This window comes from Lagenorhynchus albirostris, chromosome 1, assembly GCF_949774975.1.
Source record: "Lagenorhynchus albirostris chromosome 1, mLagAlb1.1, whole genome shotgun sequence".
Classification (NCBI taxonomy): domain Eukaryota; kingdom Metazoa; phylum Chordata; class Mammalia; order Artiodactyla; family Delphinidae; genus Lagenorhynchus; species Lagenorhynchus albirostris.
In genome coordinates, this window is record NC_083095.1 from 30,871,437 (window position 1) to 31,015,615 (window position 144,179).

Here is a 144,179-nt window from a genome sequence, read left to right on the forward strand (position 1 = left end):
ACCAAATCACTTTACTTTACACCTGAAACTAACAGAACATAAATCAACTATACTCCAATAAAAAATTTAAAATTTTTTTAAAATAAACAAAATAAAATGCAAACATATTAAAAATCCAAATATTAAAAAAATTTAAATAAAAGAAATATGGATTTAAAGTGGCAGTTTTGTTGTCCTATTAAGTTGTTTTCAAAAAGCTTCTACCAAACTTTAATGCTAGAAGCATTATTCTTATTTGGGTTTATTCAATTCTCCAGATCAAGGAAGATATATCTGCATTGAAAATATATTTTAGTTAAAAACTTGGATTCGTATCATATCGCATTTTAGACATTTTGTTTTGTCTAAAGATAAACTTTAATTCCTCTACAATATACCAAGAAAATAAGGATACAGAGTGATCTAAAATGGCACAGAGTTGCCAATAATTATTAAAGTTTTTCAGCCATAATTCCTGAGCTGTGATTTTATACAATTATGCATTTGGTTCCGTCTAGACATGTTATTCAGTTGGACTCATAAAGCACACCGCCCAACCCCACAAGTGCTGGCAGACCAATATATAATAAAGTTATCCACTGTAGTAGTACAGCACATGAAGATTGATAGTTTTGTTTTTAACATGTAGATGTTAACTACTTATAACAAAAAGACTTTTGTGACATTTATTGCAAGTTTTTCAGGTGCAAGTCTAAACAGAAGATAAATGACAGATCAGTTAATGTGTACTCATAGTTTCTCATTTATTTACTCTTCTCTTTGCTATTTGACCTTACGTGCAAGGAGGTTGATTTGTTGCTATCCATACGCTGCGCCCTTGCAGTTACACCATGCAACAACTTGAGATGCTCTGCTGCACAAATCAGCAAGAGAGATATCTAAACACCAGGGTTCTTCTGCACAAATCAGCAAGAGAAATATCTAAACGCCAGGGTTTTGTCTCAGAGGATTGTTAGAACCTGTTTAGACTGAACTGCCAATCAGAAAACAAAATAATTTACGTTTTTCCTTTTAGCTGTTACAACAAAAACAAAAACGATTTCTTAGTATCATTAACACAATAGTAAATGAAAGAGTTGTGATCATGATCGCTAGGATGTCAAACCAACAAAAACTGCTACATAAAGGACTTTGTGACAACCAAAGGTATGTTATTTTAAGCTAAAACAAGAGTGCATCCTACCACCATAATATGTGAGGGGAGAAATGTAAATATTAGATAAAACAGGGAAGTACAATTCAAAATAGTGGCTCAGGCACCAAAGACAGACAGATCTGGGTCCTTCCCACCTCAGCCACTTACAAGTTACATGACCTACAGAAACCATTTAGGCTTGTTAGTAACATGAGGATATATGTCAACATCTCACAGAATGAATATGAAGATTAAAAGAAATAATGGAAGCAAAAATCTTCAGCAAAGTTCTGGGTACAAATTAAACACTCAATAATGGTAATTATTATTATTATAGTTAACTTAAAATTTCTTCAATAAAGATTTGGAATTACTAAAAACCATAATGTAAAACAAACAAATTTAATCACAAAAATATACCAATTAAAGATGTCTAGTTTTGGCATTTTATCTCATGATCCCAACAATGTTGTGGAAACCAACAGAACTTTAAATTTTAAACTAGCAATATAGGCAGTGGGAATAAGCCCTTCTCCTTCCTTTTTCCTGGTCCAAATAATCTGAGAAAAGGAATGAGGGGATAAAAAACAAGAACAGGGACTTACCTGGCGGCGCAGTGGTTAAGAATCTGCCTGCCAGTGCAGGGGACACGGGTTCAAGAGCTGGTCTGGGAAGATCCCACATACCGCGGAGCAACTAAGCCTGTGCGCCACAACTACTGAGCCTGTGCTCTAGAGCCCATGAGCCACAACTACTGAGACCGCAAGCTACAACTACTGAAGCCCGCGTGCCTAGAGTCCATGCTCTGCAGTAAGAGAAGCCACCGAAATAAGAAGCCCACACACCACAACGAAGAGTAGCCCCCGCTCGCCGCAACTAGAGAAAGCCCGCGTGCAGCAATGAAGACCCAATGCGGTCATAAATAAATAAATAAATATTAAAAACAAAACAGGAACAATCATTCAGGATCAACCATTGCAAGCAATCATTCGCTTAAACAATGGCACACATACAATCACAATCACAGTTAAAGATAAAACCAAAAGATTTCCATGTGAAGTCACAAATCTGCACACTCAGTTCCTCTCAGCTCTAAATCAACTTGTAGTCACACTGCAATGATTTTCTGGGGCAGATTGCAACTAACCAAACAAGTACCTGTGCATGACAAAAATATGAACTTAGTAAAAAGGCACGACATTCTATTTCATGCAGTTCTTCATTTGTGCATTCACTCATCAAGTATCTATCTAGTTCTTACTCCCCACCAAACTCAGTCAAATATCAAAATGGTAACAAGATTAATCTTGCAAGGAGAAAAGCACCCTTGAAAAGTGTGGAGATGTGGCATAGGTGTCCTGTTTCTCACAGCACATGCTTCTGAACCTCTAGAGTAAAAGAGCAGATAAAGGGAGTAAAAGAGAGTGACACCAAATAGACGAGGCCAGAGCTAAAAGGGACTTGCCTGATCTTCACCCAGTACATTGTGGCTTTACAATAAATACCATTTTATTGTTGATAGGTAAGTTTCTGTTTAAATTTTATTTACGGTATTCATTTGATCAGCATATTTATTTAGACTTATAAAAAGATAAAGTCTATAGTGGCTTTGCCCCAACCAGATACCAATTTCTTCTTTTTTGATTAATTAATTAATTAATTATAGCTGCATTGGGTCTTCGTTTCTGCACGCGGGCTTTCTCTAGTTGCAGTGAGTGGGGGCTACTCTTTGTTGCAGTGCGTGGGCTTCCCACTGCAGTGGCTTCTCTTGTTGCGGACCACAGGCTCTAGGCGTGCAGGCTTCAGTAGCTGTGGCATGAGGGCTCAGTAGTTGTGGCTCGCTGGATTAGTTGCTCCGCGGCATGTGAGATCTTCCCGGACCAGGGCTGGAACCCGTGTTCCCTGCATTGGCAGGCGGATTCTTAACCACTGTGCCACCAGGGAAGTCCCAGATACCAATTTCTAAGTATCCATATTCCACCCATCCTTCGAGGACAGTTCCAAGACCACCTTCTCCAGAAAGCATTTCTTGATAGGCTTGAGCTGAAAGTTGTGTCTTGATGCCATGAATTCTTACAGCACTTTGCCTGCACCTACCTCTCACCAGTTTCCCTTTCTATCTCATATTAAGGTTATCCTCCTATACATCTTAGATCTCCATAACAATTCAGGTCCCTTGAGAGCAGGTTCATATATGACTTACCTAAGACAGAACCTGAGAGGAGCTTCAGGGCTCAAAATAAATGTTAATAAATGCTTTTTTTTCTTTTAAGATTGAAGTTCAGCCATAAATTTCTCTAACTTCATCATGCTGCTGGTGGTATCTACATTTCCTGATATACTCATCTTTAATCAAGATGCTTGCTTGAAAATCTTTACACAATAGTATGAGGAAATGATGAAGCTAGAAGAACAATTCTCTCCATAAAATACCCTACTTGGCCTTCATCTGAGACTTAACCGCTACCACTCCATTTTTATATATTACTCGTGCCCCAGGACATCTAAAGAGTTGACAGAGGGCTGCTGAGTTTAAACCAAAGGTCCTAAATACTAAAAGCTTCCATCAGTATAATCATAAAATCAGAATTAAGGGCATTTCCACCTACCCTTACTCACTATGTAGCCTCCTTTAGCCTTTTTTAACCTTAATTTGCTCATACATAAAATGGGTATGACATTACCTCACAGTATTGATGAGGATTAAATGAGAAAACCTGTATGACAATGCCTGGCCCCAAGCACAGGTACACAGGACTTGCTCAGTCTCCATATTTCAAGATGGTAGACGGAAATTCTACCATAAAGCTTCCCTGTTCTAAGACTAACAATTTGATAACTCAAGGATCTCTTAGTTTCATTTCATGGTCAAAGAAAATTTCATATTAAAAGCTAGGAACTGGACTCCAGGATTACAATTCTCCTATAAAATATTCCATGTGGTGATCAGACTCACACTTAACTCTCATGTGCACTTTCCACCAACATTAAATTTACTTCGAATTTTCTATTGTAGAGTGAGATTCGTAGAGGAGATGCGTCATTCTTGATATACTGGTCAAAAGACAATCACTGCACTAAAGCCAGCAAGTTTTTTTCCTTTATTTCTTAAACTGACCAACATTTTAATTGGTCACAAGGTAAAATGAATAATGTGAAATATTACACCATTTCAAACATTCACTTACGACAGAACAGAAAGTCACATTACATTACATCATCAAGCAGGAAAATTTGGATCATGACAAGTTGGGTCTATTAGTGACTGCCCCACTTAAATGACAGAAGAATCAGGGTTCCGTATGGTGACTTGAGAACTTGGAACTTGGAGCACAACACATCCTCAATGTCAGAAGATAATAGTTTCTGTTAATACTGAAATAACGTTGAATTAGTACAAGGTCTAATAACATAAAATTTCCTCAGGGGCTTCCCTGGTGGCGCAGTGGTTGAGAGTCCGCCTGCTGAGGCAGGGGACACGGGTTCGTGCCCCAGTCCGGGAAGATCCCACATGCCGCGGAGCAGCTGGGCCCGTGAGCCATGGCCGCTGAGCCTGCGCGTCCGGAGCCTGCGCTCCGCAACGGGAGAGGCCACGACAGTGAGAGGCCCGCGTACCGCAAAAAAAAAAAAAAAAAAAAAAAAAAAAAAAAAAATTTCCTCAGAAGGGAAGGTCTTCAGGTCAAAGCTCAAATTCTCACTAGTCATCAGGAAAACACAATCTAAATGACAGTGGATATGACTCCATACCCACTAGAATGGCTAAAACTAAAGACTGAAAACTAGTGTTGATGAAGACGTGGAGCCACTGGAACTCTCAACACTGCTAGTGACAGTGAACTGGCACAACTACTTCAGTGAAAGGTTCTGCATTATCTACTAAAGCTGAACACACACATATCCAACCTCAGTAATCCCATTCCTAGGTATAGACACCCAACAGAAATGTACGCATACGTGCCCAAAACACAAATACAAGGATACTCACAGCAGCATTAGTTTTAATGGCCAAAAACTGCAAAAAAGCCCCTCCAAATGTCCAGTAGTAGAGTAAACAAATAACTCATGGTACAGTTACACGATGGAATACTACCTGGTGAAGAAGGGACCTGTTATACTCACAAACATAATATTAAGCAAAGGAAGCCAGACCAAGGGGTACATGCTATAAACTAATCTATGGTGATGTAAGTCAGGATAATGATTACCTTTGGTAGTACTGGTGGGTGGGGAAGGGTAGGGAAATGGGAGAAAGCAGAAGGAGCTTATGGAACGTTGGTAATATTCTCATTTTTAATTTAGGTGATATTTACATGTGTATTGTTTACAAAAATTTATCAAAGATAAAAATTTACGATCTGTGTGCTTTTCCATACTCATGTTATACCTTATTTTTTTATTTATAGGATAAAACATCAAGGTGCTTATGAGTGCATGTGCCTATATATTTTACGTAAGTATAAAAATACACAAATATATTTGAAAGAATAGAGTGATTTTTCTTCATATAATTGGGACGTTATACAATTCCTAAGAGGCACTTTTCTCTTATTACACTATAACTATTTTCCTTTCTCTCAAATATTTTAGAATGAAAGTTTTTATGGCTGAGCTGTTGGGTACAGTATTGGATACAGCCATAAATCACTGCACGTTACCCCCAAATTTCTGCCTTCATTAGCAATGCTCAATGAACCAGCACCATGGTACAGGCAAATCTCTGCATGTCTCTATTTCATTAAGATACATTCCTAGAAATAAACTCCCAGGGCCAAAACATACACTTAACAATGCTAGAAGTGTGCCATAAACTCTGGTAATTTTTCCATCAACATTGCTTAAGAAATCTTAGTAATCATCAGCTAGATGAACACTTAACTACATGGAAAACTTAGCTACCCAGGATAAATAATTTCTCTGAAGTTTTGCTTAAGTAATAGCCTCCTCTTCTTACAAAGATTTTAGAGCATTTTATATAAATGGGTACAGAGTCTTAGAGAAAATACTCTATAGCTAGAAAAGGACACCCTGAGAAATAAATTAAATCTATGACATTAGTATAGGAGTGATCAAAAATCCATCAAGCCTCAAAACAGAAATATAACAGAATATAAAACCGAATAAAAAAATTTTTATATATGTATATGTATTTGTATATGTGTACAGAAAAATTATATAAGGATTTTAAACAAAAAGTTAAAATATATTGCTGGGTTTAGGATCTGGGTAATTTTTAATCTTTTAAGTTTTCTTTTACTGCTTGTATTACAGTAAACATATATCCTTTTTAAGATTAAAAAGTTAACTAGAAGATATGAGAGAGTCTCCTGTTAAAAAATAGGATAATAGACATTTTCTTCCCTGTTCACAGAACAAATTAAATTGATGAGATTTATCTCCCATATAGTTTTCATCAATCTTCCAGCATCTGCCACAGGGTTTCTGCTGTCAAATACCAACAAAACACATATAGCAGAAGAAATAAGGAAACAGCAGTAGCAGGAAATTGGCATCCCACCCCACCTTCAAACCGGAGCCAGTGGTTGTGACTTTACATCCATGGGTGGTCATTTTCTGCTAGTAAAGTCGTTCTTAGTTCCTAAGATAGAATTAAGTATATCGACATTTCATGGCTATCTATTAAAATGACCATAACCTCTAAGTGCCCTATATCTGAGCAAAAGACTTCCTGCTGCCAGAAGTGCAGCCTCAGGTCTAAAGTCAGTTATGTCCTAGAGACCCGTAATGGTTGATTCAGCTCCCTAGGGACACAGGAGTAAGTTACTCACCAGGTGGATTTTACCCATTATCTCAACCACCTTTCCCAAGAGAACTGATGTCACTTCATTTGTTAGGAGAAAAAATACAAAGCCAAGTGGAGTTTACTCTCCCAGCCAATCATATCCACACTGGGCTATAGAAATCAAGCCAAAATTAGAATCTAAATTTCCTGATCCCTTCCTTCCAGGTAATGTCTTGCTTATTAACAGTAATTAAAAACAGAGCTTTGGCAAACCAAAGAAGATCAAAACCCTAGCATCAAAACAGCAGCGGTCTTTCTGGTGTCCCTTTGAATTCAACCTCTGTGAAGGTTGCTCACAATCTTGAATCAACCAGGAACTCTCCCACTTTGTAAGAAATAGGCTGACTCAAAGAGTAAACATCCCACTGATAGTAAAGGCCGTATTCTCCCAGGCTAACTCCAGACTAGAGAAAACTAAGAGAGTAAACACCTACATTTATACTGTTGTCATTATTATTATTCTTTTTTACAACTGAATTTCAAATGCAGGCTATTATGAAGACTCTCCTGACTACAGTTCAAGGGAAAAGGAACATCCTAATGCAAAAACATTTTCAGCTTTCCCAAATTCCACTTCAGCTAATTTCAGGAAGTTCTCTATTTCAACTTGAAAGTTCATGTTATACTTGACGTTCAATGTCAGGATCTTCAGAATACAGAATTCCAGTGGCTACAGTATCACAAAGGCCACTTTAAGTGTGTCTCAGAACACAACCATTCTTACAGGGTTCAATATATCTCTAACCTATACAGATGAAGCATGACGACTGGTTAATCAAGTGTTGAACCAGAAGCTGAAAAGCATAACTGATATCAAATCCTAAAACCCAAAATACAGCTACACATACATTCAGTAGATCACTCAGCAGTAACAGTAACACAGCACCAACTGTGGACCAGGCCCTGAGGCCATGGCAACCAGCAAGACATGTCCACTGCCCTCAATGAGCTCAATGACTAATAAATGATGACATATAGGCAGAAGTTACAACTGGATACACAGTATAATCATAACTACTATCATTTACTGAGAGCTTAGTACCTGCTTAGAATTGTACATATTTTCATTTAAGATCCTCAGTTACCCTATGACATAAGTGTTACAACCCTTGGGCAAGTTATGTCTCCTGTATGTGCCTCAGTTTCTTCATCTCTAAAAAGAGGGTAATACCTACTCCACAGGATTAAGGTGAGTGCCAATTCACGCAAAGCACTTAGAACACTGTCTGCCACATGGCAACTGATCAATAAAGGTCAGCTCTTACTATTTTTATAATCATTGGTGTGGTTGGTGTTATTACCACTGGAAAGACAACCAAGAAAAACAAAATAAAAATAAAGCAAAGGGAAGAGCACTAAGAGAAAGAAGAATGGCAGCCACCATCTAACAGCCAAAGGGCATTAGACAAGCTCCTTTAGTTTCCTCATCTGTAAAATGGGATGACACCACCTGCTCCATCCTCCTCCTCACAAGACCGTCCTGGAGGCCACACGAAAGCATCTTTAACCACAGAACACAAAGCTAAATATCATATGTTGTCATTGGCCAGAGGGCCTCCACAAACCTCGGAAAACAATGAACTTTCACAGTGAGCCGTAAGTCAAATAACTGGACATTAAATGACAATAGTAACAACAAAAAAATCAAGAGTATGTTTTCTTTTTAAAATCCCACAATAGCTGGATAAAAAGTAAAAAGCACAGTAAACTGTCCACTACCTAGTGACAACAAATATCATACCTGGAGCCTTGCACTGCAGAATAATGAGAACTTTGAGGGAAGTACTTGACATCGTTTTAAAGGCAACCACCAAGTGCTAAAAAACAACAACAACAAACAAACACCCGACTGCATCAAGGAACCACAGGCTCGTTTTGGGCACAACAAGCAAACAGAGTACAGCAGATCTAAACTGCATTTTGTTTCAACTCTGAACATTGGAACAAAGCAATTTTCAAGCGTTACTCTTTACTATAAACAAATGTTTTACAAAGTTTCCTTTCACCTATGATACTAATGTAAAAGTTAACAGAAGGTACAGTTTCTAATTCAGGCTTCTACAACTTCAAACGCACAAACACAAAAGCTTCTGGCACTATTTTCATCTTGTGGTCAGTGTTGTGAGATCACAGACACCAAACAGGCAACTCCTGTCCTGCGAAGTTTTCTGAATAGACGCCATCCCTCTTCATCTGAAGGATCAACTCATTAACAGGCAATGTACTTTCAAATACGGCTTGCATATTTTAATCATTTTAATTAAGCAAATATTAATATTAGAAACATAAATGAGGTTTTCTTTTTATCCCTTTTTATTTTCCAAACGAGCTAAAATTAGCATCTATTTCCTACCTAGTCAGCAAAAAGGAATCCTTTTTAAAATAAATTAAAAGGTATGGAAAACTATTTGATTTTAATTAAAAATTCTGTTATGTTTACCTAATATCTACAGGACTTATTTTGTTTGATACAACAACTACAGTAACAGGGAAGGAAAAAATATTTTGCAATAGCAATTCAGTTAAGAAATATTTGTCATCCAGCTGTTAATGATCAACAGATGTTGAAGATTTTTACACCAATCCGAGTGTTTTACATTTAAGTAAGAGATAATTATGCTAAGCAATATTAATATCAAATTCGTATCTCCATATAGCACATATGCATTTAAATAGTTAACCACCAGTACAATCAATCAGAGAGAGACTCTGGCTAATAACTTCTCTCATCTCAAGACAACAGGAGATAGAGGAAAACTGCTTACATTCCTTAAGACATGGGGTAGACACTCCGTCAAATATTCCCCAAATATGGGGTAGACATCAACAAAGGGGAAAAAAACTGTACCTTGATTCTAATCCGAGACTCTCATTGAGCCCTCAGACAACAGAGAACCTTCTACACACCAGGGAACATGGAGATCACACTTTTCGGAGAACAGAGTTTCTCTAATTTACCTTCTCTCCACTTGTTCACACTTCAGAAGTCAATATACTCGTATTTTCAGCTTGCTAAATGGATTTTCTTTCTAACCTTGGGATAAGGAAAAACTGTCAATGAAGCAATTAGATTGTACGTTGTCTTCCACTAATTGCAATTATGAACAAGTTTTCTCTCCCCAACTAGAATATAAGCCCTTTTTCATATCATAAATATGTTAAACTTGGTGTCTGCTAGCTTTCACTCAGCCTTATAACTCTGGATGCCAACAGGCCCTGGCTAGGGTAGAGGTGCCCCCACGTTTAGGGCACCTCTGGCTGTTATGGGCACAGAACAAGTGCCAGTAGCTCCCCATTCCAGGCTGTAGTGGTGAGGACCACATCATCAATTTAAATTTAAATCTCCCAGGGCTTCCCTGGTGGCGCAGTGGTTGAGAGTCCGCCTGCCGATGCAGGGGACGCGGGTTCGTGCCCCGGTCCGGGAGGATCCCACGTGCCGTGGAGCAGCTGGGCCCGTGACCCATGGCCGCTGAGCCTGTGCGTCTGGAGCCTGTGCTCCGAAACGGGAGAGGCCACAACAGTAAGAGGCCCGCGTACCACAAAAAAAAAATTAAAATTTTTTTTAAAAAAATCAACTTTAAAAACTACAACTCGACAGCGTGTCAGGGTAAAGTCTAAAGGGTCCAACCCTGTTCTCTTGGTGCAAACAAAGGACTGAGCAGCACACACCTCCTGGTCCTGGCTCAATGGGGCCTAATGTCAACACCATTCTCCAGGAACCAAAGGAAAAGAGGTCACTCTTGTTTCTCACAGTTCTGCTAAGTACATGAACTATTTTCAAAAAAATAAATCACATCTCCTGATCTTCCAGGGTGAGCAAAAGAAATACTAACTGGGGAACTGTGAGTGGGAAACAGTATCAGGCATTGAAAAAGTCTGATGCATATTCATTCCCTGTCCTAAGAATCGTGAATCAGGAGAGTCTGGGAATTTTTTAAACTTCTGTCTTCTGAAGTTGCTCTGATTTCAGGACATTCTCCTATAACCCCAAGGAAAAGTACTGAATGGCATACTTTCATTTTTTTCATAATGAATGCTAATTTGATTGAGAATTTTATACTGGTCCCCTTGAAGTGAATGAAGTCGTTTTTTGTATCCACAGCGAGATGGGAAGGGCTGTAGCTCCACACTATTTGTAAAGGCTCTGGGCACCTAAGAGGTAGTCATGGGTATTACTTTCTGGGACATGAATTGCCTGGCTCTGTCCCTAATGCACCTGGCTAAGTATACACAGAAATTAGACCCCTGGTTCAGAGTACATGAACGCAAAAACATGAAACGTTCTAACACCACTGACATCTAACCTTCAAAAAATGTCTTGTTCTGTTGTGTTTTAATGACCATAGTAGGATTGCCTGTACAGAAACTGTTAACCAAAGAAAAACATTTCCAAGATTGTCTGGATTTCACATGTTACTTATCTCCTATGGGTCCAACAGATAAAAACTGTAACTCTAGGGCTTTCCTGGTGGCGCAGTGGTTGAGACTCTGCCTGCCGATGCAGGGGACACGGGTTCGTCCCCCGGTCCGGGAAGATCCCACATGCCGCGGAGCGGCTGGGCCCGTGAGCCACGGCCGCTGAGCCTGCGCGTCTGGAGCCTGTGCTCCGCAACAGGAGAGGCCACAACAGTGAGAGGCCCGCGTACCGCAAACAAAACAAAACAAAACAAAACAAAACAAAACTGTAACTCTAGGCTGTTCTTGCGCCTCCCACCTAGGCAGATGCCAAAGGACTCCATGGAGCTTATGAAGAAAGGGGTCCCTGTGCAAGTACTTTTCAGCATCAGGAGGACGACAGTGGGTCTCTGATGGGAGAGGGTGGCATCACTGCATGGACACTGTTCCTACTGCCTTCTTTTCTTTCTAAGAAAAGGGTCGTTGCAACTATGGCTACAGATATATACAAACACCATTCAAGATTCTGAGTTTACTTCGGTCTTAAAAGTCTAAATTCTACTTAGTAGAAATTATTCTGCTTCACCTGCTTAGCATAACAAGATTGTAACCATCAAGAAAAATCATTTAGTCATGACAGAAAATGTCCAGGAAGGAATTCTGCAAGCATATTTGTTGGTTTTCCAAAGGTTCTGTTGCATAAATCATCTCAAATACATTTAATATCTGCAACACCTTCTGCTTCAATGTGATAAGGAGATTCCGTTTGAAAACCCATTTCATTTTTACCCTTTCAAAAGCCCATCAGGAGGATTACAAGGAACTACAACAAGTATTAAAAGGTAAAATTCTTTATCAATGGTTAAATTTGACCAGATTTCAAAACCAATATGTTGATTAGCCTAAAAGATTATTTCCTTATGAAAAATACTAAAAACAACAGACAGGACCCAGAATACTACTGAGGTCTTATATTTAATACATCAATTAACCCCCTCACGGTCTTATATTTAATACATCGATTAACCCCCTCACACTAGATACTGGGCCACAGAATTATAAAATGGAATTATGAAAGGCTACATATTTTCAGAGACAGAATGACACTGCCAAATTTCTTATAGTATAAAAATCAAATCTCAGGACTTTTTGAACTCCCGAGCTGTAAGTACAAAATTTATCTCCCCACCTGCTACTGTAAACTGGCTCCCAGATGAATGATGTCCAGAAGCTTCCAAAGAATACTGCAATAATCTCCTCAATGTGCAAACTGCAACATTACGATGATACATTATCTTGAAGAAAATGTCAAAAGTCAGAAGCAGACTCTCTTAGGATGACCGAATCCTCAAGTAACCACACTTCCCTCATATCTGGCTATCATTGCTCTATCAGAAAAACAAATCATATTTAATATTTATACACATTTATTTCAACTTTCTCATTCTTAAATGTTAACAAAGTTAACACTTTTTCATAATTAATTACTAGAATTACAAAAATAAATTCCAAGTTGCCAGAGGCAAAAAAAAATCCCATTACTGTTCTATGGGATTTGGCAAACCTTCTTGCATTTCCATCTATACTCTGGGCTTTGAGTCAAGTCAATGAAATCTTGGCTAGAAAGGAGGTATCTTAATTTAGGGTAGTGACCCTTTCTAAAGAGAATGGAAGAGAACGCCAATACTAAATATTCTATGTTTTTTAAATTAGCCTCAAAGATTTTACATTTTTAGTAACTTCGATTCTATTTGGTTATTTTACCTAAAAAAGAACTGTAAAGTGTTATTTGCATTTTGAAGCAACATATCAAAAGAGCATTTAAAAATCTTTATCACTAGCAAAACCTGTAGAACCCAAGAGAAAGGGGTCTTAATTAAAAAGTTAACTAGTTTTCCCATCAACTGCAATAGTTACTCCTTAGGAACAAACTGCCCAAGATTCATCCAACATTCATTCAACAGGCACTGATTTAGGACTTAACTGTATCTCACACACCATATCTACTCAGTCATGGAGAGACAATGATGAACAAAACAAAGTACCTGATTGGAGGAATCTCACAGACTGCACCCTTCTGTGCCACCACCTCTAGGTTCAATGAAAAAATGTGCTTCACAATCAGTCTTAGGTAGCTTTGAACAAATTTTCTCCTGACACTAACACTAAAAAATGAGAAAATGTTTACTAAGAAGTATAATAAAAGTATAACCTCTCCAAACAGCAGTATGATGGCTCTATCTTTATAAATAATCTAACTGGCTAAAGGTTTAACCAGGGACTTCCCTGGTGGCTCAGTGGTTAAGAATCCGCCTGCCAATGCAGGGGACATGGGTTCAATCCCTGGTCCAGAAACATCCCAGATGCCGCGGAGCAACTAAGCCCGTGCGCCACAACTACCAAAGTCCACCCTCCCCAGAGCCCGCGTGCTGCAACTACTGAAGCCCGTGCACCTAGAGCCTGTGCTCCGCAACAAGAGAAGACACTGCAATGAGAAGCCCACACACCGCAACAAAGAGTAGCCCCAGCTCTTCGCAACTAGAAAAAGCCCACGTGCAACAACGAAGACCCAACGTGGCCAAAAATACATAAATTTAAAAAAAAAAGGTTTAACCAGAACCCTTTCGGAACTTCTGGGCAATAATATGAGCACAGTGGCCACCAGAGGTCTGGCTGGAACTGACTCTTTTCTGGGACTAGGAAAGCCAGCCCAGGGAAAGCCATACAGGGGTCCCATTTAAATGCTTGGCCAGCCTTACACCCCGTGGGGAAGACTCCCTACGCAAGCCTTTGGATCTGAAACAGACCCGTAAACAACCTTCACCTGCAGCAGACTTAGTGGATATGTATGTAAAGTCAGTCACAGAAACACCACTGTTTCAAATAGATTTATGATAATACCATGCTTACGGTCATCTCATAGCCATGAACCCACGAAGCTGACAAGATTCTGAAAATTTATACAATCAGAACTAGAGCCCACAAAACAAACAACTAGGTTTCACAATCTTTCCTAGACAGTTAACCTTACATTCTTTTCCTACTGAATCTTAACTTTCCTTAGCTCTATCTTTTAAAGAATTTAGAAAAAATTTTATTTCATTCAAAGATATAGTTAAAGATAAAATTCAAATTCAGTATGAAAAGGAAATCATATCCTTCACCTCTGGGGCAGCAACCTTCACCTGCCCCAAATTCATCAATGGTTTCTCAATACCTACATAAATAGAGTCCAAATTCTTTACCTAGGGATTCCAAGTCCTAGACAAGTCGGTTCCAAGCTAATTTTCCAACTTACTTCCCTCTATACCTCTTCACACAGGCATCACTCCAGGCAAATTGAACTAATCTCTTACTAAACACACTCTCCACTTTACCCTTCACCATGCTTTTTCTCATATATTCCATCTGCATTAAGTGTCCATTGATACTTGTCTATAATTGCAAATTGCATCCACCCTACTATGCCTAGTTGAAGGGCGGCCTCTTCTTTGAGCCTCTGTTAGTGCCCCTCTGCTGAATTTCCACAGGTGGGCTCTCTATGTGGACAGATATGTGCTTTGGAAACCAAACATCATTGAAATCTCAACTCTGCCACGTACAAGTCAGGCCTCGAGCAAGGTACCTGCCTCACTAACCTCAACCTGAACAGCAAGGGGCCATAATAACTACTCTACAAGGTTTGGGGTTCTGAGCAACAACCGCTGCAATGGGTTTAAATCTCAATGCTAACAAATGGGGATGCTCTGACCTCGGGAAAGGAACTGACACACCACGAGCCTCAGCTTTCTCACTGGTCAATGGGGAGGAGCTACACGAATTTCACAGCAGAGTTAACAAATGTACGGGAGTCACTGCACAACCCTGCCTCCCACGCCCTGGGCCCCTGAGCCCCCATATCCCTTCCTCAGGATTAGCGGCCCTTCCTCTCTCCAGGCTCCCACCGCACCTGCGCTCTCCTCTGTCACAGTATTACCTGTCTCCTCCAACAGACGCTCCCTTCCCATGGCAGCTTTACGGCCTGAGCCTAGACTGCCTAGTATGTTTAGTATGAAGTGAGTGCTTCATCGGTATAAATCAAAGCACACAAATAAAAAAATCAAGGCGTTGAGAGATTCCGAGGCTGAGAAACAAAGGAAAACACCTGTTGAAATGCTGCTTGTTCTTTAAGCTCCAGTTCAAATCGTAATAGCTGCGACTTCCCAAATTCCTGGAGGTGGAGTACAGCCCTGGCCCTCGACTGCTACCTCCTCTATGATGACTTCTATACTTTCCCAAGGATGGTGCTTAACTTAGGATGCACACCCACTCCATCAATTCACTTCTTGTACAACTCCCCACACCCTTCCCTGCACTTTAATTTTTCCCATCATCTTATCTCCCCGATCAAAAGCTTGAGGAGTAGGGGGCTTCCCTGGTGGCTCAGTGGTTAAGAATCTGCCTGCCAATGCAGGGGACACAGGTTCGAGCCCTGGTACAGGAAGATCCCATATGCTGCGGAGCAACTAAGCCCGTGCGCCACAACTACTGAGCCTGTGGGCCACAACTACTGAGCCCACGTGCCACAACTACTGAGCCTGCGTACCTAGAGCCTGTGCTCCGCAACAAGAGAAGCCACTGCAATGAGAAGCCCGCGCACCGCAATGAAGAGTAGCCCCCACTCGCCGCAACTACAGAAAGCCCGTGCACAGCAACAAAGACCCAACACAGCCAAAAATTAAAATAAATAAACTTATTTAAAAAAAAAAAAAAAGCCTGAGGAGGGCAAGCCTTGTGTGTGACTGGCCTTTCTTTCCAGTCCCTCCTCCGCTCCAAAGAACAGGAATTGAACGAACTACACGGGAGTGTCAAAGCCGCTAGAAATATATCATTCAAATCACGAGGTAATTCAACATCACATGGTTGCTCTGCCCAGGTGATTCCTCACCTCTAAGACACTGAAGTCAAGGTTTGAAGAGACCTCGACCTCTTTCTCATCTTTCGGGAAGGAATTCAACAAAATCTCCTAAAATTCAAAAGGAAACATCTTCCCTGAATAAGGTTTTCATTGGTGGTAAAAGAATCAAAAACAACAGAAAACGGTGAACTGAAACCCAAAATGTCAGGGGAAACAACTCTGTCCTTTCGAACTTTATAATGCCCCCCCGCCCCGATACTTGAACATTCTTCTCTCCTCAAGCCAAATACTTTTCTTAGAAAAATAAATCCATGCTTTACATTCCATATTCATGAGTAGTTATAAAAACAAACTAGCATACACTCAGAGCCTTTCTAAAGTTATTGATTAATCAAATTAATGAAAGCTGACATACATTTTGAACTCACTGTTTTCCAATGTGGATATCACCTCAATAAAACATCTGTTTTCTATCTCCAACATTTCAGAATCAGCAAACCTTTAACAAAAACACAATGCTCCCCATCCCACCCCCTTTTTAGTGAGGGGTGGTGGCAGTAGAGAAGAGGAAGAGGTTGTGATTCCAGAATTAAATACTGATTTTCCCTCTCCTTGTCTGGAGCACATTCCTTGACAGTGTAAGAAGAAACAGAAGCTTCCATTTAATTCTGAGTTCACTGAAGCCCAAGGAGCTAATTGCTAAAACAGAAACTCATCGGAAACCAGCAGTCCTTTGTGTAGCCCTCTTCTCTGTGAAGTCTGCCTGGGAGAGCCCCGCTCAACCACTCCCTGGGACACCAGGGACCACGAGCTATTGGAAATGTCCTCCCCAAGCTAAACGCAACTGAGTCAAAAGAACAGCAGGGAAGCCAGAGGGGGAGAAACCCTGCTCTCTTGGGATTTTTGGATCAATTCCAAGAACTTTCCATCTCCCACTGCCAGCAGCACCCATCAATTCCCACAGTAACCGGCCCACAGCTTTCCAACTGGTCCAAAAGGGAGGCACGAAGCGCTTGAGAGCATGACCCAGTCCAATCACTGCTGAGGGGCTTAAACATTCCAATTCCACCTCCCTGCTTCCCTTAATCCCCAGGTTACCAGGTGGTTCTCTCCTTTCTCCCTTCGACTTGATGCTAAGATAATGAAGGGGACCTTTTTTTTTTTGCGGTACGCGGGCCTCTCACTGTTGTGGCCTCTCCTGTTGCGGAGCACAGGCTCCGGACGCGCAGGCTCAGCGGCCACGGCTCACGGGTCCAGCCGCTCCGCGGCATGTGGGATCTTCCTGGACCAGGGCACGAACCCGTGTCCCCTGCATCAGCAGGCAGACTCTCAACCACTGCACCACCAGGGAAGCCCAGGGGACCCTTTTTTTTCTAGGACTCTGCATAAAACCATTTTCCGCGTCCCGATGCGATCCTGATTCAAGTCTATTTGGTACTAGAGCAATCGTGTCCCCCCAACCACGCTGTGCATGAATGTTTGCTTAATGAAGGACTCCTCTGGTATAGAAATAAAGATTTCAAAGATTCAGGGGTACAGATTTGACATCCAGGATAGGGTGAAGAAGCTGTATTCCCAAAAGGAATGAAGAGCAGAAAAAAGGGAGCTGAAGTGGATGGAGATGACCTTGTTTTTGTGAAGAGGATTCCTTATGCTGACCGAGCAGAACCACAAAGGCTGAGAGCATTTCCGTCCCCAACACACATCAAGGGCCCTGCAGTCAGCAACAGTGCCTCATGATGGTGACTTTCAACACAGAAAGGGGCATCGATCAATTCTAACATGTTCATCTGAAGAATTACTATGTCACAGAGATTTTTTAAATTAATAAGTAAGGTGGAGAATCAAATTAAAAGTGCTCAGCATGGGCTATGAACCAGTCCTGAAAGATTTCACATTGTCAACAGAATTTAATGACTAAAAGGGAAAGAAATAATGAGGGTGACAGGAGGTGCTGCAAAAAATAGTACTTGTCATTGCCCCTGGAGTCTATACCTCACTGATAAGATGCACTTGTTTTCCTTAGGGGAGATGCTGAGTAATGCAGCTGTGGGGTTCTAACGTATGCACGCATACATTGTAATATTTTTTTTTTTTTTTGCGCTACGCGGGCCTCTCACTGTTATGGCCTCTCCCACTGCGGAGCACAGGCTCCGGACGCGCAGGCTCAGCGGCCATGGCTCACGGGCCTAGCCGCTCCGCGGCATGTGGAATCTTCCCGGACCAGGGCACGAACCCGTGTCCCCTGCGTAGGCAGGCGGACTCTCAACCACTGCGCCACCAGGGAAGCCCACATTTTAAATTTTAATAGACACTCCACAATTACTCTCTGGCAAGAATCCCACAGCAGTATGGATGAGTTCTTTAAACGTTTACCTACTGTTTGCATGACACTGTGCTAATTACAGAATGTAAAGTAATAAAAGAAAGACCTTTAAACATGACTCATCATCACAAAGACTGTAGGGGAAATGGAAGGAAATACATGAAAACAGTAGTTTGTCCTGATAAGAAGGTAAGATTATGGGTAAGTGCCCTTTATATTATCAGTAATAAATCTTTTTAAAATAAGCTTTAACAAAAGGCAGAATGGGACTACATCAAACTAACAAGCTCTGCACAGTAAAGGAAACTATCAACAAAACAAAACGGCACCCTACTGAATGGGAGAGGATATTTGCAAAGAATATATCCGATAAGGGGCTAATATCCAAAATATACAAAGAACTCATACAACTCAACATGAAAAAAACAGACAACATGATTAAAAAGTGGGCAGAGGATCTGAATAGACATTTTCCCAAAGAAGACATACAGATGGCCAACAGACACATGAAAAAATACGAAACATCACTAATCATCACAGAAGTGAAAATCAAAACCACAACGAGTTATCACCTCACACCTGTTAGAATGGCTATCAACAAAAAAACAAATAACAAGTGTTGGCGAGAATGTGGAGAAAAGGGAACCATTGTGCACTGTTGGTGGGACTGTAAATTCGTGCAGTCACTATGGAAAAACAGTATGGAGGTTCCTCAAAAAAACTGAAAATAGAACTACCATATGATCCAGCAATTCCACATCTGGGTATTTACTTGAAGAAAATAAAAACACTAGTTCAAAAAGATACATATACCTCTATGTTCACTGCAACATTATTTACAATAGCCAAGATATGGAAGCAACCAAACTGCCCATCAGTACATGAATGGATAAAGAAGATTTAGAATGTGTGTGTGTGTGTGTGTGTGTGTGTGTGTGTGTACACATATATATACAGAGAGAGACAGAATATATATCAGCCATAAAAATAAAATATTGCCATTTGCAACAATATGGATGGACCTTGAGGGCATTATGCTAAGTGAAATAAGTCACAGAGAAAGAAAAATAACACATGATCTCACTTATATGTGGAATCTAAGACAAAACAAACAAACCAAGCTCATAGACAGAGAACAGATTGGTGGTTGCCAAAGGCAGAGGGTAAGGGGTGGGTGATATAGGTAAAGGTGGTCAAAAGGTGAAAACTTCCATTTATAAAAGAAATAGGTCAGGGGGATGTAATGTACAGCATGGCAACTATAGTTAATAATACTGCATTGCACATCTGAAAGTTGCTAGGAGAGTAGATCTTAAAAGTTCTCATCACAAGAGAAAAGAAGTTTGTAACTATCCACATGTATGGTGACGGGTATTAACAACACATATTGTGGTGATCATTGTGCAATGTATGTAAATGTCCAATCATTATGTTGTACACCTGAAATTAATATAATGTTATATGTCAGTTACACCTCAACTGAAAAAATGCAGAAGTTGAGAAATATTTGAGCTATACCAAACAAATTCCTAGAGGATCAATGCTTTTAAAAAAATCTAAATGAATGTGCCAATTTATCACGAATGAAAGTTCAGAATCTGAGTCTAAAGTTCATATGGGAAAATAAATGAGCAAGAATAGTAATTATGAAAAAGAAGAGTAATAAAGGAAACTAGCTTTAATACTTGCCAGATAGTAAGATGTGTTATAAATATACAACAATTTAAAAGTGTGAAACTGGTCCATGAATAGACCATCAAACCAAGGATAAAATAAAAATTCTAAAAATACTTCAAAGAGTTTGATATAGGATAAAACGTAACACTTAAAATCAGTGCAGAAAAGATAAATGCCTCAATAAATGGTACAAGCACAACTATACAGCCATATGGAAAAGAAAATGGGATATCAACTAACAACAAACTACAAACTGATCAAACAATTTAAACATTCAAAAAAAAAAAAAGAAACTATAAAAGTACTAGGTGGGCCAAAAGGTTCGTTCGGGTTTTTTCCGTAAGATGGCTGTAGTAGCACTTAGCTGTCTTTAACTTCATTCGAAACAATTTTGTTAGATTGTATGTGACAGCTGTCCTATCAGCATACATTTAAAAAAAAGACCTGGGACTCCCCTAGAGACACAGTGGTTAAGAATCCGCCTGACAATGCAGGGGACACGGGTTCGATCCCTGGTCGGGGAAGATCCCACGTGCTGCGGAGCAACTAAGCCTGTGCACCACAACTACTCAGCCCGCGTGCCACAACTACTGAAGCCCACGTGCCCTAGAGCCCACGTGCCACAGCTACTCAGACCACGTGCTACAACTACTGAAGCCGGTGCCTAGAGCCCATGCTCTGCAACAAGAGAAGCCACCACAATGAGAAGCCTGAGCACCACAATGAAGAGTAGCCCCCGCTCGTGGCAACTAGAGAAAGCCTGCTTGCAGCAATGAAAACCCAATGCAGCCAAAAAAAAAAAAAAAAAAAAAAAAAAAAAGCGGTTTCTCTGGTGGCGCAGTGGTTGAGAGTCCGCCTGCCGATGCAAGGGACACGGGTTCGTGCCCTGGTCCGGGAGGATCCCACATGCAGCAGAGCGGCTGGGCCCGTGAGCCATGGCCACTGAGCCTGCGCGTCCGGAGCCTGTGCTCCGCAACGGGAGAGGCCACAACGGTGAGAGGCCCACGTACCACAAAAAAAAAAAAAAAAAAAAGGAAAGACTTATCAAATTGGTGGATTTTTGTGTAGTCATTTTAATATTGAAGATGTAAGGAAAAAAGCAACATTTCTGGCATATTATGCTTTATTATTTCAAAAAAGGTAAAAACGCAACCGAAACACAAAAAAAGATTTGTGCAATGTATGGAGAAGGTGCTATGACTGATCGAACGTGTCAAAAGTGGTTTGCAAAGTTTCGTGCTGGAGATTTCTTGCTGGGGAATGCTCCACGGTCAGGTAGACAAGTTGAAGTTGATAGCCATCAAATCGAGACATTAATTGAGAACAATCAATGTTATACCAGGCGGGAGATAGCCAACATACTCGAAATATCCACATCAAGCATTGAAAATCATTTGCATCAGCTTGGTTGTGTTAATCGCTTTGATGTTTGGGTTGTACATAAGTTAAGCGAAAAAAACCTTCTTGACCGTATTTCCACATACGATTCTCTACTGAAACATAATGAAAACATTCTGTTTTTAAAACAAATTGTGATGGCCGATGAAAGTGGATACTGTACAATAATATGGAAAGGAAGAGATCGTGGGGCAAGTGAAATGAACCACCACCAACCACACGAAAGGCTGGTCTTCATCCAAGGAAGGTGATGTTGTGTATATGGTGGGATTGGAAGGGAGTCCTCTATTATATGAGCTCCTTCCGGAAAACCATATGATTAATTCCGATAAGTACTGCTCCCAATTAGACCCACTAAAAGCAGCGCTCGACGAAAAGCGTCCAGAATTAGTCAACAGAAAATGCAAAATCTTCCATCAGGATAACGCAAGGCGGCCATGTTTCTTTGATGACCAGGCAAAAACTATTACAGCTTGGCTGGGAAGTTCTGATTCATCCGCCATACTCACCAGACATTGCACCTTCGGGTTTCCATTTATTTAGGTCTTTACAAAATTCTCTTAATGGAAAAAAATTCAGTTCCCTGGAAGACTGTAAAAGGCACCTAGAACAGTTCTTTGCTCAGAAATATAAAAAGTTTTGGGAAGATGGAATTATGAAGTTGCCTGAAAAATGTCAGAAGGTAGTGGAACAAAGGGTGAATACATTGTTCAATAAAGTTCTTGGTGAAAATGAAAAACATGCCTTTTATTTTTACTTAAAAACCCGAAGGCACTTTTTGGCCCACCCAATATTAAAAGAAACCAGGAGATATCGTTCATCCTCTTTGAGAGTGTAAAACCCTTCTAAGTAGGACATAAAATCCAAAACCCATAAAATAAAAGATGAATAAATTTGATTATCCAAAAGTAACAAATTACACATGGCAAAAGTTACCATAAATGACAAAATATGAACCCAGGAAAAGAAATCAGCAGCTCCTATCACAAAGTGCTAACCTCTTATCTCATTAGATAAATGGGCAAAAATCACAAGAGTCCATTCACAGAAAGAAAAACCGCTCTTAAACACCCAACAGTATGTGCAACCTCATTTACGAGAGAAACGCACAGGAAAGCCACAAGAAGATTCCTTTCTTCAGCTATGAAACGACAAGGATCAAAGGTTTATTCACACACTACTGGCAAGTGGGAAGAGAAAGGCGTACATTGATGGTGGGAGTGTAAATCTGTACAATGTCTGTGGAGGACAGTTTAACAATACTTATCAAAGATGTGAAGATACATATTCTTGGTGTGGGGTTTTTTAGTGGGAGAAACAACTACCATACCAGAAGAGCATAAATGTATGGCAGATGGTCATGCGCTTTTTTTTTTCTATTCTTGGCAGAGCCCCTTTTTAGCTGAATGGCTTTTGCTTCTTTTTTCTTTTAATTGAAGCATATATTTGACATACAATATTATATTAGTTGCATATGTACAATATAGTCGTTCGACACTTGTATATATTGAGATGATCCCCAAAATGGGTTTAGTTACCATCTGTCACCATACAAAGTTAATACGGTATTACTGACTGCATCCCCATGCTGTACATTACATCCCCCTGACTTATTTTATACATAGAAGTTTGTACCTCTTGATCCCCTTCACCCAATTTACCCAACCCAAATCCCCTCCCCTCTGGCAACTACCAATCTGTTCTCTGTATCTATGAGTCTGGACTTTGTTTTGGTTTTTCTGTTTGTTTTGTTTTTTAGATTCCACATATAAATGAAATCATGGGGTACTTGTCTTTCTCTGTCTGAATTATTTCACTTAGCACAATGCCCTCCAGGTCCATCCATGTTAGGGAAAATGGCAGCATTTCATCTTTTTTATGGCAAATAGTCCGTTGTATATCTATACCATATCTTCTTTATCCATTCATCTATGGATGGACACTTTGGTTATTTCCATATCTTAGCTAATGAAAATAATGTTGCAATGAACACAGCGGGGCATACGTATCTTTTCAAATTAGTGTTTTTACTTTCTTCGGATAGATACCCCTAACTGGAATTGCTGGATCATATGCCAGTTCTATTTTCAACTTTTTGAGGAACCTCCATACTGTTTTCCACAGTGGCTACACCAGTTTTAGGATACATATTCTTTAACCCAGAAACTCCTCTATATAAACCTGCACACTTAAAAGTTCAAGGACAAGCCATAGAGGCACTGTTAATAATATCAAAAGATCAGAAACAACATAAAGTCCACTATTAAGAGACTGTATAATAAAGTACAATCACAAACTGGAATGAAAGAGTGAAAAGCACAGTACAGTATGCTACAATTTGTGTAAAAATATATTTTAAAAAGTATATATACTAAATGTAATCTGACATTTCTGGATTGAATCCTTGAAGAGAAAAAGGGCATCAGCAGAAAAACTGTGAGATTCGAATAAAATCTACACAGTTTAGTTTCACTGCATAACCTTTTGGATTTTACTCTATGGTTATATATTAGCTATTCAAAACATAAGATTTAATTTTAAAAAACCTAATTACTTCCATCATTCATGGTATTCATATCCTTCCACATACTGCTAAAGAGAAACACCAAAGGTACGTGTATTGCTTCAACACTTCTAATATACTTCCATTATTGCACCTAAACACACACCTGCCTCAAAGGCTAGGTTTTAGGTACTTAAAGATAGAGGCCATGCCAACTCAGCTCTATTCTGAAAGAATATGGAGAACATTTGCCACATGGTAAGAGTTTAACAAATGAGAGCCAAAATTATTATGTTCTGGTCCAGTGATCCAATTTTTGATTAGTATGAAATTTTGTATTTCAAATAGCCAAACAATTCTTCTAGGGGTTTCCTGTGATCCTTAGTTCACGACGACACGGAAGAGAGAAGGGGCAGAGATGGGTGAAGTACTTCTCACTGAGGATTTGGGTAGAAACATAGAAGTATTTTAGATAAACGACCCTCCAACCTCACTTCCTAAACATTTTGCTCTGTGCTAGAGCTGTAGGGACTATAAAGACAAGTAAGATGAAGTCCTTATGGTAGAAGTTAGGCATAATTAACTTAACGTCAACACTTGAAAAGGTGACATTGTGCAACTGCCTTGGGTTTTCAAAAACTTTTTCCACAAAGGCCATTAAAATGCTTTCCAAAGAAAAATCACTCATTTAACAATAGAATAAAATGCTAAAACTCCAGTTTAGACAAAGTTTTGGTCTTCTATGATGTCTCTTCAGGAAAAAAACTTGTGGGCAGCATGCTTAAGAATGTCCAAAGAGCAGAAGACCTAAATAGACATTTCTCCAAAGAAGACATACAGATGGCTAACAGGCACATGAAAAGATGCTCAACATCACTAGTTATTAGAGAAATGCAAATCAAAACCACAATGAGGTACCACCTCACAACAGTCAGAATGGCCATCATTAAAAAGTCTACAAACAACAAATGGTGGAGAGGGTGTGGAAAAAAGGGAACCCTCTTACACTGCTGATAAGAATGTAAATTGGTACAGCCACTATGGAAAACAGTATGGAGGTTCCTCAAAAAACTAAAAATAGAGTTGCTATATGATTCAGCAATCCCCTTCCTGGGCATATATCCAGACAAAACTATAATTTGAAAAGATACATGCACCCCTATGTTCATAGCAGCACTATTTACAATGGCCAAGGCATAGAAACAACCTAAATATCCATTGACAGATGAATGGATAAAGAAGATGTGATATATACAATGGAATATAACTCAGCCATAAAAAGGAACAATATTGGGTCATTTGTAGAGACGTGGATGGACCTAGAGATTGTCATACAGAGTGAAACTAAGTCAGAAGGAGAAAAACAAGTATCATATATTAACGGAATATAACTCAGCCATAAAAAGGAACAATATTGGGTCATTTGTAGAGACGTGGATGGACCTAGAGATCGTCATACAGAGTGAAGCTAAGTCAGAAGGAGAAAAACAAGTATCATATATTAACGGATATATGTGGAATCTAGAAAAATAGTATAGATGAACTTATCTGCAAAGCAGAAATAGAGACACAGATGTAGAGAACCAATGTATGGACACCAAGGGGGGAAGGGGGAGGTGGGATGAATTAGGAGATTGGGATTGACATACATACACTATTGATACTATGTATAAAATAGATAACTAATGGAACCTACTGTATAGCTCAGGGAACTCTACTCAGTGCTCTGTGGTGACCTGAATGGGAAGGAAATCCAAACAAAAGAGGGGATATATGTATACGTACAGCTGATTCACTTTGCTGTACAGTAGAAACTAACACAACATTGTAAAGCAACTACACTCCAATAAAAATTAATTAAAAACATATTCAAAGTACAAAAGACAAATGACTTAGGAAATATTCTGAGGTCCCTGAATGGGTAAAGAAATACCACTGAATGTGTCGCAAAAGCATTAATAGTGCCGTCCCATTTCCACCAGCCCAGAGCTCTAAGCCCAAGTACCAACACCATAAAGCAATATAACCTGGGGCAAACACTGATCTCTGTGAATACCTATTTTTCATCTACAAAATGTACAGACGACAGTTAAGGCTCCTTCCAGATCTATCAGACTTCTTTTCCTTCACACCCCAAATATAAACTAAGACCCTGCAGTCTTTTTACACAGACATACACATCAACACACGCATTTGGTCCCCACATTACTACCCTATTCCACAGCGGCCTAACACAAACACAAAATGATATTTGCTTACAAACTGGTGCCATATATAAGCAGCTCTCAAGTGAATGAGAAAATGATTCATCCAACTGCATGTTGAAGTGAAATTGAAATGTGTACTCTGTACAGTGAAACATTCACTGAATTGTGCATTTGTTCATGTTTAAGATTATAAAAGTCTCTAACTTGGCTTTCATGTGATCTTCTATGTACTGGTTAGTCCACATATAACTTCTTCTGCAAGCTATCTTTAGGAGTGCATATTGCTACGTGATATTTTTGTTTTGCTTACCACTTTTCACAGCACAGAAAAAAGAGGGGAACACTGGGGGAAAGTCACAGGCAAACTCATCCACAGGCAAAGATACATGAATGATGAGTGGAGAATTTTGTTCTCGTTTATTTAACACAATCCTTAGTTCAAACCTACTGGGTTGAAAGGTGACTGTGTAAAAGGCAGAACAGAGGTGAGTAGCAGTGAACATGCTAACAAAGCATGGTACAGTGCATATTAAGAGCTTAGCTCTGTCCATTGAAATTTTCCCTTTCAAAACACAGAAATAACATTGCGTTGCTAACAAATATGGTTTTCTTCTAAAGTAGTTCTTTCCCCCTAAATAACCAGCATTTTATGGTATAGGTCCTTTCTAAATAATATGGGGACAGAGAAGAGTTTTCCAAGAAACATACAAATGAGTTCAAATGTCCACAGTGAAATGACACATCTGAGGGGATGAGGATATGAAATAACATCCATCTGCCGGATTAGCCAGAACAGCCTCCCTGAGGAAAGGAACTTGAACATGTTTCAAAGGAGGGAAAGGTGACTGACAGGTAGAGAGAAGAAAAGGAAATGCCAGGCAAGGAGAAAGATGCGCACAGAAGCTACCACTGTGCTTTCTCAAGAAGCAGAGATGCAATGGGACGTAATGTGTGGCAGAGATCTATTTTAGTCATTAAGATAAACCAAAAGTGGAGAATACATGTCACTTCACACTCTGAACCTCGGTTTCCTCATCTGGGGAAGGGTGGCCCACATGACTTGGACAGCTCGTTTCCTGGTAGGCACCACACAGGCAATGAACACCTTACAACCCTGCAAGGTACCTGGCTTGGGAGCCCACTGACAGATGAAAACTGCAAGGCTCAGCATCCCGATGAGGCCTCCAGGTAGAGGATTTTAGATGTTAAAAAGAAAATGCATGAGGATTTCCCTGGTGGCACAGTAATTAAGAATCCGCCTGCCAATGCAGTGGATACAGGTTCAATCCCTGGTCCAGGAAGACCCCACATGCCGCAGAGCAGCTAAGCCCGTGCGCCACAGCTACTGAGCCTGCACTCTAGATCCTGCAAGCCACAACTACTGAGCCCACACACTGCAATTACTGAAGCCTGTGTGCTCTAGGGCCCACGTGCTACAACTACTGAGACTGGGTGCTGCAACTACTGAAGCCCGCGTGCCTGGAGCCCGTGCTCTGCAGCAAGAGAAGCCACCGCAACGAGAAGCCCGCGCACCGCAACGAAGAGTAGCCCCCGCTCGCTGCAACTAGAGGAAGCCTGCGCGCAGCAACGAAGACTCAATGCAGCCAAAAAATTTAAAAAAAAAAAAAAGCACGATAACTACTGTGGAGAAAGAAGGGGCATAATATTAAGACTGACTTCAAAAATCCAAGCTCCTGAACATAATCAACCGCTAAAATAATGGTTATATTCTTTACTTAAGAGAGCAAAGGAATAAGGAACTGTATCTGTCTTCCCTGTCATGCTAGACAAAGGAAAGCAAAGGGGTATAGACCATCCTTTACTTTGAAGAGTGCCCTCTAAGAAGTCCTTTAAGGGAAACCCAAAGGACAAAGCATGGTATGTCTTCCTGTGACAGCAGTGGCTCTCATTTAATTATGTATTCCCTCTGCCTGTGGTGTCCATAATGAGGTAGGTGTTACACTGAACATTCAGCATGTTCCTTAGCCGTTAGAACAGAGGTGAGCAATTAACCGAAGGGGGCTTCCATCCTCAGAAGCACAGAAGACAGCCCTCACACCCAGCTTTACCTCCAATGCACAGATACTAAAACAAGCTGTTATTTCTATACAAAAGCTCAATAGCAATTATGACCATGTACTTGTCATTATTTAATTGCAGAATTCCATACGTATAAATAAATTCACATCTGGTAGCAAAATAGAGTCCAATAAATAAAACTAGCCTTGAAAAAGAAAAAAACACTTCATAGCCAAATATTAGAAGTTAATGAGGTCTGCTTATTTGTCAATAAGTCAGTTCTTCAAAATTAGCCCCAGCTCCATCCCATTTCTCTAGATAAATATGTGGAATTAAAGATTAAATTCTCTCTGTTGATGGGAGTCACTCTGGTAAAACAATTTGGGAGTATCTATTACAATATCCCATGACCTGACAACTGCCTAGAGAAACATATGCCCACGTACACAGAACCAAGGACAAGGTTATTCTTTGCAGCCTTCTTTGTAATCGGAAGCTATCGGAAACAACCTAGAAGATCACCAATAGGAAAATGGCAGGAAAACTATGGTACATTCCCATGACTAGTCTACATGACATTAGGCAGCAGTTAAAAAGGCTGAACTAGATTTATATCAACTAGCATGGACAGACCTCCAAACCATGTTCCTGAATAACAAAAAAATAGTTAGTGATATTCAATACAACACCAATTACGTGAAATTTTAAACACAAAATACAATACATTTATATTATAAATACCAAATCAACGAAGTGTTTGCCTCTGGAGAACAGGGGAACCAGCAAGAGGAGACAGGGAGTAAATCTTATAAACTCATTTATTACTTTTATTAAAAAAATAATTAATAAAAAACATCTTACAAGGATGTTACTGGGTTATTAAATGACAGGATTACAGAATCAGGCGAAATACAGATATCCCTGCAACCACTGTTAAATTCACATCTAATCAAACGTAAAAGAAGACAAACTACCAGGAGCAAGCAGAACATCACAAATGAAGCTGGGGTTTTATCTGATGAAGAACAGAAGACTGTCGACTTAAATGGCCACATGAAGCTTCAAGCAGGTATAACAAATTATTATTGGCGGGAGCTTGCACACATATTCTTTTTTCCAGGCTAAAAACTTGACAGCAACTGAAAGAGGACCTAATATAGAATCGTCAAGATTATGTTAACATTACTAAATTAAAACAGTGAACGCTCCCTTTAACCACTAAGAATCCTTTCCCACCAGGGGTCAATGTGTATGGGAGAATGCAAACTTAACTTTTTAGTAAAGGTCAGCTTACAGCAACAATAACAAGCAGGGTTCCCTTCTTGCAGGGACTCTCCAGAAAAATCAGGGCCTTGCGTGGGCACCATTTACCTCCTCAGCGAGGAGTGAACCATCAGCCAGGCTCTCATTTATACACCCATCCATATCTCCATTCTTCAGGGAAAATAAAATGGCTCTTGATTCAGGCAACTGCTTTGCCAATACTATGTCTATCTGTAAGAAGTCCTAGAGTGAAGAAGGAAGAAAGGAAGGAAAGAAGGAAGAAAGGAAGGAAGCGAGGGAGGGAGGGAGGAATGGGGCGGGGGCAGGGAAGGAGGGAGGGAGAGGGGAAAAATAACCAATTCGTTGTTGTAATACTACATATAATCAATGTAAGATTTACTTTAAATACAGTCAAACGCATCCTTCTCATCTTTAGTTACTATAATGCCATAAGATTTAACAGAAAAGAAAAACTAATCATAGAAGACTAAATAATAACAAACTGTCCTCCTTATATCATTGTGTTAAAAATATCTTATAAAACAGCATGCAAAGTATGATCCCAATTTTGCTTTTAAAACATATACATGGTCACATAGAAGGACAAAAATGAAAGAAAACTATTATAATATTAGCAATCCTGAAAAGCAAATGACCCAATTTCTCCTACAATAAATTACATGAAAAAAAAGGAGAGAAGGGAAAATGTTACAGATTAAGAAAGTCTTGAAAGAGACAAACGCAATGCATTCATCAGGCTTGGATCCTGATTCCAACAAACTGTAAAACGACAATTTTGAGACAAAGGAAGTGAACATGGACACCAGGACAAACTAGAAATAAATGATATTAAATAATCATTAATTTCATTAAGGGTAATGACATTGTGACTATTTTTTAAGTCATTATCTGTTTAAAATTCTTACTGAAGTATTTTGGTTAAATGGTATAATATCTGGGCTGTGCTTTAAAACTCAAAAAAATTTTTTTAAAACAATCAAAAAGGAAGAAGATAGATGGAACAAGAAAGGCAAGATGTCTGTACTTGTTGAAGCTAGACTGATGGGAACATGGGGGATCGCTGTGCTATTCTATTTTTGTGCATGTTTGAAAAACCTCACAAATAAAAAGTGAAAATGGTTGTAGGGGTAGTTATCCCTGGGTGGTAGAGACTGGGTGATCTTGTAAGAATTTGGTAATTTTTACGTCTGTGCCCTTTAGGAACATCCACATTTTACACAATAAATATGAATTACTTTGGTTGTTTGAAGAAACAAATGTTACTCTTTTAGTGGGTGGATGGATGGATGGATGGGTCTTTCAATGCCCAGTTCCAATGATGCCACCTCCATGGATTTAATTCCCCCTCTACAGACACCTCAATACATTTTACTTGTACTTCCACTAAACGCCTAATTACATTTGATCACTTAGTATGACAATTTTTAATCATGTCTTATTTCTCCCCTTAGAAAAATAAGGGGCATTTCTTTGTTGTATTTCCATCCCTGTCAATGCTAAGCAAAAAGCTCTGTAAATAACTGGAGTTAAACAGTTATATACTTAATTGAATTAACTTTCCCACTAATAGATCCAGGGAAGAAACAAGCAGCAACAGCAGTAGAATGTCCTACCGCTTGTAACTACAAAAGCTTTATGGTTAGAACACGCCCAGAGGTCCCTATACCCATCAAATGTTACCTAGACAATTTCTCAAACCATTTATTTCCCAATTGACTGGGGGGAAAAAATGTCAGTAGCAGAAAGGGGTCAGTTACTGAACTGAGTTAGACTTTTTTTTTTTAATGACTCCTTGAAAAAAAAAATCAAAGTCTATTAGTTCTTGAGCAACCATTCATTATTTAGCTACTGAAGACTCCTCCAGAGCACTGATCAGTCCATTTTCATTAAGGAAACCATTACAGGAAGAACACAGAGCTAGCCATGTGCGGAAACAACCACAATGGTTTGAGAAACATCCCCTGCTCTGAAAAGGCTGATGTTATCTGGAAGGGCTGTACACCCACACCTCTCAAAGACTCACTAGAAACTCTGGCATGTTCTGTGCAGATGTGAACAGTAGCTTTCCTCAAGCCTAGGGCCTTGCTTAAAAGTCATTTCCGGGGACTTCCCTGGTGGCACAGTGGTTAAGAATCTGCCTGCCAATGCAGGGGACATGGGTTCGATCCCTGGTCCGGGAAGATCCCACACGCCGCAGAGCAACTAAGCCCGTGCGTCACAACTATTGAAGCCAACGCTCTCTGGGGCCCATGCACCACAACTACTGAGCCTGCACCCTAGAGCCCATGAGCCACAACTACTGAGCCCACGCGCCACAACTACTGAAGCCCACGCACCTAGAGCCCATGCTCCGCAACAAGAGAAGCCACTGCAATGAGAAGCCCACGCACCGCAACGAAGAGTAGCCCCAGCTCACTGCAACTAGAGAAAGCCCGTGCACAGCAACGAAGACCCAATGCAGCCAAAAATAAATAAACAAACAAACAAACAAACATGTCAACTAAAAAAAAAAAGTCTTTTCCAAAAAGATACAATAAAGCCCTCCTCCCAGGAGAAGGAGTACCAAAACCCCCAAAAAAACACGGCATACTGGACGTCCCTACACATAAGACTTCACCCACCATATGACCCGAATTTTGCCTGCATGATTTTGACGAAAGCCACTCAAATACTAGTGAAGACATTTACAAGTTCCTTTTATATCTAAAATATTCTTAGGTATTGACAAACATTAAAACAAAGCTCAGGTTTTAAAGCAAAACCCCCAACACTAAGAGTTTCCCAAGGCCTTTGAGACACATCAGTGTATCATGAAGAACTGGCAGGTGCTAGCTCTCCCCAAGTTTCACCTCTCATTCCATCCTGTGACCTGCTCCCAGAAGCCAGGTGTTCAAAAATGCTTTCACCCACCCAAGTTTTCAAGGCAGGGAGGGGAGGCAGAGCGATGCATTAATTCCCACCCTGCCCTCCACCCACTCAAACACGGTTCATGTTATTGCTTCTCTGTTTTCTGATTCCTTACTTTAGAAGTTCAAATCTACTCCTAACAGCAAACTTTAAATTTATGGGACAGTCAAGAAAGTGGGTAACATGGTATCGTTAGAAAGAATCATATCCATACAAATCCAGGGCCCCCCACGTATGAGCAGGTACTAAGAAACAAGACACTCCTCCAAAGACAACTTAATTCCTATTCCCATGTGTTCTATTTGCCACCGACTGAATTTAGAAGAGGCAACGCTCTATTTGATTGGGACAGCTGTACTCTCAGGTTCTGAAGAAGATAAAGGTAAGAATTCAGTGAGAAGAAGTTGTTCTCACTGAAAAGAGAAAGGTGATGATAGCATTAGCAAATGTGCAGGGGTCACAGTACAGTTCTACAGTCTGTTAAAATGTTTTTAAGAACAAAGACGAAGCTTTGAATGATAAATAAGCATAATGAAATAATGCTGAAGTGACCCCGAGGCATGCCAAATTCAAGTCAAATTAGTCATGGCCAAAGACAAAAGGAAAACTCTGCAATCATCCCTTTGCTGCTCTAAATTTTTAATATTTTCATATTACATTATAGTCAACTTTCAGTTAATAAAATTTCTACTTGTATTTATCTGAAAAAATCTTAAAAATGATACAAATGAACTTATTTACAAAATGCAAACAGACTCACAGACTTAGAAAACAAACTTATGGTGAGCAAAGGGGAAAGGTGCGGGGGAGGGATACCTTGGGAGTTTGGGATTGACATATACACACTACCATATTTAAAATAGATAACCACCAAGGACCTACTGTATAACACAGGGAACTCAATATTCTGCAATAACCTAAATGGGAAGAGAATTTGAAAAAGAACAGATATGTGTATATGTGTAACTGAATCACTTTGCTGTACACCTGAAGCTAACACAACACTGTAAATCAACTATACTCTAATATAAAGTAAAAGTTTAGAAAAAACAAAATATAAAATTTCAGCTATTATTTATCTGAAAAAGTTGCCTCCCTTTTGTACCCTCAGTGCCACTGTGAAACTCTAACTCAGGTTGACACACAGAATCTAACAAGTCTACTCAAGGTCAACATTTGAGCTTTTTTCTTCTAAGAGTTAATATATTCAAACTCCTGTTATTAGTTAATCACTGTCTCTGTCACTGGGCTATGTTTAAAGGAAACTATTGGATATAAACAGCTGTTCTCTCATGTTTTAAGGAAGACATAATTTGTAAGAAAAATGAGAAAAGGGGTAGGGTGCATCAGTGGATAAGAGGGAGTTCTACAGGATGGTCAGCCAGGGAGAAAATGTTTTCCAAGCTTCCATTTCTTAAGTGATTTGTGAATCTGCTATAGACATTCTATCATCTGGATGGCCAATGTAAGGCACTATGATTATTAGGTTTCTTGCTACCACTCCATATAACACCAAGAAAAGTCTAGGAGAATGCAATGACATACATATTTTTTCTCTCTTTTTACACTTACTAATGGTTGGGACTTCCCATAAAACAACAAAAAGGATGTCTTTATTTTTGTGTATTACACCCGCAAGCTATTAGTCTTAAGTCAATGTGACTAGTGTTATTCTTTTTTATTTTATTTTCAAGAAAAAAAAGAAGTGAAGAGCTTTTTAAAATTTCCTCAGTTACTCTCCCATTAAAAGCAGAAGCCTGGAATGCAATAACCAAACTGAAACAAGGGAAAAATTTAAGTAATATCTCACTCACCTACGAGTACCTAATTGTCTATACAAGAATGGGAAAATCCAAAGAAAAATATACTTGAGAAAATTATTCAAATGTCTTCAAGTTAAAGCTAAAGCACATAATTTAGTCAGAGATCATTTTCAATTAATATCACTGTTTCTCGTTGGCTGTTTAGAAAGAATATAGCAATTTTTTAAAATTGTTAAGGGAAGGAAAAAAGTATACTTTCTCAGTTCAATTTTATATTCTAGAACACTACTCAAAACATAAATAAATTAAAAAATATAAGAATGATGCATTCAATAAGCTACACATAGGACTACATATAAAATACAAGGTTTTGTGGGTTTCGGCTTATGGTTTTTTTTTTTGTCTTTTTGGATTTTTGTTTTCTTTTGAAGGAAGGGAATTGTTTTGGATAGTCCTTAAATAAGAGAGAAGTTAGGAAAGAAGAATTGATTTAGAAAAGCCAAGAGTCATGCCGCCAGCAGGTGTGGAGAACTGTTGCATTCATGGCTCCTTCCCCTCTGTTGCCCAAGTGGAGCCAGCGTTCATGAATGCATAAGAGAAGACTCTCCCACCTCACCTAACAGATGTACTGTACCAGCATCATCAGATATTACCACCATTAAAAGAAGTGATCTAAGTGCCCAGGCGTTCAGGTTATTAAACTCAATTTAAAAGACAAGATGTAGCTGCTCCAACATAAAAGCTAAACAGGCTTGGCCCTCATAGTAACCCTAGAACTTAACACTTCTGCTAAGAACTGTCATATTCAAGTGTACCAACCAGGAGATGATCCTTATTTAAGAGTGTTTAAAAATACCTTAAGACATACAGGGAGTGCACTGAAGTTGCACATTTCAATAGTATACAGGTACTGAGGAGAAAAAAAAAAAAGGAAATCTTGGAAAACAACTTCCAAGATAGAGGTGAAAACCAGAGGGCACTCAATAACATGCACCGATTTTTTCGTCCTTCGCAAAGTACCTGAGCTACAGCTACCTACATCGAGCAACGCTGCAGGCTGTTTGCCTCACCACTCAGCAATTTTTTTTTTTTTTTTTTTTTTTGCAGTACGCCGGCCTCTCACTGTTGCGGCCTCTCCCGTTGCAGAGCACAGGCTCCGGACGCGCAGGCTCAGCGGCCATGGCTCACGGGCCCAGCCGCTCCGCGGCATGTGGGATCCTCCCGGACCGGGGCACGAACCCGTGTCCCCTGCATCGGCAGGTGGACTCTCAACCACTGCGCCACCAGGGAAGCCCACCACTCAGCAATTTTTTGATGGTTGCAAAGTACTGCATTCTCAAAGGTAGTTTTTCAGTTGTGTTGCTAATAAAAAAACTTAGGCTCTTCAAATGGCTAAAAATTACAGAGATCTAAAAATCTTTCTTGGATTCCTACCTCTTTTAAAGAATGACTCTGGGAATGGTCAAATCAATGCTAACAGGAAAGTGTCCTAATGTACTTTAAAAACATTTTCAGAGATAATCATTCCCCAATTTCTCTTACTGAAATTCAAGGAAGGTCAGAAATAGCAAGCCACTTTGAAATCAGTGCTCCAATTACCCAGCAGGCGTCTGAAAAGAAGCCCTCAGCTCTGCACACAGGTTTACAGAGGTGAGATGCTCAGATAACCTTGACCGTCCTTTATAGAATGCAGCTCTCCGGAAGAGCTGACTCCTTAGGCAATCTGTTTCTGCTTCTGACAAAGCAGGCGATAAAAAATTCCCAAACTCTTTGTTTCAGCATCTGGCTGAAAAGAAGGTTAAGTACAAAGTACCAAAATCAAAGAAACTCACATAACCCCAAACCGCTTTTTATCTGAATTTAGGAGCTTAGCATATTATAGCATTTCAGCCTGTAGAAAAGTCTCTTTGAATCGAATTAAACTGTTATTTTGTTCAATGAGAATGTCACTTGACAACTGAGTAAAATGTTTGAGAAATATCCACTAAAACGTTGGGATAGGCACAGGACAGAACTGGGTCTCTACAGTAACCAAGAGCAAATGTCAATCAATCAGATCATCCAGCCATCTCTCAATTTTTCAGGATACACTTGGTATTCCAAATTATATATTAATGCATCAGGGTTAACAAGGCTCTTATTCAGAACATGGGCTGGGGTACAACCTCCCATCAAATTTTAAGAAACACATAGAAGATGTTCTGAAATGCAATTATTATGGAATGAAAATAGACATATGTAACAAAAATATTTTTATTATTAAGTTGCCAGAAAAATATCTGAAGTATTTACTGTAACAGTGAAAATGCTGAATTCAGAAATTAATGACTAAAAACTGCACAGGAGTCTCCCCTCTTCCCCATTTCTGCCTCTCAGCAGTAGAACAACAAAGGAGGAAACACCAGTGGGGAAAAAATATAGAATCCAAATTTACTAAATCAAAGTCTGCTGTGAGTGGCAGGTCTCCTAGGAATGAACACAGGAGTTTGACAAGCCTTTGTGACTTATCTACCAACTCACCTGATTCAAAGTTGGTGGTAAATCTTACTTCCGAGTCCAACTTGAGGTATTCTCGCAAAACCTGGAGTAAAATAATTATGAACTTTAGTGTAAGATTATTTTCAAATTCTGAAAATAGTAATAAAGGGGAAAAATCACAGCTACAAATCAAATCATAATTGTGAAATGTTATACTTTACCTCTAAAACCCTCTTTAATTTGTAATCTCTTTATGTGCAGTTCAACACACACTTAAATTTAAGCCAACCGACAGCCACTCCCACTTATACAACAAATTCCTAAACCTGACTGTTCAGTCTGGAAGATCACGTTTCTCTCCACATGATCTGATCAGGAAGTCTGGGGAGAAACCCAGGAACCAATATGAGTAAGAAGTGCCCCAATAATGTGATTTTGATGTAGCTGGCCTATCACCTGCCTGTGGGAACCACTGTTCCCAACCAGTGGTTCTCCACAGGGGGCAATGCTGTACCCCAGGGGGACATCTTACAATGTCTGAAGATATTTTTGGTTGTCACAACAGAGGAAGGGGTACAGGACAGTACAAAGACTTCTCCAGTCCAAAATGTCAATAGCAGAGAGACTGAGAAAGCCTGTTCCAAAGCAACCAAACATTCTGACGATTCAGAAATTCTACAGTTCTCACACTGGTCATTTCAGATAGGCTATATATAAAAACTCTACTATAACCATAAAACATTTCCTGTGACTGCAGGCATATTATTAGTTAAAAGAATACATATACATGTCCAACATTAAAATGTGCAGTACATGTACCTATTTCTAAAAATACTAAAATAAGTCAGACTACACATGTCCAAAAGGGCTTCCAAGAAACCAAGTTTTAATATTTGCTGAGATGAAACACTATTTCAAACTGGGTTAATTCCCAAACATATAAAATGGAAGCTTAGAAGAGTAAGAAGAACCAGAACTTTGTTTCACTCACAGATACTCCCAATTCCTGGTGAGGACAAAGGGGAAAATTTCCCAGCCTGTCACCTTGGATAGTAGGACATCTTTCATTCAGCCAAATATAAAGGTACTTCAAAACTTACATTACCTGCATTCAAAATGAGACTCGCTGAGGGCCTACCATATCCCTGGCACTATGATCTTACATAATACAGCAGAACAGAGTTCCAGAAGACCCTGCAACAGGTCTTTCCTACCCTACAATAATCTGTGGGAAAAAGAAACCTAAAAAGAATATTCTGAGCATCAGATACCCCAGATGATGAAACCTGCAGTTTTCACATGATTGGCCTACAAATTGCACCTACAGACTGGGTAAGGAAGCCTGGAACACTTGAAATATATACTTTGTTTTGTTCATCTTAATTAATAAGTTATAACCAGCTAATTATATAAACAAAACATACCTGACAGTTGATTTGCACTAGTCGTCTACTTAGAGACTGAACAAACATGCCAATGTCAAACTCAAGTGAAAGGATATGATTTAAAAACATATTTAGAAAGATTCCACCAGAATTACTCCATTCCAACTGGATAACATTTCCATGATGTGGCATATGGGCTTATATTCTAATTACAGTCTGATTTCTTCCCCTGAATCTCCAGTGCTATAAAGAAACTACACAAATCAAACTCACCCACAATCATCTCAGGCAGCAAGCACCTGGGTGGTTGGCAGGTTGACTGGTATTCCTATCTCAAAGCACCAGGGGGTTCAGGAGTCCAGGTAGAATCTGCGGCAGAGGCAGGGTTCCAACCTAGAGCTCTCTACCCAGCCCTGGAGACCTGTGCACAAGCCATATCATTAGGAAGCTTTGCTGAATGACACGCTTTTCCAAAGGCAGGGCTAACACACATTCTAGATTCAAGATGCCCATTAACTCAGTGTAGAGCCCAACATACCTCCACTACAAAAAGAAGACAACCGGGGAAGGCAGCCTCAGACAAAAGCAGAAAAACAACGACAAAGACAAACTTCTTAATATCCATACATGGTTGTGGCTTTACGAAGCAAAGTAATTTGGGGGCCTTCCTTTCTTCCTCCAATAAAGGAAGAAAAGAAAGCCCAAAAATGAATAGGAAGGTTCAGAAATATTAGTGCACAATCTGAATTTTAAGCCCCACCTCCATTTTTCTAGATTTAAATCAGCCTTCAAATAAAAATTCATAATTAAATTTCAAAACATAAACACTTCTTTTTTTCTCTCTCTCTCAGCAGTAAAATATATTCTGTTCCAAAAAGGAAAGCTTGCTCAATTTCCTGTCAAAAGCAATCCAGAGAAGGCCACCTACACTGTAAAAGCAGCAAGAAAAATAAAAAAAAAAATGCTGAAGAAAAGCCTGTATGTGTGGGAGTGTTCTAAGTGAAATGTAACTACCACTCTGGATTTTAAAAGCTTTTTTTCCTCGATCATTCTGAGAAATATAAAAATTAATGTAACTGCTAAAGAGAAGTTTGTCCTCTAACCTATCTAAGGAAAACAAGCCCTATGATGGATTTTAGTTCCATGAAAGAGAGGAGGGGGGTGGGCAATTCAAGGCCTTACCCCGTGATTTTCTGTACTAAAAGGAAAGGGTAGATTCTACAAAATAGATAACTTACACTTAACGTTCACAGAAAGAGAAGGCTGCTCTGACAATTAACCCTAACCCCATAACACCCTACTCCCATCTCAAACCATGCAAATTTTTAGACTAGGGCCAGCTTGGTCCTAATACGCTTAACCTAAACCTTTAGGAACTAACCATTCATACACACAGTAATGAGACGACTAGACTGTGGATTAGTATAGCATTGAATTCGCCACTCTATCAATTTCCCCTTACCCTGCTTATACTTTCTGAAAACTCTAAATTCTAAGACAGCGATCAACCAGCCCAATACTTTTTACCAAAAGCCTACTGAAACACCCTCAGTACTAACGCAGAGGCAGTATGGTAAAAGAAAAAAAAAAGAGAAAGAAAGCTTAAATAGCTCACCAGAAAACTGAGGAGAAAAGAATAGCACAAAGTAAGTTGAAACTAAATACAATATTATCATTGAATTGAAATACAGTAAAGTGTCAGATTTCTGTAAATCATATTTTCCCTCGAAAGAAGTTTGTCACAAAAACAAAATATAGTTGAAGGGAAATAAATAATGAGCAGGGAAAAGAATATAGTAAGGAAATGATGGTAAATATTTTAAAACCCGAATACCAAAAGACAAATCAAGATATAACAGGAAGCCGCACAGGAAGGGCAGCTGCCAGACAAGACAGCACAGGAAAGCAAACCTCTTAAACCTTTCAAATGATTGGTTTGATAAGCTAATGATTTTGAAAAAGTCAACTCACAGGAGGGGTCTTTTTTGTTTTCTTTAATAATCTCAAGAAAGACAAAAAAAAGAGCTGCAAGACTAGAACAAATAATTTCCCTGAACCACTTGAGAGTAAGTAGCTAACATCACGGCCTATCACCCCTACAGAGTTTGGTGAGTCATTTCTATAAACAAGGGCATTCTCTTCCAAAACTGCAATAACTATGACCATCAACATCCAGAAATTAACACGGACATAGTATGGTCATCTAATGGTCCCAACAGTGTCCAGGTTTGACTTTCTCCAATGATCCCAATAGTGTCCATTTTAGTAAAAGGATCCAATCCAGGATCTCACACTGGCACTGACCTTTCACAGCTCATTAGTCTATTTCAAACTAGAACTCCTCAAACTGTCCTTGACTTTCATGAACTTGACAATTTTGAAGATTTCAGACCAGTTTTTTTGTTTGTTTGTTTGTTTTTGCGGTACGCGGGCCTCTCACCGTTGTGGCCTCTCCCATTGCGGAGCACAGGCTCCGGACGCGCAGGCTCAGCGGCCATGGCTCACAGACCCAGCCGCTCCGCAGCATGTGGGATCTTCCCGGACCGGGGCACGAACCCGTGTCCCCTGCATCGGAAGGTGGACTCTAAACCATTGCGCCACCAGGGAAGCCCAGGCCAGTTTTATATTGAATAGAATGTTCCTTACTTTGGGTTTGTTGATACTTAATTGTTGATTAGATTCAAGTTATGACTTTTCAGCAGGAATACCACAGAAAAGTTCCTTCCTCTCGTTGCACCCTATCAGGTAGTATGCTATTTTGATTTTTTTCCCTGACTGGTAGTGTGAACTTGTATCACTTGATTTGGGTGGTATCTGCCAGATCTCCCCACTGTAAAGTGACTCTTTTCCTCTTTGTAATTAGTAAGTATTTTGCAAGGTGATACTTTCAGACTATATAAATATCCTATTTCTCACCCAACTCTCACCCAATACTTTATGTCCACTGATTTTTTTTAAAAAAGTAATTTTTTAGTCCAATAATTTCAACGATTTTAGTGGGGGAAAATGGTATTCAGAAACCAAGATCTGGGTGTGCGTATTGCAACTGAATTATCACTATTCCTAGGTCATCTAGGTGAACAGAAGCACACACATATATGCACACACTTACTTCTTCATTTCTTTCTGTATCTATCCACGTACACTGAAAACTGTGAGTTCATAGTTAGCCTGAATTCCAGCCCAATACTGCAAGATTCATTCTAGTTTTTCCCTTTCCCTTCCTATAAGAGTGGTATATCTAGTTCCCATTAACCTCTATTTCCTTACTGGATTCATCCCCACCCCCGTGTCACGCAATGCTGTCCTTACCTCTGACCCAGTATCAGAAACAGCCTGCTCTAAAGGATCAGTAACGGGGAAGCCTAGATAGACAAAAACGTCTTAGGTAAAAACCACTCTACACCAAACACCACAGAAAAAACTGCAACCCCACATCCATGACCATCAGCAAAGGCCAAGTGGAGAACCAAGAGTTCTACACTCCGTGGCAGTGATGAAGCACTCTTATTAGAGACTACATATAACAGGATGTCATTTTTACGGGGCCCAAATAGGCAAAGCTAAAAACACACAGTAGTCCCTCCTATTCTCAAAGGACACGTTCCGAGCCCCCCAGTGGACGCCTGAAGCCACAGATAATGTTGACTCCTATAACAGGTACATCTCGGAGATGCTGCAGGTTCAGTTCCAGACCACTGCAGTAAAGCAAATATCGCAATAGAGCAAGTCACACAAATCTTGGTTTCCCACTGCGTATAAAAGTCATGTTTACACTATACTGTAGTCTACAAAGTGTGCAATACCATTTTGTCTAAAAAAACAAGATACATATCTTAATTTAAAAATATCACTAGAGAATGCTAATCATCATCTAAGCCTTCAGGGAATCATAATCTTTTTGCTGGTGGAGGGCTTGAAATATTTTGAGGATTACCAAAATGTGACACAGAGACACGAAGTGAGCAAATGCCTGACACGGGGTTGCCACAAACCTTCAATTTGTAAAAAATACAGTATCTGCGAAGCACAATAAAGCGAAGTGTAATAAAATGAGGTATGCCTATACATACCATGTTTTTTCCTATGCATACATTACATGTCATGCACGCACACATGATAAAGTTTAATTTATAAATTAGGCACAGTAAGCGATTAACAACAGTAATAATAAAACAGAACAATTACAACAATACGCTGTAATAAAAGTTATGTGAATGCAGTCTCTTTCAAAATAACTTATTGTACAAATTTAATGCCTTTTCTGTTTTAACTAAGCACTTACCACACACTGTGGCCATAACTTTTGCGGCCTGATATGTGGCAGCAAACTAGCACAAATTTCTTTTTCCTTCTTCACAATTTCATGGGTAGAAGATTCATTCTTACCTTACCAACAGCATATGATTTTTTTTTTCTTTCCTTATTACATCAAGAACTTTCACCTTTTCACTTAAAGGAAGCACTTTGCGGCTTCTCTTTGGCACATGTGAATTGCCAGCATCACTATGCTTGTGCTTTGGGGCCATTATTAAGTAAAATAAGGATCCCTTTAACACAAGCAGTGCGATTCCACAACAGTCAATCTGATAAACTGAGCCGGCTACAAAGTGACTAACCAGCAGGGATACACTGGACAAAGGGATGGTTCACATCAGGGGAGGGACGGCCTGGGATGGCGTGACATTTCATCACATTACTCAAAACAGCGCACGATCTAAAACTTATGAATTGGTTATTTCTGGAATTTTCCATTTAATATTTTCAGCCCACAGCTGATCACAGGTAACTGAAACCATAAAAAGAGAAACCTCGGATAAGGGGGGACTCCCGTATTGTCTACAGATACACTCATTTTAAAAAGCAAGGGAGTGCTGAACATAAAATTCAGGACAGCTCTCCCCTCCAGAGGGAGGCAGGAGGGTGGGATCCTGGAGGAACACACAGCAAGTTCAAGTCCTGACCCTGTTCCAGTTCTTAGTGAGAACCTACACGTGCTGAGCACCAGTTCCTTAACAGACACAACAGTGCTTCACCAAACTACAAAGTCTAGCACGGTCCTAATTTTACATGTGCGATTTGAGGCTTAAAGGGGTTAAGTATGCTGCCTGTGGTCACGCAACTAATAAACAAGAGCTCAGATGCAAATCCAGGTCTGACTCAAATCCTCTTTCTACTGTGCCCTCTACTATTCCTCCAACAGAGGAAAGAAGATGGGCAGGAGAAGTGAAGTTACGATTCTGAGGATAAGACTCCTTCTGTGCCCCTGAATCATTTCCAGAATGGTTTTCAGGGTATGGGAGAGTCTAGGCCAAAACCAGGGGGGTAAAAATCTTTCTGAAGGCAGGGACACAATCCTTTAGGGACAGTTTCTATCACATTCCATAGGCTACAAATTCTAGTTCAATTCAGTCACTAATAAGATCTCTCTTTAGAGGGCCCTGGTAAAATCCTACTAATTGTTTCTTGGTTTTGTTTTGAAATCAGGGGACAAGGGAGAGAAGACCAGCAACCCATTCATGAAATTCCAACCACAGCCTAAATATGGTGCATCTGTACATGACTTAGTGCACAGCTTGAAACATGAAATCAGTGACACAATGTCGGGCCCTTTTGAAGAATTTATACAATGAGATAGGAAGGCAGAACAACAATACTACTCCAAAGGAAGGACTGGGACATCCCGGGAAGCTTAGATACCACTCAACCACCTGAGGGGGTTTAAAACTGCTAAAACCCCAAAAGATGGATCTCTGTAAAAAGAAAACAAAAGGAAAAAAAAAAGCAAAAAGATAGTATATTTATCTTCTCAAAGACTCAGAAATAAACACATTCTAACTGCATTTCTGGTAGAAAAATCTCCAGAGTCTACTGAAGTGATTAATAACAACTCACACCACCTGGTAAAGTCTCATGATCTGCACTAATGATTTAGCCATCTCAGTTCATGCTTTCTAAATTAATCTTAAAAATGGAGTAAGTTTTTCCATTGTTGATTTCCAGGGAGCAGAGTATAAACTGAATCAGAAATAATTGTAAGCCTAGCCTCTCTCCCAAACCCTCCCCCGCAAATTCACGAAGCTCTATCTTCCCTCTCTATCAACCTTCTCTTTCTGAAGAGGAAAAATCTAGACCTAGGCGAGAGACTAAAGAAAATGCTACAGAACAAATGAAATAAAAGGACATGTGCAAGATGGTGCAAAGATAAATCAAAACTTTATATTGTAGCCTAAAGCTTTATATTGTAGCCTAAAATCGTCTACAATATATAAAGGTTAAGAAACGTAAAATCATCCTGTAAATATAATAAGCACACAAAAAGCACACACAAAAAAATAAATCTCACTAGATAAAAAAGGGAAGGCATTTAAAAGAACTCTTCAGGGCCAAGCCTTTTTTTTTTTAAGCTTTTTAGTTACTTTCTTTATGAAAAGCAATCAGGTGCTGTTGAAATCAGCATCAGGCATTACAGAGACAAGAAGTTATCCTGAGGAATTTCTCAGTGAGGATGACAAACTGAATAAATTAGTCCATAGGCACTTGTTTCTTTCATCCTACTTTATTAAGTTTACGTGATCACAAGATGAGCAGTAATTATCCTTGAGAATTAAGGGAGAATAGCCCAGCTTTAAAGGAAATATAAAAACTGAAACATACATAAGAAAAAATGTATTTCTTTACCGTCAAAAAGAGAAAACCTGGAAACACATTAAAGTGTTTCATTGTAAATTCCCAGATAATGAACTTTGGGTAAAAATCAATATGGCTATTTGAAAAATAAATCCTCCCAAGCTAATCTAATTTATTGTTATTGAGACAACCCACTCATCAAGGGACTGCAGGAGCTGCATTTCTCAACATTAATGAACTTGACAATTCGTGAAGACACAGGAAAAATGTTCTTCCCAGAAAAGTACATACCAGTGGTTCTTTGATCCCGAGTTGTACAAACTACTTCTTATTCTTCCTTTCCCTGTAATTCTAAGCATAAAAGTTCTACACAGAGAGAGAGAGTCAAGCAAATAAACTGACTGGAAAAAAGGCTAAAGTGGTGATGACAAGAGAAAAAAGTCCTTTTACAGGCTTATTATCATCATAAGGCTTCTCCATCTCTATCTATTCATTTGCTCAAACCAAAAACCTGGGATTCATTCTCCATTCCTTTCTTTCACAGCCCGTATCCATGCTGTTGAGACCTATAATTTCCACCTCCTGAAGACCACCTTGAATTTCTCACGCCTCCCCACCTCCACAGTCACCACACTGGTCTCAGCCACTGTTATCTCTCAACTAGACAGCTGACAGACATTCCTCATTCATCTTTCTACCCCTGATCAATTTTCAGAGTGGTCACACTGACTTTTTTTTTTTTTTTTTTTTGCGATACGCAGGCCTCTCACTGTTGTGGCCTCTCCCGTTGCGGAGCACAGGCTCTGGACGCACAGGCTCGGCGGCCATGGCTCACAGGCCCAGCCGCTCCGCGGCATGTGGGATCCTACCGGACCGGGGCATGAACCCGCGTCCCCTGCATTGGCAGGCGGACTCTCAACCACTGCGCCACCAGGGAAGCCCCACACTGACTTTTTAAAAGGCTAAAGTATATATTATCCCCCTGCTGAAAATCCCCCAATGCTTTCCATGTACTGAGATGCCAAGGATGTGAAGGATGTACGATTTTACCCTAATTTCACACTAACAAGTTAGCTGCCACAGTTGTATGGATACTGGCAGAAGACATGAGACTCTTGGGTCAAAGACAAAGGACTTCATTACTCATAGCAATAGCAACAACCAGAGTATCAGCACTTTTGGTGCCAGTCCCTTCAGTCCCAATTCCCATGAGGTAACACAAAGAAGGCCAGATGACACCTGCACAGCAGTGGGTTGTGTAACAGGAGAGGAACCCTGAGCTTAATGAACCCAAGTCTTCTACAATGGGCAGTAAGCCCGTCTGACCTTTTCCCCAGGAGACACTGTCTTTATTACACTAGACAATAGTGTGCCTGATCTTTGCTCTGGAGGGAGACACTCTATCTTCCAAGGCTGCTGACCATACAAATCATCCTTGAAAAGGCAGTCCAGAACAAAGGTAGACAGTGCAGAAACTTAAGACACGTGGAAAAACTCTTTCAACACTAGAATGAAAGTCAAATTTCTCAACATGGTCTACAAGGCCCTAAAAAATTGATCCCTTCCTCTTCAATTTCATGTGGAACCCCCTGTCTCCCCAGCTTACTATGCTCTAGCTCCATTGGCCACCTTTGGTGTCCTCTTAAGTAAGCCAAGCTCTTTGCTGCCTCAGGGCATTTGCCTGTACTGGTCCTTTTATCTGAAATGCTCTTTCCCTGGCTTAGATGTCACTTCCTCAGGAAGACCTTCCTTCATCAATCTATCCATTTACAACCCCACACTCACTGTTCACTTACTTTTTTTTTTTTAATAACTTTAAAGGCTTTTTTTTTTTTTGGTTGCACATTGGGTCTTTGCTGCTGCGCACGGGCTTTCTCTAGACGCGGTGAGCAAGTGCTACTCTTCGTTGCGGTATGCGGGCTTCTCACTGCAGTGACTTCTCTTGCTGTGGAGCACGGGCTCAAGGTGGGCGGGCTTCAGTAGCTGTGGCATACGGGCTTCAGTAGTTGTGGCTCGCGGGCTCTAGAGCGCAGGCTCAGTAGTTGTGGTGCACGGGCTTAGCTGCTCCGTGGCATGTGGGATCTTCCTGGACTAGGGCTCAAACCCATGTCCCCTGCGTTGGCAGACAGATTCTTAATCACTGCGCCACCAGGGAAGCCCTCATTTCCTTTTTATCACTTTGATCACTCATTCACTCAGTCAATAACCATTTATTGAGCACCTACTATGTGCTAATCATTATTATTGTTTATTTATTTACTGACATTCTTCCTTTTGAGAGTAGAAACCTTGTCTTTACATTCAGCCACAAAGGCCTAGAACTTAAAATCATGCCCTCAATAAAATTCTGCTGAATAAATGAACAACTATTACAATATGAAGTACTGAAATATTTCCAGGTCAATATGGGAAAACAGCAGAGCACTGCACCAAAGGATGGAATAAGAAGCTGAAGTCCTAAAGTCAAACCCTGGAGTCATCTTTTGGTAATACGTGAGCAGCTCTACTAAGCTCCCTGTAAAATGAAGAAAATCCCTCTCCTGCCTAACTCACAAGATTATGTGAGGATCAAATAGTGGAATCTACTTGGAAGCCCTTGCAATGCTAAATATAATTTAAAACAAGTAACAAATTGATAGTTAACAGTCATGAGATAGTTATTCATTCAACAAGAATATACTAGGCCCCTACTATGAGGCTGACCTTATTATGGGAATTTATAATAAAAATGTATAACTTAAAATGAAATTAGAAAACGTTTTGTTTAATAAACTTGAAGGGGAGTCATTTTTCCCCTTTGAATACCCTATGGACATAGCTTAAAAACTTTCAGATAAAAGGTGAGTCACCTTTATCTGCCCCTGATCCCAGAATATCATGTTTTTTTGGTTACTTAAGTGATATATATATATATATATATATATATATATATATATTCTTTTTCAGATTATTTTCCCTTATAGGTTATTGTAAAATATTAAGTATAATTCCCTGGGCTATACAGTAGGTCCTTGCTGGTTATCTATTTTATATATAATAGTGTGTATATGTTAATCCCAACCTCCAACTTTATCCCTCCCCTCTTTCCCCTTTGGTAACCATAAGTTTGTTTTCTATGTCTGTGGGTCTATTTCTGTTTTGTATGTAAGTTCATTTGTATTATTTTTTTCAGATTCCACATATAAGTGATATCATATGATATCTGTCTTTCTCTGTCTGACTTACTTCACTCAGTATGACAATCTCTAGCTCTATCCATGTTGCTGCAAATGGGCGTGATTTCATTCTTTTTTATGGCTGAGTAATATTCCATTGTATATATGTACATCTTTACCCATTCATCTGTTGATAGACATGTAGGTTGCTTCCATGTCTTGGCTATTGTAAACAGTGCTGCAATGAGCTTAAGTGATTTTTAAGCAAGCCATTCAAATGCCAATTTAGAAAAATTTTAGACTATATTTACATCCCTGAATGCCAATCTCCAAAACAGGAAGTTTTAGCCTTCTGACAAAGTTAGGAATTTATTAATTTTGTCTCCTTTAACTGACTTCATGTGAAACCAAACACAGTCTCTTCACTGCAACATGGTGTGTGTGGGTGTGGGTGTGGGTGTGTGTGTAAAATGAAGGGAAAGTAAGCTTCATCTTAGATTAAGAAGAGCAGCTTCAGAGTCATCGCACCAGGTGGCCAACAGGAGAAAATGCTGACGTGTGAGCAGAGGACGAGCAACTTGACTGCAAACAGGGACAGTCAAGGCAGACACACCCCACAGCTGGCGTGAGTTCACCAATAAACTCATCTTCTATGACCTCACAATAAAATTACTCGAAATTAATTAAAAAGGGTATTGCTGGGGCTTCCCTGGTGGCACAGTGGTTGAGAGTCTGCCTGCCGATGCAGGGGACACGGGTTCGTGCCCCGGTCCGGGAAGATCCCACATGCCGCGGAGCGGCTGGGCCCGTGAGCCATGGCCGCTGAGCCTGCATGTCCGGAGCCTATGCTCCGCAACGGGAGAGGCCACAACAGTGAGAGGCCCGCGTACCGCGCCAAAAAAAAAAAAAAAAAAAAAGAGGTAAAGTGGAATGTGAGAACCATATGACTAAGATTCCTTTTAGATCACACTTTTCAAATTCAATATGCCTACACATAAATAACTAACAACAGGTACATAGTGCTGGTAAACAGGAGGAATAACACGAATAGGTGCTAATTCATGTTAGCACGAAGTTAAAATCAGGAAGAAAATATGAGAGACTTCCCTCATGGTGCAGTGGTTAGGAATCCGCCCGCCAATGCAGGGAACACGGGTTCGAGCCCTGGTCCGGGAAGATCCCACGTGCTGCAGAGCAACTAAGCCCGTGAGCCACAACTACTAAGCCTGCACTCTAGAGCCCAGATGCCACAACTACTGAGCCCGCGTGCTGCAACTACTAAAGTCTGCATGCCTAGAGCCTGTGCTCTGCAACAAGAGAAGCCACCACAATGAGAAGCCTGCGCACCACAACGAAGAGTAGCCCCCCCTCACCACAACTAGAGAAAGCCCGCGCGCAGCAACAAAGACCTAACGCAGCCAAAATAAATAAATAAATAAAATTTTTTTAAAAAAGAAGAAGAAAGTACGGAAATGGGGGAGAGAAGTACATGGGAAGGCTCTTTGGAGCTAAGAAAGACATCCAGGTTAAGAGGGATAGAGACAGATGATCCACAACGTACATATGAGAAACATTAAAATAGAGACACATGCGTCTATACATACAGAGACACACACACACACACACACACACACACACACACACACACAATTATATTCAGTAGCTTTTCATTACCACGTGAAGGTCTCTCAAAAAATGCCTCCATACGTATTATGTATTTTAAAGATGGCTACCTATTCCAAATCTGGGAGGAAGGGGACAGGAGCAGTTACCAAACTATTCACACAAGCCTCATTAACCACACTTTTACAATAGTAAATACAAATACAATATAGGCATCTAGAAACTTCTTCCTTGATACTGCTTTAAATAGCCAGTGTCTAATCTTGTCTTTTGATTAAGTAATCTCCCTTATAAAAAATAATGATAGTTACTATCTGAGTACCTACAATACACCAGGCACATTATATTCTCTATCTCATGTAATCAATATAACAATCCAGGGAGCTGGGTATTATTATCCCCATTGTACAAAGGAGTACACGTAGGAATCAGTGAAGTTTTAAATCTTACCCAAGATAAAGTCCCTTGGCCAAGGTCAAGCTACAAACTGAGTAATCAGACAAGCAAGAATCCAAACCCAAGTCTATTTGATACAAAGCCTGTGTTTCTACCACTGTATTATACAATCTCCACCTTAGAGTATATAAGATAATTGTAATTTAGGAATTATTTATACATTACTAGTTTATTGTTCATTATATTACACGAAAATGCACATTATAAACTATAGCCTATGTTAAAATGTATTTTATAAATATTTTTGGAAAATATATGGTAAAAAAATTTATGATATTTATGAGTGATAGGATCACTAGTGAATCTTCTCAATTTCTGTTTTTCTAGTTTTTCCTTAATTATGATATATAACTTACAAAAAGTAGAGCACACACCAAAAAACTACATTTTAGTACAGACGTTCTTCCCCCTGTTCTCTGGAACCTATCAAAACTAAATTTAGATTATAAAACACAATACAAGTTTAACAGATGCTCAGAGTTGAACAAAAGGTGAACAACAATGAAAAATATGGCACCGCATTAAAAGCACAGAGAAACTTGGTAGCACTAAGGAAAAATAAATAGCCTTTTGGTTTTTGTATTATACTTAACCAAAGGAAAAAAAAAAGTAAGTAAAATAGAGAGGTAGTCAGAATTCCGTAACTTGAAGGAAATGCTTAGAGGAAAATTACCAAAACCAACAAAAGTGAATTCAATTCTAGGAAAACACCCTTGGAAACCACGGTACAAAGTCTTCATGGAAAACAGTCAGTTTTGGTGATTGTCCAGACATTTTAACAGATTAACAGTTAATTTGAAGAAACTACTTAGTGGCTCTGGAACGTTGTTTAAGCCAAACAACTAATTGCAATGTGAATGCCCACATTCAACCAAGTTTACTTTTCAAAATATATACATTTCTCATCTTGTTCAATGACCCTATGTCAGGTTCACCCAACCTCTTCAGAAGCACTGTTACCACAACCTGAAAATGGGAGGTGCATAAACTTCATTTCCCTACAGGAAACCACCATTCAACTACTCACTATGTAATCTGTCTTCAAAGCCATCAAATAAAATGCATTCCAATAGAAAAAAACACCATTGGGATCAGGAGGGAGAAAAGCAGAGCTTCAACTTTTTCCAAAATGTTTTACGATCTAAAACAAAGATGGCAAAATGTTAAGACCTGGTGAAGCTGGAAGGTATTACATATAAGTCCCGACCTTTTCCAGTCCATCTGAAATATTTTTAAGTTAAAAAAGTAATAACGTTTGTGTAGATCAATACAACTCTCACTCCTCTCAGCACTCCTATATTGATAAACACACACACACACCATATCTACATCCCTCCAGCCCAACCTGTGGCATTTTACACCCCTGTGGAAGCCATTTTTGACATGAATACCAAACATTCCCCAATATTTAGTTTGCTCCTTTGCAAAGCATGAGTTCAGAAAAACTGCCATGTGACAGAATAAAAAAATTAAAAATTCTTACAACAAAGCCCTACTGTAGAGCACAGGGAACTACACTCGGTGTATTGTAATAACCTATATGGGAAAAGAATCTAAAAAAGAATGTATATATGTATAACTGAATCACTTTGCTGTACACTTGAAACTAACACAGCATTGTAAATCAACTATACTTCAATAAAAAATCAATTAAAAGTAAATAGGTAAATAAAATTTAAAATTCTTTATGTAACGATGTCAGAATAGTCATAAAGCACCTGAGAAGTTCTGTGTATATGTACTGAATCCACTTCTAAAATGAAAAAAAATAAGTTTACTTCTCAAAATGCACTTTTCCAGAACAGACAGTCCTAATCCCCCACGGGAAAGCACTGGCGCAAGACACCTTACAAATTGTGCCACCTACACCAGAAAAGTCACTTTTGGTATTAAAGTGACAAGAAGATCTCTATTAAGGGCAAACTTGTGACCTGAAAAAAACTAAACAGATCTTTAGAAAGTGAGTTTTTAACTTTCCTCTCAACTTGAAAGAACCAGAATCCACATCTGTATGGAGCTTCTGACTCCATGGGCAAAGGCACTACGTAGAAACTGCTGTCATATTCAGGAAACAGAGGGGGTGCGTAAGGCAACGAGATAACCAACTGCCACCCTCTTCCCTCCACTAGAATTTAAGAAACACTCAGTTAATAATGAAACAAACTAGAAAAGCAGAAGTTCATAGCTGAGCAGGACTTGAACACACATCAAGGAACTCGCTATGAGCATCAAGGAGTGGTTAGACCTAAAGAACATTTCAAATTGTTTCCTTGTTCTCAAAAACGAGCGTTACACTTGCCACAGTCTCAGTTAAAACGAGGGTCCATCTGTAACCTCACCCACCAGCCAAGCAAGTCAGATCTTAATTGAGATGTAATTATTTCCTTTATTAAAACAAGTATTTACTTCAATTCAAACGCTTCTTCCACATCAATTTGCAAAAAGCTGTAGTGTTCCAAAGATCACAGTGGCACAAACTTTCCTTTCAAAAAGTTTACAACCTAACTCATGGGGGAGGATATGTAAAAACAGCAATAACACAGACCGAAGTGTTGCTAGGTATAACTTTAAGGATGGCAAAAGAACATAAAGGTCAGAAGGTCAACTCAATGGCAAGAATAACAAATAAGTTTCCAATGGGCAAACAAGAGGCAGAGGAAAAGCAATTAGGGGGAGAAAACAGAATAAGGACAGAAAAGGCTGCCATGCATGTGGTGTTTAAGTAAACAGAAAGTATAAACCATGGAAAGACATTTTTAAATATCAAACACACAAAGAAACACTTAAACGCTAAAGGTTGCATGGAAATTTTCCCTGAGAGCCACAGGAGATGAACTGGCTTTACTATCCACTCAGCGGCTGTCTTCTAGCTTCGGCCTCATCCTTCATGTTGCCTACTTCAACATCGTTTCTGGCACCCGTGAACTTGTGTGGGATCAATCATCACACGATTACAGAGAGGGCCATGGAATCTCATCATTCTAACTGTGCTAGTTATCAGCACACGGTGTGTCATTCAGAGTTACTGTTGTGCTGTGGACATTTACTTTTAAATACAGAGAAGCATTCAGATGAAACTTGGAGGACTTGTAATTCCATCAGGCAGCTGAAACATAAATGACTATTTTTTAACCTATGGTAGTGTTAATGGCTTATGAAGCTTTGTGATGGTGTTCGTTGTACAGGGAGAGGTAGGCTGGCGCAGTGAGTGTGTGTGTGGGGGGGGGAGTCCCCCTCCAGTTTTATTGAAATATAGTTGACATATAATATTGTATAAGTTTAAGGTATACAACATAATGATTTGATGTATCTATATATTATGAAATGATTACCACAATAAGTTTAGTTACCAACCATCACCTCGCATAGTTACAAATAAATGAGTACTTATCACAGCAAAAGAGAAAGCTACAATTCTAATGATGAATTTGAAAACTTACTTTTATGTACAAAAATAGTTCCGAATTTTCAAATACTGCCTAAATTGGAAAATAATAACCTTCAACAAATTAGTCTGAAGAACTGCAATTAAATTTTAGTTGTTTAATTCCATTTAGGCCAAAATCCTTTCAAGAAAAAAAATATGTGGGACTTTTTCACACCTTGTAAAGCAGAAAACAAACTTTGCTACCTTAGACAGCAGAACTGACTCAACATTCACTCACATGAGATGTTCAGACAAGACAAAACAGTGGCTTATACATTTAAAAGGCCACCTAGATCAAAGAAAGTTTGAGTACCACACCTGGCAAATAATGCCACAAAGCACCAATGATGACAAATTGCAAAGAAAGTAGCTTATTCGCTGGAACCAACTGGAAAGGGCAGGAGAAGGACTGAGGGGTTTGTGATGGAAGGCTAGAAGCATTCCACAAAGTTTTTAAACACCATGCTACAGAGCTTAAGATTACCCTAGAGGCAGTGAGAAACTACCAAAGGTTTACTGTCATCACCAGAACCAAATGTGCACGTATATATGTGGGCAAACACACACGCATATATATATTTTTTATTTCCCCCCCCAAAAAAATTTCAACAGTGCTGTGGAAGAGAGCCTGCAAGAGGACAGACACTGAATACAGAAATGCTACTACCAAAGTTGTTGCTATTTTCTAGGTGAGAAATGCCTGGGACCTGAACTAGGAGAGTGGGAAGCGAGAAAGGAAGGAATTTAAGAGAGACTTAAGACAGAACACTGACAACACATGCAAAGCAATCAGATGGGGTAACTGAGAAAAATGGAACCAAAGTCAACTGAAATCTCTGTCTTGAGGGACCAGAGAGGACACTGGTACTGTTGCCCAAGTAAGAAACTGCATCGCCAGAAAATGAATCCCTACACTTCTCTCAAAATTCACATTTCTGTCAAGGTGACAAGTGACCTTTGACCTTATTAATATTTCTCTCCAACACTGTCTGAAATCATCCATTAACCACACAGAGACTGGTCCAAGAAACAGACTCAGCTCTAAATAGCATTTTGAAATTTGTCAATTGAGTTTACCTTGAAAATCTGTCGGGAAAGAGTTTAAATTTATCAAAAAGACACCAGATACCCTACAGAAGAAACATTCCAAAAACAGGACTAACTCAAGATTCTCCATAATGAAAAACATTTGCTCAATGAATTTCATAATAGAATCTAAGGTTGACGCTCTACTTTATGAGTTTTAGCATTAACTCATTACATCACATTTTAAAATATAGTAAACCTTTTAAAAAACATAATTTAATATATGGTAAATTATTAACAATGCTACTCAAAACAATACAAAGGTATACCTACACAATGTAATTAGGATTAATGCCTAATACAAGAGCTAAAAGACAACTTTTTAGCAAAAAATTACTCCATTTTTCTCACACCACCTCCATTTTTCTCATACCACCACCTTCTTTTCTGTCCAATTTTGAGGTATAATCAACAAATAAAATTGTAAGATATTTAAAGTGTAAAATGTGGTGATCTGATATATGTCTATACACTGTGAAAGGATACTTTCCACTGAGTTAAGTAGCAAATCCATCACTTCCCATATTTATCTCTCTTTTCTTCCTGAAAGTAGAACTTTTTAAAAAATTCAATTATTGAACTGAAATGTCAATGATACCATACAGTGTTATCAACTACAGTCACCACATTATACTTTATATCTTCAGACCTTATTCACCTTATAACTGGAAGTTTGTAGCCCCTACCACATTTTTCATATTCAAAATCAGAGTAACTGACCACTTAGACCAAATGTCTTTGTGGAACATGCTAGTTTCTAAAGATTAATAGACTGATCTTGAACTGAGAAAAAAAAACATACAGACCCAAGGCAATAATTCAAAGTACAACCATAAATGAACAAGGGACAATGGTTGGCCGAGGGCATAAAAATTAGGTTAAAAGGGATGGGGCAAAAGAAACGAACACTCACTGAGGGCCTCCTCTAAGTCTGGCACGGGGCTAAGAAGTGCAGACACTCACTCCCACCCCAAGCCCACTATATAATGAGTCTTTGGATAATTCGTGTAAGCTTCATGAAGGGAGAGGGGGCTTGGCAACCAGCAGATATCCAGGTTCTCAATCAGCACCTGGCACACAATAAGTACTCCATAAGTATTTATTAGGTGCATGGATGAACGTACGGAGGGCTGGTGGATGAATGAATAGATATTTTTAATAACAATGTTGGTCTACCCACAGAGACCCAAAGAGATCCTGGCAGCTTAGGAGAGAGGGAGCAAGAAATGGTCTCCAAGCCACTCCGCTCCCTTCTCCAAATACAGGAGGCCACAGGAGAGTAGGAAAAGCATGGGCTTCCTCATCACACCTGGATGGGAAGCCAAGTTTCAGGCTTACCTTCAGTGTGTCCCTGGACAGATGACTGCTCCGTGACGGAAATGCATAGACTAATTCCTTAATCTTGAAGTTGTAAAAAGGCTTTAATGAAATAACATATATAGAGTACCTAGCAAGTACCTAGCACATTGTATTTACTTAATAAATATATATTTACTTATATTTATTTACTTATATTTACTTAATAAATATAAATCTCTCCATGTACTGGGACAAGAGAAATGCCCCCTAGTGCTGACACAGTCTTGGTCTTAAGGATAAAGTCCAAAGGAGGGGTCTCAGTAAAAGGAATCCTAGTGTAGTGCACAGCAGGACAGCTCTGGAGTCATTGTAAACTATCAATCCGAAGGTCCAGCTCATCATATCACGTTAGAGGAATTAACAATCATAGCATGAGCCTTCACAGGATTCAAAAAGGGAACAGGACTCCGACAGTGCAAGGAAATATAAAATGAAACAACTAGCATATGCTCTGTGCTTGACAATTTCACACTTGCCCAAATCAGGCATACTTCTCTCTGCTATACTGTCAAAGCTACTTTATTGATAATATCTGAAGTATATTTTGTTAATTTGATGAAAGTATGCATCATTAAGGATTCTTTCTGAAAAAAAATTTCCTAAGGGTCCTATCCAGGCCCCACCTCTAAGAAACCAAGACAACTACACATTTGGCTATAATTACGCCCTCATGTGTTTTCTCTTTCCTACTTTTATAGCATCATATCATACAATGCAGCCCAATTATAAAACATGACTAAAACCCCCAAACCTCTTATCCATAACCAAAAAGGTGAAAATAATATTTTAACAAATTCTAATATAAGTTTCCTCTTTTGAGTCGGTAGCAAAATAAATCACACAAATTTTCTTAACTAACTTTCTAGTTATTGCTTATCCATCGGGTGAAGTCAACGGCAGGTCACCTTTCCTCTTAATCAGCCAGCAAGGAATGTACCTTAACTTCAGAAGGTGCCTTGAGCATCTCATTCAACTATAAGCTTCAGGAATATCTAAAATGTTTGTTTTTTTGCAATACGAATCCACATCACCTAATTCAAACATGAATCTAAATCATTAAACTCAAATACAGGGCTAAATAATTTGCTTTTGGATGAAGGTCGTTTTATTCACTGCTGATTTTAGATGAGCATTTTACAAAGGATGTATATAGCTGGAGAACAGATTTGGATAAAGAGGGACCGTCACACCACAGACAGCTTCTCAAGTAAAAGTTCTTCCTTATAAACAAAAATCTGGGTATCCATCTTAAAGTTCAGAGAGCGTATTAATGGAACAAGAGATCAACAACGTAATATGCTAAGAACTTAAACCAATTTACAACGTCTCCACCTACAAAATAAAAGTCCCTTACAGAGGGTTCCAGTTAATGAATCAACATTTAGAAATGCATATGATGTAATTTGGTGAACAGAGGAACTGAAACTATATAGGGTAGCAGGAGAGGTACACCCTATTTTGATTAGGATCAGCCAGAAGTTATGAGAAAAAAGGATCAGTGCCCAGCAGAACAACTCGCTGAAGAAATTTAGGATGGTATGCTGGCAGGGAACAAAGAAAACTTGCGTATCAAGTCTTAAGCTTCTCCTGTGGGAGTATCCAATCAGTTTCACCCTTGCCAGTCTTGATGCCACACATGTACCAGGAAGCTTTCTGAAGATAATGACACTGCCCTAGAAATCTGCCATCTGGGAACAGTATCCATTTATTATACTATAAAATTCCTGTCTGCTTGGAAATATATTTCTCATTGCATTTAACGACTGATTTTCTAGTAGACAGCAATATTCAAAAATTTCCGTTTAAGCATATCAGACTTTCCAGAGTCTCATCAACCCTAGATAACCAGACCACTGTTGTTAAACTACGAAGCTCTTTTTAAAGCAAGTCCTGCAAGCGTAAGTGTGGTCTGATAACATTTTAAAATTAGCTTCTGCAAACTCTGAGCTCTACACCATATTAGAACACAATCTGTGCTTTATCTGCCCACAGTGTACACCTGATTTAATTTGGAAAATTTCTTACTACAGATTTCCTTCATCCCCAAATGCTAGTACCTTTCTATAAATACCTATCACTTTTTTACTACGATTACCTTAAAAAAATGGTGATTTTCAATTTTCTCTTAGCATCATTTCAGTCCTGATTAAGATGAGGTCCTTCTTGAAAATATGATTGCAACAATTTGATAACTCTGAAGGAGCTTAAAAAGAAGGTCACCCAAAACACAAAGTGGTCTTGTGGAAACTAGGAATGCCTCACCATATAATAATATCCTCTCTATTAGCATCTTTAATAAAGGATTCAAGAAAACCAGACTCTTGCACTTCTCAATGTTTTAATCAACCAATCTAAAGTTCAACTATTTATCTCATGGACAGTAAGCGCCAAAGCCACAATAAGGCATCACTATTGTAAAGCAAATGAGAATCATATTCCTCCATCCAAAAATTACTGGATGCCCAGAATGTGCCATTTATTTCAATGCCTTTTTGGCATTGAAAAGTCAAACAGAAAACACAGTCCCAGTCTTCAAGAACTTTACATTCTAGGAGAGCAAGCTAAACAGCTAAATAAAAAATCTCAGATTGCAGAGCACGGGCTCTAGGCACGCGGGCTTCAGTAGTTGTGGCACGTGGGCTTCAGTAGTTGTGGCTTGTGGGCTCAGTAGTTGTGGCGCACGGGCTTAGTTGCTCCACAGCATGTGGGATCTTCCCAGACCAGGGCTCGAACCCACGTCCCCTGCGTTGGCAGGCGGATTCTTAACCACTGCGTCACCAAAGCCCGCGCGCAGCAACAAAGACCCAACACAGCCAAAAATAAATAAATAAATACATACATACATACATAAAATTTCAGTGGTGGTGGTGGTGCAGTGGTTAAGAATCCACCTGCCAATGCAGGGGACACAGGTTTGAGCCCTGGTCTGGGAAGACCCCACATGCCGCGAAGCAACTAAGCCCGTGCGCCACACCTACTGAGCCTGTGCTCTAGCCCGCAAGCCACAACTACTGAGCCCACACGCCACAACGATTGAAGCCCATGCGCCTAGAGCCCGTGCTGTGCAACAAGAGAAGCCACCGCAACGAGAAGCCCATGCACCACAACGAACAGTAGCCCCCGCTCGCCTCAACTAGAGAAAGCCCGCACACAGCAACTAAGACCCAACGCAGCCAAAAATAAATAAATTAAATATATATTTTTTTAACCTCAGGGATACTGTAAGAGAGGTACATGCTATAAAGTAACTAACTCTAGGAAGCAAGAAAAACACTACAGATGCTAACTTTTAAGCTGGTCCTAAAAAAGAATTTATTCAGCAGCAGAGAGGAGCGTTTAAGAAAAAGACAAAGTGTGTTAAGAAAAAGAAAACGGCAGCAAAGGACAAGAAGTCACGTCACACAAGAAATTTCTACATCACTGGAACTAACAAGGCTCAGGGACAGAGAGTGAGGACAGAAGTCAGAGAGCAAGCAAGATGGTCTTCTGCCATATTAAGGCATTCAGGGTTGCCTTAACCTATGGGCAGCCCATGGGTTCTGAGGAATTCCTGAAGCGCCTGCCTGCAGGAGCCTGTCCTCAGCAGATACTGGCTACTGGGAGTCACAGCTTTCCCTGAGGTCCCCAAGCCTCTGTGGCTTCCTCTGGCCTGGAGACGGGAGTGGGGTCACTGGGTAGGGAGAGGAGTGGACATCAGCTGTATACCACCCTCAGGGTCCTCTTGGTACCCAGCAGATATTGCATGACTTCAGATAATCTTAAAATGAAAAGGAAACCAGCAGAGCAGTCTCACTTCCCATCAACTATCAGAATCCTTTCTACACACCTTGATAAATGGTTACACGCTGGACAACAGCTACGATGTCTGCCCTGTGTCGTCATTTCCCCAGAACACTTGCTACAGTTCTCCTAGCCAGGCATCGTTAAAATCCTTTCTAAAATCTTCTCCAGCATAGGTCCCCCTTAGAATGTAGCCCACTTGGCCAGAGCTGGGCACAAAGAGCCTGCATGCCCTCCATCCACAGCAGAACACTATAAGCACATGAGGGTTTTCGAGTGAACAAGTTATCTCTTGGTTGCACTGACCTTTACAGAAGCACAGGACCTGGATCATATTAAATCTGTGGTCAAAAAAAATACGTGTCCTTATTCATCTGAACTGTTCTCATAAGCACCATTCACCTCTCCTTCAAATTACGTATCACAATTATAAGATAACGTTTATTTGTGGGATTATCTTAGGAATGTCTGCATTTCCCCAGCCCATGAACTAAGGAACCTGAATGCAGGTACAAAACTGGTTTTTGGTGTTTTGCTTTTTATTTCCTTTGTATTACCATTGTATCGTGAGGTCTTAGCATAGTACCTATTCCAAAGGAAGGGTTCAGTAAATGTTAGACGAAGAATTAGATGTAGACAAAATATTATATGAGGCAAGTTATGGTCAGTGGGACAGGAATGTTAAATCAACATTCCATGGAAGCCCAGTGGAGATTCTTTCAACTTCCTCTATGAATGAAAGTACTCATGGAGGAAAAAAAGGCATCAAAAGGCATCCAAGCTAATTTCTTAATGATGTTTCAACTAAATATTGAAAATAAGGAAAATATTTGGGCAAGAAAACAACCAATGAAAACTATGTTTTTAAAGAACAGTTATTTATATGGGAAGTAATAAACAGGACACAAAACAGTATATGCCCCCCACACACATTCACATACACACACACACACACACACACACACACACACACAAACCTAAAAGGAAATAGTTTAAATGTTAATAGTAGCTACTGCTGGGTTGTGGGATTACTGCTGATCTTTATTTTCTTCTTTACACTTTATTGTAGTTGCCATATTTTCTATAATAAAGATCTTCATCATCTGGGGGGAAATATCTAGATTTTTTAACTCATTCAGATGAAAGCGCTAAAATATTTTAAGTCTTCAGGCTTTATCGCAAAAGGTTTGTGGACTGCTTTTTTCTATGTCATACTTTAAGGGAACATTGTAAAGCAGAAGGAATGCTGGATAAGAAATTTCAGTCCCCAAGAAATATTGCAAATAATCCCTCCACAACCCCCAGATTGTTCTAATCTACTTTTTTGAGTCTTAACAATTAGTGTCAAAGGACTTATATTTACAGGTAATACTAAAAAACAGAAGCTAGCATCAGTGACCACACTGGTCCACAGAACATCAATTCCGTTCCACAACCTCAGCTGGGCCCTTCGAACAATGAACTACATGCATCAACACCACCACACTGCACATCAAACTGAGGGACAGAAGGGCTTCTGATAACAGATCTCAGTTAAACATTCAGAACATAAACAAAAGTCCCTATTTGAATTAATAGATACCTTCGTCTATGGTTAACAAGTTAAGAAGAATGCCACAAAATACTGTTCTTTACTAAATAAAAGAAGGAAAGTACACTAAGTATTCTGAAACATGAGGTCTAGCTTATGCCCTGCCATCTATTGGAATGGGAGACTCTGAAATGGGAGTTTTAAAGTACCCTTCTGTATGTAAGGCTACATAAAACATAAAACAGTGATGGAAAAAACTACCACTTTAAATAGATGTCAGACCTCCCACAAATAGTACTATCTTGAAAGCAGTCCAAATAGAAGTAAAAGGTTCTCTGAGCAATGGTCATTAATCATGTCTCTTCCTTATTCAAAGAATGGCAAAAGGGAAACATAAATTATGAAGAAGTGCACAGTTTCTAGATGGTTTAAACCCATACATAGTCCACTCAGAAAGACCCCTTGTACAACCCATCTCTTTCTGTGCACTGACAGCCTCTAAGCCCTGGCCTACTTGGCCCTCTTCTTTCCAACTGCCACCACCTACCCACCTCCTCGGGGTCCGTTTGCCTCAAGACTTCTTGCAGAGGAGCTAGCTCTATTTCATCCTTTACTGACTATCTCTGTCTCAGAAACAAACCAACCAACCTTCCTGAATAGTTTGGAGACTCATGAGAAATCACTACTAATAAACAAGTGAGGTGGTAACAAAATATATATGACGCCCCATGATTACTGATTCAAGAAAGCTCTTCAATGAGAAATTAAAATCCTGGCTGAAATGTAGGTAGTACCAGGGAGACGCTGATGTAAAACAGATGGGTCTGGGCAGCTGTAAGGTCCTAAAGCGCCCCAGGGGATTCTGACGTTCATCCAGAACTTGGCGCCGCTGACCCAGATCCTCAGTCACCTGCCATCCACGCACTCGAGGGTCATCAGGCGCCCACTACCTTCTGCTCGGAGGACTTCCAGGTTCCCCACCCACTCAGGTTCTAAGTCATCCTACTAGGAAAGAAAAGCAGCTATGACTCTGCAGGCCACCAAAGTGCCTCTGGAGTCTGGATGGTGCTACAGAAAGGGTAAGCTTCAGTCACTTTAAAAGTCCACTTCTGTGAATTCACAGCATTCCCCAGGCTATGAAAAGAGAAGGGAAAGTACGTGTAGGAGCTACCTACTCTCAAATCCTTAGTGTATAGGGTAGATAATGATATCCATGTGGTTTTGTACAAAATTCCTTGTGAATAATCTCCCAAATATGCAAGATAAATTGGAATTCACTTCTTTGCTCACAGGTTGGGTCAATTAAAATCGAGGCAGTGGATTTTGCTGTGACAAAGACCTGCAAAGACATTTTTTTTTACTGAATAACTTTGGCATTACTTTTTTCAAATTCATGGTACATTATCCTAAATTGAGTAACAGTGAACAAAATATTTTGCAAATATCTTTTGACTCTGGGAAAAGCTTTATATATTTTAGGCCTGTCTTTTTCTCAAGAAATGCCATTTTCTGCAAACTAGAATTATTTCTCACAAATTCAAATAATGAACACCTTGTATAAAGTATGTACTGTGCACTGATATCTCAGTAACACACTTTGCTCTGCACAGCAGGATCTGGGTCCAAAAGTGATCAGCGTTGGCCTCTCTCCAAAAGGATGCGGAAATGCAAAGTTTCCATAAAATCATACTGATACTCTAGAAATTAACTTCAATTCCTCTTCGGCATTTTAACCATAACAAATTGAATCATACCAAAAGTATCTGCTTTAGGGTTTTATTTCAATGTTAAGCACAATAAAAACAACTATTTTAATGGCTCGAGCAACAAGAAAGCCGCTAATTCCGATAACTTAAGCACTGGAGGGTTATTATGCTGGTTAAGTCTCTTTTCCTCTGTGTAAGAGATAAGACACTTCTCCATGCACTAGAACAGCAAATCGTGACCCATTCCTACTACAGAATAATGTCTGTAGAGGGAAAATGGTTATATACTAAGGGATCATTTCAAACATATGTACACACACCTTGTCATAAACACTCTTTTTACTCACCAAATTTTTATGTGCCTCTGTAATTCAGAAGGTCCTGACATCCAGAAAAGCCACACACACAACCTTCTCAGCTTTGTACCCACACATCTTTGATTACTGAATTAAAAGCAAACTCTAAGTGTGGCCTTTAATAACTAATTTTTTTATTTTATTGAAGTATAGTTAATCTACAATGTTTTGTTAATTTCCGCTGTACAGCAAAGTGATTCAGTTATATATACATATATTCTTTTCCATTATGGCTTATCCCAGGATTCTGAATATAGTTCCCTGCACTATACAGTGGGACCTTGTTGTTTATCCATTCAATATATAATAGTTTGCATCTGCTAATCCCAAACTCCCAATCACTACTTTTAAATAGCTCTGTATTAACAACATTTATTCAGTCTATCTTTTAGTATCTATCCATATTGAGAATCAACTAGTGTTCATAGGAGGATGAGCATACCTAAAACAAACCCATGGGAAGGTACACAGTAGCGAGGAGAAAGCACTGAACTAGGACTCAAAAGACCCAAGTATGAATCTTGGTTAAGCCACACACTCATTCAACCTCACCTCAGGTAGGCCACCTTTCAATTAAACACAGTAAAACTTGACCTATCTAAACAATGCTGTTGAAGGTACGTATCAATGAGACAACACATTTGCAAATGACTTTTTTAATCTAATAAGGATCATTCAGCTGCTGGTCTAGTAAGAAACTGCTAAGACGCCCCAAAAGAAGTAAAATAGTGTTCCTCCGCTGACGCATCTTTGAAGTTTTACCATTTCCTTCCCCCTTCCCTCTCTCCCTTCCTTTCTTCATTTAACTGATAGTTACTGTGCTTCTACCATATACCAGGTGTAGTTCAGACCTGCACTGTCCAATACGGCAGGCAGTAGTCACATGTGGCTACTAAGCATTCAAAACAGTTCTAGTTCAAATTAATACGTGCTGTGAGCATGAAATAGACACTAGATTTTGAAGACTCTGTGAACAAAAGAATGTAAAATAGCTCAATTTTTTATGTTGATCACATGTTAAGATGATAATATTTTGGATATTCACCTTAAATACATTATTACAATTAATTCCATCTCTATTAGCCACAAAAAGGAACAAAACTGGGTCATTTGTAGAGACATGGATGGATCTAGAAACTGTCATACAAAGTGAAGTAAGTCAGAAAGAGAAAAACAAATAACATGTATTAACGCATATACGTGAAATCTAGGAAAATGGTACAGATGAACTGGTTTGCAAGGCAGAAATAGAGACACAGATGTAGAGAACAAACGTATGGACACCAAGGGGGGAAAGCGGCAGGGGCGGGGGGTGGGGGTGGGGGGGGATGAATTGGGAGATTGGGATTGACATGTATACACTGATGTGTATAAAACAGATAACTAATAAGAACCTGCTGTATAAAAAAATGAATAAATAAAACAAAATTCAAAAAAAATTAATTCCATCTCTTTCTTTTAGTGTGGCAATTAGAAAATTTAAATGTATGGGGACTCACATTATATTTCTATTTGACAGCACTATTCTAGAGTCTGCGGATATATTAGGGAACAAGACCATGTCCCTAACCTCATGGAGCTTATGTTTAAACAGCTATAGCCCTAAAATCTTCTGTAATCAACAGAAAAGGAAAACTTCTGCATAGAGAAGACTCTGGGATGGAGGCCACATGCACGAGAGCAAGACACACCTTCCCTTTAGTCTTTCCTTCCACCAAAGGTACGGCCTCTGGTCCCCAGAATAATCAGTCAGTAAAATGGTAAGCTATGACCTTTACCATCTTGGGGAAGACTGCCCCTTCCCTTCTGAGATGCTTCTGAGAACATGACCGCTTTTAATCCGAACTTAGCGAGGGAGAAAAGCTTTAGATCTTGGGCATCAGCAGTTTCAAGGCATCATTTTTAGTACTCTGGGTTGTGCCTCAAATAGTACTGTAAAAGGTTTCCAATTGTTGGAAGATGTTTCTTAACAAAGAGCTCCTCTCTCTGGATTCCAATGCCCTCCTTTATTATGAGAGTTCTTTAGCATGTTCCTCTCCACGGGTCCAGTTAACCCTGCCTCTCCTCAGTAACTTTAGTTCCCCACATCACAAGCAGAGTGCTGCTAGATGAAGAGCAAGAAGCTCAGTTCAACAACACAGGCCCATGACAGCAACCTGAGAGTCTCTACTGGTCTAAGGAGACTGGCAAAGGAAACTCAAGTCAGGCTGACTACCTGCCCGTTAAATGTAAGGTTCCTTGTTTTAAGATTTTAAAGAATTTCTGAAGTATAAGTTTAATTTAGACCAAATGCATCTGTCCTCCAACAGCACTTTTCCTACCAAAAAGGTACCCTGAACATTTGAATTTCCTATTCCACGTGTTAGGAACTTACCTTAAATTCAAACCACAGTAATGGCAAATGTTTTGCTTGCCCATACATTTTTCTGGCAGACTGCAAAGAAAACCAGGGCTTTCAAGAGATTGTCTACACTGTAAAATGCTCTACTGGGTACAGCGGGAAGCCGAGGGGCTCACGTTTCACAGCTGACAGTGTTATTTCCCATCTGACCCCAGCTCATGCTGCTCTTTCAGCCGGCATGCCCTGACCCCTCGGCCAACTTAAATGTTACACCTCCGGAAGGGCAAAGCCCAAAGCCCAGCCCTCAGAGAAATCATCCCCAGTAACCTCAAATCCAAAATAATCTCTCGCTTTCATTTTCACAGAAACCCAATCAACCAAAGTATTATCTCATATATTCCTTTCTCTCTTTTCTAGGTATTTCTAACACCTGTAACTCAGAAGAAGAGTGATGAAAAAAAGTCAGCATGACATCCGAAAATGTATCACCCTCCCTTTCAATCAGTCATTTATCTGAGCTTTATTCAACAACAAAGATGAGCCTAACATCCGGGATACAAAAAGGATACGTAGTCCCAATCCTCAAGGAATTCACCCTAGCTGAGGAAAAAAAAGTAAATGATGAACGCTGTATTAAAGGTGCAAACAGCCCTGGGAGCCACAGGAGGGCTCTTCTTCCTGGGTGACTGAGAAAAGCCTCACAGAAATGGTACTATATGAGCAAAGAATCGAAAAATGAGTAGGAATTGACTGGGTAAAGTGGGAAAGGCATGTCAAAGGCATTAAAGCACAGAATATTAAAAGAAATGACAGAAACACTGAGAAAAAAATAATATCTTCCAATATATTAAATGATTCATGTGGGCATTCAAGGCTCTACATAAACAGACCCCAGTCCCATTCTGCTACATTTCTCACAGTATAACACAGCAAGGAAGGGTGGGCTCTCCAGAACTAGTATGGGGTCAAATTCTACTAACTACATAGCTTTACCCAAGTTTCTAAACCTATCTATAACTCAGTTTCTCCATCTGTAAAATGGGGATGACAATAGTACCTTCCTCCTAGGGTTATTATGTTATTGTTAAGAGGAAATGAATTAAAACAAGTAATTATCACAAGTTAGGCATTCAATAAATGCTAGTATTATTATATTATTATTACCATTTCTATTATTATTATTATTTACTTTTCCATGCTAGACACTGTAGCAAATCTGAAATTCCTATCCTAAACACTTGTCCATGCCTCAAACTAAAGAATTCTTCATATGTCCCAATCCCACCTAGCAAGACACTGGTTAAATACCATGGCCTACATGAAGTTTAACTGAGCCTGCTCCCCTCACTCACTGGGGAAATGAGTGTCTCTCTCTTCCTCCTCTGAACTCCCACAGTATTTTGACAGCCTCTCTTGGGGCATTCATCACTCTATATCACCATGGTGCCCATGCCTGATTCCCCTACAAGGCTATAGCTCTTTAAGAACCCATACTGCATCTCACTGATCTTCATCTTCCCCAGAGAACTGACACAGTCCTTTTCACATCTGGGGTACTCAATGTTTGCTGTCGAACAAATTAAAATACTCTACCCTTTAATTAAGTCAAGAACGGACAAAAGCTTTTGAAACTGCTAAAACATCTACCAAGTTATTCTTCCTAATAAAAACCCTCACCCAGAGAGAAACCTGATGTAATTCTACACAGCTCCTTTGTTAGTGAATCCTAAAGAAAAGTCAATAAAGATGGCATTCTTAGAGTGAATGACAACAGACTTGAGTCACCTTTAGACTGCTGCTGTGTAAACAAATCTCTCTCCTTTCTCCATTCTCTGAACAAGTTCTAATGTAAATTTGTCTAAGCCATTGCTGTTCTGTTACATGTTGACAAAAGGTGGGACAAAGTCTCCATAGCAATGTCATTTTCATTGATTATCCAGAGTCTAAAGCCTATTCTGTCTGGATTTTGCTGCTTTCTTCCACCCAGGCAAAGGCAGGCTGGCCTGGAACCACCCAGAACCCTTGGCCTACACAATAACAGTATCAGTATACTATGCACAACTCTTATCTCTGGTGTCCCTTGTCTCCAGTGACAGTCCCCTGGAAGACAGAACCACCACTCTCCTCCAACACCCACCTAACTCAAAAACGTAATTATTGGTAACTGTTACTTGACTAAAATCCCAAAGTTTAATTAACAGAAAAAGGTTAACTAAGATGGGCTTCCTCTTAGGAAAAGAACGTTCTGACAGTCAAGCACATTCAAGCAATTCAAAGACAGTCTTCAATGACTATGCTTTTTTTTTTTTTTTTTTTTTTGCGGTATGCGGGCCTCTCACTGGTGTGGCCTCTCCCGGGCCTCTCACTGGTGTGGCCTCTCCCGTCGCGGAGCACAGGCTCCGGACGCACAGGCTCAGCGGCCATGGCTCACAGGCCCAGCTGCTCCGCGGCACGTGGGATCCTCCCGGACCGAGGCAGGAACCTGCGTCCCCTGCATCGGCAGGCGGACCCTCAACCACTGCGCCATCAGGGAAGCCCCTATGCTTTTCTTTTTTCACTTACTTTGACTTTTCCAAAAGAAGAGCCTTAAACAATTAGGATTAACAAAACAACAAAAAAGGAGAAGACAGAATAAAACAGAACTCAAATAGTACTGGCTGGTCTTTAAAATATGTGTGCAATTATTTTCCACAGTAAAACACTGGATACCATGGATTCAAAAGGAAGGAATTAGGCACAGGAGAGAAGTGAGGTGGCCATTCCAGAAATCCATTCACAGAGACGAGGGTACCAAGAATGATCAACCTGACCAGGACACACAAAGTCCACCAGAAATCCATAAAATCACATGGCCAACGAAGTATCAAAGTAAGTCTGTTTAATTCAATAGCAATGCTACTTTAGAATAAAGGTTATTCTGAATGTTTCTAGGACCAAAAAGGTCATAAGCAAAGGCAAAGCACTAGAAAGCGTCTAAAACCAGTATCTACATGACTTTTCAAGCAGTAAAGCTATTTACACCTTATGTCAACAAATATAAAAAGTTCATAGCTATATGACTATATTCTCTATTTAAAAAAAAACTATTTCTGGGCTTCCCTGGAGCCGCAGCGGTTGAGAGTCCGCCTGCCGATGCAGGAGACATGGGTTCGTGCCCCGGTCTGGGAAGATCTCACATGCTGCAGAGCAGCTGGGCCCGTAAGCCATGGCCGCTGAGCCTGTGCTCTGCGACGGGAGAGGCCACAACAGTGAGAGGCCCACGTACCGCAAAAAAAAAAAAAACTATTTCTAATGTATCGATCACCATGATCCCAAAATTGTCAAAATCACTATAAATTTACCATTTTCTCTATAATCTAGCTGCTTCTAAATACACTAAACAAGAGTGCTTGGGGGGTGGGGGTGGCACGGGGGTGGCCCAAACTCATTAAATGGATGGATGCTTTATACTTTGTCCAAAGGCCAACTGCACTATAGTAATACCCAATTATTAACATTCCTTGTTTTTTTCCAGTTCTCCTAATTAAGACTGGGAAAACTTCCATTTTTTTCTCACATGTGAAACATGCCCAAAGAGGTTTGCTTACATGAGCAGCATATAAGTATTGCTAAGCCACTAGTACTTACATCTTTGGTCCTCAAGTGCCATTGATCTTATGTTCAAGTATGACCATAACCACAGAACTATGATGATGATTAAGACATCAGAGGAAACTTGCACAAGCCTCTTGAGGAAACTTGCACAAGCCTCTTGAGGAAACTTGCACAAGCCTCTTAGATAGCCTCATCCACCAGAAGGCAGACAGCAAAAGCAAGAAGAATTACAATCCTGCAGCCTGTGGAACAGAAACTACATTCACAGAAAGATAGACATGATGAAAAGGCAGAGGGCTATGTACCAGATGAAGGAACAAGATAAAACCCCAGAAAAACAACTAAATGAAGTGGAGATAGGCAAGCTTCCAGAAAAAGAATTCAGAATAATGATAGTGCAGATGATCCAGGACCTGGGGAAAAAAACGGAGGCAAAGGTCGAGAAGATGCAAGAAATGTTTAACAAAGACCTAGAAGAATTAAAGAACAAACAAACAGAGATGAACAATACAATAACTGAAATGAAAACTACACTAAAAGGAATCAATAACAGACTAACTGAGGCAGAAGAACAGATAAGTGACCTGGAAGACAGAATGGTGGAATTCACTGCTGCGGAACAGAATAAACATAAAAAAAATGAAAAGAAATGAAGACAGCCTAAGAGACCTCTGGGACAACATTAAACACAACAACATTTGGATTACAGGGGTCCCAAAGGACAAGAGAGAGAGAAAAGACCAGAGAAAATATTTGAAGAGATTATAGTCGAAAACTTGCCTAACATGGGAAAGGAAATGGCCACCCAAGTCCAAGGAAGTGCAGAGAGTCCCATACAGGGTAAACCCAAGGAGAAACACGCTGAGACACCTAGTAATCCAATTGGCAAAAATTAAAGACAAAGAAAAATTATTGAAAGCTGCAAGGGAAAAAAGACAACATACAAGGGAACTTCCATAAGGTTAACAGCTGATTTCTCAGCAGAAACTCCACAAACCAGAAGGGAGTGGCATGACATATTTAAAGTGATGAAAGGGAAGAACCTACAACCAAGATTACTCTACCCAGCAAGGATCTCATCCAGATTCGATGGAGAAATCAAAAGCTTTACAGACAAGCAAAAGCTAAGAGAATTCAGCACCACCAAACCAGCTCTACAACACATGCTAAAGGAACTTCTCTAAGTGGGAAACACAAAAGAAGAAAAGGACCTACAAACACAAACCCAAAACAATTAAGAAAATGGTCACAGGAACCTACATATCGATAATTACCTTAAACGTGAATGGATTAAATGCTTCAACCAAAAGACACAGGCTTGCTTAACGGATACAAAAACAAGACCCATCTATATGCTGTCTACAAGAGACCCACTTCAGACCTAGGGACACATACAGACTGAAAGTGAGGGGATGGAAAAACATATTCCATGCAAATGGAAATCAAAAGAAAGCTGGAGTAGCTATACTCATATCAGATAAAATAGACTTTAAAATAAAGAATGTTACAAGAGACGGGAAGGACACTACATAAGGATCAAGGGAGCAATCCAAAAAGAAGATATAGCAATTATAAATATATATGCACCCAACATAGGAGCACCTCAATACATAAGGCAACTGCTAACAGCTCTAAAAGAGGAAATCGACAGTAACACAATAATAGTGGGGGACTTTAACACCTCACTTACACCAATGGACAGACCATCCAAACAGAAAATTCACAAGGAAACACAAGATTTAAATGACACAATAGACCAGATAGATTTAATTGATATTTATAGGACATTCCATCCAAAAACAGCAGATTACACTTGCTTCTCAAGTGCACACAGAACATTCTCCAGGATAGATCACATCTTGGGTCACAAATCAAGCCTCAGTAAATTTAAGAAAATTGAAATCATATCAAGCATCTTTTCTGACCACAACGCTATGAGATTAGAAATGAATTACAGGGAAAAAAACGGAAAAAACACAAACACATGGAGGGTAAACAATACGTTACTAAACAACCAAGAGATCACTGAAGAAATCAAAGAGGAAATCAAAAAATACCTAGAGACAAATGACAATGAAAACACGACAATCCAAAACCTATGGGATGCAGCAAAAGAAGTTCTAAGAGGTAAGTTTACAGCTATACAAGCCTACCTCAAGAAAAAAGAAAAATCTCAAGCAATCTAACCTTACAGCTAAAGGAACTAGAGAAAGAAGAACAAACAAAACCCAAAGTTAGCAGAAGGAAAGAAATCATAAAGATCAGAGCAGAAATAAATGAAATAGAAACAAAACAATAGCAAATATCACTAAAACTAAAAGCTGGTTCTTTGAGAAGATAAACAAAATTCATAAACCATTAGGCAGACTCATCAAGAAAAAGAAGGAGAGGACTCAAATCAATAAAATTAGAAATGAAAAAGCAGAAGTTACAACAGACACTGCAGAAATACAAAGCATACTAAGAGACTACTACAAGAAACTCTATGCCAATAAAACGGACAACCTGGAAGAAATGGATAAATTATTAGAAAGGTAGAAACTTCCAAGTCTGAACCAATCCAATAACTGGACATTTTACCAGCATAAGTCTGGAGTTTATTAAATGAGAGGATTTGACCAGGCATAACTGAGAATAGGAATGAATCTCTATACTAAAAATATGGGTCCATCAAGTTACTAGTAGACTGCCAGCCCCCTTCAGACTTACAGACTACAAGATTCTTTACTGGAGAAACTGACCAAATGAAAGTAAAGATCAAGAGAAACTGACATTTGAGAACTCTCAACGAAATGTCACAAGCCAAGCTCACCATCCATAGGAGAAGAACACCAGAAACACCAGCCCCAATGACAGGGACAGAGTAAAGGACAAAGTAGGTGATTAAACAGTTAATCCCACAAGGGGATTGTAAATAAAGAAAAAAGAAAGGGAGACCCCTGCAAGTTAATGAACACTCAAGAAAGCAGGTTTGCTTAACGAGAAAACCAAGCAGGCCTGCTCAGCAACTAAACCATGAAACAGAAACATGAGACAAGGCCCAAAACAAGAAAACAATGGTGGCATGAGACCCACATCCCACGCAGCGAGCTCAGTACATTAATGATACCTAGGACATGCTCCTCTGCACACACTAAAGACAAAAGCACAAGGAAAAGGTGCCATTATACTGAAACCTGAGATGATTTACCATATTTTAGTATATGTTACCGCCTTTTTGCTCATTTCCAGGGCACTGTGACAGTCCTGGTTTGACCAGTAGGGACAAGAAAACTCCCTCACCCAACATGGAGGAGGAATTGATGATGGAAGCTTGACGTCTACTGAAGAATGAGGAAGAAGGTGGTCTTCTCTCCCTCCCTACTTTTCCCTTGATTATAAAACTCTAGCCCACTAAGTTCTCAGCGCGGCACCCTCTTGCCCACCCACTTGTAAGCCTTCCACGTGTCCTATTCTAATAAGTCACTTCTTATATCTATCACTCAGCCTCTTTGAATTCATTCTGCACTGAGACATAAAGAACCGGAGCTCCTCGGAGCACCCCAAAACACATTTCAGCGGTTTCACCACCATGCACGCAGAACTTTTAATCAACTGTAAGACAAAGAGTATTATCACACAAAAAAAGGAACATCGTAATTACAAAAGGGACAATTTATCATGAAGCCATGGCAATTATGAATGTATATGCACCTCAAAATACATTAAGCAAAAATAGAATTACGGAAAGAAAAGGACAATGCATGATTAGAGGAGAAGATTTTCACATCCCATCTCAGTAACTGACACAATAATTAAACCAAAAAAAAAAAAAATCAGGGAAGAAAAATCAGGAAAGACACAGAAGATCTAAAAAGCACTATCAACTACCTTGACCTAACTGACATTCATAGAAAATCTAACAACTGAAGAATACACATTCCTTTCAAATGCATGTTACATTACCAACATAGGCCACATGGTGTGCTATAAAATAAGTCTCGATAAATTTAAAAGGATTGAAATCACACAGAGTATATTCTCTGATTACAATGGAATTGAATTAGAAATCAACAAGATATCTAGGAAAATTCCAAATATAAGGAAATTGAGCAACACAGCTCTAAAGAGTTCATGGATCAACGATGAAATTAAAAAGCAAACTAGAAAATATTTTGAACTGAATGGCAACAACAATAACAAAAATCAAAATTTGTGGAATGCAGCTAAAACAGTACTTAGAGGAAAACTTAAAACTCTAAATGCTTAATATAAGAAAATAAGAAAGATCTACCAAAATGACCTGAGGTTCCACCTTAAGAAACAATAAAAAGAAGAGCAAACTAAACTCAAAACTAAAAAAGAAACTCAAAACTCTTGTTATAATAATAACAAGATAATGAAATAGAAAACATACAGTCAAGAGATAAAATTAATAAAGTCAAAGGCTGGGTTTTAAAATTATCATTAAAACTGACAAACTTCTAGTTATACCAGTCAAGAAAAAAAAGAGACAAAACACAAATCACCAATATCAGAAATGAAAAAAACATATATTACCAGAGATGTTACAGACATTTAAGAGGATAAGATAATATGATATATAACTTTATGCCAACTAATTCAACAACTTACATGAAATGGACACATTTCTTAAAAAAATAAAACCTATCAAAATTGACACAAGAAGAAACAGAAAATCTAACTAGTCCTATCTCTTTTCAAGAAACTGAATCTGTTATCAAAAATATTCCCAAAAAACCCCACTCCAATTCCAGATGATTTCACTGATGAATTCTATCATACATTCAAGAAAGAAATTTAACTTTTTCAGAAAATAGAGATCACTGCCCAACTCATTTTACAAGACTAGCATAACACTAATACTAAAACCTGATAAAGATATAACAAAAAACAAAAATTACAGACTCATGTCCCTTCTGAATATAGACACAAAAATTTTTAACAAAGTTTTAGCAAATTAAATTCAATAATATATTTAAAAGGTACATTATGAGCACATACAGTTTATCCCAAGAATGCAAGACTGTTTTAACATTTGAAAATCAATGTAATAAATAAAGAAGAAAACCTCAGGATCAGTTCAATAGATGCAGAAAAGGAATCTGACAAAATCCAACAACCATCATGACAAAAACTCTCTACAAACTAGGAAGATTAGAGAATCTCCTCAGGGACTTTGCTGGTGGTCCAGTGAGTAAGACTCAACGCTCCCAATTCAGGGGGGCCCAGGTTCAATCCACTGTAGGGGAACTAGATCCCGAATGCATGCCACAACTAAGAGTTTGCATGCCACAACTAAGAAGTCTGCATGCTGCAACTAAAAGAGAATCTCCTCAAACTGATGAAGGACAACTACCCCAAAAACCTAAAACCAATATCACACTCAAAGGTGAAAGACTGCATTGTTTTTCCCTGAGATGAAGAATAAGGCAAGAATGCTCACATTTACCACTTTCTAGTCAACGCTATACTGGAGGTTTCAGCCACTGAAATAAGGCAAGAAAAATAAATAAAAGGCATAAAGATCAAAAAGGAAAAAGTAAAACTTATTTGAAGATCCTATGATCATTCTTGTAGAAAATTCCAAGGAATCCATAAAACAACTACTAGAACTAATATATGAATTTAGCAAGATTGCAGAATACACAGTTGATGTAAAAAAATCAAGTATGTTCTTACTAGCAGCAATTAGAAAACAAACTTTCATTTTTAAATCCTACTCATGGTCATACAAATAGTGGTATATATTGAGAAACACACACACACATTCACACACACACACACAAACATATGTATATCTCCCCACAAAGTCAGGGAATAAACAAAGAAAGATGACAACACAGAATCCAGAAAATAAAAGATCCTCAAAGGAGAAAACCCAAGGGAATCCCCAAGATGGCAGTAAATCCAAAATGGCAGCTCTGTGGAGGCTCAACAATAAGCAGTTCAGAACCAGCAGGACACAGAGCTCTCTCTGGGAGAGACAGAGCCAAGAGAAAACTGGAACTGACGGATGCCCTAACAAGTTTTAACATTTAAGTCTTTACAGTTCCATCAGAATGCTTAGAGCAAAATTAAGCACTTAATCGACAGAAAGCTAAGCAAATTAAAAACAAAGTAACCACTATCTCTGAGGGGGAAAAGTTGAAGAATAAGTAATCACTGAATACTCTCTGGCCAAGGTCATCAATATTCAAATGATAATACTGTAAGTACTGAATGATGGCCTAACCAAAAATTAGATAAAACTGTCATTGGGAGAATGGGGAAAGGGTAGCTGGGGAGCTAAATCATCACCTTCTGTAGGAAGATGTCAAAACGTAATGTTTAGAATTGAAAACTCAAGCTGAAGGAGTAAAAATAAATTATTTAGATATAGGACAATAAATGTCAAAAGAACTAGCTTAAAAAACAAAAAAAAAAAACCTTGAAAATGATTGCCTCTGAAGAGAGGTAGAAAGGTTGGAGCACAGAATTTTTTCTTTTCAAGGCTGTATTAGTATTAACTATTTTACTTACTATTTAAACCAGGCATATTATGGCTTTGCTAAAAGTTAAAATTAAATTAAAATAAATAAACACTTCAAATAAAAATCTATAGTGCCCAACCTTGGGGCCACTGTCAAGGAAATATTTTTAACTGAATTTGGTTTCTCTAAACAAGTTTACAGACAAAAATCAGTTTGAGTAAAACAGATGAGAAACGTATATAAACAGCTGCAAAAAATTAAAACTATTTGTAAACTGAAGAACAAGTAGTTCAATAAAAACATCTAGTAAAAGTTAAGACTATAGAAACACTGAGTCCATATCAAATATATCCAGTTTCCTAATAAATACTGCAAGTGGTAATTAAGGAAGTAAAAAATTTTTTTTCAAATATACTCATATCAACCTCAAAAAATATATAATATGCCCAAAAGGCCTTGCTACCCACTTTCAGTTCTTCAGCTGCCCACAGTACCTGGAGTATTTTTGAATACTCCTTAAGACCTCCAAACACCAGCGACATTCATAGCAGAGATGCACTGAATGGATACATTACAAATATTTGAGAAGGACCCCTCTCCATCCAGTCTCTAGAGAGTGAATTACTTCTGAGGGTATCTTTTGCAAAACAGCTTTTAAGTCACAAAAATACCAGGAGGGGAAGGAAAAAAGCGGACAGGAGAAAATATGATAAAATTTTGAAAAATACGTACAATATATGTCTAAAACACTCGTAACATTTTAACTCATTCTTTGAGATGTTAAGTGGGAGACTCTCTGGAAACTCTGATAAACTATTCATAGTTCTACTCAATCAGAAGCATTCTAATTAAATACATAATATTAATATAACTGTCTAAGAAAACACTTAAGGGAACTCTACAGATAGTTTCTAAAGTTGACTCCATCCTGTGGGGCAGTTCCTCATTAAAGATATATGCGGCCCATGTGCTCATTCCTATGTTTGTAATCTGTGATTATACAACTTAACATTACAGTCATCCCAGGCCATTCTGCATTTAAAGAGATGTGTTTACGGACATATCCTGCCAAACAACCATAGTACACTTAACCTCAGTTCAACCGCTGCCTGAATGAACTTGCTAGGATCACACTGCAATACAGATGCAAAACAAATATTAGGCCAAGGAATGTGATGTTCACATATTGAAAAAAGAGTGAAATCCTTATATAATGCCTCTTAGTCTCTAGGGCAGAATGTACATGAGTATTTAAATTCTGAAAGCTGGAAATCTAAATACAGAACATGGATAGAAATAACAAATTCTTAATTTTGGAAAAAGAAATGAATTCCTCTGAAGGGTGGAGTATGTTATCTCAGAAAGCAGCTCCAACTAGGTGGCAATAAAGGACAATGTTGCCTCTGGATCTATCCAAGCAAATTAGTAAGTCTAGAAACAGAAGGAAAAAATGAATCTGAGAACATTTTTTAAAGGTATTGTTCAGAGTAGATTACATTAGATTATTGCTTTGAATCCATTTGCATTATCAATAGCAACCAAAAGTCACTACCACCCAATCGCTTCCTGTGATCTAAACCCACTATGGGATGCCAGACTAATTCTTAGTGAATAAGTCCTCGCAGGAAGGTGAGCCAATGCACTCATTCAGTCAATCACCAAATATGTGTTGGCCCAAAATATTTCCTTCAGAAAAAGGCTTATAAATTAAAAACTAGGAATGAGACAGTATGATAATGTCTCAACTGTGATTTATCATGTTTTCTGATTTCCTAATAAAATACAGACTTCAGGCTGTAAGGCCAACACTCACCATCAGTGGGCTCCGACTATGCACGTAGACCTCAGTTTCATTTTATCATTCAAGCAAGATGTAACACAAGAGTATACAAAGACTATATGTGAAACTGTATCTCTGCTACAAGTCCATTTATAATGATCACTATTGAGAAATAACCACTCCTGGCCCCTTAAATTAATGCTCAATTATGCCTAGAATAAATTTATAAGAACGTGTATTTCAATGTGTTTAAAAAACTCCAAGGCTACCTTCTGGTACTTTCATCAATAGAGAGAGATCATTTTAATCTTTCATTTGTCATGAATAAACAAACCCTTCCGGAAATGTTCTCCTTATTACTCAAGGTAAGTGAAGTATTACTAGTATTCCATTTCGCAAGTCATCTAGACCACCACTGCCAAATGTTCTCGCAAGTGTATCTTATTCACACTAATGTTTCTCAGGATTGATGGCTGATTAAGTATAAAGTGAACTATTTTACCAGTGAGGAAAAAGCATTATTTTATCAAGGTCACTGTTGGATAATAAATAGAATTCAAGATCACTATCCCATTTAGTAGACTTTTTCACTCCAAAACACCATTCTTACTATCAATATCAAATTCAATAAGCAAGCATTTGCCGTTATAATGTTACATCAATAGACTGCTTTCATTATACATACTTTCTACAAAATGGATACTCCAGAGCATGAACCATTTCTGTATATGTTAAATTATTATTGGTATTAAACAATAAAATATACAAATATAACTAATTTAGAAAGTAAACTGCGACGTCATAGATACAAAGTACCATCTCTGATTCAGCGAAATCCTGACATCAAAGCTGGAAGCAGGACCTCTGAATCCTATATCCATAAATAATCTTGGACAAGTGAGTTGACCCCTCTGATTCTCCATGTATATATGCTTTACCTGGAGAACACCACCCATTTACTGAGAAAAAGAAGTGCGACCATGGATATAATAAGCTCTCAGGACAGTACCAACGTAAGTAAGTACTGGCCATTGTTGTTGAGTTGTTTTTACTGGAGGGAAGGTATGTAGTAATCACACCCAAAAGAGTTAAACTTAAGCAATACACACACTAGTCTTTAAAAGTCTATCCAAATAGTGAAATAAGAGTACCACAAAAATAAAACAAAATATACAAGAACATATGAAAAAGTTATCCAAGGTCTAGTGTATTTTACCATGATTTTTTTTTTTTTATAAACTCTTAGTTGTATTCTGACTTGAGTAGAGAATGTCTAAGATTTCATACATAAATCATTTACTGTTTCACCTCCTGGTATCCTGAAAACAGAATAAATCTTTTAATAAGAATAAACTAATGTTTTAATAAGAGATCAGAATGTTAATTAGCATTCTTTTTATAAAAGTAAAACTGTGGAAAACAGGCTAAATGTCCATCAACTTGAAAATGTATGAAAAAATATGCAGCTATAAAAAGAATAAGAGGGACTTATATATCCTAATATGGAATGATCTAAGACATGTCAAGTTTTTTTAAAAAAAACATATAAAGACTCTATGTTAAGACAACCGAAAAAATAACTTACGTTACATACATACATATTTATGCACTTAAACGCATACACCAAGGATTCAAAGTATGTGACCAATAGTAACCTCTTGGTTTTACTCTGCATAATCCTGTTATCTGACTATTTCAGTGAGACTCTATTTATACATTACTTGTGTAATTTATGAACCCCCAGGAAAGCTAGCCAATAAATACACTAGGCTAAAATCAAGTAAAAATACGTTTTAGACAGCACTTCATAGTTTACAAAAGGATTTTGTAATCCTTTCAATAAATCCTTTAACACATAATCTAATTTGATCCCCACAATAGCTTCTAGAATTTAAGGTAGTATCCTTCCTTTACAAGTAAGAACAGACTCAAGTATTTATTACTCCACAGTTAGTTAATGCAGAGCCAAAACAGAAACATGGTCTCCTGACTCTAAATTCAGTGTTGAGTTTCTTGTGCTACAGTCCCTCCATAAATTGAAATGCTGACATCTATACCGAGGCTCTCTAAACTGCTGTAGTGCTTCCCTTCTCATGAAAATTCAGTGTGGCGGTAAAGGCATTAGAGTGGGGAGTCATCCTGGGTTCCAGTCTTGACTACACCACCACTAAGACTTCACAGTAAGTCAAACCTTCGACCATGATTCTTGTGGCCGCAGGTGAGATTCAACAGTGATACTTTTAAAAAATACTAATACCCAGGCCTAACCTCCAGAGATAGGACTTAATTGGTCTAGGGCATTAGTACCTTTATTAAAAGCTCCCCTGGTTATTCTAAGTTGCAGCTTGGTTAAGACCAGAGCTTAAGACTTAAATGTTATTATCTGATAAAAATGAAATATTAAAAATCACATGCTATGCGGCTTCCCTGGTGGCGCAGTGGTTGAGAATCTGCCTGCCAATGCAGGGGACACGGGTTCGAGCCCTGGTCTGGGAGGATCCCACATGCCGCGGAGCAACTGGGCCCGAGAGCCACAACTACTGAGCCTGCGCGTCTGGAGCTCGTGCTCCACAACAAGAGAGGCCGCAACAGTGAGAGGCCCGCGCACCGCGATGAAGAGCGGCCCCCACTCACCGCAACTGGAGAAAGCCCTCGCACAGAAACCAAGACCCAACACAGCCAAAGATAAATAAATAAATAAAATTTAAAAAAAAAAGAAGAATCCGCCTGCCAATGCAGAGGACGTGGCTTCGAGCCCTGATCCAGGAGGATCCCACATGCCGTGGAGCATCTAAGTCCATGCGCCACAACTGCTGAACCTGTGCTCTAGAGCCTGCGAGCCACAACTACTGAACCTGCGCACCTAGAGCCCGTGCTCCGCAACAAGAGAAGCCACTGCAATGAGAAACCCACGCACCACAACGAAGAGTAGCCCCCGCCTGCTGCAACTAGAGAAAGCCCACACGCAGCAACATAGCCAAAAATAAATAAATTAAATAAATAAATAAATAAATAAATAAATAAATAATAAAAATAAATAAAATAAAATAAAACTAGTGAATTAAAAATTAACATGCTACGTACTTCCCCAGAGTTGAAATGAGGGATGAAAGTTATCATATATGGGAAAGCCTCGTGTAAACAATAAAACGCCTTAACACATGTAACAGATTGCTATTTATTCCTTCCAACAGGTAGCACATCTTGTGTACCAGGCACGTGCTGGGATGGAGAGGAAAGGCATCATCCTCAAGAAGCTGGGAAGTTGCCATGTCCTCAAATTACAGCCAAGCAGGTGGTGGTGACCAGCCCAGCCTTGGGGTATGAAGGTGTGTAGGAGTAATGGTGGGAAGAGGGCTTAGAAAGGACAGTGCAGAGGAGACCCTTGAACTAGATCTTGACAACATTCTAGACAGGGCGCACATCACACCTAGGCAAGTGATTCAGGATGGCCAGAGGTCCTCGGAGAGAGGTCTCAGGACCCTGGGAATCCTTGAGACCCTTTCAGGGAATCTGTGAGGTTAAAACTATTTTAATAATAATACTGAGACACATCACCACCAAAAAACTAGAAACAAATTCAAATGTCTTCCAACTGTTAAACAGACAAACATATTCATCTGTTTGTCTATGTATGAATATAAATATTCATACATTGGAGTAAGATAGCCATTAAAAGGAACAAATTAGTGATACACACAACAGCATGGATGAATCTCAAATGCACTGTGTTAAATGAAAGAAGCCAGATTCAAAAGGTTACAGACTGTACAATTCCATTTACATGACATCCGAGCAAAAGCAAAACCACAGAGCTAGAAAACAGGTCAGAGGGTGCTGAGGCTAGGGGTAGGGGAACATTTTGGGGTGATGGAAATGTTCTTTATCTTCACTGTGGTTACACAGCCATGCACCTTTGTCAAAACCCAGAGAACTATACGTTAAAAAGGGTGGACTACACTGTATATAAGTTATACCTCAATAAATTGAACTTTTAAGAATAATACCATGCTGCTGTTTGCCTTTTTCACTCTCATTCTCTCATAAGTGTTTTCCAGAAGCTGCATGACTTGATGATGTCATCACTCTGCATGGAGGGAATGTAAGCTTGTATATTCTTGCATTTTAAACTGTTCTCCATTTTAATTTGGAATAAATAGTGATAGATATAATCAACCAAAACAAAAGTTCCCTTGGGGCTTTGATAATGTTTAACAGCATAAAAGGTGTCTGAGACCAAAAGTTTGAGAACCGCTGCCATAGGTAACAGGGAGGCCCTAAAGTGTTCAAGCAGAAAGTAATGGGATCCAACTTTACAAAGAATGGTGCAGGGAAATTAGTTAAGAAGTTACTACAAAGGTCTGCGTAAGGCTGATCCCAGGATGCACTGGAAAGAAATTATGCCCACACATCATCTGTAGCTAGTTATAAATCCCAAGGCAGCTTCTCTCTGTTGAGCTGCCTCTTTGTCAGTGCGTTAATGTTTTGCTAAATAATTCCTTTAACTAGTAATATAGTTAGGAAACTAAATCTGCACCAAGAGCCATCCTACAATGCATTACTAAGTGATTTTTGCATTATTCACTCAATTGCCATTGTCCCTCTTCAAACGATGCCAACAACTTAAAGCTGAGTTTTACATATTTTAAACTTGAGAAGTAACCATCCTAAAGAGGTACAAAAATTAACTTAGAAGTGGTTCAGTATCTCAAAATCAATTAGGAAAATTAGGCAACTGATTAAAAAATCCACTTTATTACTTCTCGGAAATGTACTTTCGTTTGTAACCAGAAACACTACGGCAATCCTAACTCAGCACAATTTTTCCTATGCCATGTGGTTTCTTCGAATTTGGGTTGGGGCGGCGGGGCGGCGGGGCGGCGGGGCGGGGGGGGGCGGTGTTTGGTTTTGCTTTTGGGTTTGGTTTTGGTCTGCACAGTTCCCTTTCTTCCTAGAGAAAACTCATTTCTAAATACTAGCCCTATCCAAATTATTTTGAGTACAGATCTTTTTGCTATAATCTTCTCAAGCCCAGAACTCTTATAAGTACTTCGGGATGCCACAGAGATAGAAAAATTAATCTTAAAACCATCCATGTCTTTAAGATTTAAAACAGAAAACAGACAAACAGATGACAGAATGATCAATCCATCATAGGCAGAAGGAAGTAGGTATCAGAAAGATGATTTCCTTCCCCTAAAAAAAACTTACAGTTTTATAAGCCATTTTGAATGAACATGTGCATGTGTTTCAATCATCATCACATATTGCTTCTCTAATTGTTTTAAGTAGCCAGCCCTTTGACACCTCTTAGGTCATCCCGAACAGGTGGAAACTTGTCTGGAGAATTCAATTTGCCATCTTTTAAAAAATTCACCTATACTTCTATTCATGTGAAAGGGGGTAGGGGAACCCCAAACTTGGCCAAGGGAGCCGTGTATTACTAAGAGAAAGTAAAACTCGATCCTTACCTGAAAGTACAGTCCTTTTCATCTATCTCTTATACAAAAATCTTGGGAAATTAGTTTACAGTCAGTCCTACAGGAGATTCAAAGTTGAAACTGAACCTATGGATTGAAAAGGGGAAATAATTAATGTGAACCACATGTATAATGAAGATAAAAACATCAATTTAATCAAAGACGAAATTTCCGTACACTTGTTAAAGCCAAATGGTTTCTGCAGGAAACCTGTTCTCTGTGACTCAAATCCAAAATGGAAAACGTGGGTGGTTCTTCCTGACTTACCATTAAGAGTCAGCCAATTGGCTGCTGAAGTTTTCACACAACTTACGCTCAAACGCTAGCCTCCCATCTGCTCTAATACTGTCATACCTTAGTGAAATGAAAGAGGCGTAAAGGCTTTCTTCAGCCTCAACTCAGTCTTTAACGGGGTACCTTGGGCTTATTCTGTCTAGACCATATTTGAACACACTGCCAAGTTCTTCAAAACTTCAAATCCAGAAGATGTGAAAAATGAGAGCTAAATCACAAAATAATTCAGGGGCCGTAAAGCTATCTCTCACTTCAGAGCTATGATTTCTGAAAAATGACTCTCTTGGGTACTACGCTATAGTAGCTATTTGAGGAGCTGGGGCTCTGGCCTGGTTATCTTCACCATAACTGCACTTCTTCGCCACTCCCTATCTGTCAAGTCATGCCTGCCAACAGATACCATTCTTGAACTTCTAAACATATAACTCTGCCAGACTGGGATATGAATCCAGTAATTCTGTAGGGTATAGAAATACCCTCTCCACCCAGCACTAGTAAACTAGCTGGTGTGACACAGACAACTGAAACCACATACGACAGCACACCTTCAAGGTGATACTAGCATGGCAAGACAAGCACAAGGGCCTCCCGGCCTTGACACCTGCAATCAAAGGAAAATCTGCAAACACCAGACAATAAAAATTCAGACAGACTCCAAGTTCCAGTTCCTTAAGATTGCAGGTCCAATTTGAAAGTTCCTCGTCTTAGGAGGTGGTCTGAAAATTGCCAAGAGGCTCACAGAATCCACCCTGACTAGCAGAGAAGAGCTTGCTGTGAGCCACCAGTGACCATTCAGCAAGTGCCTGCATAATGATGCCTCTGGAGTCACATAGGAAAACCCACTGCCCAGACTAAACCAATGGGCACTGGCTCCCAAAGTATTCATCTTGAGGAAGCTTCTGTGTGGAGACAATGAACAACATGAAATATGCACACTCTTTGTACATTTGAATTTTAGAAAATGTGTGTTTGGACGCACTAAGCATATTACGAGCAAATACAGATTCATAAGCTCTTAGAGCTGGAAAAGACCTCAATACTCCATTATCACTGTGAAACTCTCACTTCACCAATAAGATTAAATCAAGTCTCCTGACCACCAGTCTAGTGCTCTTCCTTTTACATCCTACTCTCTAATTAGTTGCGGAAACAATGTTTTGGAGCATATTAAAATCAAGTTATGACTCTACCGGACCGCATAATAAGTATCTCATTTAACCATGTGTTACAAAAGAAAAAATTAACATGAAAGATCAAGAAGTAAGAACCTTCAGAGTATTCCCTGCTGGGGAAGGATAGGGTGGGGTTGATTGTCTTTCTCCATATAAGTATAGTCTAATTTTATGGTCAGGAAAAAATATGGACAAATTATATATACAAACCATCTCTCTCTCTTTTTTAAAACTGATCCCTTCCAAACCAGTATCTTTAGCAAAAAGATACAAATCATATCTTACTTCATTTACACAGAATGTTGAAATGACAAAAATAGCAATGCTATCTTCTCAAGTTGAGGTTTAAAATATTTTCTAAATATTTTCACTGCACTATAATTAGTTTCCCCAATATATTTACCTTCAGAACAGATCAAGTAGAGCTATTTCCCTGTTGTAGTTTTCTTTAAAACTCTGATTTTTTTTAACACTTCTAAGATAATAAGGTGCTCTTTCATTCTGTTCATTTCCTCAAATTCCAAATGACGATTCCTCAAATAAGCACATTTTTTGCAAAAAAAAAAAAAAAAAAAGCCTACACACATAAAAAGAGGACATAAATAATTTGAATAAGATAAAATACCTGCATAAATTTTTGAAATTTTTAAGATAAAATATAAATCTCTAAACAAATTCATAATTGCTCCCTGGGTTACCTCCAAAGACAGGTTTATACACTCCTCTCCTATTAAGCATACTTCAGTGAAAATTTGTGACAAAAATAGTACCAATTCTGCCATTCATTAGTTGTGTGATATTGGGCAAATCATTTAAGCTTTGGGCTTAAGCTTATATAAAAAGTCAGAATACTTGATTTCTAAGGTATTTTCTAGGTCTCTTAACATCTTCCTAATATATGAAGCATCATCTTTATTTCCCTTGAATTTCTAAAGTCAAATATCTCTTTAAATAATAAAAATGAGCATTTATAAACTACATTATGTCGTAGAACTTCCTAGGAGGCTACCAGCATAGCGAAGTGAAAATTTCAGAACAGTCTAGACTTTATCTGCACGAAATGTATCTCCTTGTCTCATGTTTTAGCTTTTCCAAAAAGGTTCAGAAATGTACTTTCACATCTGGAAGACTCTACCGAAGCATCTTCCACTCTGCAGAGACTTCTAATTCCCTCCTCTTCCCTCCCCTATTGCCTCAGTACCCCAAGACTCTGAAACCTGCCCTTTTTTTTTTTTTGGCCTCAATGTTGAAAATGAAAACCTTTTAAGTCAATTACATTTAAAACCAGCTACTGTCCAAGTCTATATTTGAGAAGCTCTGTGTGCATTTTTATCATTTAGTTATCTAGATTCTAATATCTAAAGAATTTGTTCCACTGATTCAAGCTGAAAATGTAATGATTTTTTTCATCTGAGTCCAAACTCCTTGTTTATTGCCAGATAAGCAAGGAAGTTCCAGAACACTGTATGTAACACAACTCACACACTTAAAAACAATTTATTTTCTTTATATACCAACTGAAGATGTTGCCATCCCCAACGAGTTCACAAATAAAATAATCACTGGGATTGAGAATCTGTCATTTTACTAGTAGGAATCCTAAACAGTAGCTGCTTTTGCCAACTTCATTCATTCGACATATATATATTGAATACGTACTATGGACCAGGCACTATTTATTCTTCTTGCTGGGAATGTACAAACAAACTGACAAAAGTCTGCTTTTGTGGAGCCTATAGTCTAATGGAGAAGATATATAATAGGCAATAAACATAATATATAGACAAATTATATGGGATATACACATATAATATTAGAGGGGATCTGTGCTGTTAAAAAGAAAAAGGCCAGGATGGAAGAATAAGGGGATTCAGGAATGAATGAATGGAGGGAAGATGGGTTGCACTCTTAAACAGAATGGGTCGGGGTAAGACTCACTACAAAGACAGCTCTGAGCCAAGACTTGAAGGAGGTGAGAAGTGAACCAAATTTAACTTTCCTAGTAATTTTTACCTCGTACTGATTATGCATGTAATAACACATGCCTTAACAGAAAAAGTTCTGTGTATGAGCAAACAGAAGAGTAAATAAAAGAGAGCTGTGTGTAAACCCCCTTCATTTTTGCAGCTTTTTCTACCAAGTGAAACTTACATCTTCAATTAGGCATGCTCATTGTGTGTTCCCCTCCACACCCACAAGGGTTGTTCTAACAAAATTCTTCTATGATTCATACTCCTCAAACCTCAAGAAGAAATTTCCAAGTATTCATTTGACACATAAAAAATGCACCAGTGTTATCCAACCAACAACCCCACTGAGATGGCCCAACTACAAGTCAGGACTTAAATCTCAGGACGGGAACTCAATAGGCACTGACTGAGCTTTTCCCACTGTGGTGAAACCTCTGCTCTTCTACAGGGTTTAATGGGAAAAGACTGGACTGTGAAATCAGGAGGCCTCACCACCAACCAGCCCTATAACCTTGAGCAAATCACATCACATGATTTTCTCAACTATAAAACTAGGGTTTGAACCAAATGATTTCTAAGTCCCTTCTAGGGATAAGTCCACTTCAGAAAAAAACTTTTGGTACATAACCCTATATCAAAAAGTATAATACTTTTTGACATAGGGCTATATGAAACCCTATATACCAGATCCATACACTCTAATTTGCTTCTCTAGTAACAGTATCAATTCATATCGACCCATGCATTAAATCACCACTCTCCCTCTCTGATCAAAAGATCCACAAGAATGGGCCTTGACTAGCTCACCAAGGGCAAAAGAATGTGCAAAAAGATGATATTCTCCTCCCAACTTTATTATCTACATACTCTTATTAGACCAGACTATCATAGAAATTCTAAAGTAACACAAGCATGAAACTGCCAGAGTTTTAAATATTCTTTATGCACCACTACCCCCAATTTTTTAAAGTATGTTTTTAAATACTAGACTTCCTTAAAAGTTACCTGTAACCCATTAGTGTAGCTGCTATGACATTATTTCAAATAGACACTGTAGGGCTTCCCTGGTGGTGCAGTGATTAAGAATCTGCCTGCCAATGCAGGAAACACAGGTTCAAGCCCTGGCCTGGGAAGATCCCACATGCTGCGGAGCAAGTAAGCCCATGAGCCACAACTACTGAGCCTGCACTCTAGAGTCCGTGAGCCACAACTACTGAAGCCCGTGAGCCTAGAGCCCGTGCTCCGCAACAAGAGAAGCCACCGCAATAAGAAGCCACGTACCACAACAAAGAGTAGATCCCGCTCTCCACAACTAGAGAAAGCCTGCGCGCAGCAAAGAAGACCCAACACAGCCATAAATAAAATAAATAAATAAATGTATTAAAAAAATAGGTGCTGTAACGAGCAGCTGTTTATTCAGGAGGGCTGAAAATCCTTGGTCCATTCTCACCACAGTTTAATGAAGAGTTCGCCGCTGTGTAAAGCCCACCTTCTCACTGTAGAATTTTAAAAAGCAAATAAACAAACCGAGGCTGGGAGCATCGTTTCCTGCCTTCCTCTGGGATATACTTACACCTGGACAAACATCTCCTCCAGCAACAAAATACAAAGAAACTATAGGGGACTAGGGGACTAAAAATGACTACACACACTGCAGTTGGGGAAATCATGAACAATAAGATACAAAATGGCTACCAACTGCCATTTCTGAGGTGTTGGGAGCAAAAGCAGGACACTGCACATGATCCCCGCACACAGCACCACACAAGGGGTGGGCAGATCACCTCTGGCCCCACCCACGGCTCCACCCCTGCCCTCATCCCCCCACCCTCACCCCATTTAAGGAACCAGCCTGCCCTCCTTGGAGAGTGACCAAGGGAACCTGTTACTTGTTTCTGCTCCCTCACAACAAGAGTCCCAATAAAGCCTTGCCTGAACTTCTCGTCTGTCCTCTTTTCAACTTCTACTGACTGAAGAGTCCAAGGACTCAAGTCAGTAACAGTACCACCAACCAGACACACCACCCGGGACTCCTTCAGAATGGAGTCTCAGAGTTATACGGGGAAAGAAGCAAGGTGGGTGGCAGAGTGTGCAGCATCCACTTTGCTCAACGACAAAAGCAGAGTGATCTCAGCTCTGGCTTCCCCTCTGAAGCACCCTGACCCAAGCAGGGGCTGCAGCTCCTGGGAGGGCACGTTCCACAGTGCAGTACTGACAGCCAACCACTCCCAGTCTCTTTCTTCAGCTCTCCTGATGATTTTCTGAGTTACCTAGCAGCCTTAATCAATCCCTTTCTGCTTACACTAACTAGAATAGATCTTAGTATCTGTAACTAAAAACCCTGACCCATTCATGTGGCACATATTCCTTTCGTTATTTCCCCATACCAGAGCTGAGACTGAAAGACACGAGTAATCCACAGAACATTCCACTGTAAGTCAAAAGTTCTTTGTTTTGAGCCAGGGCTCAAATCCACAATCAACACCTCCAACCTTTTCTTATATGTATTTTTTCCTAAATTTCATCACCTCTGCCACACAAAAAGAAGAAAATGATTTTTGCCTAACTAATTTTCTATCCATAAAGAGTCTGATGACAGTAACTTGGCAAGGTAGAGAACGAGATACAATAAACAACACTTCCTATAGCAGCTCAAGTTTATGGAGAATCCTGCAGGGTTAGGTAACACTTTCAGAACATTTCCAAACTGCAGACAAGGTGATCTAATGCTGTGTTTGAATGCCAAAGCGATCGGCACTCTGTGCCAAGGCACAACTGAATTCACAAGGCGGCAATGAACTTTGCACTTATGTTCTCCCATCCCTCAGGGCAAGATAACCACGTTAAAACGACAGACACATCAGCTAACTAAAATATGACACTATTACCTAACGCCAAAAGCAGACTGGAAATGGTGAGAAGTGATTATGCACGTTAAAATTCTCTTCTTCGCAGAAAGACATTACGTCCCATAAAATCAATTAGCAAAGCGGAGAAATGTAATCAACTGTTACTAATACTGTTCTTTAAGATGGCCGCAGGATCTCACAAAGCACAGTCGATATCTTTGAATAATCAAATTACTCTGCATATCAGGCGGCACAAAATCTTTCTCAGGTAATACTCAAAGGCACAACTTTCATATAAAAGATCACTTACACACTTCTGAAGCCAATTAATGACACTGATACTATTCACAAGGCGTCTCAATGCTCTGCCAGATAGAAAGTGGGTATTCAATTCAAAGGAAAGCACAAGATTTGAGACAGCCTACTAAAGTTCGTGCCAACCTAGCTCTGGGGCACAGTCACAGAGGCCTGCTTCACCTCTGTTACTGCAGGACCACTTCCCCTCCCGCTGCCCCAAACTGCTTTCATCAAACACTTTACAGCGCACTTAGCTTTAACACTGGTGGTGGGAAGAATGGGAATACAGAAAAGTTAAAACATAACTCTAGGATTCCCTAAGGACAGGCAAATCAATTTGCTTAAAAAAAAAAAATCTAGGAAACTTGGAGCTTGGCTACTTCAAAACAAAATCTTTGAAACAATCATTTCATAGAGCCTATCGGCAAAGAAGTTACTAAGATGAGTACTGAGCTTTACTATGACTACGCATGTGCCATGTGTGTCCTTTGGATGCATCTGTTCTCTTTTTTTTTAAGAAATGAAGTCTTTCTGGGCTAGAAATGACACATGGCCTACTATGATGTTTTTTATGGTTTCTCATATTTAGACTAACTTCAGTCAATCTTACTGCAAGTTTAATGCTGATTTATTAACAGTGTCAAAATCAAGGGATGCGTACATAATACCACAGATCAGTGATTCCCAAAGCTGGTCTGCAAAACAATACCTGCATCTGTAGGTCCTCAGGGAAATGAGGAAAAAAACTTGCTCATGAGTCTTACATAAAGCTAAATTTATCTCATTTAAAGGGTTGCCCTATATTCTGAAATTATGTCCTTCCTATTCTTTTGGTATACAAATGGCCTTTCTTTACAAAACGCTAAAAAAAAAAAAAGATCATAATTACATGTGTAAAATGCCAGAGTCTAGGTACCACTGCTCCAGCTCTTCTTTGCCTTTCGCATCTCCAACATCCCAACTCCCCTCCTTCCAGCTGCTCAGGCAAAAATAAATAAATAAAACCTAACGGCATTCCCGACTCCTCTCTCACACCCCACTTCTAGACCATGAGCAAAACCTGTCAGCCTTAATCTTAAAATGTGTCCCTATTCAACCACTTCTCACCAGAGGAAGACACAGATTGTTTCCATCACCCCCAAGAGGGATATCAAAATGGCCAATAAACACATGAAAAAGTCCTCAACTGCATTAGTCTTCAGGGAAATGCAAATTAAAGCCACAATAGAATACTTCTACACACCCACCAGAACAGCTCAAGTTAAATGGCAGGAAATACCACGTGTTGTCAAGAATGTGGAGCTCTCCTATGCTGCTGATGGACATATAAACTTGGGAAAAACTGTTTCTCAGTATCTACGAAAGTGAATATACACATACCCCATGACCCAACAATTCTACTCCTAATTATATCCCCCATAGATGTCTTGAGAAAAGACATATACGGGAATATTCATGGCAGCACGATTCACTAGCCAAAGACAGGAAACAACTGTGGTACCATCATCCAATGGAATGCTCTACAGCAACCAAAATGAATGAACTGCAAAAACTTGTAAGGCCATGGATGTGTCTCACAAACACAATGTTGAGTGAAAGAAGCCAGAAACAAAAGAACAGATTATGCGTGATCACAGTAAAATCAAGCTCAGAAACTGGCCAAAAAAAAACTAAGCCATGGTGTTAGTAGTCAGTAGGTAGTGCTTTGACTGGGAAGGGGTAACCAGGCCTTCTGAGGGACCAATAATATAATAGTCTGCTCTTAATCTGAGCATTGACTACACCAGTGTACTCACTTTGTAAAAATTCATCTCACCATATACTTGTGCTTTCTGCCCTTTTCTGTATGCTTGTTATACTATGATATATAAAGTTATTCTTTTTTTTCTTTTTTCTTTTTTTTTTTTTTTTGCGGTATGCGGGACTCTCACTGTTGTGGCCTCTCCCGTTGCGGAGCACAGGCTCCGGACGCACAGGCTCAGCGGCCATGGCTTACAGACCCAGCAGCTCCCCGGCATGTGGGATCCTCCTGGACAGGGGCACGAATCCGTGTCCCCTGCATCAGCAGGCAGACTCTCAACCACTGCGCCACCAGGGAAGCCCTAAAGTTTTTCTTTTTAATCACCTTCTCAATAAGGCCTTCTCTAGCCCGACTTCCCTATCTAAAATTTCTACCATTCCCCAATATGTCATATCCTTCTTCCTCTCTTACTTTTCTACTTTAGCACTTGTCAATATCTAACACACTATCTTACATACTAGGTCTATTTTACAAGCGTATCTTGTTTACTGTCTCTCTCCACTCATTAAACTACAAATTCCACAAGTGCAGGTATTTTGTCCATTTTGTTGGGTGCTGGGTCTCCAATGCCTAAAACAATGCCTGGCAGAGAACAGGCCCTCAATAAACACTGATTTAATTGATTTATTAATGATATACAGCCTTGCCCAACTTAATTATGTTTGTGGATTCAATGGCATGTATTCTTGCAGTCATCATGGTATATTTAAGCAATAAGCCAGTTGCTGTTCTGGTTGTACATTTCTCAACCTGGTTTCGAGACCTCTCATCTTCCCGATCACCCTCTGGATGCTCAAGTTTTTCCCATTTCCAGATTAGGTTCTGGCCAGTCTGGAGTACAACAGAACACTCTGAACTCATAACATCTGTTTTTTACAAATGAAGCATAAGGCTGGCATTAACTATTCTCTTATCATATCTACCCTGTGGACTCAACTCATACTGAGTTTAGGGTCAAATAAAATTAACAAAGAAACTTAACTCTAATTCTTCTCCCTTCACATAAACATATAAATCAAGAAATATTCCCATCCTCTAGCGAGGTCTTTGGTTTCTGATCCTAAATGTAGAAATTTTCTTGTATCTCTACCTTGCTGTAAGATTTTTTTTTTTTTTGGTATCTGCCTTTCTCCCCAATACCAAAAGTAAAATAAGGGATTGCATTGTATTAATTTGGCACAGATGTTATCAAAGTTATAAACAATGATTCTCTAAAAACTGCAAGCTCTTTCATCTACCCATCCATCACTGTAAGATTATGCTCACCATTCCAAACCTCAAGTGCTTTTTAAAGCAGTGTTGTTTCTCAACCTTTTTTCACTGTCATTCCCAAAAAAGACTTTTTAGACATTTTTCTTAATAATTCTTCATGAAACTTTAATACCACAGATATACTGTATATGTCTATGTACTTACACTGTATATCTGTTTATATACTTACGTATATTGTGCTTGAAACATTAAAAGATAAAATTTCTACCCTCCTCCCAGCAATTTCACTTCTTTGAACATGCATGCTTTAAAACCTTGATTCTGTCAACTACCACATTACCTTACCTTTCTAATTTTACTTCACAAGTAAATTTGTCAACAAGAAAACCATTTCAGTCAAAGATGAAAGTTGTAACTAACAGAAGTCAAGTACAGAGTCCAATAGCACAGGAGGAAAAGCTTCCCTCCCAGCTGATGCAAATCCACTAAACATACCATTTTTTAAGTCTACTTATCCAACGAGCTTCAAACCCACCAAATACCCACTCAGTATTTTCCATCTTCTTCATAAGGACAGCATTTTGTTAAACTAAACACTCTGTTGAAATCAAAAGACAGCAGTCCCTTGACTAATACCTATCGAACCTTCTTGAAATCTATTTTAAAAAGAAAACAAGATTAGCACAGAATGACCTGTTTTAGTCTCTCCTAAATCCCTCTAAAATCTGTTACCTTTCTTGGCCTTCTGGTCCAGGTAATCCCTACCTTCACTCTTCTAAGAATTTCCTGTTTCCCTAAGTTCAGATTAGTATTTTTTATTTTCCACATTATGTATCAGCACATGTTTTAAATGCAAATCTGACCATTCCGCTTCCTGGATATTTAAAATCCTTCCAGAGCTCCTCCTACCTGTAAGATAAAGTCCCAACTCCTCAGCATGATACGCAAAGCTTTCCACTATGAGGCCAAACAGTGGCAACATCTTCCCACTTCTAGGAAGCTTTTTCATAATCATTTTACTGTGTAGAGTAGAAATGTTCTTACACCCAAGCCCCAGCACCTACCTGCCCTCCCCAACCTATCCACTTCCCCTTAGTCTGTGCAGATGTGAGAAGCAACACCACCTCCGCAAAGAAGTCTTCTTCCTCACTCTCCAACCTAGCGTCACAAAGCATTTCACAACCAGCTTTACAGGCACTCTGCCTATATCTGGCAATTACTTGCTTATCAGTCGGTTTCTCCCACAATTGAGCCATTCAAAACATATGCGCAAAATCTGCAGCAACATGGATGGACCTAGAGATTATCATACTAAATGAAGTAAGTCAGACAGAGAAAGACAAATCTCTTATGCCATAACTTATATGTGGAATCTAAAAAAATGATACAAATGAACTTATTTACAAAACAGAAACAGACTCACAGACATAAACTTATGGTTACCAAAGGGGAAAGGGGGTGAAATTTGGGATTAACATATATACACTACTGTATATAACATAGATTAAACAAGAAGAACCTACTGTATAGCACAGGGAACTATATTCACTACCTTGTAATAACCTACAATGGAAAAGAATCTGAAAAAGAACATATATACAGGTAGATATCTTTATCTACCTATCTAGCTAGCTAGCTAGCTAGATATGGCTGAATCACTTTGCTGTACATCTGAAACTAACACATTATAAATGAACTATACTTCAATAAAAAGTTAATTTAAAAATATATATATAGGCAAAGAAATGCACTAAGAATACTTCCTTCAAGCTGATCATCTAAACTGGGAACCTGACACTAACCTTTGTGCCCCCAGCACCAGGAATGCCAGGACCCTATGGGAACTGGAATCCCAATATGTATTTTTGGAAGTACAGAAACCATAAACAAAATATAAAATAGATAAACAACAAGGACCTACTGCATAGCACAGGGAACTATACTCAATATCGTGTAATAACCTACATTAGAAAAGAATCTGAAAAAGAATATGTATGTGTGTGTGTGTGTGTATAACTGAATTACTTTGCTGTACACCTGAAACTAACACAACCTTGTAAATCAACTATACCTCAATAAAAAAATAGAATATATAGTTGTACATTCATATAATTGAAAACTATAGAGCAATGAACTACAGCTACAAGCAACATATGGATAAATTTTACATGTTAAGCAAAAGAAACCCAGTACGTATGAAAACATGCTGTATGATGTCATTTGTACAAATTTCAAAAATATGTAAAAACCAATCTCTGGTGTTAGAAGTCAAAAGAGCAATTACCTTTGAGGAAGAAAGAGGGCTAGTGATTGCAAAGACATATGAGAAAGCTTCTGGGGGTCTGGTAATGCTCTTTCTTGACCCTGCATAGTAGTTACACACGTGTATTCATTTTCTGATAACTTATTGACCTGTATCTTTACGATCTGTGCATTTGATGTGTATTCTACTTCCAAAAACCTTTTTTAAATCATTGTGGTAATTTTAAAATTTTTCCTACAAGCCACAGATCATCCTAGTTATAACCTTTCTAAAACACTTGTAGCCATTCAGCCTATTTTGTTTTCATGCTTACTATGTGCCCTTTTTTCTTTTATACGCTGCTTAAAACCTGGCTTCCTATGAAAGTAAAAAGACCGCAGAATAGGAGAAAAATTTTGCAAATCATATATCTGATAGAAGATGTGTGTCTAGAGTATATAAAGAACTCTTACAACTCAATAATAAAAGGACAACTCAATTATAAAATGGGCCAAGGATCTGAACAGACATTTCTCCAAAGAAGATATACAAATGACCAATAAAAACATGAATGATTCTCAACATCATGTTATTAAAGAAATGTAAGTCAGATCCACAGTGAGATACCACTGCACACCCATTAGGATCACCAAAATAAAAAAGCCAAACAGGGCTTCCCTGGTGGCACAGTGGTTGGGAATCTGCCTGCTAATGCAGGGGACAAGGGTTCGAGCCCTGGTCTGGGAAGATCCCATGCTGCGGAGCAACTAGGCCTGTGAGCCACAACTACTGAGCCCGCGCATCTGGAGCCTGTGCTCTGCAACGAGAGGCCGCGACAGTGAGAGGCCCGCGCACCGCCATGAAGAGTGGCCACCGCTTGCCACAACTAGAGAAAGCCCTCACACAGAAATGAAGACCCAACACAGCCATAAATAAATAAACAAATGTGGGGTTTAAAAAAAAAAAAAGCCAAACAGTACAGAAACAAGTGTTGGCAAGGCTGTGGGCAAACTGGAACCTTCATACACTGCTGGTGGGAATGTAAAAGGGTACAGCTACTTTGGAAAACAGTCAGGCAATTCCTCAAAAGGTTAAACATACAGTTACCATATGACCAGAAATTCCACTCCTAGGTATAGACCCAAAAGAAATGAAACACATGTGCACACAAAAGCTTACACATGAATAGCAGCATTATTCTTAATACCCAGGAAGTGAAAACAACCCAAATGTCCATCAACTGATGGATAAACACAGTGTTATATATCCATACAATGGAATATTACTCAGCAATAAAAATAAAGTACTGATTCATGCTACAATGTAGATGAACCTTGAAAACATTATGGTAAGTGAAAGAAGTCACAAAAGACCATATATATGATTCCATTTATATAAAATATGCAAAATAGGCAGATCTGTAGAAACAAAGTAGATTAGTGGTTGCTTAGGTCTGGGGGACGGGAGGGGTGAGAGCTAAAGGGCATGAGGTTTCGTTTGAGGTGATGAAAATGTTCTAAAATTGTGGTGAAGGTTGCACACAGCTGTAAATAATACACTAAAAAACAATGAATCGTATACTTTAAATGGGCTAATTATATGATATGTGAATTATATATCAATAAAGCTGTTATTTTTTACAATCTCCTTTTTTCTGCAATGGCCTTTAACAGCTGTGATGAGCTCTTCAGAAGCGGGCCTCATTTTTCCTTATCAGCGGGATTTGAAATCCTACAATCACAACTTTTGTTTCTTGGAGCTCCCTACCCATCTGGATGAAACCACACTCCTTTTTATAGTTCTGCTGGCCGTGGAGGTACATTATCTGTTCTCCGAACTTTGTGAAATCTCTTCCTAAAAATCCAGGCCAAAAGATTCTCTTCCATCACGGCAAAACCCCAAGACGAAATAGCCACTTTCACCCGAAGTTCTCGGTATGAATCAGTTAGTCACAATTTCCATCTTCTGCCTTCTAAGAAAAGAACTACCAATAAGTCAAGAACTTACCAGATGTCTCCATTTATAGGGTTGAGATTTCCACGAATATACATAGTTGAAACACACCATTTATAAACTATTTTATCCCTGCGCCAGCTTTGAACTTACACATATTTACCCAGGGATGCATTTCAGATTAGGTTCTGGGATTGCAAAATCACAGAAGACACAGCCCTGGCCTTCCAGGTTTAACAGAAGAAGCAAACACAGAAAAATAATTTTAAGATGTTTTGACAAAGCTCCCCCAGCTTCCCTCTACCCTGGCACTTAAAACTTGACTTGTAATTTTCTGTTACTCATCTGTCAACCTGGCTTGTGCTCATGAAAACGGATGCTCCCTTTGAATCCCAAGGACTGAGAGTGCCCTGAACACAGGACAATTTCAACAAACTGTTTGTTGATTGAACATGTAAATGAAGAAGCATGAGTATGCAAGGAGAACCAAATGTGTCCCACACAAGTTCCTGTCCTGCCCTCTTAACCTCAGCTCACTGTTACAAATCCCAGCCACACCTGGCTATAGTGCAGTCCTTGTTGAGGCTGGCAGGTAGCAAATTAAGCTGAGAAAATACCCAAGTTGATTCCTTCCTCTGTCCACTCCCCTTTCCTCCATCTGAGCTCTTAGCTTTCCTACCCCTAACCTCTCCTCACCTGATAGCCAGGGGGAAATGTTCAGGATGACCTTTCAAAGACAACTACTGATGAGATGGGATTTTCCTGTGTAATGCAGATGAAATTGATTTTATAGATCCAAGAACCCACCCTTACAACGCGAGTGAAATGTATCTTTCCATCAGGGTCTTTAAAAATCCGAGGGAAAGATACTAGGAAAACTGAAAAGCTGGGAGGGCTTGTTAAGAAGGAAGGACGGGTGATTGGCATCTCCTGGACATCTATTATGTGCCAGGCACTGTGCGTGCTGCCACCCCACTGCCATCCTAAGTGCTCCCACCTATCGGTACTAAATCCCACCTCTGAGAAGGACGTTACACACATTGTCTCATCTCATCTTGACAATAACCTTGTGAGTTAAGCATCAGCACTGTCCCCTTTTTAAATAGTAAGAAAGAGGTTGAGAAATTACCTGAGGTCCCACTGGTAGGATGGAACCCAGGTCTCCAGTGCCAAAGCCCGTATGCACCCCTGCCACTTACTATGAAACACTGTGTAACACAGGCCAGCACCTTAGCCTCTGACTCTATTTTCTAAATCTCAACTATAAAAAATGAGGAAAACTCCTTCCTCAAACATTGGCGATGGAAATTAAATGAGACAATATATCAAAACAAGTGCTAGTACATAAATGACCCTGAAAAATAACACTGTTTCTTTCCTTGCTTCTCCTGCTATGAACTCTCCCAGACTTAAACCCTGGGCAAGCAGTGGACACAATGTAATTTGTGTATCATCCCTCACACCCTGTCCTGGAGGGCAGGCTCTGCCTTACTCTCGTAGAATAGATTAAAGTGAAATCAGTGCCTGAGAAAAGCAGCTGGGATGCCAGCTACCGCCCTACAAACCGTCAGAACCCACCACACTTGCACCCGGAAACTATTCAGAGAGAAATCTACGGTCAAAGCAGCTCTGGTTTTGCTCCCAGTGCCTCCTTCCTGAGGAATCCCAAACACCCCTCCCTAAGGCTTCTGTGCTGCACGTCACAGCCCCAGCGACAGAAACGCTGCACTTTTCCCAGGGCCTCCTTTCTTTCTCCCCATCAAACTGCACCTGAAAGCCCTCTTTTACTGGACAGATCTCTCTGTTTTGCTTGTTTTTAGAAGCCATTTTTAAAAGACAGGGAACATGAAAACAATGGTGGTTACCCATGGGTGATAGAATGGTGGATGACTTTTTTCTTCAAACTTTCTTGCAGTTTCCCAATTTTCCACAAAGCCTTATGCAATGCTTTCATAATAAGAAAGAAAGACTCTACATTGAAATGATTTCCTTAGTCTCCTGCTGGTCATTTTCTTTTATTCTTCCTGAGTTCCCCAACAAGCTGGCAGCGTCTTGAGAACAGGACTGCTAAATTATCTGCACAACACTCAGCACAGGGGACTTCCCTGGTGGTGCAGTGGTTAAGAATCCGCCTGCCAAGGCAGGGGACACGGGTTCGAGCCCTGGTCCGGGAAGATCCCACATGCCGGGGAGTAACTAAGCCTGTGTGCCACAACTACTGAGCCCGCGCTCTAGAGCCCACGAGCTACAACTACTAAGCCCACATGCCGCAACTACTGAAGCCCACGCACCTAGAGCCCATGCTCCGCAACACGAGAAGCCACCGCAATGAGAAGCCCGTGCACCGCAACAAGACCCAATGCAGCCAAAAATAGATAATTTTTTTTGAAAAACCCAAACACTCAGCACAGTATCTGATGCACAGCAGGTGCCTGGCACAAAACAGCTCAGTCGATAGCTGTGGAGTGAATGATGAATGTTCGGGTAATATTTAGAAATGGACTTTGCCGGCTGATGGTGGGCAGACCAAGGTGTGAATGTGGCATGTCCTTAGTGGACTCGGATTACTGCAGTTGTGTATCATTATTTACAAGGTAGCTTTCAAACAGTCGATGCAGTTAAACATGAAAAGTCTGCAACCTGCAGACAAGGTGAACTACTCAAGGTGATTCACTGCTGCAGTGGTCAAGCAAGACCAGGATGGTGACAGATGCAAGATCCCCGTGCATCTTGCTATGAATGAGGACACCCCAAACTGAGCTCATTAAATAACCTCGGGGCTCTGTGCCCTAGTGAGATGGCACGTCGTGGCCCTGGTCAGCCACCAAAATTCAACAACACACTTTATTATTTTTTTTAGATAGAACTTATCTAATTTTTCTTAAGATTTTTTTTATGTGGGCCATTTTTTTTAAAGTCTTTATTGAATTTGTTACAATATTGCTTCTGTTTTTTGTTTTGGTGTTTTGGCCGAGAGGCAAGTGGGATCCCAGCTGCCCCACCAGGGATCGAACCTGCACCCCGTGCAGTGGAAGGCGAAGTCCCAACCACTGGACCACCAGGGAAATCCCAACAACACACTTTAAAATTAATCTTTGTCCTTAAGGTTAAATAAGCCTAAATACTAAAGCAAACTCTAGAGGGTTGATTTAAGTGAAAGAGAAGTCTCAAATATTTGGTTTGGAGGAATGACCTGAACACAAAGTTTAAAGAACGGTATGCTGGATCCAATAAACATACAAAGCCCACAACTCAATAGAAAAATCAGGGCAGTAAAAATGTTCCCCCTTTTCACCATGACCTAAGTTAACTAATTAACTTTTACTAGTGACTTCAATTCTGTTTGATCAATTGAATGTGTGTTTCCTAGAAGCACACTTGATTGTCAGGACTAATCTTACACCTGTTTCTTGTATTTGCAATTAACTTCAGTTCCATTAACCTCTCTTTAAAAATCTATATATTTCTAACATGACTCCGACCTCTTAAAAGACACTTATTTCAAAACAATGCAGATGCTGACATGATGACAGCACGATAATTTTAGGGCGACAGGCAGAAATCAATGACAAGATGATAACTTCACAGCAGAATTCATGCTGCAAGATGAGAAAGTAAGCATTTCACCCAGAAAATACATTTCTCATGTTTTTTGGTCATGCCTTCAGTTGGGAAGTAAAATGAAAGTGTTCTTACTAGAAAAAAAAAAATTCTGTGGTTATTCCAAACTCTGTGCAGATTTCTATTGATTTCACCACAATTATAAATATTTACATTTCCTCTAGCTATTTGTACTAGACATAGTAGGAACCCTGAGCCTGGAACTTCTCTGGTAGAAGAAGGTAGGAGCCCCTCGTGAGGTTGTTTCCCACATCTCAGAAAACTGACCAAAGAGAACATTCAATGACAACTATTATTTCGACTCCACTGGAAGGGAGAAAAATACATTATCCAAAAATTTGGATAGGGATCAGACATACTCAGTCTTCTTCAACTCCTAAAAGTTCACTCATGCACCACCCAAGTTTTCTTGGTGAAGCAATAGGAGGAAGTAAGAGAAATAGAAAGAAATGAAGTTAACTCCTGTGTAAACCATGCCTGAGTCCCCTGGAAAAGTGCAAATAGAGTCTCAAAACAACACAAGTTACTGAACCTTTCCAAGCTCCAGCTTCATCATCTGTTAAATACTGATAACACCTACCTCACAGAAATTCCATAAGGATAAAAATGAGATGGTATAAGTAAAGAGCCTACCATAAAACCAACACATGGGTGAAGTTCAGCGGAAGATATTTATGACCATTGTTAACGGAGCCCTGATGGAGGTCACGTTGACAGGCCAAAGTCCTACAACAGATACAGGGAAAGAGACCACCAAATGGGTCACATGCCAGCTCTGGGAAATCCAGATCATCGCTTAAGATACAAAGAACTGTCCCTGACTCTCCACCGTGGTACAACATGGCCACCACGCTTAAAAATTACACCAGCAAAACCAGCCTTTCACTGGAGAAATGGGTGGGGAGCTTCCATCATCAGCATGGTATAGTGTTTAAGGGTGATGGTCATAGCAACCCTATTATATGTAGACAGGCTTTCTAGCATTCCAACAAGAAAACACATCCTATGCATACAGCCAAATCATGATTTCAACCATCTGGTCCCAACGGAAGACTGTACTAGACAATTCGTCAGCTCAGTGGCTATTGCAATGTCTGTAAATACGTATAAGAAGAAATTCTGTAACAAGAACTCAACATTTTGGTTCCCACTCAGAGTTCTAATATCTATCTTGCAGACTTATTATAAAGATTAGCACTAATGTGACACGAAGTGACTAGCACAGTGGGTCCTCAGTAAATGGTAGCCAATGTAAATTTTATTACTAGAAAGCAACAAAATCAAAAGGATGAACCTGTCATGATGCAATTGGGAATACAGTTGTTCCTTTTCAACCGAGAAGTTAAGCTGCATGAAAACGACTGGTTAAAGAACACAGTAACAAGTCTTCCAACGGGGAGTAAATCAGTAAACAGCAGGTTAATCAGTTTACCACACAAGAATGAATGTCAACGCGCCCATCCCTCTGGGTCAAATAAACAAAATGAGAAATGGTTCCTATCCTCAAAGAATCTACATCTGACTGAGGAGAAATCACAGGGTGTTTCACGGTCTGTCTGCATGCCCTCCTTGACTCGAGGTCCTACGAAAGCAAAACCCACAATTTTACACTGCCACACGATGCACGCATTCAATAAAAATTTGGCAAACAAATGCGACATTCATTGGATCTTGGGCCTAAAAGTGTTATCTAACTCAAAAGTTTCCAAGCCTGGCTTCACTACTCAATCTGAACTTTCCAAAGACTGAGAATCTGAGTACTTAAAATGCTGCCCAGGTGATTCTGATACTCCAGGGAGACTGAGAACCATGCATCTCACCGAGCCCCCGTGAACTGTATGTATGAATGGCCTTTACAATGACCCGGTCCTAAATGCACGGGGATGGGCAACAGAACATAGCCTGGCACACCTGCGTGCAGCTCTAGAAAAGTCCTTTCTGATGCTCATTCAAACACCTGTATTTCCTCATTGTTCTTTCTACCCTGTGGGGTCTGAGAAAACAAAGGATTTCCAAATTGCCTAATGCAATTTATGACTGATGACTTCCCTATGACTGATTTTCAATTCCTGTGACAAGGGGTGACGTTCCTTCTGAGTCGTCTCCAGGTTAAACATCCTTGATGAATTAGGCATTAATTATTAAACTGTAAGCTCTTTAAGTATACAATGCAGTACACCAGCATTCCAAACAAGGGAGAAATCGAGGTGAGTTACAGCAACCAGAAAGACAGCAATGAAGGAGGTGAGCCTTGAAGGTTGAGAAAGTTACAGATAAAACTAGAGTTCAGGGGCTGGAATTGCCTCAGCAGGGACAAGGGAGACAAGATAATGGTGAAGAGCAAGATACGCAGGGAGGGGGATAAGAGAGAGAAAGAACTAAGTATATTGATTTCACCTACGTTTTGAATTGAATGGAACTAAAATCGAAAATGAACAAAGGCTCAAAGGACGTCAGAAATAGTTGGGAAGAGGAGAGAACAGAGGCCTTGCCCATGAAGGCAGAAACACAGTCCTACAGTCCTGGGGAGGCCAAAGATATCAGATGAACAGGAAAGGAGAGACCCAAGAGAAAGGTCACGAAGCAGGCAGGAAAGCGCACGTTTTGATGTGCTGGAACCACTTAAATTCCTCCAGGTGGCACACGTACCTAAACGATCCATCAGAAAGAATAATCAGGCAAGACACCCGGAGCCTGGGGCAGCAAGAGTCAAGCTGGTCAGAAAGGAGCTGCTCCAGCCACCCAGGTGTAAAGGTCAAGGGTCTGTATCAGATGGTGGTCATAAAACAAAGAGGACAAGTTGAAAACGGTCAATTCAAAAGGAAGAGAAAAAGGCAAGGCTTACTCCTGGACCAGACCCAAGGTAAAAGAAAGGCAAGAATCAGAGATGACTTCTCAGAGGTGTCTGAAATGGTCAAAGAAGAAGCAGGCAGTGGTCAGGCAGAGAGAGTCAAGCAACCATGCAGCGGAGAGTAGCGAGTGCATTGGTGGATGAGTGCCAGGTAGGCTTTACTTACAAAAGCTTCAAAGTTCACTCCCGGTTCTACAAACGCACCCGGCAACAGGTGGTTTTGCTATTTTCTCTGGTCCCAGCACAGGCTGTAGTTTCTGTGTCAGCAGACAGGGAATGTCTGCTTTTGACTCTGAAATATGTAACATCACCACCAAAGTTAAAGTGCTTTGATAGGGCTCGGTGAAATGAGCCAGGCACAAGAGAACACATATCGTATGTTCCCATTTATAGGAAACGTCCAGAAGAGGCATATCTATAAAGATGGACAGTAGGTTAGTGGCGGCCTAGGGCTGGGCGCAGGGAAGTGGGGTGGGATTGGGGAGAAGTGGGGTGGGATTGGGGAGAAGTGGGGAGTGACTGCAAATGGGCTGGAGCTTCTTTTGGGGTGATGAAGATATTCTAAAATTGTTTATGGTGCTGGTTACACTACTCTATGAACTACTGACCTATACACTTCAAGTGGGAAAACTGTACAGTAAGTGAATTAAAACTCAATAAAGGTTATTAAAAAAAAAAACCTTAGGAGTGCAATAAATGGGTACTATGACTTCAGAAGCTTAGAGATTATCTCCCCAGTAAAAATGATGACTAGACTAGAGTTCAAATCAAAAGTCATTAGGCAATTTGGAAATCCTAAAAGATTTTAGGAAGTCTAGTAAGTCGTATTCCTCCTAGGGGAAAAAAATTAGGCATGGAAAAGATACAGAATTAAATATATAGATACCTTTCAAATTATTTCATACAATTGATGTAAGTTTTCTAAAACGTACTTCAAAAGGAAAGACAAAGACTTAGGGTTTTATCAGACAATTATGTCAAGTGATACTGTACTGAATACCTATAGTTCAGTTTCTTAGAAGCTGAAATAAAACAACGTATAGTAAGCCGATTCAATGAAAAGCAAAAAGATTATGTAACTTAACAATTACTGAGCAGATGGGTCAACTTATTTTATAAATCTGAGGACCTGAGAAAAGCCCTAACATAAAGAGATGTTCTCTTACTTGAAAGATACCAGAGAACTACCCAAGCAATTTCTCCTCCACAATATCTACTGAAAAACATAGTTCCTGTTCCCCCGACACCTTGCTTCAGTGTTAAAGCCATTACTGCTCTTTCCACTGAACACCCAGAAGGTGGTCAGTTATTCATCAAACGTTGCATTCGCTACATGTGTCGGGCCCTCAAAGGCACCCTTTTAAAATGGCTTTACCTTCTCTTTCTGCGTCACACAACCTGCAATGAACACACGCCGCCGATGCCAACTGAATCTTGTGAACCAAGGATGAAACCAGGAGGGCAGTGAAGAAAGAGCAGTAGTGTTTCTGTTCAAACTGCCTTATGGATCCGAAGAACCAAGAACCACCATCCTATCTCTTGACTGAAGATGTTCCTAAAGAAACATCTAACTGTTGAGAAGGTATCAATTATCAGCAAATACTGCATTTCAAAGATACAACCATTTGCTACTACCTCCAAGGAAAGACATGTAATAACTTCAAAATATCACTGATTGAAATATGACTGATGCTTTCAACACTTTTACTTGAATCTTAAATGAATTTTAATTCAGTGGATTCAAATATATATTTAGCATATTTCACCTGCCCAGAAGAAAATTTTAAGCAACCAAAAAACCTAGGAATATGTAAATAGGCATTCTGCATTAGGAAACAAGGAGAATGGTCTCCCTAATAAATATGGTCTATTAGACCCTATTTGTTAACTGATCCAAGTTATGGAAAGCATAAAAAATAGAGACTTTGAGAAAGGAAAGAGCCAGGGTTTTTCCTACCTCAACATCCTCCCACGTAAATAAAATCACTCTGGCCTGAAGCCATGTTTATTAAGGGGCGAGTCTGGTACCACACACCACGTACTGCCCCAATGGCTCCACACAAAGTGAAGCCCTCTGACACCCCAGAGGGAACCAAAATACCAAGTTCTCCCAAAAGCTGCTCAGGAATCACAGAATGCATCAAAGAGAAAGCTTTTCCATCTACCCAGAGAGAAAACCAGCTGTTGGAGGGAAAACGCCAACTTTCCACAATACATTCTGGCCTATGGGTTAAGCAGTTCCACAGAGTATGTAAGATGGAAACCAGTCTACTTTCCAGAAATAATACCATCACAACGGGACATTACTCTAGAAGTTGGAACTTTTTTTCTCTCATTTGATCTCAAGAATTCTGAGAAGGGCAAACACTTTCCCCATTTCACACAGATGAGAAAACTGAAGCTCGTGAGGGTTCGCGGACCTGCCTAGCTGCCAACTTGACCTCACCCACGGATACCTCATACCCAACATGTACCCATCAGCTCAATTCTCCACCCAAACCTGGTCCTCCAGCCTTCCCCATTTCAATACCTGGCACCACCAGTATTCCAGTTGCTGAGGCCAAACACCTTGGTGTTCCCCTTAACTCCACTCTTTCTTTCACTGCGTATCACTCACCCTTCTGTGAGTCATGTTAGCCTCACTTGAGATGAGTCCAGAATCCAGGCACTTCTCATCTCCTCCACCACTGCTATCATCATATCCCACCTAGGTCATTGCTAGAACCCTTAATATCTCCCTGCCTCCACCTCTGCCCCCACAATGGAGTTCTATTCTCCACACAATGGAGTTCTGTCCTCTAAAAATATGTCAGACCAAACCCTCATTCTATTCTCAAATATGTCAGATCAGATCAAAACCCTTTGTACAAAACCCTCCAGTGGCTTCCCTTATCACTCAGAGTTGTTCACTGCTGTATATCCAGGATGAGAACAGTATCTGCCACCCATCTAGAAGGTGTTTACTGAATATTGCTGATTAGTAAGTGAAGGAAAAATGGCCACAGTCACAGAGCCAGGGCTACACAAATCTTCCAATGTTCTTTTGGTAACAGGAGACCAGATTTATAACAGCCAACAATCCACATGAGAGAAAATTCTTAAATTTTACTCTGCGTAACTGAACCTTATAACACATAATCAATACTATGTCAAATTTCTAACAACAAATTAAAATAAAAATATCATTTTATAAAGCCATGAAGGAACTGCCCTGGTGGTCCAGTGGCTAAGACTCCAAGCTCCCAATGCAGGGGCCCGGGTTTGATCCCTGGCCAGGGTACCAGATCCCACATGCATGCTGCAACTGTGAGCCCCCATGCCACAACGAAGACCCGGCGCAGGCAAATAAGTAAATAAAGATTAAAAAAAGAAAAAAGCCATGAAATCTCACACTAGGTTATCTGAGTATTACGGATTTGGCAGCATGCCAGCTTATTATCACAGCACTGGTACGCAGATCTTCCGTGTGACATGATGTCACCATACCTCAAGACCGCCTCACACATAAATGACAAGGGCTCTAAAAGACACAGAACTGAGCACCTAGGAGAAGAGGTGCTAAGCATTTCTAAATCTCTACACGCTGGCACTACACCAATCATCTGAAACAGGAATTAAGTTTCTAGCGTGTTACAAGTAACATCAGAAAGGCTAGCTTTAAAACTGTCTCCTGCCAAAATTACAAGGAAAGACTTTCAGCTGAGTTAAAATGTTGATTATTTTCAGATCAGAGTGAAATTAATACTAAAATTATCCACCAATGAGGAATTTTCCCACTAAAATGTTTGAGTTAAAAACAAAAACTCTAAATTTCTCTTTTTTTAAGCTCTTTCAAAAACACTTCTACTATCTGCAAAAAAAAAGCCCTTAATCTCACTAAACCATAATAATAAATTCACAGAATTTTAACAGTTGGCCTTAAAGGAAACTGAATTCAACCCTCAACCTTCCTATTACAAATGAAAAGGTTACCTGGTATATAACAAGTGAACAATGAAGACCTGTTAAATGAATGAACAAATCAATGACAATCCGAAAGGGGTGTATGACTTTTAAGATCTCACGATTAATGGAAAAATCCAGGATCGGCCAAAACTAGGTGTTTAGATGCTCTTGGAGAGGGCTTGGAAGTAGAGGAAACGAAGATTTGAAAACCATATCTGGGTCCTCAGGAAAACCTTAAGCAAAATTCATTAAAGCCAGTTTCCTTCAGTTCTGTTACTTAGAAAAGCACTTGATAAAGTAAATTTAGCCAAGACAGGTCTCCTTGGAAACCAAAAGGCAGAATTGTCTAGTGTTTCTTTCTTCCTCCACACAAAGAATATTTAATGTAGAACTATTTTCATAATAAACAACTACAATTGTTTTGCATCAAAAGTAAAACAGGTGGCCTTTGGCAAAAAAAAGAAAAATCCAACCAGCTGTGCGGACTGGAACACTGAGAAGGACCACATCAACCACTAAAAGAATGGCAGCCACATGAGGGCAGGAGCCATGTATCCTTTTCCACTTGAAGCAGCCACTAGCCCCTGGCATAGAGTGAGAGTCAATAAATACTTATGAAATAAATGAGTAAATTACTCCTTATGGACCCACCCATGTAGACTTAAATTCATCTGGTCACCACTAAACGCTTTACTACAGGCCTACTATATGCAAGCATACTACATTTTTCCTCCATAGAAATTCTACCAATTGTACCCTCAAGTAATACACCCAACCAAAATATCCTTATAGTTTCATTAAGAAGGTGAGAAAGTATGTCTTAAGTAGCCTAAATTACTTACTAAAGCAGCCACTGAGTCTGCTGTTCTGGGTTCAATCTCTATCCTTCAACTCATCCTATACAACCCAGCCCGGTGAATTTTGTGTTCTTTGCACATCCTAGAAAATAAAACCATACTGTGTCTAAGTATTCTAACTCTGTACGTGGTCCACTGCTATTCAATGAGCAGAAATGGCAAATCAGCAACTACCGGATTGGAATGGGGAAGACAATAGAGTGTCAAGAAAAAAAAATAGTGACGGGTCTTATAATAACTGATCCCCATTTAAAATCTTGAGATTACTATCAGAGGCTTTCATTAAAGACCCCCTTTTAGTGCAGTGATAGAACTGACACAGATGGTTTGAGGTATTTATACCCATTGAGGTACACATCCAATCTTCAAGACCAATTCAAGGCCCATCACCTTTTTGAAGCTTTTGCAAGCCATTGGATTCAATATCCAATGAAGTGCTAGACTATAGCTCTTACTATACTAGTTGCCGATTGACAGCCTCACATACATTCTGCCATTTAAATCACCTTATGGGGGCTTCCCTGATGGCGCAGTGGCTGAGAATCTGCCTGCTAATGCAGGGGACACGGGTTCGAGCCCTGGTCTGGGAAGATCCCACATGCCGCGGAGCAACTAGGCCCGTGAGCCACAACTACTGAGCCTGCGCATCTGGAGCTTGTGCTCCGCAACAAGAGAGGCCACGACAGTGAGAGGCCCGTGCACCACGATGAAGAGTGGCCCCCGCTCACCGCAACTAGAGAAAGCCCTCGCACAGCAACGAAGACACAACGCAGCCAAAAATAAATAAATAAATAAATTTTAAAATAAATAAGTAAATAAATCACCTTACTTCATTCTTTAAGTGGGTCTAGTCCCCTCCAAAAAATGAAAACTTCTTTGAATTGTTTTCTCAATTGTTAATCTATTACTTCTCTATTTCTCAGCACCTACAATAGCATAAGTTAAAAATAAGTGTCACTCAAACTTCCTGATTTCAAAATGTATTACAAAGCTAAAGTAATCTAAAAAGCTAAAGGTGGTACTGGCATAAAGACAGACAAACAGATCAATGGACTAGAACAGAAAGCCCAGAAATAAACCATCGTGTATATGGCCAGCTGGTCTTCAACAAGGATGCCAAGACCACTGAAAGGGGAAAGCACAGTCTCTTCAATGAATGGGGCTGAGAAAACTGGATACCCACACACAAAAGAATGAAGCTGGATCCTCGTCTTCCACCACAGACAAAAATTAACTCAAAATGGATTAAAGACCTAAATGTAAGAACTAAAACTATAAAACTTCTAGAAGAAAACACAGAAAGCTTCATGACACTGGACTTGGCAATGATTTCTTGCATATGACGCTAAAAGCACAGGCAACAAAAGCAAAAATAGACAAATGGGATTACATCAAAATTTAAAACTTTCATGCATCAAAGGACACAAAAGAGCAAAAAGAAAACATACAAAATGGGAGAAAATATGTGCAAATCATGCATCTGATAAGGTGTTAATATCCAGAATATATAAAGAACTCCTACAACTCAACAAAAAAATCAAATAACCTGATCAAAAAATGAGCAGACTTGAAAAGACACTTCTCCAAAGATGATATGCAAACGGCCAACAAGCATATGAAAGATGCTCAATATAACTTATCAATGGAGAAATGAAAATCAGAACCACAATGAGATATTACCTCACACCCATTAAATGGCACTATCAAAGAAACAAAATAACAAGTGTTAGCAAGGATGAGTAATAACACTGGTACACTGCTGGTGGGGTATAACCTCTATGAAAAACAGAATGGAGGTTACTCAAAAAACGTAAAAATAGAGCTACCATACGATACAGAAATCCCACCTTTGAGTATATATCCAAAGGAATTGACAGCAGGGTCTCAAAGAGCTATGTGAAAACCCATGTTCATAGCCACACTATCCACAATAGCCAAGAGGTAGAAGCAACCCAAATGTCCATCTATGGATGAATGGATAAATAAAATGGGATATAGACATACGATGTAATATTATTCAGTCTTAAAAGGGAAGAAAATCCTACCACATGCCAACATGTATGAACCTTGAGGACACTATGCTAAATGGAATAAGCCAGTCACAAAAAGACAAATACTACATGATTCCACTTATATGCTGTATCTAAACAGGTCAAATTCATACAAACAGAAAGTAGAATGGTGAGTCCCAGGGATGGGGAGAGGGGAAAGGAGAAGTTGTTTAATGGGTAGAGTTTCCAATTTGCAAGATGAAAAGAGTCTGGACTTCTGTTTCACAACAATATGAATATACTTAACACAACTAAACTGTATACTTAAAATGGTTAAGATGGTAAATTTTACACTATGTGTTTTTTATCCCAATAAAAAAAGTACGTGCAAACACCAAGTTGGATTTACTCGTTCTACCTCCACTGCCGGAGTCGAAGCAGCCTGACCCTTTCACCTGCTGGCAGTCATTTCCAAATTTCTTCCAAGTTGTCTTTTTTAATCAAGGGAACTGTACACATGATCGAAGGCCCTCCCTTTACCTTACTGTCAAGCATAAATCCAAAAATGACATAAAAGCCATTGTGTTCTCAACTGGGTGGGAGAGAAGCATAACAGAATCACCTATTGAGTTTCTTCAAACCACCCAACCCATCTACCCAGAGTAATACCCCAGAGTTCACTGAGGTCCTCCACCCTCCCCCAAACACACACCTGGCCCAACCCGCTGAAAACCACTATTTTAAAATGCTCCCTTGAAAATGACCTTCAGAACAATCCCACTGAAAGCAATTATTAGGCTGAGGCTCTAACTTTTTTTGCTGTACGTGGGCCTCTCACTGTTGTGGCCTCTCCCATTGCAGAGCATAGGCTCAGCAAGCCCGCTCCGCGGCATGTGGGATCTTCCCTGACCGGGGCACGAACCCATGTCCCCTGCATCGGCAGGCAGACTCTCAACCACTGCGCCACCAGGGAAGCCCTAAGGCTCTAACTTTTAATAGGCCTTTTCTGTGAATCCTATAGCTCTCCATAACCTATCATGTATCTACTGAAACATTATCATCATGCAATTATTATACCTCATTTCCTATTACAAAGGATCAGTACTAAGATGCCAATTTAAAAAAAAAAAAAGTAACACTGAGACTCTTGGAAGAATCACAGGCATTTCTCAAACTGGAAAAGAGATGAGGGTCAGGAACCACATTCAGTCTCAAGCCTCCTAACAGGTTTCCCAAGGGCACATTCTGAGCCAGGAGTCAAACCCCACCCCAAACATATATACACACAGAGCACCCTCTCTTTACACATGAAATTCCAGCTACTCAGAAGTTAGACTCTGACAAAATATATTGGCAGAAGCTTCTGAGGTCTTCGCTGGGGCAGCCAGAAGTACGGTTAGGGAAAAGGGAGGAGTTAAATCAACTACACACTAACCCTCATGTCAAGAGTAAGAACACTTGTTTTCTAAGTCTTTGAAAGAAAAGGCAATATGGTTCCCAAAAGTCACATGCTTATATTTCTTGCAAAAATATGGGAAAATACTTCTTTCCATTTTTTTCCCTAACTATGTACAAGTGAAGCAAGGAATAAAAGTTAGTCAAACTGGGTGAAAATTTTAGAACATTCTATTAATGTATAATTATATATCCTATTGGTATCTCCTTATAAGTACCCTCTCTTCTTGAAGGCATGAGATACCACAGTTCAGTTATCACAGTTGCTTTGCTGAAAGCATCAAGAAATGAAAAGAAACTTGTAAAAACAAATAGTCAATCAATTCTGAGAACTAAGATGTTAAAGGAAATGCAAGGAGCTTAGAATATATCAAACTAGAATCCCTATCTAGGCAAATAATTGAGAATATGAAAAAAATGAATTCGAAAAAGATACTATAAAAGCCAATGTAAATGATATTGATCATAGTCAAGTCTCGATTATAGGAACATGGTCATTCAGCACATGGTCCTTTGCTTTTTACTTCGAAACAGCTTTATTCCGAGAAGTTTGGAACTCATTCTAAAAGGAAGCAAAACATTAAGCCACAAAAAAACTACCAACGACTATACTTGTAGCTTTGGTAAAAGGCTTCCTGCAAAAAACAGAAAGAGAAAAGAGGAATAACCAAAATTCACTCTGGTGTCTGCGAAATTCATTTTTAACCTAAGACCTGCTTTGGAGGAGGAGAGAGGAATAAAGGAATCCAGCGGCCGCCACGGTTGGATGGCCAGTTGGCTCAAGTTGCCTCTGAGTGACCCCTGTATGTGTACACATCAGTAACCCTCCCTCTGCAGGCCAACGTTCTCCAGCACACATACATTCTCCTCGTGCCTCTCCATAATTGAAAAAAAAGGGAAATCTAACATTATGTAATTGCCCACTTCCCACAATTTAAAGTTAGGCATACTACAATCCTAATTAGAGGGGGAACTTAGTGCAACATGACAAGTAACAAATTAGAAATCTACAGGCTGAAAATTCTCATCCCAGACCTCCTGAGGCCAAGAGAAACAGCTTCGCCTGCCTCTGTGGCACACCCCCAATGCACTACTGTTGACTAACGTCCAATGAAAGAAGCCCCTGACATTTCTCTGTGTCACTGTGGTGTCATCTCTCCAGATTTTCAAGAAAGTTTTCATGTTACCTTTGCAACTGGGGTTACCTCACTCCTCCCAGGCCAGAATAAAAGGAGAAAATGGATGTGGACCAGTCCTTACCCTCAAAAGATACACCCAGTGGATTTTCTTACCCACTTGATCACAAACCCAGTCACACTCGTGCTATTCTAACCCTCACTCAAATCACCTGCCTTTAAGAGATCCAAAGAAAAGGGGCTCTTTCCCACGTTTCTATGACTCGCTCCACAGCTCATCAGAAACCCACCAAAAGAAAAAATGAGCTCTCATCTGAGGATAAGTAACTTAATTTGTATTAAACCTTTGGAAAACAAAGGGCCATCAAAGTGTGTGGGCTTTGTTTGGCTTTTTTCTTCTTTATTAGCTAAGCACAGCAGAAAACTAAAAACAAAAATCCAATGAGGCCAATTTATTTCCCACACCAAAACCAGTAAAAGCGCAATGGATATAAAGTTGGACTGTCGATCTAAAGGGATAGTAGAAAACCCCTATTTTAAATAGCACTGTATGTGGAACAGACACAGATTTTTTTGTGTGAGTGCTGAAGGAATAACATAATGCTTTTTACCCTCCTCGGGAAAGGGAGAGTCCCTCATCTAAAGGGCAGTCACCCAAGGGGCAGGGATGTTTCTTCTCTCCTGGCTCAGATTACCCCAGCGGAAGTTGGGTGGTGCTATAGAAATCACTCACGTTTTCAACAGGAAGCTCCTACAACACTCTCCTGTTTTATGTGCAATTATACCTCCACCTAACAGATCCTCCCTAGCTCCTACCCCTGCCCCCAGTAACCCATACATGAAGCCACTGTTCCAAAAATAAGGGAGGCACACCACTTTCTTTTACAAATGAAAAATGAGTTTAAGAAGAGAAAAAAAAGGTGGTCAACTACAACAAATTAAGTCTGGCTTCTCTAAAGAACATCTAAGTATATTACGCTCTGAGTTAACCAAGATTCCTTTAAAAAAAAAACAACCTACAAGGCTCTACCATGTAAATAACTAACTCAATTTCTTTTGCTATAACTTTGTAATTTGAGTAACTCTAAACCTGAGTTACCAAACACTACATCCGTGTGGTTTTCATGGCTTTTCAACCTTCACGTACATTTTGTTTCATTAAGTTTTTCTTCTTCTCATTTTAGACATGTAATAAATACTGAACACTTGAGTGGGGGGAAAGAGCAGTAAATAAATTTTAACATAAGACTCTAAGGTAGGGGGGAAAAAAAAAACCAGGAAGCAAAAGAGTACAGTTAAATCTGAAAACATGCCTTCCAATCACTGCATGATCACTGACTAGTTCTTCTACACCCTTTAAAAAAATCACTTCAACTTTCTGGGCTTCAGTTTCCTCATCTGTAAAATGGGGAAGAAGGGTGAAATGATTTATACTCAAAATCCCTCCTAAACCCAACAATCTATGAATCTGTTCATCAGGAAGCAAGAAAATGCAATTGCAAGTAAGACTATGGTTTACAAATTACTTTCGTACATATATTCTCAATAATTTTTGCAGCAAAGCAGTGAAGCAAGCATTGTGCCCACTGCTGCAAAAAAAGACGCTGTTTCAGAAAGTTCAGGAAGAGGTTCGATTACTTTTTAAGATCCCATAGCTGGAAAATTTGAAACCCAGGCCTTCTGAGGACAAATACTGGGCCCCATTATTTAAAAAATTAATTTAGGACTTCCCTGGCGGTGCAGTGGTTCAGAATCCGCCTGCCAATGCAGGGACACGGGTTCGAGTCCTAGTCCAGGAAGACCCCACATGCCGTGGAGCAACTAAGCCCGTGCGCCATAACTACTGAGCCTGCGCTCTAGAGTCCACGAGCCACAACTACAGAGCCCACGAGCCACAACTACTTAGCCCACATGCCACAACTACTGAAGCTCGCACGCATAGAACCCATGCTCCTCAACAAGAGGAGCCACCCCAATGAGAAGCCCACGCACCACAATGAAGAGTGGCCCGCTTGCCGCAACTAGAGAACGCCCGCACGCAGCAAAGACCCAATGCAGCCGAAAATAAATTTATTTAAATTTATTATAAATAAAAAAATTAATTTAAATAAGTTACAACTCAGAAATAATTGCCTGCTCTGCAAAACTTTTATGGGGGCTTCAGCGTATCAGAACACCAAACCAGGGAAGGTCACTGCAAATGGCCCCATTGCACTGTATGTTCCTTGAGGCAAGCAACACACTTTTACCCACCACTAGAACCACAGAACTCAACAGCATGCCTGCCAGACAGAGGCACTCAATAACTACCTTTTGACTTAATACAAATCTCAAAAGATTAGGAATATGGTGACATTATGAAGGAAAATTTTTTTTCTGAATTTGAGATATGAACTTCTGCAATCTCAGTCCAAAGGAAGAAAGAAGCATTCTATAACAGAGCACTAGCTCTATATGTGGGGGATGAGTCTATTTGTCTTCCTTAGAGAAAGTCCAGTTCGGTCAGTGAATCAAAAGGCTCAAATCTGCCACGTCACCTGAAAATCTTCAGGCTAGGCACACTTCATATGCACATTGAAGTGGACCAACAGAAATGACAGCAGGACAGTGAAGACCAGTAGAAGCACATAACCATGTTATCAATCACTACATACTTTCCCCTAAACTGGAAAGAGTCAAAGAATCCATACTCTTACACTGTTCTGCCTCTTCTCATGCTCCTGTTTCACAGCTCAAAGAGATAGAAAACAGCCATGTATTGAAAAACTCAAACTGCAAAAGTAAGATAGAACGGACACACGTCCCAACTCATAGTCAACCAAGATCCTCCAAAGTTTACAGAATCGCTCATCTCAAGCAAAATCATGACTTCAATAAAGTTACTAGAAGGACTTCCCTGGTGGCACGGTGATTAAGAATCCGCCTGCCAATGCTGGGGACACGGGTTCTGAGCCCTGGTCCGGGAAGATCCCACATGCCGCGGAGCAACTAAGCCCATGCGCCACAACTACTGAGCCTGCGCTCTAGAGCCCGCAAGCCACAACTACTGAAGCCCGCGCGCCTAGAGCCCGTGCTCCACAACGAGAGAAGCCACTGCAATGAGAAGCCCGCGCACCGCAACAAAGAGTAGCCCCCGTTCACTGCAACTAGAGAAAGCCCGCGCACAGCAACGGAGACCCAATGCAGCCAATAAATAAATAAATAAATTTTTAAAAATAAAAAAATTTTAAAAATAAAATTACTAGAAGGTGTACTTTAAAAGTTGTTAAAAAAATCGAGATGGGCTGGCGGGTGGGGGTGGGGAGACCTACACCAAAATTACACACCTAATTCAATGCAAAAGCAAAGTTAAGGAAGTCAGGAAAAGTATGTAAGTAAGAAAGTCATATAAAATTTCAGTGAGCTGCTTTGCAATTATTACTGCAATTATTACCAGGAGTTCAAGTCAACCTTGTCACAGAATCCTACGATGAACTCACAACTAATACTGACACTTCAGCTCTAAAAAGTTCACTGCACCAGAACTGCAATTTCAAACTCAAGGAGCAGTACCAGGAACCGCAGAGACGCTAACAGCAACACCTACTGACTGTCTTGAGCCACTTGCCAAACTTGTTCTCTCAGTCAACTAGAGAAATCTAATGATACAGTCAACTTCAGGACTCCTTTACTTAAGCATAAAGAGATAAGAAAATAAGTTGTCAGCCACATAATACCATTCATCTGGCAAAATCTCTTATTTTGCCCCTAGCCATTTACGTGCAAATCATCACCCAAATCATTTTGAATGCACTGTTAATTGCTAATGCCTGAGTATAATTTATTCCATAGGAAAAAAGTTTTAATATTCTCGTTAATAACTGGTATGTCATCTAGTAGTCAGACACTTCAGTGACCATAAACTTCTTTATGAAAACCTTTTATCTGAGACTACTGCTGTTTCTACTGTTCTATATTATTTCCATCGGCTTTTTTTTTTTCATCCTGGTAAAGGTGGCTTAATTGCAGCTTTCAAAAAATGAAGGGGGAAGGTGAAGGTCATTAAATCAGGATTTTAGAGAAAATACTGTTACTAAACTGGGTGCAGAGAATGATTGTATAGGACTTCATCTTGTACTTTTCCAAAAGATTAAGTCAGAGAATCTTTGCCTTGGATGAATATTCCATATGAGAAAACGAGAGAAAGTTGACACTTAACTCCCACAGAGTACCAGTATAAAAACAATGTCTTTAAGAGTCTGAGTCAGAGTTTCAACATGAAAGGTTTGCTTTACAGAGGAAACGCCAACCCCAGTCCATCCAGATAGACCTGGAACCTGATTAAAGTCAACACCTTTACTCTAAAATTTGCATCGCGTCACTGGCTCCCAGTTTAGAAATGTAATCGTTTAGCAGGTAGTAAGAATTTCAGTAAGTGCTGCCTCTAAAATACCCGTCATAATAAATAAGATCTGTAAGGTAAATGCAGTCTAGGATCCATCAGTCCCCAAAGCTTCTCTTCAAAACAAGCATCAACAACTCAAACATCTTCCTTGAAAGTGAGCCATTTCCCTTGCCTATGTTTTCCAAACGGTGAACCCAATGAAATTTCAACCTGTCCAACAAGATTACTTGTCCACCTAGAAATGCCGTGGAGCGATAGGGAGCTTGGCAAATACCCTTTAAGGTCAGGATAGAAGTTGGAAACAGATGGGGCGAAGGAGAAAAACTTCTTTTTTGCAGTACCTTCTCGCCTTCCCACCCCTCTTGTGGTTTACTTACTCCAAGAAAAGCAGGTTTGAGCAGCTCCGGCTTTCACTTCCCCCAGACCCCGGGAGAGAAACGAACCACCCGCGGGCAACGAGCTGCTCTTCCCCCTTTCTCACGATCAAACCTCTCGGCCTGTCCCTCCGGCATAGCCTGCAAAGCGCTCACCCAGGTGACTGAACTGTAAGAGTCTCCCGGTGGAGACGAGCGCAGCCTGGTGGGCGCAGCCACCCCAAGGGGTCGCGGGTCTCCTGGCCTCTCTCACAGACGCCTGGCGGAGAGTTGTGCAGATTCGGATTCCGAGGTGCGCGCGCCCGCGCGCGCCGGGCGCAGTGCAGCTCGGACTCGCCCCCCGCCGGGCTGCGCTATCAGCACGCCACCAAATCGGAAATAAAACTTTGACCGGCCTCTCGGCGTCCTGCTCCGTGCCCTGGACCCGAGCCCCGGCCAGAAATGGGGTGCGGGCTGTCAACAGTCTTGCACCCCCGCTCCCCTGCCCGGACCCGGGGCGCGGGAGCCACTTACCGCTCGGCCCGGCCTCCCGGTGCCGCCGCACGTCCGGGGCGCGTCCGCCGCGCGCTCTCCCTGGGGTAAAAAAGAAACCTTACAGACGGTCGGCGCGCGCTCACTCGCCGCCTGCTCTGCGGAGAACGGCAGGCGGCGAGGCAGGGGCGGGCGCCGAGCGGAGGGGGACCCGGGGGAGGCGGGGGCGGAATCAGCCCAACTCCCGAGCCTGGCTCCGAAGGGGACGCGGAATGGAGGCTGGAGAGCAGCCGGCTGGGGCCGCGCTCCCGGCGGAGTGGGGGCGGAGGTGCCCCAGTCCCCGGGCATCAACTATTGTCTGGGCGCTCGGGTCCCCACTCGCGCCGCCTCCGAGGCTCAGCGCTCCCCATCCCACCCGCCTGCCTCCAAGAGAAAAAGCTGAGGGGGCGGCCGGCGCGGGAAGCGAACGCGGTGTGGCTGAGCAGCCGCGGCCAAAGTCCGAAGTGGACGCGGGGGAAAGGGGAGGTGCGTGCCGAGTGGGGGAGGGGACAGGTAACTGCAGAGGGGGCGGGAAGGCCCGGGAGGATTGGTGGGGGGAGGAAATGGGGAGGGAGCCACGGAAGCAGGAGAGGGTGGAGTGGCTGGCGGGGGCCGGCCTCTGAAGCCCAGACCTGGCCCTCCCCGGGGACCCTCCTCCCGGAGACTCAGCGCCGCTCTGACTTTTTGCTCACTCGCTCACGCACACAGTGAACTCGCTCACAAAGTTGCCGGCGGTGGCGGCGCCTCCCTCGCCCTTCCTCTCCCCGCCCCATTCCTTCCCCTCCTTCACTCCCTCCCCAACTCTCGGGTGAGATCACCGCTGTGCCGCTCAGCTCTGCGCTCAAATATCGCGAGAGAAGAGGCAGCTCAGCCCAGACGGCGGGGGAAGTGGAAGGAATTAGAGGAAGGTGGGGGACCGCGGAACTCCTGGTTGCTATGACGACGGCAAAGCCCTGGATTCCTGTCTCCTGCAGAGAGCCCAGGCAGCAAACGTGGGTGTCGTTTGCAACCTGCCCCCTCCCTTGCCCGACGCCCTAATGGTGGGGAAAGCAAGGGCTAGAAGCTAGAACCTATTTGAGAGGGCATCTGGAGAAGACCAGCGTCATGATATCTGGCTAAATCTGGCAAATGAGGCTAATTATTTAAGAGATTCTGGGACAGATTTCTGCCATAGAAGTCAGCACATATCTGAACCCCCAATTTCCTACCATATATTCAGTTTTTCGACCTTCCTGTCTAATTTCATCCCCCACCCCTCACCCACTCCGTACGCTCCCTCTCTCCTCCCCGCCCCCCCCCCATCACCACCGCCACCACCAGACTGAGCTCCTTGAGGACCTGCCTTATCCATCTTTGTATTCTCAGCGCTTCCACAGGCTTGGTACATAGTAGGTATTTACTTAATGTCTATGGTGGGAAATGAACGCCACAAGCTGTACGTGTCCTCAGTACTTTCACCCTACCCTGGAAAGTACTTATGCTTAGACTATGAATTTCTGCTCCACAGTTTGGCTTTTGACTTTGCTAAACTATCCTTCCATTTCTGTTCACACAGAATTACCTATTTTTCAAGAGTTACAATCCCTCCTTTCTCTTTCTCCATCTTTGTGTCATAAAAACCCTATTCACCATGGGGGACCAGGTAATCATTAAGCTTCTTCAGATACCATCCTACCTACTCCAAAATGCTGTTGAGAATGAAGATGACATTTTCTCATCCCCTGTTTCTTCTTTTGATTGTAGAAACTTTTCTTTGGGGGTTTTATATACTCACTGCCTAAATAAAATGGATACTGTTAGTAGAAGTTAAGCTTAAACTTTCGATGTCAAAATGAATGAGTAAAAATAGATTCCGTGGGGCTTCCCTGGTGGCGCAGTGGTTGAGAGTCCGCCTGCCGATGCAGGGGACACGGGTTCGTGCCCGGTCCGGGAAGATCCCACATGCCGCGGAGCCTGCGCGTCCGGAGCCTGTGCTCCGCAACGGGAGAGGCCACAACAGTGAGAGGCCCGCGTACCGAAAAAAAAAAATAATAATAATAGATTCCATGATATGTGAATTATATCTCAATTTTTTTTAAATTCCATCTCTATTTACATAAATACGGGGAAACCATTTTTTAAATCAATCCCTTGGAACTAGAAACCCAAAAAGTACATAAAGATTCTTTTAGGTTACATGCAAGCTTAAATGTCATGTCGGTGAAAGTTTTTATGTTAGAAACCTAGTGATATAGTGATACAGTGATAAAAAACACTAGACAAAGTCAGGAAACTACGGCTTGAGTTTTTCTGTGTTGCTAATAATTGAGTCTCCTTGAGAAGTTATTTAATCTTTCTGATTCTTCATCTCTAAAATGAGGGGTAGCCCACATGTTAGGTCATTATAGCTTTAAAATTCTGTGGCTCTTAGACCTATACAAATTTCCAGTAAATAACAGATATTTTCCTTTTACATCAAACAGAATTTTTTAAATGTTTCATTTTACAGTAGGTCAGTTTCACAAAGTTCAGCTACATGTTGACAAGTTGCTTTTCAAGTTCTCTTGTCTCAACTGTAAAAACAACAGGGACTTCCCTGGTGGCGCAGTGGTTAGGAATCCACCTGCCAATGCAGGTGACACGGGTTCGATCCCTGGTCTGGGAAGATCCCACATGCCGCGGAGCAGCTAAGCCTGTGAGCCACAACTAATAGCCTGTGCTCTAGAGCCCGCGAGCCACAACTACTGAGCCCACATGCCACAACTACTGAAGCCTGAGTGCCTAGAGCCCGTGCTCTGCAACAAGAGAAGCCACCCCATGAACAGTAGCCCCCACTCACCGCAGCTAGGGAAAGCCAGCATGAAGCAATGAAGACCCAACGCAGCCAAAAATTAATTAATTAATTAATTTTTAAAAATTGACCATGTTACAGTAATTTCAAAGGGAATCCATTGTTATTTACTTTTACACTAACTCAAAACAGATTTCTTGTTATTTAATAAATATGCTAACTCAAAGACCCAAACTAAATACATCCACACCCCCACCAAAATAACTATAAGAAGGAAGGAGGGAGGGAAGGAAGGGAAGAAGGAAGAAACGAAGGAAGGAAGGGAGGGAGGAAGGAAGGAAGGAAGGAGGAGAAGAAGGGTGAGTCTTAAATTCACAGACTGGTATTTTTAGTATCAAAGTTTTACAAAGAAACACATTGGAGCATCACCATCAATCCTGTTGATCTGTTTTCAGGAGCTACCTTTCATAACATAGCACACTATTGTAAATCACTTGTTCATTTGCCCTGGCTCGGCTTTTAACATAGTTTTGCCCTTAAAGGATGGCTGCCAATCTGTATCCACCAACCCAGTACAATTTCAGAACCACCTGTTTTATGACTCCCAGATAGCCATTTGATACATTTGAAAAAACTGACCCAAGTGCTAGCCAAATCTATTAACTTTTTTCAGTGTTTCTTATGAGGCTCAAGAGATGGGTATTGGCCTCAAATTACAAAGATAATTTCCCTAACCTTCAGGCATAGTGGAAGAGTAAAGACTGTCCTAGGGTTCTAAAACTGCTCTTTCAAGAACCTAGGCTACTATTTACCCCTCATTGGTGGCAGAACTTTCAGCAGTATGTCTGAAGGAAATAAAAGGCAAAAGCTGAGGTTTCAACTACCTGGTTCTCTGGGTCAAGGCACTCTGTCTGCATCTTCCCTGACCTTCCTGGGGTTTCAAAATAGCAGACAAGGAGCAGCAGAAGAGGGAAAGTGAGACTAGAGAGTTTGTCAAGCACAGATTAGATCTCAGCCACTTCCTGCCCACTCCATCTGTTGGCTGTCTATCCACTTCTGCCCAGCCCCCTCCCCGACACGCTCAAGGGACATGTAACCTTTTCTCTGATACGAGCTCCCTCCCTATTAACTTCTCAGTTTGTTAAAGCTCAGTTGAATTCACCTTCCTCTGGTTATTCGCTTCTACTCAACAATGCACCCTAACATATCAAATATGGAATGAATTTTGACACAAAGGCCTACCAAGCAAGGAAAATATATGTTTTTATTAATATTATAAACATCGATTCACATTTGCATGTTTTACAGTTAAAATCTGGTCTACCCAGCCTGTTATCATCAGTTCAGAACTTCCTGTTATTGGCTATACAGCTATAGGGCATTACTAACTAATATTCAGAGAAATGACTCAACCATAAAGAAGGACCAAAGTGCTCCTCAAATCATCCAAGATTAAATTATATCCAGTGCTGTTTCACTTTTAGGATTTTATTGTTTCAGCCCTAGGTGATATAATTCTATTGACCTGAATACTAGATTTCTTAGAACACCTCATTCTCCCATTTACATTATTTATTACATGTTTAAAACATCAACTACTGTATAATCAACGAACATTCCTCAGCAAAGCTACTATACTTCCTGTCCACCCTCCCACTCTTCTAAAGGACTATTTCATACCTTCTCCTCCTCCATCAAACCTCCTGCTTATTACTCACAGATAACCGCCATGCATCTTTCATTGGTAAAATAGAGGCAACCAGAAGAGAACGTAGCACACACTCCATCCCTACGTCTCTATCTACTAACCCACCTGCATCTGTCTGCATGTACTCTTCTGTCCTCCTGGCACTTAGGATAAACTCTCAGTGCTCTTAGCCAAGATTAACCTCTCCACCTGTGTACCCGTCCCATCCCCTCTGACTCCAGGACATTGATTCAGCAACTGTCACCTCTCTCTTGCATCAGGAAAATTTCCCTTTCTATTGGAATTGTTTCTGAGTGCTTACAAGCATGCTCTAATATCTGCTTGGTAAAAAATCAAACATTTCATAGATTCCGTATCTCCCTCTGTTTCAATTTGCCACTGGATTCTTCAAAAGGTTTTTCCACACTTGCTATCTTCAATTCCTCCCCTTCCATTGTCTTGAATCCTCTCTGAGCAGCCATTCTCGCCCACCACTCCAGAAGAAACAGGTCTTCTCAGGGTCCCTAGTGACTGCCTCATTGCTAAATCCAGTAGGCAATTCCTATCCTCACCTCACCCAACTTCTCAGCCACTGGGGAGAGGTTGATCACTCTTATCCTTGAAACAATTTCTTCACATAGCTTCTGGATTAAGAGTCTGTCTTGAGTAACCTATACCCACTACTATATATAAAATAGATAAACAGCAAGGACTTACTGTATAGCACAGGGAGCTCTACTCAGTATTCTGTAATAACCCATATGGGAAAAGAATCTGAAAAAGAATATGTATATATACATACATATACTTATATTTGGTTGGCCAAAAAGTTCACTGGAGTAAGAGCGTACAGAAAAACCCGAACGAACTTTTTGGCCAACCCACTATATGTACATATAAACGAATCACTTTGCTGTACACCTGAAACTAACACAACATTGTAAATCAACTATACTTAAATTTAAAAAATAAATAACGTGGGGTGGGGGGAAAGGGTAAATTAGGAGCTTGGGATTAACATACACACACTACTATATATAAACTAGATAACCAGCAAGGACCTACTATATAGCACAGGGAACTCTACTCAGTATTCTTAATAACCTATATGGGTAAAGAATCTGGAAAAGAATGAATACATGTGTATGTATAACTGAATCACTTTGCTGTACACCAAAAATTAACACAACATTGTAAATCAACTATGCGCCAATAAAATTGTTTAAAAATTGTCTTTTCTACATAATAAATAAATAACTAAATTTAAGTTTAAGAAAAAAAAGAGTTTTTGTCTTGATTCTTTTCCTACCCTTCTGGCCTTCTCCGTATCGAATCTCTAAACATAGAAGTCCCCAGAACTCAGTCCTTAGACACCTTCTCTTTGTGGTCTCCTATTAGTCCATGGCAGTCTCACCGGTCCTATAGCTTAAATGCCATCCATATACTGACAACTCCCAAATGTACATCTCCAGTCCAGATGCCTCCCCAAACTCCAGACTTACACATCCATCTCTGACTCAACATTTCCAACTGGTTGTGTAGTTGGTATCTCCAACTTCATATGTCTAAAACTGGAAAGCTCCAGAAAATCCTCTCAAACCAGTGCCCTCCTGCAGTTTTCACTACCTAAGTTAAGGGTACCCTTCCAGAGATTCAGAGGTTTTTGTTTAGAGCAAACGTCTTAGAGTTGTCCTTGATTCTTCTGTGTCTCTCAGATCACACAGCAGACCAGCAATGAATTCTGTTGGCTCTTCCTTCAAAATACGTGCAGAATGCAGTCATTTTCTACCCACCACGACTCTCCCTCTCTGATTCAAGCCGTTTCTCACTTGGATTATCACAAGAGTTTCCCTATCTGGTCTCCTGATTCCAGCCCTTTCCCTCAATATTTTATTCTACACACAGAACCAGAGTGTGGAGCATAAGCAACTCAGATCAGGTCACTTCTCTGCTCAAAAGTCTTCCAGGCCTTCTCATCACACTCAGAGAAAAAGCCAAAGTCCCCATTCTGGCCTGGAAAGCTGTTCATTCTCTGACTTTCGTCTGGAGCTCTGGCCTCATCTCCTTCCTCCCACCCTCCCTCTCTCCTTCCCAGCCATATCCGCATCTCTCTGTTCTTTGAATTCACAAGGCACTCTCCTGCCTCCAGGCCTTGCTTTTGCTGTTCCCTCTGCCTGGAAAACTGTTTCCCCAAGTGTCTACATGACTCACTCTCTGAGTTCCTTGAGGTGTCTGTTCCAAGGCAACCGTGTTGGTCATTTGTTGTCTTGCTCTTGCCTGCTGTCTTTCCTCCTGTGATATCTTACTGGGAGTGGACCCCCCATGGGTTGTGTTTCCCAGGCTTCCTTGTCTGGTGCCTCTAGCTGGGTGGGTTCAGCCACTGAGAAGCAGGAGAGGAATGTGGCCAGATAAAGGGGCAGACCTCTCTCCTCCTCTCTGTGTGCCTCAGGCAGTGTCTTAGCAGCAGATACGGCTCCTCTTTGGCCCCAGGTTGTATTGGGTAAGAACCTTCCCCAGGCTCTGGTAATATCTTTAGGCTAAGGGTGATAGCAACTTTCTAGTGTTAAGAATCTCTGGGTTGCTTCATCATCCTGGTTAGCTTCTCAACCCTTCCATCACCTATGTAAGAGTTTCCCGGTGTTAAATTCCCTCTTTTTGAATTACCAACACTGGTTTCTATTCTCCTAACTGGACCTTGATTATTACAGTCACCCTTTATGAAATAGCAACCCCCCCAACCTCATACTCCCCAGGCACGTCACCCAACTTTATTCTTCTTTGGAGTCCTTATCACCCCCAGACATAGTGTTTACCTGTTGGCCGGTTTACTGTCTACCTCTCACCTAGAGTGTCTGCTTTATTACTGCTGCATTTCCAGCACCTAGAACAGTGCCTGACACATAGTGGACACTCGATGCATGCTTGCCGAATGAGCAGAGTGCTGTTTTAAAGACAAAGTAAAAGGGCTAGCAGAGTGTGGTAGGCAGACTAGCTCTCCAGGTCTGAATGCCTGGAACCTGTGCCTATGTTACCTTACATGGCAAAAGTTACTTTACAGATGTGATTAAATTCAAGATCTTGCGATGGGGAGATTATCCTGAAATTATCCAAGTGGGCCTAATGCAATCATAAAAGGGAGGTAGGGCTTCCCTAGTGGCGCAGTGGTTGGGAGTCCACCTGCCGATGCAGGGGACGCGGGTTCGTGCCCCGGTCCGGGAGGATCCCACATGTCGCGGAGCGGCTGGGCCTGTGAGCCATGGCCGCTGAGCCTGCGCGTCCGGAGCCTGTGCTCCGCAACAGGAGAGGCCACAACAGTGAGAGGCCTGCGTACCGCAAAAAAAAAAAAAAAAAAAAAGGGAGGTAGAAGTGTCAGAGTTAGAGTTAGAGAAGGAGGACTGACCCTGGAAGCAGAGTCAGAGAGAGAGTTGAAATGCTTCACACTGGAGGAAGGGGCCATGAGCCAAGCAGTGTAGGTGGCCTCCAGAAGCAAGAAAGGGCAAGGGAAATGGATTCTCCCCTAGAGCCTGCAGAAGGATTACAGCCCTAGTGACTTATTAATTTATTTATTTATTTTTGGCTGTGTTGGGTCTTCGCTGCTGTGTGCAGGCTTTCTCTAGTTGTGGTGAGCGGGGGCTACTCTTGGTTGTGGTGCACAGGCTTCTCACTGCAGTGGCTTCTCTTGTTGAGGAGCACAGGCTCTAGGCAGGCGGGCTTCAGTAGCTGTGGCTCGAAGGCTCTAGATCGCAGGCTCAGTAGTTGCTGCGTAATTGTTGCTGCTTAATTGTTCCGCAGCATGCGGGATCTTCCTGGACCAGGGCTCGAACCCATGTCTCCTGCATTGGCAGGCAGATTCTTAACCACTGCGCCACCAGGGAAGCCCCCCTGCTGACTTCTTGATTTTAGCCCAGTGAAACCCACTTTGGACTTCTGACCTCTATAACAGCAAGACAATAGATTTGTGCTGTTTTAAGCCACTACATTTGTGGTAATTTGGTATAGCAGTCATAGGAAACTAATACACATAGTTTTCTCAGTATATAAACTCTTAGGCATGACATGTGTCTTGTTTCCTCTTAGATCTCCACTTTCTAGCATAATTCCTAACACAAGCAAGGCACTCAATAAAGGTTTGTGGAATAAATGAACAAAGTTTAATAGCAAAGGAGAATTAGGGCTCCATCCTGATGGAGTGGCCAAATCGCTAACTGGCTTTACCTGATCTTAGAAAGGGTAGAAAGCATGTTGCTACTAGGAAGCCTCCTTGAGCTTCTGAAGCCATGAAGATATGGGGGCCTGGGGCAGGGAGACAATCCAGGGTTTAGGCACCAACGTCAGCTAGAGAGAATGAAGACCAGTCACAAGGGGCTTTGGGTGATACATTCGGGAGCTCGGGCTTTATTCTGTAGGCAATAAGGAGCCACTGAAGGATTTTCAGAAGGCAGAGACATATTCAAATTTGCACCTAAGAGGTTATACAACACTTAAAGCATGATATTTAGAAATCCACGGGTCAGAGAAAAGGTCAGAACTAGAGTTATAAATGTGAGAGGCAGTAGCCTATAGCTGCTGATACGTCACATTAAATAACGTTTTAATTGAAAGCACCAGCACAGATTTTCTTGTCCTTCTCATAGGTATCTTCTTTTGAAACATACTCCATTGAGCTGTTCAAGCTATTCCTGGCTTTCTGATGACTTTCTTATTAACATGGGCTCCATAAAAATTCCAGGAGGACTGAAAGTCCTGGTTCACCCATCCTTTTGATCCTTTCCTATGTAGGCATCAGCACGTTACTCCAGCAGTCATTTTTAAAAGAAATCATCTTTGGATCATTTCAAATATTTTTATTCATTCCTTCAATAGTATTTCCTTTCAGGGAGCTCTTTGCCCTTTTAAACAACTTGAATATTCTCTGAGGAGGTGGAAATTTCCTTCCACTCACCCTTGTCTCTTTATTCCTTTCATCAGATTTTATGGTCGAGGATGTGTCAGGGAAAGAAGGTGGGGAAAATTAAAAGGTCTCTCTCCACTCCCTTGTCTTTTTAAAATCCCTAGAAATGAAAAGAGACTTGCTCGTGACTTGGAAGTTGTGGGCTGAGGCCTCCTAGAACCATCTGGCTTGTTCCCTTGCCAGCCAGAGCTGAGGCGACATTCACAAGGACCCAGGAACTGCAGGGGCACTTGAGTTTGCAGCTGCCTCAAGGCATCCAAGGAGAGCGCAGCAAGATTCTGCAAGAGAAATCACACCTGGCGTGTTCCTGAGGGCAGGGAACATATGTAACGAGGGTGTCCTTCGGTGGGCATACCAAGGAGCACAGCTGGATCGTTAAAGCCATCCTAGCCTTTATTGAAGAGCAAAGAAGTAAGAATGAATAATGCTGATGGTTCAAGTATATTCAGGACCTTAAAACAGCTCAGCACTCACCCTGAATATCCTAAATTGTTTTTTAGAGATGAAACTTTTAAAAGTTTCTTTCCATATCACTGATTCTTTCTACTTGGGGGGTAGTGATGAGTACATTTACTCAGGTATGAGAAGTGGCTGAGGACAATACATGTAATTTTTTTTTTTTTTTTTTTTTTCGGTACGCAGGCCTCTCACTGCTGTGGCCTCTCCCGTTGCGGAGCAACAGGCTCCGGACGCGCAGGCTCAGCGGCCATGGCTCTCGGGCCCAGCTGCTCCGCGGCATGTTGGATCCTCCCGGACCGGGGCACGAACCCGTGTCCCTTGCATCGGCAGGCGGACTCTCAACCACTGCGCCACCAGGGAAGCCCCAATACATGTAATTTTTAAATTTATTCTGTAGATACACAGAGAAATGATCACCCTGTGAAGTGGAGGAAGATCTACTAGACCTTGGATTCTGGTGTGGATTTCTGGACTCAAACTCAACTCTAATATTATTTAATTTTCCTGTACTTCTGTTTCTTTAAATGCAAAAGGAGAAGGCCAAGGGCCCATCCCTTTTGACTAAACACTTATGTGTTGAGGCATTACCCTCTTTCAGAGGTCTCTATGCTCCTGCTCAAGAAGCTTTTGTTCCTGGAAAAGAAAATGTTTCCTGAATCTCCCTCCATTCCCACTGGTTTTGCCCTTTTAAACATGGTCTCTACCTTCCCCTCACCTCTCCTGCCCCTTCCCCTCACCCCCATTGCACAAGCCCATCTCAGATATCAAGGGCAACCCTAACTTATGCTGGTAGGGTGGACTCTTCTCAAAGGCACCTCCTGCTGTGCTCTCATGGTGGCTGTGGTTGGCACTGCTAGAGTGGATCTTCATCGTTGCCTGTGGTGCGGGTTGCCCATGTGAGCTGCTCTGGCTGGCAGTGGAACTCTCAGGACTGCTGCCCCCAGCTGCTTCCACCTCTCAGGACAATCAGCTCCGGCTCCTAGGGATGCTGCGCAGTTACGAGTTCGTTGTTCCATACTTCCTCTAGAGGGCAGCACAAATCACGGTCTCTGCCAAGTAGCTGGGGACAACTCAAAGATGCAGGGTTGACTTGTAGAATTCATTCAAATCTCCCTAGTCCAGACTGATACTATGGGAGCAAGGATGAAAGTATCACACCCACTGGTCCTCACCTGAAGGCAGTTCAGCGTGGTGGAGACAGAAGGACCTGGCCTCCATCCCACCTCCACCTCTGCCCTTAGTAGTCAAGTGGCTTTGGGATAAGTTACTTGACCTCTTTAAGCCTTGATTTTCTTACCTTTAAAACAGGAATAGTAATAATAATGGATTTTTTTAAAAACCACGTAATTGTTTGGGGGATTAAATGAGATAATACACATTTTGTTAGACCCCGTGGCTTGGCTACCTAAAAGCCATCCACAAACCCCTTTTGCCCTTTTTTTCTTTCCAGACTTCCTCGTAGCCTCCAGAACTAGCTGGAATGAAACAGGGACTTTATTCCGAAAATTCTGATTCCAAGATACCCAGGGGTAGGCCCTTGACTCTTGAACAACACAGGTTTGAACCGCAGGGATCCACTTGGATTTTTTTCGGTAGTAAATACTACAGTACTACACAATCCGTGTTTGGCTGAATCTGAGGCTAAGAAGCAACTACAGATACCAAGGGGTGATTATAAATTATTCTTGAATTTTCAACTACTCTGCACCCTTAACCTTCGCCTTGTTCAGGAGTCAACTGTACAGTACCATCCGAGTTCTCTCCATCACTCACATGCTTCTCCCTCTGCATCTGCCTCTATAGCATCCTTCTCTCTTTCTGTAGGTTGGTTCCTCGACTTTTTTGTCCACATGGGGAAAATACCTTCTGGGTTCATTCAGAATTCAAATATCTCCCAAGTTTACAAAATTCCCTAAGAGAAAAGTTTACAAAATACCTGGCTAACCGGGCTTCCCTGGTGGCGCAGTGGTTGAGGGTCCGCCTGCCGATGCAGGGGACGTGGGTTCGTGCCCCGGTCCCGAAGGATCCCACATGCCGCGGAGCGGCTGGGCCTGTGAGCCATGTCCACTGAGCCTGTGCGTCCGGAGCCTGTGCTCTGCGGAGGGAGAGGCTGCAGCAGTGAAAGGCCTGCGTACCACAAAAACAAAACAAAACAAAAAAACCCCTGGCAAACCCAGCTTTGGATCAGGTGCCTGCCTCTAGCCCAATCAGCTGTGACCAGGAGCCCAGGGCCATGTTGCACAAAAGGGCATAAAGGAACCATGGCATAGCTGTGGAAGTGGCAGTTCCCATAGAAGAGGTCCTGCAGGCAACAATAAACGTGTAGGATGGAAGAGTTATGTAAGAAGTATAAGTCTAGGTATCAGCCCTTAAGGAAATTTGTAGGTACTTGGGAGAAAACAGAAACATTAAGTCTTCAGTTTAAATTGATTTTGATGCTGAGGAGGATAATGTAGGAGAAAAAACCTCCAAAACAATCAATAGTGGTGGAAGAAGTCTTGTGCTTCTCGAGGTCCAATCACTGAAACCCAATACAATGGTGGGGGTGGCCTGTAGGTCCACCTTTCCTTCTGTCTTGGAAGATGAGAAGTAAAAACACTTCCTCAAAATAAAAGATGGCTGGGAGACAGGTCTTGCCAGAAAGGGGAACCATTTGAGGTGGGATCTTTCTGCCCTGGGCAGGAATTAATGGAATTAGGCCATGAAGGGGGATTTGCTATCCATATCAAAGCGCTTACAAAATAGGATAAGGCAGGATTAAGTAGCATAATTAGAGTTTATGGAAAAGAGATCAAGAAGCTGGGGATGGCTCCACGAAGCCAGTGGATCTTGGCCCATGTGGTGAAGAAGTAGAGGGGGTGGGGCGTTCCTGGAGGGAGAACAGCAAACAAAGGAACTGAGGCTGGAGCACACGTGGAGTATCTGGGAATAGTCACGTGCAAGGGAATGCAGAGCAGCAGACCTGAAACTGTGGGATGCACAGGGAAAGCCCCCAGCGTGCCTGTTAAATGCAGATTCCCAGGCCCCCAGCTCAGAGGTTCTGATTTAGCTGGTCTGGGTGGCTCCCAGGATTCCACATACTTAGCACCCTAAGACGCTACAGAGCACACTCTGAGACACACTGCTGTCTCCACTGGCATTGCCTGCGAGGCAAAAGATACGGCTTCTCCTGTTGAGGATGTACTTAAGAATCTTCACTCAGTGACAGCAGCTGACTATCAGCGCAGGAGAGCTGCTCTTAGCCAGTGCCACTGTGGCCACTTCCTGGGGCTCCTTTGTGTCCCCAAACCCCAGAAGGGCAGCTGGCTTGGCCTTCATCTCATTGTAGGGGGATTACACCCAGCCCAAGACACAGCAGAAAGAGTCTAGCTGTTGAATTCTTCTTAGACAATGTTGCTGTTTATATGCCTCTCTGGTTCATTTACTGCCTTTCATTATCTAACCACAGTTTTGGTTTTTTTGGGGGGTGCTGTGCTGTGTAGCATGCAGGATCTTAGTTCCCTGACCAGGAATCGAACCTGTGCCCCCTGCTGTGGAGGCACGGAATCTTAACCGCTGGACCACCAGGGAAGTCCCCACAGTTAATTGTTTATATAAATTTAATAATCAGATTTTATATAATAGTAAAAGAGTGATTTATCTTAATTTTTTTTAAAGAGGTTGTTTGTTTGAAGAGTTTCTATTCCAAACTTCTCAAGAGTTGGTAGGTATATATCTTAATCCTACATTATTTCTTTTTCTTTCTAAGCCATTTCTTAATCTCCTCTCCTGCAATTCAACCCACATAATTTCCATTAAGGTACCATTTTACAAGAAAACAGAGTTAAGAAGAAGTCAAGGGCCTCCCTGGTGGCGCAGTGGTTAAGAATCCGCCTGCCAATGCAGCAGACATGGGTTCGAGCCTTGGTTCGGGAAGATCCCACATGCCGCGGAGCAACTAAGCCCGTGCACCACAACTACTGAGCCTGCGCTCTAGTGCCTGTAAGCCACAACTACTGAGCCCGTGAGCCACAATTACTGAAGCCAGCGCGCCTAGAGCCCACGCTCTGCAACAAGAGAAGCCACAGCAATGAGAAGCCCATGCACCGCAATGAAGAGTAGCCCCTGCTCACCGCAACTAGGGAAAGCACGCAGCAACGAACACCCAACACGGCCAAAAATAAATAAATAAATAAAAATTTAAAAACATTTAATTAAAAAAAAAAGTCGAATCATTTGCAAGGTGTTGGGACTGAAATGGAAGTTTCTTAATACCCTGCCCCAGGGTTTTCTTATTAAGCAATTATCTTGTCATTATTTTATTCTTGAGTTGTTTCCTTCAGTTGTTTTCAGAAAAATTTTAAATGTTGTTAAGATGCTTTCCAGTCTCTTGAACCAGAAATTCCAAGAATACACACAATGATTAGATCCTCTTGTTCTCTGCTCGAATTTCTCTCATTCTTCCTCCCACCCCCAGTCGATATTTGCAACCATATTTCTCTGGACCTACCATTAGAATGAGAAAGAAAAGGCATCTGCCCTGTGTCATTATGTTCATTTAGTCCAGTGGTTCTCACTCCATCATCACCATGAATAGTCTGGGTCTTCTGTCTAATTTCCATCTTATCCCATTCTATTAGAAACGTTATTTCTATTCAGTGGTTAACTCTTCCAATACTCACAAGAAAAAACTAGGATGACTCAGTCCTCTTGGGTTCCAAGTGCCAGATATAATCCTATTTGAAATCTCTGTGTCCTGAGGTTGGTCTGGTTCTCTGGTCTACACTGCCCAGCAGCACACAAGATGAGAAACAACATTTATTGGGCCATAACTAGCTGGAGTGAATCAGCCCTACTCTTCTCACATGTGTACCACCCTGCTCTAGCGAGGTGAATGATAGCTATAAGGATACAAGTTGATCTCTAGGGTGCTGAATAATATATGTGGAGCCTCCCCAAGGATTCTGTTCTGGTTATTATTGTATAACAAATTATCCTAAAACTTAAAGGCTTAAAACAACCATTTTTTAAGTATGTCACAATTTTGTGGGTTAGGGAATTCTGGGAGAGCCCAGCCAGGCAATTCTCTGTTGTAAGTGGTACCCAGCAGGTAGTCTGGAGTCTTCACTCACAGGTCTGCATCTCGGTGGGGAGAGGAGGGGAAGGCTGAACTTCACTGGGACTGCCAACTGGCTTCTTCACCAAAGCTGTCTCAGGGTGGTTGGACTTACCCGGCCGGGCTTTCTGAGTGTTGAGGGACAGGAAATGGAAACCACCAGTCCCTTAAGGTCTGGGCCTGGAATTGGCATGACATCACTTCTGCCATATTCTATTGGTCAAGAAATTACAATATTTGCCTATTCAGTAAGAGAGAGGAATAGTAAGTGACATCTTTAATCCATCTCAGAGGTTATGCACCAAACATTTGTAGAGCATGTAGTAAGGCCCAGGCCCAGTGTAAGACTCTGCATGTATGGAGGAAAGTTAACACACTCCCTGCCATTGATAAGCCCACAGCCTAGAGGAGAAGAAGCTGTGCTGTATAGCTCCTCCTCACAGCCTTTCAGGAACTCTCCAAGAGAGTGAAACCAGGAATCCGTTTTAGAAGGAGATAATTTAAAAAGAAAAAGAGAGAAAGATCCACTGTCTAATCATCTCCAGTTGCCCGTAATTCAAATGTCTGTTTATCTAACAACTCCTGGCATACAAATAAATTGTGATGTGGAGCTGAAGCTTGAAGTGTTAGAGGGGGAAATAAATGGCAGAGACAACTTCTCTGAGGAACAGATCTTGTGCGTGCTAAGAAGAAATTGGAGTCTGAGCTCAGTGATAGTGGGATAAATTCCAGACAACTTCCGTTCTCAGCTGTAAGGCAAGCAGTTAGGCCAGTTATCACCTTGCGTGCGCAAACCTGTCAATCACAAATCAGAGAAGGCTTCCCCTTGTAACAGCGTGTTAGGATCATAAAGGAAAGGCAGAGCTATCATGCATCACCTTCTAGGGGAAAGAGGGAAGATAATGTTTCTAGTTCAGCAGCTTTGCAGCTAGGAGGCTGCCTCGCCCTGAAGCAGACCTGTTAGGCATGAAGCCACTTAACTTAATAGACTGATATGTCACAGTTTGTTAAGGTTTGAGATTTCTAGCAAGAGCAGGAAAAGAAGGTCACACTGTAATAGGACATTGTGTTCGTGAAGCAAAAATATGGTTAAGATTCTAACCACGGAGAAACTGGTTTATCTTCTGCTTTTTAGGGATGTTTCTACGGGACACAACCATCAAGTCACTAACCCACAAACCTTAATGCCAGGTTCTTCGGGGCCTGTGGGCTTTGCCCACGTTGCTCTTACCTGATACGTCTGGCTGGTATGGAAAAGAGAAAGGAGAACATGAGAAGGTATTTGGGACCAGAGGAGTGGCTCTAGCAGCCCAGTATTTGGAAGGCACATGTTCCCAACCGTGATATAGATGATAAACGCTGTTGTTTAGAAAGGAGAGAAATCAATGAGGATTCTTACGGAGGGAAAAGGCCTCTTACAGGGTTTATAAGCTTTAGCTAGATAGAGATGTCCAAGAAAAGGATTCCAGGCTGGCAAAACAGCACATGGAAAAAATGGGTGTGGTTCCAGCCGGTGGCACCTACTCAAGGGCCGGCATTGGCTGCTAATGAGCAAAGCATGGGACCAGGACACACTCGGGAGGCCTCGAGGACACTAGCCCATTCTGGCTTCTATGGGTGTTTGAAGGAAGTTGGGAGATAAGGCTAGCGAGATACGCGTGGCCAAGACAGGAAGCACTTGAGTCCTCTGCCAAAGTCTTTGCAGCCAGTATTCCTTATTCTAGAAATAGAAATTTCTTTGTTGGGTTCAAAGAACTCTTGATAGATTCCTTTCCAAAGGTATAATCCATACTTCACAGAAAAAAGAAGAGCACCTGTATGCTTCATATATCTTTGTTGTCATCACTGTTAAACATCATTTACACACGGGATCAAATGCCTACTGGTTAGGTACCTATCCCTGTGCTCTCTTTGACTTCTTGTTCTTATATGTTTCTTGGTTTAGACATGATCTGAACTGTGTGTTGAACAATGACTTAAAAAATATCACTGAAAGTGCTTAGATGAGCAGTTATGAAATAAGGAATAAACTATTTCACACGCTGTGTTTTTCTAAATCACATTATTAAAATACTCAGTTTATTCCAGGAGAAGGAAAAATAAATGACATACATAAAGTAGCCTCCTGATAATGAAAGATACTGGTAATCCCCTGTCCTCTCTCCATTCCCCCCACATCCATTCTACCCATCACCTGAAATCCTACTTCCTCCACCACGTTCCCCCTGACCTTTCCAGCCTCAGCTGATTATTCCCCTCCCTGATCTCCTCTTGCACATACATCATTTTTGAATCTCTCAGTTTTTTTTTAATGCCTTTATTAGAGTATAATTGCTTTACAATGGTGTGTTAGGTTCTGCTTTATAACAAAGTAAATCAGCTATACATATATCCCCATCTCTCAGTTTTTAGAAACTAAAATAAGAAGCATTTTGAGAAGAATTCGATCAAGTTTTTATATTGCTCAAGGTCTAGCTAATAATAATAATAAAAGCCAACATTTATCGGGCACTTAACTGTGCCAAAAGCTTCACTTCCACTATTTAACACTCATAATTATCCTTTGATGGTGGTGCTATCATTATCCCCATTTTACAGGTGAGGAAACAGACGGACTCGAGGTTATATGGCCAGCAAATGATGAATTTAGGGTTTAAATCCAGGTATTCTGACTCCAGAGTCCATGTACTTTATTACTTCGCAAAATAATACCAGTAACATTTATTGAATATTTACTGTGTTCCAGGCATTGAGTTAAGCGTATTACAGGGACTATTTCATTTATTTTTCACACATATCCATCAGCTTGATTCCATTATTGTCTCCATTTTAAGGATGAGGGTATTGAGGTTTTGAGGTATGAGGTAGTGGGGGTTTGTTTTTTTGTTTTTGTGAGAGCATTTAAGTTCTCAGCAAATTTCAGTTATATAATACAGCATTATCAACTACAGTCACCAAGTTTTACATTAGAGAGATAGTGAGCTTTAACAGCTTTGTCAAGACCATGTGGCTAACAGGGGCTGGAACCCAGGTTGGGACTAGTTATGACTGAGTCTAGAGACCACAAGATTGCTGCCTAGTATAGCAAAGGTGAAGTACATACAATGCTCTACCTAATGCAACAACACCTTCCATTTATCAACATCCTCGTTGCTAGAATTCTCTTATTTCAACCTTTCTTTTCATGGCATGTTTTCCAACGTCTTGACTATCCTAGGCTAACCTTAGATAATGTCCATCTTAAGAAACAGTCTTCGGAACTAGAGCAGATATTTCAGATGGGATCTGATCAGACCATGTCACAAGTTTGGTTTCCCAAACAAAAGTATGAGGCTCTTAAACCAGAATCACTGCCTTTTCCCTTTCCATGGCCCTGAACCCTAAGCACCGTGTACCATGTCTGTTTCCATCTTCTGCCACATGCATGCTCAGCTCCAGTCGCTGAACGTGACAGTGGTTAGGATTTCCATCGTCATAGTGAGTGGGGTATCAGTTAGGAATGCTCCCCACTGTGAATAATAGAATATCTATCAATAGCTTGAACAAAGAGGTTTGTAATTCTTACATCACAGCAGTCTGGACAAGAATGGCTGCTGGCATTAATTTATTGGCTCAGTGATGGCAGGGCTGACCTCCTCCCTATGATTCTCTTTACCTTTTCTTCCGGGTTAGCAAGTCGCAGGCAAGCCAGGAAGAAGGGCTGTGCCAATTCTGTTCCTTTAAAAAGAAAAACTAAAGTTTTTCCAACAGCATCTTAAACAAATTCCCCCTCTGTCTCATTGGCTATGACTAGGTCACGAGGCACTTACTGCTGCAAGGGAGTCTAGGAAGCCAGGGGACATGACTGCTATAACTAGCTTCTTAGACCTTTCATAATCCATTGCCTTGGGCTGGGTACATCTGCCCAGAACAAAGAAGAAGGAAGAAGAAGGTCCTGGATACCAGAGAGGCCTGTAACCGTGTCTGCCATGGTAGAGCATGAAAGTCATCTATGGCCCTATATCCAATGTCTAATTTGCTTGGGGATGCAATTAGTCTATGGGCAGCAATATATACATCCAGCTACAGCCTTCCTCCCTACCTTGCTAGTATCCATTTCAGTTTCCTGCTAGAACTGAAGTCCAGCTACGAATAGAAGCCATGAACTCAGCTAATTCCTGCTAATCTCTCTGAACCTTGTACCAGTTATAACTTCCGGCGATCTGAACAGATGTCCTGGTCTCGGACTCAAACTTGACCTCTAAGAACTAGTGCTGTTTGTTACCGATGAAGGTCTGCATCACGCCCCATTCTACCTTTCCGAATCAGACTTCTTGATTTCGGACTTGGACCTGGATTGGGTTTTGGTCTTGGCTGACTTTAGCTCAAATCCTCTTCCTAGCTGGGAACCCCCAGCATGCCTTGAAGCTCGAGCCACACCATTTATGACACATAATAGATTGCTAAAAAACTTCATGTTGAACTGCTTTGAACATTTAAATTCTCAGGATGTCAACGGCTGTTACTAAATGCTATTAAGGAAATAACCTCATTCAATGAAGATTTGTAGCAAGTTAACTTCATATTTATTAGGCAATATGGTCAAAGATAAATGAAGTTCCATTTTTAAAAAGGAAACTTCTGGACGTTTCATACACTGAATAATGCCATAATTCCACAACAACAGACAATGATAAAACAGGACAAATCTTAATATGGGTTGATCTTGTGCTGTATGGCCAATCTACACTGAATGTTGATGACTAAGCTTTCAGATTTACCTTAAAGAAGTAAAAAGAGAAAGTCGGAAGTCTTAAAGAATAACAGGGTAGCAAATAGGGTGACATCATGTATGAATCCAGATGCTTATATTCCAGGAGAGTGTCTCCTCTGAAGAGTGGAAATACTTTGTTTTACCCAGATAATGAGAATTATTTAAAGTACCATATTTCTCTATAGCTCAGAGCCAAGAATAAGCTTAACCACAATAACCAATTATACTAGAGTCCTAGTACATGTGCAGCCCTGAAATTCTGCAAAACTTTTGATTTTCTATTTTTTTCTCTAATTGGTTTATCATATATATGTCTTATTGAAAACCATCTCAAAGTCTTTTTTCAAAAGATAGGGTTTTTTAAGGTGGGATGGCGGCAATCCAAAGGGATCGAAGCTAATCAGGTCACAGTATACAAATTTGTTGTGATCTATTTCCCATGAAATGCAGCATATTAGAATAATTAGATACAGATAAATAAGTAGATAGCATGTGACTTTCATACTATGTCAGTTGGACATTTAACATGGTCTGAAAGGATTTTTTTTTTTTTTTTTTTGCTATACGTGGGCTTCTCACTGGGAGAGACTTCCCGGACTGGGGCATGAACCCATGTCCCCTGCATTGGCAGGTGGACTCTCAACCACTGCACCACGAGGGAAGCCCTGAAAGGATTTTTTTCTTAATAAATTTTATTTATTTTTGGTTGTGTTGGGTCTTTGTTCCTGCACGTGGGGTTTTTCTAGTTGCAGTGAACGGGGGCTACTCTTTGTTGCGGTGCGTGGGCTATTCATTGCGGTGGCTTCTCTTGTTGCGGACCACGGGCTCTAGGTGCGCGGGCTCAGTAGTTGTGGCACACAGGCTTAGTTGCTCTGCAGCATGTGGGATCTTCCTGGACCAGGGTTCAAACCCGTGTCCTCTGCATTGTCAGGCGGATTCTTAACTATTGAGCCACTAGGGAAGTTCCATCTGAAATGATTTCAATGGCAATTACATCAAGAGGAGGTTGTGCTACAGACATTGTGCCTGTGTTGCTAACTGGGGGAAATTTCATATGCCGTGGTTACTGAGCATGCATATGTCAGGGAGGAGAGTTGATTATGAAAGTTCACCAAGTACTTTCTTGGTGTCCTGAGGGTCTCCTGACCTCTTAAGGTAGAGGCACAATTTTCCTTCAGGGAAATTCAAGTAATTGAAAGAATGCTTGGACTTCCCTGGTCCAGTGGTTAACACTCCACACTTCCAACACAAGGGGCACAATTTTGATCCCTGGTAGGGGAACTAAGATCCCACATGCCACATGGCATGGCTAAATAAAAAAAAAAATAAAAGAAGAGAAAGAGAAAAAAAATAAAGAAAGAATGCTTAATTGAGACCTCAGAGTACCATCCCCTGACCAGCCATGCCAACTTGGATTGATTTGTAGTGACTGTGGACACTATTGAAAAGGGTTCTACGATTTCATCCAGACTCAGTGGGAAAGATGCTCAGTTGGGACTTCCCTGGTGGCACAGTGGATAAGACTCCACTCTCCCAATGCAGGGGGTCCAGGTTTGATCCCTGGTCAGGGAACTAGGTCCCACATGCATGCCGCAACTAAGTTTGCCTACCACAACTAAGGAGACTGCGAGTCGCAACTAAGGAGACCTGGAGCCACAACTAAGGAGCCCTGGAGCCACAACTAAGGAGCCCGCCTGCCACAAATGACTCGGCACAACCAAATAAATAAAAATCAATCAATCAATTAATTAATATTAAAAAAGAATCTTGTAAAAAAAAGAAATGCTCAGTTTCATTAACGGTATCTGTCAGAGATAGGGAGGAGGTAGAGTGCAGTGGGAAGCACGGATCTATGTGCCATCCATGCTATAGATCAGTGTCACCTGAGGGCTTGTTAAACCACAGGCGGCTGTGTTTTAATAAGCCTGGGATGGGGCCCCAAAATGTGCATTTCTAACAAGTTCCCAGTTGATGTTGATGGTGCGGATCTAGGGACCACTCTTTGAGAATGGCTTCTATAGGTTATAACATAAATCATTTTACCCAGGACATCTAAAGAACGACAGTTGTTTCCAACTGTCTTAATCATAGAAGAGTCTTGATATATCACTTGAAGATTTTCTAATTTTAATTAACATACACCTCCATAAAGTCACTTGGAGGGGTTAACAGCCCTTTGTGCCCTGCAGAAATTGATGTGCTGGATGAGTTGCTTCATACTGATCGCTTGAACCTTAAGGAGATATTAGCTGAAGATAGTGCCGTTTGGAGTGTCGTCTAACCAACAGAGAATTGTTCTCCCAGTGCTCATTCAAAGTCAGGAGAATCTGCATATTCAGCCCTCTCTTGGTTCATGGATCATGTAATCAGAACAGAACACGACACCTGTCTTATTTGCTGAGTTTGAGGAAATGGCATTCTGCTCATCTAACAGTTATTAACAGGACTTAATAACTTAGTATGTGCCAGGCAGATCGGGTTTTATATATATTATTATATTTAATATACTATCACACTTAATCCTGATGTGAACCATTTTTCAGATGAGAAAACAGAGGCTAAATAACTTTCCCGAGGTCACAGAAAGAGTTAGGGGCACAGCTGGGACTCAAATCCAGGCAGTCAACCTCCAAGGCTTATACTCTTTAACTCCTACGGTCGACTGCAACTGCAGGCAGAACTGAATTAAAGAAGGGTTGGCTGAAGGGGCAAGGACAAGGACAAAATCCGGTTTCATAACATTTGAGTCAGACAATGTGTATTCAAAGATTCTTCCTCTCCACTGTGATTCTAGAAATGCTATTTTAATGCAAGCTTGAGTCGCCTGGATCTCCATCGCTCTTGTGTGGCAAGGCCACCACGATGACATGTATGGGATGTGTAGCCCAAGAGCTCCACATACGTCATGCCATTGTCAATCATATCTCCTTTTAAACATGCCAGGGGAATTTGTTATTTGAAGGAATCTACTGGCAAATGCTCTCCTTGAAAATGAAAAATCTTCTTGTAATGACAAGAATCACTCCATATTCCAGTTTATAAGTCTGAATTTTTTTTTTTTTTCTTGGCAGGTAGGAGGGGTTTGGTTTGAGTGGGAAGAATTTAGCCCAGAGGACAAATCAGGAGCCAAAGCCACAGCCCATTTATTTTTTAATCCTTCTTCTTAAAACAAAGGTAGCAGGAGTGGGCATGGTTGCCCTGGATGTGAATTTCTCTGCCTGGGGAGTTTCTGCCCTCATGCCAGGGGGCAGCTGCCTTACCCAGCAAGAATCCCCACAGTGGACTCCACGGCAGCCTAGCGAGCACACTGGACCAGACCACCAGCATCTGGAAGGCCAGCCTCATTCAATTTTTCGTAAAGATCAAGGAAATGAGAGAAAAACGTGAAGCAGTAGTTCTCATACTGAAGGCCAAAGAGATCGTCTGTAACTCTTCCACACTTTCATCCAAGGGTGAACTATCAAAAAGTTCAATGGCAGTTTCTCACAGGGAGCTCTCATCTTGGGAATCTTTTTTTTTTTTTTTTCAGATTTGAATCCTTTTTACTCTGCTTCAGTTCTCGTTCTTAAAACACGGGGAGATATGAGAACATATGTATATGTATAACTGATTCACTTTGTTATAAAGCAGAAACTAACACACCATTGTAAAGCAATTATACCCCAATAAAGATGTTAAAAAAAAAAACAAAAAAAACACGGGGAGGGCTTCCCTGGTGGCGCAGTGGTTGAGAGTCTGCCTGCTGATGCAGGGGACGCGGGTTTGTGCCCCAGTCCAGGAAGATCCCACATGCCGCGGAGCGGCTGGGCCCGTGAGCCATGCCTGCGGAGCCTGTGCGTCCGGAGCCTGTGCTCCGCAACAGGAGAGGCCACAACAGTGACAGGCCCGTGTACTGCAAAAAAAAAAAAAAAAAAAAAAAACCACAGGAAATTTTAAAATTGTATATTATTTTGTTGTTGTTGTTTGTTTGTTTTTACATCTTTATTGGAGTATAATTGCTTTACAATGGTGTGTTAGTTTCTGCTTTATAACAAAGTGAATCAGTTATACATATGTTCCCATATCTCCTCCCTCTTGCATCTCCCTCCCACCCTCCCTATCCCACCCCTCTAGGTGGTCACAAACCACCGAGCTGATCTGCCTGTGCTATGCGGCTGCTTCCCACTAGCTATCTACCTTACGTTTGGTAGTGTATATATGTCCATGCCACTCTCTCACTTTGTCACAGCTTACCCTTCCCCCTCCCCATATCCTCAAGTCCATTCTCTAGTAGGTCTGTGTCTTTATTCCTGTCTTACCCCTAGGTTCTTCATGACATTTTTTTTTCTTAAATTCCATATATATGTGTTAGCATACGGTATTTGTCTTTCTCTTTCTGACTTACTTCACTCTGTATGACAGACTCTAGGTCCATCCACCTCACTACAAATAACTCAACTTTGTTTCTTTTTATGGCTAAATAATATTCCATTGTATATATGTGCCACATCTTCTTTATCCATTCATCTGATGATGGACACTTAGGTTGCTTCCATCTCCTGGCTATTGTAAATAGAGCTGCAATGAACATTTTGGTACATGACTCTTTTTGAATTATGGTTTTCTCATGGGATCCTTCTCACGGATGTGAGTTTGCCTGGATTTGTCTCTGTGTACTTAACTGATTTACAAAGCCATTTTGAATTGTGAAAATTCTGGGGCCATGAATAAGAAAGGGGAGGGAAGACATGACACCCAAACTAAAACCTGTGCTCCCAGAATAATTGCTCTGCTGCACCAGCTTCTTTATGACTCTTCACTTATTGTTATTTATGTTACAAAGCTGAAAGATCCCCCCTAATACCTGAGCTATATATAGAACAATGCTTCTCAAACTTTTCAACTGAAGTACCTCTAACAGCAGAAGGGTTGAACCCACACTCTGCCTCAGCCCCCATACTCTTCTGATATCTAAGGGTCCTGGAAGGAGCCTGTTCAAAGGCACATCCTCCTCAAGATCACATGTTTTAGCTAAAAAATTCATGTAGCTTTGCATTCCTGCTTTGGCCCTGGGGATGTGAGTTACTCCAGCATGGGAATGGGTGCAGGTCAGGCATCTACCTATTGAGCCATCAGATCAGCTCTGGATTTATCCAGTTTGGGCTTTGAGGTCACATGTGTGAGCAAATGTCATAGACCTATTACATTTTACTTAGCGCAGTCTAAGTAACCAGACTGTGCTAGAGTCAGAATTTCAGATCCTTTCTCAAATACGAAAGGATACACTGAAGTCAGGTTTAGTTTTGCTGATTATGGTTAAGGACAGAGGAGACTGTAAAGGGAGAGGGTGTGTGTAACTTTACAAATCCTGGTGGAAGGATTTGTAAAAATATAAACATCTTAAATGAGGGTTGAAAGGAGAGAATACAGTATGCAATGACTATATTCTGAATCATAAACACAGAAGTATTTTTACAAGAGGGATTTTGGAATGAGCATATACTAAAACATTTTAACTCTTTTCAGTGATCATATTAGTGGTGAGAGTATTGGTATCGTTATTCTGAGTCTGTTGTGTACAAGGTGGGATGAAACCATAGCATCCATGAAAATGAGCCACTTTTTCAGATCTTCAGCTTCCTGGAGGGTAGTTGACTGACAGCCCCAACTTCCACCCTCTGGATCTCCCATTACCATGCCCCCTCCTCCCAACGGATGAATGAGCACTTGTTGGGGGGGGGTACATTAGTGCAGGCCTATTCCTGCTGGATGCAGGACTCCAACTCACATTTTGGCTTAAGGGCTCCCCATCTGCCTGGCCCAAACTTTCCTAGAATAGGGCTGTAACCTGGGGCTCTTCCTACCCATCCTCCTTCTTCCCCCAGTCACTTTCCCAGGTCTTAGACTTGCATTGTAGTCTGCAGACTGTCCCTACTACTCTTGTTTCCTCCCATTTACCCTTTCCAGGCTTTTCCTCTCCAAAATCTTCTGCGTGTCTAATCCCATCTTGGTGTTTGCCACTTGAAAGACCTGAACTAGCCTAAGAACAAATGGGTAATTATGAGATAACTCTAGTTGATAGGATTCTCAGTATGAAAGAAAGGCAATATAATATAGCATAAGTAAATAAAAACCCTGAGTCTTACATGTGAAATGGAAGTATCAGTAGTAATGTGTGTGAGTTATTTTATCTTCAAATATCAACCATCCTCCAGGATGGTCCCCAGTGATTCTGTCCTCTGGATGTTCGTGACCTTCCGTCATCCCCTCCCCTCTGCTGACCCTTCCTGTGTAACTAGGAAGATCACTTGGGATGACAGAATGTGACTTCCAAGGCTAGATCATAAAAGACGTAGTGGGTTCTGCTTCATTCTCTTAGATCACTTGCTCTAGGGGAAGCCAGCTGCCATGTCTTGAAAACATTTAAGCAGCCCCTTGAGAGGACCATGTGGCGAGCAGTTGGACCTCCTGCCAATAGGCAGCACCAAATTGCCAGGTTTGGGATGCTCTACCCTGGAAGCGGATCTTCTAGTCTAGTCAAGCCTTCAGGTGACTGTAGACCTGGCCAACATCTTGACTGTAACCTCATAAGAGACCCTAAGTCAGACTCACCCAGGTGA

The 144,179-nt window shown here is 40.6% G+C and overlaps 1 long non-coding RNA gene across 1 annotated transcript; it reads right to left on the reverse strand.

Annotated features, from left to right (window-relative positions):
* Nucleotides 1-36,835: 36,835 nt before the first annotated feature.
* Nucleotides 36,836-117,908, reverse strand: LOC132529713 (uncharacterized). The gene is made up of 3 exons (XR_009543553.1): nt 117,869-117,908; nt 82,943-83,038; nt 36,836-36,892 (listed from the first exon to the last, which is right to left on the reverse strand). It is a non-coding gene; the product is annotated as an uncharacterized LOC132529713 (long non-coding RNA).
* Between the last annotated feature and the right edge of the window lie 26,271 nt (nt 117,909-144,179).